The sequence below is a fragment of the Amblyraja radiata genome, chromosome 3 (genome assembly GCF_010909765.2).
Source record: "Amblyraja radiata isolate CabotCenter1 chromosome 3, sAmbRad1.1.pri, whole genome shotgun sequence".
Classification (NCBI taxonomy): Eukaryota; Metazoa; Chordata; class Chondrichthyes; order Rajiformes; family Rajidae; genus Amblyraja; species Amblyraja radiata.
The window spans coordinates 50544538-50684129 of record NC_045958.1 but is presented as its reverse complement, the minus strand read 5'-3'; the positions used below and the strand labels follow the sequence as shown (position 1 = coordinate 50684129).

Here is a 139592-nt window from a genome sequence, read left to right as displayed (position 1 = left end):
TAACTTAGTTGCTGAAACCCAGGCAACATTCTAGTAAATCTCCTCTGTACTCTCTCTATTTTGTTGACATCCTTCCTATAATTAGGCGACCAAAATTGTACCCCATACGCCAGAATTGGCCTCACCAATGCCTTGTACAATTTTAACATTACATCCTAACTTCTATACTCAATGCTCTGATTTATAAAGGCCAGCACACCAAAAGCTTTCTTTACCACCCTATCTACATGAGATTCCACTTTCAGGGAACTGTGCACAGTTATTCCCAGATCCCTCTGTTCACCTGCATTCTTTAATTCCCTACCATTTACCATGTACGTCCTATTTTGATTTGTCCTGCCAAGATGTAGCACCTCACACTTATCAGCATTAAACTCCATCTGCCATCTTTCAGGCCACTCTTCCAACTGGCATAAATCTCTCTGTAGACTTTGAAAATCTACTTCATTATCCACAACCCCACCTATCTTAGTATCATCTGCATACTTACTAATCCAATTTACCACACCATCATCCAGATCATTGATGTACATGACAAACAACAGTGGACCCAACACAGATCCCTGTGGCACCCCACTAGTCACTGGCCTCCAACCTCACAAACAACCATCCACCATTACTCTCTGGCATCTCCCATTCAGCCACTGTTGAATCCATCTTGCTACTCCACCATTAATACCCAACCATTGAACCTTCTTAACCAACCTTCCATGAGGAACCTTGTCAAAGGCCTTACTGAAGTCCATATATACAACATCCACTGCTTTACCCTCATCAATTTCCCGAGTAACCTCTTCAAAAAATTCAAGAAGATTAGTCAAACATGACCTTCCAGGCACAAATCCATGTTGACTGTTCCTAATCAGACCCTGTTTATCCAGATGCTTATATATATTATCTCTAAGTATCCTTTCCATTAATTTGCCCACCGCTGACGTCAAACTAACTGGTCTATAATTGCTAGGTTTACTCTTAGACCCTTTTTAAACAATGGAACAACATGCGCAGTACGCCAATCCTCCGGCACTATTCCCGTTTCTAATGACATTTGAAATATTTCTGTCATAGCCCCTGCTATTTCTACACTAAATTCCCTCAATGTCCTAGGGAATATCCTGTCCGGACCTGGAGACTTATCCACTTTTATATTTCTCAAAAGTGTCAGTACTTCCTCTTCTTTGAATCTCATAGTTTCCATAGCTACTCTACTTGTTTCCCTTACCTCACATAATTCAATATCCTTCTCCTTGGTGAATACCGAAGAAAAGAAATTGTTCAATATCTCCACCATCTCTTTTGGCTCTGCAGATAACTGTACACTCTGACTCTCTAATGGACCAATTGTATCCCTCGTTATCCTTTTGCTATTAATATAGCTGTAGAAACCCTTTGGGTTTACTTTCACCTTACTTGCCAAAGCAACCTCGTATCTTCTTTTAGCTTTTCTAATTTCTTTCTTAAGATTCTTTTTACATTGTTTATACTCCTCAAGCACCTCATTTACTCCATGCTGCCTATAAGTATTGTAGATCTCCCTCTTTTTCCGAACCAAGTGTCCAATTTCCCTTGAAAACCATGGCTCTTTCCGATTTTTACTATTTACTTTCAACCGAACAGGGACATAAAGATTCTGTACTCTTAAAATTTCACCTTTAAATGTACTCCATTTCTCATCCACATCTTTCCCATAAAACAAAAAGTCCCAATTGTTTCTTGTTTAAAGCCTGCACAATCACCCAAACTACTTATTTATTTATCATCTAATAACAGACAAGCCTGCAGCATGGAATGATGTCAACAATCCTGATTGGGCACCCACTGTGAGCATTGAGAAATATATTTTGGCAAATAATAAAATGTCCTGATTTTGTCCAATTAACAGCTGACAATTATCCCATTCCTTAGCTTGCATCTGAGTAAAATGTATTTCAAAACGCATTGATAGTTTACGATTATTTAAATGGTAAATGGAGCTTCAGAAGCATTTTCATTTTGCATGTTAAAACCCACCTGAGGACCATGGGCGATTTTGCAATTTTACTGACGGATTTTTCACTTTTAAACTTTTCTTATAACAAATTAATAAAGATAAAACGTCAATAATGCCTTACTTTTGATGAAATGCAGCGAGCAAACGCGATAATTCCAGGTATTTTCCATCTTTATATCGCCACGGCGAATGACCGCTAACCACTTCCGCTGTTTTTGCACCTTCAGCTCCCTCTTGAATTTACCTTAGTTTTTATCTTTCTTCTGGACTGTAAAGTTAGGTAGCTGTGCCTCACGGTCACCCCAACTGGCACAGTAATTTACAGCTCAAAAATGGGCCGTTTTCGCGGTTTTTAACGGGTGTGAAAGTGCGTGTTTTCAGCATCACTAACATGTACCGGCAGTGACACTTGTACCCCAGTTGGATTTTGCGGTCACGTGGGTGAGGATCTACGCTCCAGTGACCTTTCGTGAAATCACCCTATAGGGAGAAAATCCAGAAATCGGAGGTGCAAAGGGACTTGGGAGTGCTGGTGCAGGATTCCCAAAAAATTAATCTGCAAGTCAAATTGGTAGTAAATAAAGCAAACTCCATGCTAGCAATTATTTCAAGAGGGTTTGTGTACAAAAACAGGGATGTAATGCTCTATAATGGACTGGTAAAGGGCCTGTCCCGAGGTAATTCAAGAGCTCTCCCGAGTTTAAAAAAAATCAAACTCGTGGTAAGTATGTAGAATGTACGTAGCAGCTACGTCGGAGCTCGTGGATGTCTCGTAGCAGCTCGTAATGCTAACGGCAGATACTCGGGAAATGCGGTAACTCGTGAAGTTTTTTCAGCACTATGAAAAATGTCCACGAGAGCCCCGAGTGCCTATGAACGGCTATTACCGCAATTCTCCGAGTTCGAATCGGGAAACCCGGGAGAACTCTTGAATTACCTCGTACAGTGGGACAGGCCCTTTAGGCCGTATTTAGAATATTGTGAGCAATTTTGGGCACCATATCTGAGGAAGGATGTGCTGGCTCTGGAGAGGGTCCAGAGGAGCTTTACAAGAATGATCCCAGGAATGAGTAGGTTAACCTACGATGAGTGTTTGTCGGCACGGGGCCTGTACTCGCTTGAGTTTAGAAGAATGAGGGGGCACATTAAAACATACAGAATAGTGAAAGGCTTGGATAGAGTGGATGTTAGCACTAGTGGGGGAGTCTAGAACTAGAGGTCATAGCCTCAGAATTAAAAGACTTTCTTTTAGGAAGGGGATGAGGAGAAATTTCTTTAGTCGGAGTGCGGTGAATCTGTGGAATTCCTTGCCATAAAAGGCTACACAGGCCGTCAGTGGATATTTTTAAGGCTGAGATAGAAAGATTCTTGATTAATACTGGCGTCAGAAGTAATGGGGAGAAGGCAGTAGAATGCAGTTAGGAGGGAGAGATATATCAGCCATGATTGAATGGCAGAGTAGACTTGATGGGCTGGAATGGCTAATTCTATTCCTTCTAGGGGTATTGAAGTTGGGGGGTCATGTTGCAATTGCATAAGACATAGGTTTAAGGTGAGGGGAAAAGATTTAATAGGAATCTGAGGCTAATTTCTTCACACAAAGGGTGGTGGGTGTATGGAACAAGCTGCCAGAGGAGGTAGTTGAGGCAGGGACTATCCCAACATTTAAGAAACAGTTAGACAGGTACATGGATAGGACCGGTTTGGAAGGATATGGACCAAACGCAGGTTGGTGGGACTAGTGTAGCTGGGATATGTTGGCCAGTGTGGGCAAGTTGGGCCGAAGGGTCTGTTTCCACCCTGTATCACTCTATGATTATGACTCTAATCAAGTGTCATTATGTCCTGAGGTTCGACCTGTCCACAGTGTTGCAAAGGATAGGCCTGGCACCAATGTCACACAATGTGCCAGTCATCTGAGTCCAATGGGGACATCCTCAAGCAAAGGAAGGGATATCACCCCAGGGGACCACATGAATGACAATGATGTTTCCTCTAAAGATAGGTGCAATCGCCACTAAGTATGATACGAATGAATGTATAGACACTGAGAATGCCTGAAGAGTATATATTTTTATTCGAAATAAAGTTTATTTTTTGAAAAAAATCTACCCCATCAGTGTGTCAGCTCTGAGATAAAGAATGAAGTGCGAGGTGTTGCATTTTAGGAAGTCAAAACGGGACAGGACCTTTACAATGAATAGCAGGGCCTTGTAGAGTGTTGTAGAGCAGAGGGATCTAGGAGTGCAGGTGCATAGTTCCTTGATATTGGCATCACAGGTGGTTAGAGTGGTCAAGAAAGCTTTCGGTACATTGGCCTTCTTCAGGATATTGAGTATAGAAGTTGGGATCTTATGTTACAGTTGTATAAGACATTGGTGAGGCCGCATTGTGTTCAGCTTTGGTCACCCTGCTATAGGAAGGAGGTTATTAAGCTGGAGAGTGCAGAGAAGATTTAAGAGGATGTTGCCAGGACTTGAGGGAGTTGTTGGGCAGGCTAGAACTTTATTCCTTGGAGTGCAGGTGGCTGAGGAATGAACTTATAGAGGTGTATTAGATCATAAGGGGAATAGATAGCGTGAATGCACAAGTCTTTTGGCCAGAGTACGGAAATCATGAATCAGAGGATGTAGAGTTAAGGTGGGAAGGGAAACAATTAATAGGAGCCTGAGAGTGATGGTCATATGGAAGAGGTAGTTGAGGCAGGTATTATAACAATAATTTTAAAGACAATTAGACAGGTACATGGACAGGAAAGGTTTAGAGGGATATGGGCCAAATGTGGGCAGGTGGGAAGTACTTACATGGGATATCTTGGCATGGATTTGACTCCTCTAGCTGACAAAGATAACTGGTGAAAAGGTGGCAAAAGTGTGTCAGGTAAAAAGAGAGGAGGAATGAAATACAAAGCCAGAGGGGGTGGATATGGATGAAAGGAGATAGGTGAGAGGAGAAAGGAGGATGAAAGAGAAATGAGGGACTGAGGATGAGACTAAAGGATGTGAACCAAGGAGTTGTGAAGAGAGTGGTCAAAGGGGAAAGTAGAAGGCAGTGGGGACAGGAAGATGTGATTGATGGTGGGAGATTTATTTTCTTCACAATTTCAATTTCCCATAGTAACTGGTTAAATATTTATCCTTGGATAATTAAATGCCCCAAGCAATGACAGAATTGTTTAAAATTATTACTTTGAAATTTTGTATAAAATTAATCTGTTGAATGTTAAATAAATCTTAAAATGAATGGTGGATTAATTCATATCCTGCATGATTTAACAAGATAATCCTTATTTTGGTCATATGTACGGTTATCACCAGATGGCGCTAGAACCTTGGAAACAGAATTTCTTAAATTGCTTCGCTGCTTTTCGACAACTCAGTTGTATACGTAATTTCTCAGGAAATTTGCATCTGACTTTCATTTGATACCAGAATTTTAAAATGCGTACATTTCCTTGATCATTTGAATCACATCCTGTTTATATCCAGTAAAATTCTCTCAGCATTGAAAAGATCAGATATCAGTTCCTGTTATCTGTCAATATATCTTTCTATCTTCCATACTATTACTAATGCTCTCATCTTGACAACTTCCGGTCTGCGTTGTAATTAAACCTGCGCAAAAACACTACCCTATATTGCTAGGATTTTTTTTGCCACCTTACTCACTATTCTCCTCTGCTCTAACCCACCAAATTTTGTTCCGTTCGGTGAAATATGAGAAAAGTTATAAAGGTTTAAAAAATCGTGAGATCAGCAGATTGGTCTTCTCACCTGTCAGTCACCATGAAGGTAATGCCCCTTCCGGCACCCGCTGGAGAATAAAGCCCCGGAGGCGGGGCTGAGTAAACAAGCCGTGCAGATTGAGCCCGCAAGAGTGGAGTCGGGAAAGCCGCTGTGTGGAGTCCGGAAAGCCGCTGTGTGGAGTCCGGTAAGCCGCTGTGTGGAGTCGGGAAAGCAGCTGTGTGGAGTCGGGAAAGCCGCTGTGTGGAGTCGGGTAAGCCGCTGTGTGGAGTGGGGAGATGCTGTGTGGTGCCACGGCCGGTGGCCGCTGAGTGGGGTCCCTCCCCCTCATACACACCCCTACCCCACCCACAGCCCCCCTTCCCCCTCCCGCCTTCCCCCCTCTCCACACACACCCTTCCCCACACACACACCCTCCCCCACCCCCTCCCCCAATTTTAAACTTTATAAAAGTCACTTTTCAAACTACTTTTCATGCCCGTCCCATCAGCCGCATTCAACATCACAATGTGATCCCGAATCTCATCTACATAAAATATTGCGATTTAAAAAAAAAAATCAAACTCTTCCGTTTTCATTAACAGCTGACATTGTGCTTAGGTTATTTTAAAGAAAAAACGCGATTTTCATTGGGGGTTGGGAAAATAGGGGGGGGAGGTTTCAATTAAAAAAAAATTACGGTTTTCATTGTGGGGGTGGGATAGGGGGAGGTGAGGAGTGGGGGAGCAGGGGGATAGAGGGAGAGGAGAGTGATAGGGAGGTGAGGAGGGAGAGTTGGGGAGGGGGGGATAGAGGGAGAGGAGGGGGTGTAGATCTGTGTGACCATGTGACCAAAGATGAAATCGTTGAATTTCTTGCAGGCGAAAACAACCGCCAACAGCTCTTTCTTAATTTGGGCAAATCGTTGTTCTGTGTCAGTCATGGTGAGCAAGGCATAGGCAACAGGCTTATTGCCGTTGCCATCATTTTGAAGACATGCTGCGCCTAGTCCGTGTTGTGAGGCATCACAAGTCAGTGTAACCGGCAGTTTTGGATCAAAGTAAGCAAGAGTAGGAACACTGGACATCTGTTGCTTAAGAGTGTCGAACGCTTTCTGTTGTTGCTCGTGCCAAGTCCAAGCAGTGTCTTTGTGTGTAAGCTCGCACAATGGGGCTGATATTTCGCTGAAACCCAGAATTAATTTGCTCAAATAGTTAACCATGCCAAAGAATCTCTACAAGCTTAGCACGTCTGTGGGTGCTGGAAGCTCGTTGATAGCACTGGTTTTCGCTGGATCAGTTTTTAAGGCCATCTTTGGTAAATATATGGCCTATGTATTTCAACTCATTCACTCTGAATTTGCATTTTTGAGGGTTCAGCTTGAGATTGATGGCCTTGGCACGATCCAAGACCTTTGTCAGATTGGCATCGTGTTCTTCGACCGTTCTTCCAGCAATGAGGATATCATCCACTACGATGGAGCATGGGTAGCCTACAAACAATTGTTCCATAGCTTGTTGAAATACTTCACCAGCAGGACTTATTCCCAAGGGCAGGCGAAGAAATTGATAACGCCCGAACGGAGTGCTGAAAGTGGTCAACTTGGAGGAGTTATGTTCCAGCGAAATCTGCCAGAATGAACTCTTGCATCTCGCACCGTGAATACAGTTGCCTCAGCCATCTGCGCAGCAATCTCATCCACAGTGCGCATGGGATAGCGGGGTCATTTAATTGCTGTGTTCAACTTGGGGTTGATACAAATCCGTATCTAATTTCTGACTTCTTGGTAGCCATGACTATGGTGGAGACCCAGTCCGAGGGGTCAGTTACGGGAGTAATCACACCGAGAGACACCATTCTGTTAAGTTCACTTTGAACACGGTCCCGCATAGCGTTGGGAATCTTATGAGCCGGCCGAACAACTGGAATTGCCTCAGGGTCAATGGTAATCGTGTACCTGACACGCAACCTGCCCAGCTTACTGTCAAACAAAACCTTGTATTGTGTTAGGATTCGATGGTTAAAGTCACAGTCTGTAGTCAGAGGACAGACATAAGGGCTGAAAGTAATCAGACCCATGTCTAGATAAGCGTTGGCACCCAGCAGAGACGGTACATTTTCACGTACTACATAGAAATCCAGGATGTGGACACGTGAGTTAAGACAGCAGCGTAACTCAACTTGACCGATAGGGTGCGCTCGACTTCCAGCGAATGAAACAAGGGATGCTGCCGTTGGAGAAACAGTCTCTGTTTTTCTTAGCCTTTGGAACACATCCAGGCAAATTACATTGCAGCGAGCACCCAAATCCACTTTCAGATAAAGAGTTTTGCCATTAATGAGCAGAGCGACATTGGGGTCCAGTTGTTTATGCACTAAATTAGACAAAGCATGTACATCTACGTGAACACCTTCGCCAGCAAGAAATTCAATGAATTCATCTTTGGTCGCATGGTCACCGTTGAAACTGACCACCAACCTCTGATCAGCATTTTCAACAAACCGATCTACGCCTCAACGGCACGCCTAGCGCGGATGTTGCTGCAACTTCAAACATATGACATTGTTCTGATCCACAAACGCGGAAAGGATATGCACCTCGCTGACACTCTCACTCTCGCGACAATCCGCCCTCGCCGGATGATTACTTTATTGTAATGGCCGTGTCTTTTACCCCCTCGTCCTGTATGGAGGATTTAGTTGCCCACACAGCTGCCGACAGTACCCTACGATCACTTACCTCCGTCATCTGGCTGGCCAGACAAACACTACAACGTTCCGCTGCCAGTCCGTCCGTGATGAGCGAGTGCTGCAAGATGGCATTATTCTAAAAGGACACAAGGCCGTGTTTCCTGCTTCGCTGCACAACCAGTATTTTAACGCTGTCCATGCAGGGCACCCATGCGCTGAAGCTACTGTCCTATGCATGTTTTACTGGCCTGGCATGGCTGAGTACATCACCGAGAATGTGGCATACTGTGCAGTGTGCAACAGCTTGGCACCTCACCAACAAAAGCAACCACTTCTTTCACATCCGGTACCTGCACTCCAGTGGCAGCTGACATATTTGATTGGCATGGCAAGCAGTACCTGGTACTCGTCGATTCGTATTCAGGATGGTATGACATTCATTTTCTTAGCAGCCCCACTTCCAGCAGAGTGATTTCGAAGTTATCCCACCATTTTTCAGTCCACAGGTCTAAGGGCAGACTACTAACTGACAACGACAGTCAATTTACCAGCCAACACTTCAGGGAGTTTGCTAGATGCCGGAATTTTTGCCACATTACCAGCAGCCCTGAATATCCACAGTCTAATGGGCTGGCTGAACGAGCTGTCAAAAGTGCCAAACAGCTCATGGAACATTCACACAGAGCTAAATCCGAGATATTCCTGGATCTGCTCAATTTATGCAACATCTCCCGTAACCACATTTTGGGTTCACCCGCTCAGCGTTTATTGTCGAGGCAGACCCGTGCTACGGTGTCTGTGGCGGATCAGGCATTGATCCCACAGGTAATTCCACCTGAAGAGTTTCAAGAGGTTGCAACAGAAGCGTGACAATCAAAAACAATGGTTTGACAAGACAAGTCACTGCTGACCAAGGGGCAGGTGGTCTGTTTACAGACTGACAAAGGCCATGACCGTATTGGTGTGATTTCTGGAATTGCTTCTGAGCCACACTCGTATATCGTCAGTGCCGATGGCGGCACCTACAGCCGTAACAGACAACATATCCTGCCTGTGAATGAGCCAGTTCCTCCTCCGTATTATCCAGACCGTACTAGTGCATTTCTGTCTGTGTCTAGCGCAACAACCCATGTCTGCAATGGCTCCTCTGCCTGTGACGACTTCGCCTGTGCCACAGTCTCCTGCTTCGTCTCTGGGAATGCTGGTTCAGTCTCCTTCACCTGTGCAGCCACCTGCTCTGTCCCCGGGGAGAAAGAACGGAGATGGTCTCTATCGTACACGTGCTGGTCGTGTTTGTAAGCCGGTTGTGAAGTACCCTGACTATGTTTGACTTTCCTCCAGTTTATTATCAATTGCTATGCATGCCTTAATTAGTTAATAGGTTTGTACTGTTGTTGATTCTTTAAGAGGGGGGATGTAGATCAGTGTCACTCGTGTTATGAGTCATGCTTTGTTACGCCACTAGCTTTACAGTAATCCTCCCTGCCTGGTTCCTGCAATATTAGAAAAACGTGCTAGCATGAAGTTACGTATGCTATGCTGTTAATAAAGTCTTTAGACCTTTATCATGGTGTAAGGCTTCAGTTATTTGGACAGCCGCAACACAAGAGAAAGGAAGTGAGGGAGGTAGGGAGTGGGGTACAGAGGGAGAGGAGGGCAGTGGGGGGGGGGGGGAGTGGGATGGGGGGGTGAGGAGCGGAGATAGAGGGAGAGGGGTAATGGAGGGAGGGAGTGACTGAGGTTAGGGGAAAGGAGAGAGAGGGAGAGATGAGGAAGGGAGTGAGGGAGGGGAGGAGAGGGGAAAGAAGAGAGAGGGTGAAGAGGAGTTGGAGGCAACAGGTGCAGAAGTAGGCCATTCGGCCCTTCAAGCCAGCAACGCTATTCACTGTGATGATGGCTGATCATCCACTATCAGTACCCCGTACCTGTCTTCTCCCCATAATCCCTTGACTCCGCTATCTTTAAGAGCACTATCTAACTCTCTCTTGAAAGAACCTGCCTCAGAGGGTGGTGGATGCTTTCAAGAGAGAGCTAGATAGGGCTCTTAAAAATAGCGGAGTCAGGGGATATGGGGAGAAGGCAGGAACGGGGTACTGATTGGGGATGATCAGCCATGATCACATTGAATGGCAGTGCTGGCTCGAAGGGCCAAATGGCCTACTCCTGCACCTATTGTCTATTGAAAGCCTCCAGAGAAATGGCCTCCACTGCCTTCTGAGGCAGAGAGTGCTGGGGGATGAGGAGGAATGGAGGAGGATAGGAGTAGGAAGAGGGATGGCGAGGCGCAGTTGGGGGAGGGTTGCCATGATTCACGTTACAACGGGGATCTCTGGCGTCACAATGGGAACCCGTCAGCCGCGCCTGTGCAGTTGGGGGCTATGGGTCAGTGGTGGAATATTGCCTAGGGGGACGGGGCCCAACGGGTCCGCACCGGCTCTAGTCCCAACTAAATTTATGTCCCTATTTAATTGCCATCAATATCTAATTCTTTTAATCATGGATCCACCCAGCCACAGTTCTTAAATATTTGTAAACAGTCATCAGAAGTAGTCCGTGGATGGACTGAAAATACATTATTTCTGGCTTTGTTTAGATAGAGGGATGGAACCAAGGGAGTATATTCCCAGGTGTGGACAACAATGGAGAGGTCCTCTGGACCCTCTACAAAGCCAGCACATCCCTCCTCAGAAAAAGAGCCCACAACTGCTGACAGTCCTCCAAATGCAGTCTGATCAGTGCCTTGTAAAGCCTCAGCATTACATCACTATTTTTGTATTGTGGTCCTCTCAAAATAAATGCCAACATTGCATTTGCCTTCCAATTCAACATGCATATTAACCTTTTGGGAGTTCTGCACCAAGATTCAAGAGAGATCCAAGAGTGTATTATTATAACCATATAACCATATAACAATTACAGCACGGAAACAGGCCATCTCGGCCCTACAAGTCCGCGCCGAACAATTTTTTTCCCTTAGTCCCACCTGCCTGCACTCATACCATAACCCTCCATTCCCTTCTCATCCATATGCCTATCCAATTTATTCTTAAATGATACCAACGAACCTGCCGCCACCACTTCCACTGGAAGCTCATTCCACACCGCTACCACTCTCTGAGTAAAGAAGTTCCCCCTCATGTTACCCCTAAACTTCTGTCCCTTAATTCTGAAGTCATGTCCTCTTGTTTGAATCTTCCCTATTCTCAAAGGGAAAAGCTTGATCACATCAACTCTGTCTATCCCTCTCATCATCTTAAAGACCTCTATCAAGTCCCCCCTTAACCTTCTGCGCTCCAGAGAATAAAGACCTAACTTATTCAACCTATCTCTGTAACTTAGTTGTTGAAACCCAGGCAACATTCTAGTAAATTCTCATATGTCCCAGATAGAACAATGAAATTCTTAATGGCAGCAGCACAACAGAATATATAAACATCGTACACTATAAACAATATAATAAACGAGAGAAAAATTCAGTGTGTATACACAAACTTACATATACATATATATACACAGAAAGACAATAATAGTGCAATAAAAGTCTATGTAGTTCAGAGCTTATTTGAGGTTGTAGTGCTTAACAGCAGAATTACTGTAGGGAAGCAGCTGTTCCTGATCCTGGACGTTACAGTTTTCAGGCTCCTGTACCTTCTTCCCGATAGCAGGGGTGAAATGAATGAGGCCAGGGTGGCGTGGATCTCTGATGATGCTGGCCACCTTTTTGAGGCAGCAACTCCGCTAAATCCCTTCGATGGTGGGGAGGTCAGAGTCGGTGATGGACTGGGCAGTGTTCACAACTTCGCTCCTGGGCATTCAAGTTGCCGAACCAGGCCATGATGGAACCAGTCAATATGCTCTCTTCTATACCACTGTAGAAGTTCAAGAGAATCCTCTCAGACAAAATATGCTGTTTTGAAGTTTTTGACTCTCTCCACCTGTTGATATAAACAGGATTGTGGGTCCTCATCTTTCCTCTTACAACCTCCACAATCAGATCATTGGTCTTACTTACATTGAGATCCATGTTGTTCAGCTGGCACCATTTGGTCAATCGATCGATCTCACTTCTATACTCTGACTCATCACCATCTGTACTTCGTCCAACAATGGTGGTGTCATCGGCGAACTTGAAGATCGAGTTTGCACTGTGACCAGTTATACAGTTGTGAGTATGGAGCGGGTAGGGCAGGGGGCTGAGTACACAGCCTTGAGGTGTTACCGTCCTGAGGAAGAAGTGTTATTGAGGAAGAAGTGTTTCTGCCAATTCGAACAGACTGTGGCCTGTTGATGAGGAAGTCGAGGATTCAGTTGCAGAGAGATGTGCAGAGACCCAGTCCGTGAGCTTGGTAACCAGCTTTTTTTTACATCAAAAAATTTATTCAATTATTAAAAATAATATTTACAATACAATAAAACAAAACAGAACCCACTACCATAATACAAGACAAACAAGTATACTAAATAAACTATTATACAACTATGTTACATTCCTTGTCAAGGATTAATTCAACCCCCCGCGATGCCCAGCAGTCCCGGAAAACCCCCAGGGTGCCTGTGGACGTGCATAGTCCCTCTCTAACACCTCCTGGGCATGTACGTAACGCCGGAAAAGGGGTAGGCAGTCGTCTCGGGCAATGGTAATCAGCTTGGAGGGGATAACATAGAAACATAGAAAATAGGTGCAGGAGTAGGCCATTCGTCTCTTCGAGCCTGCACCGCCATTCAAAATGATCATGGCTGATCATCCAACTCAGTATCCCGTACCTGCCTTCTCTCCATACCCCCTGATCCCCTTATCCACATCTAACTCACTCTTAAATATAGCCAATGGACTGGCCTCAACCACCTTCTGTGGCAGAGAATTCCAGAGATTCACCACTCTCTGTGTGAAAAATGTTTTTCTCACCTCGGTCCTTAACTACTTCCCCCTTATCCTTAAACTATGACCCCTCGTTCTGGACTTCCCCAGTCTGGTGAACCTTCTCTGTACTCACTCTATGGCAAGAATGTCTTTCCTCAGATTAGGAGACCAAAACTGTATGCAATACTCCAGGTGTGGTCTCACCAAGACCCTGCACAACTGCAGTAGAACCTCCCTGCTCTTATACTCAAATCCTTTTGCTATGAATGCTAACATACCATTCGCTTTCTTCACTGCCTGCTGCACCTGCATGCCTACTTTCAATGACTGGTGTACCATGACACCCAGGTCTCGTTGCAGCTCCCCTTTTCCTAATCGGCCACCATTCAGATAATAGTCTACTTTCCTGGTTTTGATACCAAAGTGAATAACCTCACATTTATCCACAAATTTATCACATTTATGACGGTATTGAACGCTAAGCTGTAGTCTATTTTCAGGTAATTTACTTAAAGAAACATTGCCGGAACCAGACTTTGAGGTTGTGAGGTTTTATTAACGTGATATCACAGAGAACCTGTCTGCTGGAGCCAGGCTCTGCTACAAGTAGTTAGCGATGTCTTTATATCATACAAGTCTAAGTAATTAAATTCATGCTTTGGCTTGCGATAGAATACAAAAGTAAGAAAAAACAAGAGGAGCATGATAACCTTTAATGTGCTATTTCCTTTAGTTCATTAGTTTTTAAATATACAGGGGATGGTTATCTGCCACATTCATAAGTACATTCAGAAACAGTGAGGGAAAATACAGGCAAGCACAATGGAGACATTACAAGTGGGTACCAAGTTTTAACTCTTGATTTCCCAAACCTTACATCGATGCTGGTATCTTCCCTCTAATACCATGGGCTCTCATCTTGTTTAGCAGCCTTGCGTGTGGCACCTTATCAAAGGCCTACTGAAAATCCAGCTAAACACCATCCATTGACTCTCCTTTGTCTATCTTGCTATTTACTTCCTCAAATAATTCCATCCAATTTGTCAGGCAAGATCTCTCATTCATAAAACCATGTTGACTTGCCGCTTATATCATGTGCTTCTAAGTACATCATCCTTAATAATGGACTCTAAATTATCACCAATCACTGAAGTCAGACTAACTGGCCTATAATTTTCCCTCTTTTCCTTTGCTTGCTTCTTGAACAACAGAATAACATTTCCAATGTTCCAGTCCTCTAGTACTACTCCTGACTCTAGTGATTCTTAGAAACATAGACATAGAAAATAGGTGCAGGAGGAGGCCTTTCGGCCTTTCGAGCCAGCACCGCCATTCATTGTGAGCATGGCTGATCGTCCCCTATCAATAATCCTTGCCTGCCTTCTCCCCATATCCCTTGACTCCACTAGCCCCTAGAGCTCTATCTAACTCTCTCTTAAATCCATCCAGTGACTTAGCCTCCACTGCCCTCTGTGGCAGGGAATTCCATAAATTCACAACTCTCTGGGTGAAAACGTTTTTTCTCACCTCAGTCTTAAATGACCTCCCCTTTATTCTAAGACTGTGGCCCCTGGTTCTGGACTCGCCCAACATTGGGAACATTTTTCCTGCATCTAGCTTGTCCAGTCCTTTTATAATTTTATATGTTTCTATAAGATACCCCCTCATCCTTCTAAACTCCAGTGAATACAAGCCTAGTCTTTTCAATATTTCCTCAAATGACAGTCCCGCCATCCCAGGGATCAATCTCGTGAACCTGAGACCAAAACTGTGCACAATACTCCAGATGTGGTCTCACCAGAGCCCTATACAACTGCAGAAGAACCTCTTTACTCCTATACTGAAATCCTCTTGTTATGAAGGCCAACATTCCATTAGCTTTCTTCACTACCTGCTGTACCTGTAAGCCAACTTTCAGTGACCGGTGTACAAGGACGCCCAGGTCTCGCTGCACCTCCACCTTACCTAACCTAACCCCATTGAGATAATAATCTGCCGCCTTGTTTTTGCCGCCAAAGTGGATAACCTCACATTTATCTATATTATACTGCATCTGCCCATTCACTCAACCTGTCCAGGTCACCCTGCAACCTCCTAACATCCTCTTCACAGTTCACACTGCAACCTCCTAACATCCTCTTCACAGTTCACACTGCCACCCAGCTTTGTGTCATCCGCAAACTTGCTGGTGTTGCTCCTAATTCCCTCTTCCAAATCATTAATATATATGGTAAACAGTTGCGGCCCCAACACCGAGCCTTGCGGCACTCCATTCGCCACTGCCTACCATTCTGAAAAGGATCCGTTCACTCCTACTCTTTGCTTCCGGTCTGCCAACTAATTTTCTATCCATGTCAACACCCTACCCCCAATACCATGTGCTCTAATTTTAGTCACCAGTCTCCCGTGCGGGACCTTATCAAAGGCTTTCTGAAAGTCTAGATACACTACATCCACTGGCACCCCTTCATCCATTTTACTTGTCACATCCTCAAAAAATTCCAGAAGATTAGTCAAGCATGATTTCCCTTTCATAAATCCATGTTGACTTGGACTAATCCTTTTACTGCTATCCAAATGCCCCATTATTACCTCTTTAATAATTGACTCCAGCATCTTTCCCACCTACGAAGTCAGGCTAACTGGTCTGTAATTCCCCGTTTTCTCTCTTGCTCCTTTCTTGAAAAGTGGGATAACATTAGCTATCCTCCAATCCACAGGAACTGATCCTGAATCTATTGAACATTGCAAAATGATCACCAATGCGTCCACTATTTCTAGAGCCACCTCCCTGAGGACCCTTGGATGCAGACCATCAGGCCCAGGGGATTTATCATCCTCCAGTCCCATTAGCCTACCCAATACTATTTCTCGCATAATGAAAATTTCTTTCAGTTCCTCTACCCCCTTAGATCCTCTGTCCTCCAGTACATCTGGGAGATTGTTTGTGTCTTCCTTAGTGAAGACAGATCCGAAGTACCTATTCAACTCTTCTGCCTTTTCCTTGTTGCCCATAATAATTTCACCCGTGTCTGCCTTCAAGGGACCCACATTTGACTGCTACTCTTTTTCCCTTAACCTATCTAAAGAAGGCTTTACTGTCCTTCTTTATATTCCTGGCCAGCTTCACATTGTACTTAAAGGTACACAAAATAGCTGGGGAATCTCAGCGGGTGCAGCAGCATCTATGGAGCGAAGGAAATAGGCGACGTTTCGGGCCGAAACCCTTCTTTTCGTCACATTGTACTTCATCTTTTCAGCCCGTATTGCCCGTTTTGTTTCCTTCTGTTGTCCTATGAAAGTTTCCCAATCCTCTGGCTTGCGGCTACTCTTTGCTGTGTTATACATCTTTTCTTTTAGTTTTATTCTATCCCTAACTTCTCTTGTCTGCCACGGTTGCCTCCTACTCCCCTTAGAATCGTTCTTCCTTTTTGGAATGAAATGATCCTGCGTCTTCCGGATTATGCTCAGAAATTCCTGCCATTGCTGTTCCACCGTCATTCCTGCTAGGATCCCTTTCCAGTCTACCTTGGCCAGCTCCCCTCTCATGCCTTCATAGTCCCCTTTGTTCAACTGCAACACTGACACTTCCGATTTAACGTTCTCCTTTTCAAATTGCAGATTAAAACTAATCATATTATGATCACTACCTCCAAGCGGTTCCTTTACCTCTTATCATATCTGGTTCATTGGACAACACTAAATCCAGAATTGCCTTTTCTCTGGTCGGCTCCATTACAAGCTGCTCTAAGTATCCATCTCGGAGGCATTCTACATACTCTCTTTCTTGGGGTCCTGAACCAACCTGATTTTCCAGTCTACCTGCATATTGAAATCCCCCATCACCACAGTGGCATTACCTTTGTTACATGCCAGTTTTCACTCCTGCTGCGACGTACACCCTACATCCGGGCTACTATTTGGGGGTCTGTAGGTAACACCAATTAGTGTCTTCTAGCCTTTACAATTCCTCAACTCAATCCACAGTGACTCTACCTCGTCAGTCCCTATGTCTTCCCTCACAAGGGACTGAATTCCATCCCTCACCAGCAGAGCTACCCACCCTCCTCTGCCCACCTGCCTGTCCTTTCTATAGGATGTATAACCCTGAATATTAAGTTCCCAGGCCCGATCCTCCTGCAGCCACGTCTCAGTAATCCCCACAATGTCATATCTACCAACCTCTAACTGAGCCTCAAGCTCATCTACTTTACTTATTATACTTTGCGCATTCATATACAATACTTTTAATTCCTTACGCATCTCACCTTTCACATCGATCCTTATTACACTTGGCCATACTCTCCTATCCCTTTGTGAGCTTCCTTTCCCGTTAATTCTGGGGTCATTAACCATCCCTTTACTCTCTTTCCCTTTAACTCCGTCCTCGACTATCCCATTTGACACCCTACCCCCCTTATTCAGTTTAAAACCACCCGTGTAGCAGTGGCAAACCTTTAATCCTCCACAATCTCTAAATCCACTGGTGTCCCGCTGCCTGAAATTTGTATTTTTCCACCTGGCTTTTTCCATGTCCCCAAATATAATTGCACTACTACTGGTTGGTGTGCCTCCAGCTATTAATGTCCTAAACTCTAGAACTTTCTCTCTAAATATCTCTAGTCCTTGACTAACCATTCTTCCATTTAAAGAATTCCTTAAAACCTACATTTTTGGAAAAAATTGTAGATAAATGCCATTATTTCCTGAGTTGGAGAGGTGCAGGTGGGGATACAAAGTGCTGGAGTAACTCAGCGGGTCATCCAGGCAGCATCTCTGGATAGGCCAGTATGAAGAAGGGTCCTGACACGAAACATCATCGTGATACGATATGATAGAACTTTATTTATCCCAGGAGGTAAATTGATCTGCCAACAATGATAAAACACAAGATACACAAAACAGCGCGTTGTACGGTATGGTAGTTCAAGTTCAAGTGAGTTTATTGTCATATGTCCCTGATAGGACAATGAAATTCTTGCTTTGCTTCAGCACACAGAACATAGTAGGCATTTACTACAAAAACGATGTTCATGCAGCGTCTTGAAGCGAGGAAACAGGCCCACCTTGCCCACACTAACCAACATGTCCCATCAATTCTAGTCCCACCTGCCTGCATTTCGCCCAACCCCCCCCCCCCGTTCGATCCATGTACTTGTCTGTTTCTTAAACGTTGTAACTCAACTACCTCCAGACATCCACCAGCAGTTCGTTGCATACACCCACCACCCTTTGTGTGGAAAAAATTACCCCTCTGGTTCCTGTTAAATGTTGTCCAGAGATGCTGTCTGACCCGCTGAGTTACTTTAGCACTATGTGTCTTTTTTTGTTGTAAACCAGCATCTGCAGTTCCTTGATTCTAAGAATATAAGGAAGCGTGTGCAATTAAATAAGCTGCAGGAGAGATGAACAGCAAAAGATGAAGTTTGAAACAGCTTCATTTTAAAAACAAACCTTTGACAGAGCCGCAACTGTGAGACACATGCAACATATGTGGGGAGCGGTCTCGGGTTGTGAAAAGTAGGAGGAAAGGAACGCCGACCCGAGCGAGCCCGTGCACGGCTGACACAAGGTTCCACGCATGGAACGTTCGGCGCGGCTCGTTGTGCGCGCGAGCTCGGTCCATGTGACACCGGAAGCGGCTGCAGAGGGAGGCGAATCCCACTCAAACCAGCTCCTCTAGTATCTTTGACTCAAACAGTGTGCAGAGAGGTGAGCATTTCCAGCACTGCTTACTTCATGCCCTTAATTTATTTCAAAAGAGAAGTGAACAGACATTTGATTTCTGTTCACAGGATAGTTATGGTGTAATAGCTGAGGTTTTGATGAGGACGAATACTGCCATTACAATTCATCCGTTATTAATGTGAAATGTTAACATATTGATCGAGTGATTCGAGTCGAATAAAATACTGAGATGCTTCATATCGTGGTGCATTGATAACTATGCGGCAGTATACGGTATAAGTATACGGTAGTTCAAAAAGCTGCGTTCGTGCAATGAAGGTCTCGTGTTCTTTTCAATGCATTATTGTCAAAGACTTCATGCATTCCTGAGCAATTGTTCAGTTTTAAGAATGCTGGTCAGTACGTATTTATGGCGTAGAGTGTCCCTTACTGTTTAAACAGCAGACAAACATTTTTCTGATAACATGTCTCGTCCATAATATTAATGCATTTATTACTGCGTCTGTGAGTATAAGTCACTATTGTTTTGATAACAGCTTGCATTCACGCAGTGTTTTCAATGTAAACATTTCACTGGTTATCAAACAAAATCTGAACTTCATTAGCAGATCGTAAAGACGATGTAAAATACCGTGATTGGAAATATGGTAATTAGTGGCCAATATGGTGAGTCATCACTTAGGAGAAAAGTGTCATCATCTGTCAGCCAAGTTTCGGACAAGACCATGAGATCGATATATCATTAGCATTCAACTTGTAGATGCCAAAGGCCTTATTGTTTGAGAGGTAGTAAGGGACAGTAATCGATGACCCGTTGGTAGGATTAACATGACCAGCATTAAGTCAAGGTGAATTGGATAGGAAAGAGTATGATTAGTCCCGCACATATTCCTAAGTAAGCAGGATGGATCATTTAGGGTGACGTTAATTTTTCATGAACAGATGGAATACCCTAGACCCTCTCTAGGATGCCCAGAGAGGAGCAGAGATTCACCTAACAGAGAGTCAAGCCTTGGTAAAATTGCAGGAAAGGTGAGGAACACCGAATGTTGGTGGAAAATTATGTTGTAGTTGGATTGTAGCAGTCATTTAAGAAGGCAGGATACACGAGAAAGGTGCAAGGAAGATAAGCATAGCAATTGTCTGTACCTTGGGGGGGAAATAACTAAATTGGAGTAAGACGGATGACAGCATTATTAGGTAGGAACTGGGATGAGTAAATTGGGAGCAGTTGTTACTGGGATTCAACACCAGCATGTTCCAGTAAGGAGGAAGAATAAGAATGGCAAGATAAGGGAATCTTAGATGACCAACAATGTACATTTATCAGAAGGAAAAATGAAACTTAGGTAAGGTTAGAAAATTGAAATCCGACAAGGCCTTTGATGATTATAAAGCTAGCAGGAAAGAACTCGAGTGGGAAATTAGAAGAGCCACAAGGAGCCAAGAAATGTTATTGGTTAATATAATTAAAAATAATCCCAAGGCTTTTTATATACCTACATTAAAAACCAGAGGGTAGGACAGTTCAAGGATAAAGGAGGGAATTTATGCTTGGAATCAGGGGGTGAAGTCTAGGTACTCAACGAGTACTTTGCATCTGTTGATAGTGAGATAGTGGAGAATAGACTGAATTCAAGGCGGAAGGTGATTTTGTGGCTCTTGAAGAGCATTAAGGTGAACAAAACCTTGCAACGAGACCTGGGTGTCATGGTACACCAGTCATTGAAAGTAGGCATGCAGGTGCAGCAGGCTATGAAAAAGGCGACTGGTATGTTAGCATTTATAGCAAAAGGATTTGAGTATAGGAGCAGGGAGGTTCTACTGCAGTTGTACAGGGTATTGGTGAGACCACACCTGGAGTATTGTGTACAGTTTTGGTCTCCAAATCTGAGGAAAGACATTCTTGCCTTAGAGGGAGTACAGAGAAGGTTCACCAGACTGATTCCTGGGATATCAGGACTTTCATATGAAGAAAGACTGGATAGACTCGGCTTGTACTCGCTAGAATTTAGAAGATTGAGGGGGGATCTTATAGAAACTTATAAAATCTTAGGGGGTTGGACAGGCTAGATGCAGGAAGATTGTTCCCGATGTTTGGGGAAGTCCAGGACAAGGGGTCACAGTTTAAGGATAAAGGGGAAATCCTTTAGGACCGAGATGAGAAAAACATTTTTCACGCAGAGAGTGGTGAATCTCTGGAACTCTCTGCCACAGAAGGTAGTTGAGGTCAGTTCATTGGCTATATTTAAGAGGGTTAGATGTGGCCCTTGTGGCTAAAGGGATCAGGGGGTATGGAGAGAAGGCAGGTACAGGATACTGAGTTGGATGATCAGCCATGATCTTATTGAATGGTGGTGCAGGCTCGAAGGGCCGAATGGCCTACTCCTGCACCTATTTTCTATGTCTATGTTTCGCAAACCTAGGGCCAGATGGAATCTAACCCAGGTTACTGAGGCAAAATAGGAGATTGCAGGAGCTGTGGCAAAGATAATTGTACCATTTCCAGCACAGGCAATGTCCTGGAGGATTGGAGAGTAGCCAATATTTTTCCTTTGTTTAAGAAGGGAAGCAAAGACAATTAAGATGATAGGCTGGTGAGCCTATAATCAGTGGTAGAGAAGAGAGGATCCTTCGGGAGAGGATCCTTCGGGATAGTCTTGTGAACAGGATTGAGTTTTGAGGAGGTGACAGAAGTGATTGATGAGGGTTGGGCGATGGATGTTGTCTACATGGATTTTAGCAAGACACATAAAGTCTATCATGGTAGGCTGATCCAGAAGATTAAGAAACGTGCGATCCATGGTGACTTTGTCATTTGTATTGAGAAACTGCCTTACTAGAAGACACAGTTGAAGTAGGTGGAAAGGTATTATTCTGGCTGAAGGTGTGTGACATATAAATGACTTGGATATAAATGTTGGCTAGTAGGTTTGCAGATTATGTCAAAATAGGTGGACGTAGATGAGTTATAGAAATGGGTGGTGGTAGCTCAGTTACAGAAATGGCAGATGGAGTTTAATCTGAACATGTGTGAGGTTTTGCAGTTTGGGAGGTTGAATGCAAGGGGAAAGAATACAGTTAATGACAAGACCTTTAACAGCATTATAGGACTTTGGTTATGAGTGGTGGCGCCATCGCGTGTGGCAGCCTCGCCAGCAGCTGACTGTCCTTTCATCCTTTTTCATTATTTTTAGTCTGTCTAAAAGTTTGTTTATGGAGGTATTTTAGTCCTTTTTATGTGGGGAGTGGTGGGGGGGGGGGGGGGGGGGGGGGGGGAGGGGGAAACCGTCTTCTCAGTCACATCCTGGTCGAGGATGCGTCTTTTCTCTGAGCCGCAGCTTCGCCCTCCCCTCGCGGCCTACCATCTGGATTGGCGCGGCCTTTCCTGCCGGAGACCGGCCAGAGCTTCAGCAGCGGCACAGCACAGAATTACCATCGCGGAGCGGGCGATGCCTTACCGGGATCGCCGTGTTGGAGCTCCGAAGTGTTGAGCCTGCTGCTTTAACACCATGGAGCTGTGGTCCGTGGAGCTTCCAGCCGCGGGTGGCGCTGACTTTAACATCTCGGAGGCCTGTGATCTTTCGCCGAGGATCGCCAGCGTTGAATCTCCGCCCAGCTCGGCCTGTGGACTTCGGAAGTCGCGGTCTCCGGTAGGAAGCGGCTGATTCGGAACTCCAGGCCGCTGAGTGTGTTCTTCCGTTCCGACGTCGGAGTTCCGTCATCCCGGCGAGAGGGCCTGAAATAGCGGAGGGTTCAAAGGCCCCAACCACGGGTGAACAAGAGGAAGATGACTGAACTTGGAGATGTTACATTTAAATGAAGGGCCTCAGGCTAACAAAAAATACCTTAAAGATTAAGCAATCAAACAGGAGAATGGAGGTACATATGGAATAGCGTGGTGTAGTTCTAAGGTCACAGGAATCCACAATGTACATTTTCTACTACATTCTATTTTGTTAATACATTTGACTAGCATTTGTGCCAGCGACTGTTATTGTTGTGGTCTTCTTTTGTGCCCCGCCCATTATTATGTGCACATCAGCATGTCTAATCGTGTATCATCTTTCACCTTAATGTATTTGTGCACTATCTGCATACAGGACATTCCTATAACAGAAAACATTTGATGAACAGGCCCGTACGAAGCTTTTCAAAAAGGGGGGTGGCATGACAGGATTACAAAAAACTTAATGTGAAATAATGTGCGCGAAGCATGAAGTCCCTCGATGCCAGGGTTTTTAGATTCTCTCTGATGCATTCTGAGCCTTATTTTGGAGCATTTTTGCACCAAATTTATGACCAATATTTCAGAAATTAACAGGAACCTGAGAGGTAGCTTTTTCACACAAAGGGTTCTGGGTGTATGTAACGAGCTGCCAGAGGAGGTAGTTAAGGCTTGGACTATCCTACTGTTTAAGAGACATTTGGACACGTACATGGATAGGACAGATTTAGATCTATATGGGCCAGACGCGTGTGAGTGGGACTAGTTTAGATGGGACATGTCGGTCGGTGTGGGCATGTTGGGCTGAAGGGCCTGTTTCCACACTGCATCATTCTATGACTAAAAAGTGAAGAAGAAAAATGCATGTAGATAAGTAGAGTAGATTTGAAAGAGGAGTGAAATGTAAAGGCAGAGAGAGGTTTATGGGTGGAAAGGAACATAGGAAAGGAGGGGGGAGAGTGGGCTTGGGCAGATGGGTGAAGTGAAAATAGTCACAAAGTGCTGGAGTAACTCAGTGGGTCAGGCAGCATCTGCGGAGAATATGAATAGGTGACGTTTCACTGAGTGCTGGAGTAACTCAGCGAGTCAGGCAGCATCTGTGGAGAACATGGATAGGTGACAGGTCACAGAGTGCTGGAGTAACTCAGTGGGTCAGGCAGCATCTCTGGAGAAATGGTATAGATTATATTTCGGGTCAAGACCGTTCTTCAGTAATATTCATGATGTGACATGCATAGACATTCCTGAATGTTACCCAAACCATCGTGAGCTACTTTGTTACGGTGCTTGCCCTCTCCTGTAACATCTCTGCTGCCTTGGGTGATGCAGGACAGGACACAAGCTTTGGGACACAGTGTGAAGCTGTTGCCGTCTGTCCCAGCCTGGTAAAAACCTGGATGGAGTGGATTTGGAGAGGGTGTTTCCACTAGTGGGAGAGTCCAGGACCAGTGGCCACAGCCTCAGAATTAAAAAACATTCCTTTAGGAAGGAGATGAGCAGGAATTTCTTTAGTCAGAGGGTGGTGAACTGGAATTCATTGCCACAGACAGCTGTGGAGGTCGTCAATGGACATTTTTCAGGAGGAGATTGATAGATTCTTGATTGATATGGGTGTCAGAGGTAATGGGGAGAAGGCAGGAGAATGGGTTTGAGAGGGAAAGATAGAGTCATAGGGTGATCCAGTGTGGAAAAAGGCCCTTCGGCACAGCATGCCCCATCTGCACTAGTCCCACCTGCCCACGTTTGATCCATATCCCACCGAACCTGTCCTATCCATGTATCTGTCTAACTGTTTCTTAAATGTTGCGATAGTCCCTGCCTCAACTACCTCCTCTGGCAGCTTGTTCCATACACCTACCACCCTTTGTGTGAAAAACATACCCCACAGATTCCTATTAAATCTTTTGCCCTTCACCAACTTATGTCCTCTGCTCCTCGATTCACTTACTCTGGGCAAAAGCCTCAACCATATCTATTCAAATCATGATTTTATACATCTCTATTAGATCATCCCTCATCCTCCTGTGCTCCATGAAATAGTCCCAGCCTACTCAACCTCTCCCTATAGCTCTGGCTCTCTAGTCCTGGCAACATCCTCATAAATCTTCACTGTACCCTTTCCAGTTTGATGACATATTTCCTATAACATGGTGCCCAGAACTGACCACATTACTCTGAATGCGGCCTCACCAACTTCTTATGCAACTGCAACATGACCTCCCAACTTTTATACTCAGCCTGGCCTGCTGAGTTACTCCAGCACTCTGTGAAACGTCACAGAACAGGGCAAGATTAACAAGTTTGCTGATGATACAGAAGTGAGTGGTTTTGCAGATAGTGAAGATGGTTGTGAAAGATTGCAGCAGGATCTGGATCAATCAGCCAGGTGGGCAGAAGAATGGTTAATGGTTGCATGGTTCCTTGAAGATCGTGTCGCAGGTATATCAGGTGGTCAAAAAGTATTTTGGCACTTTGGCCTTCATCAGTCAGAGTATTGAGTATAGAAGTTGGGAGGTCATGTTGCAGTTGTATAAGACTTTGGTAAGACCGCATTTAGAATATTGTGTTCAGTTCTGAGCACCATGTTATAGCAAAGATGTCAAACTGAAAAGAGTACAGAGATCCCATCCTGGATCAGTCCAATCAGCAAACTTGAGAAACTTGACAGAGGTGTCTGTGGAGGTGCAGTCATTGGTGTGGCGAGAGTAGAGGAGAGGGGAGAGTACGCATCTTGCGGTGCTCCTATGGTGAGCGTTTGCGGGTCCAAGATATGCTTTCCCGCCTCACATGCTGCTTCCTGTCTGTCAGAAAGCTGGTGATCCACCGACAGAGGGGTTCAGGCACAGTCAACTCAGAAAGTTTGGAGCGTAGTAGCTCTGGCACAATGGAGTTGAATGCAGAGCTAAAATCAATAAAACAAAATCCTCGCATAGGTTCCATATAACCATATAATAACCATATAACAATTACAGCACGGAAACAGGCCATCTCGACCCTTCTAGTCCGTGCCGAACACGTATTCTCCCCTAGTCCCATATACCTGCGCTCAGACCATAACCCTCCATTCCTTTCCCGTCCATATAACTATCCAATTTATTTTTAAATGATAAAAACGAACCTGCCTCCACCACCTTCACTGGAAGCTCATTCCACACAGCCACCACTCTCTGAGTAAAGAAGTTCCCCCTCATGTTACCCCTAAACTTCTGTCCCTTAATTCTCAAGTCATGTCCCCTTGTTTGAAACTTCCCTACTCTCAGTGGGAAAAGCTTATCCACGTCAACTCTATCCCTCTCATCATTTTAAAGACCTCTATCAAGTCCCCCCTTAACCTTCTGTGCTCCAAAGAATAAAGCCCTAACTTGTTCAACCTTTCTCTGTAACTTAGTTGCTGAAACCCAGGCAACATTCTAGTAAATCTCCTCTGTACTCTCTCTATTTTGTTGACATCCTTCCTATAATTAGGCGACCAAAATTGTACCCCATACTCCAGAATTGGCCTCACCAATGCCTTGTACAATTTTAACATTACATCCCAACTTCTATACTCAATGCTCTGATTTATAAAGGCCAGCACACCAAAAACTTTCTTTACCACCCTATCTACATGAGATTCCACTTTCAGGGAACTGTGCACAGTTATTCCCAGATCCCTCTGTTCACATGCATTCTTCAATTCCCTACCATTTACCATGTACGTCCTATTTTGATTTGTCCTGCCAAGATGTAGCACCTCACACTTATCAGCATTAAACTCCATCTGCCATCTTTCAGTCCACTCTTCCAACTGGCATAAATCTCTCTGTAGACTTTGAAAATCTACTTCATTATCCACAACCCCACCTATCTTAGTATCATCTGCATACTTACTAATCCAATTTACCACACCATCATCCAGATCATTGATGTACATGACAAACAACAGTGGACCCAACACAGATCCCTGTGGCACCCCACTAGTCACTGGCCTCCAACCTGACAAACAACCATCCACCATTACTCTCTGGCATCTCCCATTCAGCCACTGTTGAATCCATCTTGCTAATCCACCATTAATACCCAACCATTGAACCTTCTTAACCAACCTTCCATGAGGAACCTTGTCAAAGGCCTTACTGAAGTCCATATATACAACATCCACTGCTTTACCCTCATCAATTTCCCAAGTAACCTCTTCAAAAAATTCAAGAAGATTAGTCAAACATGACCTTCCAGGCACAAATCCATGTTGACTGTTCCTAATCAGACCCTGTTTATCCAGATGCTTATATATATTATCTCTAAGTATCCTTTCCATTAATTTGCCCACCACTGACGTCAAACTAACAGGTCTATAATTGCTAGGTTTACTCTTAGACCCCTTTTTAAACAATGGAACAACATGCGCAGTACGCCAATCCTCCGACACTATTCCCGTTTCTAATGACATTTGAAATATTTCTGTCATAGCCCCGGCTATTTCTACACTAACTTCCCTCAATGTCCTAGGGAATATCCTGTCCGGACCTGGAGACTTATCCACTTTTATATTTCTCAAAAGTGTCAGTACTTCCTCTTCTTTGAATCTCATAGTTTCCATAGCTACTCTACTTGTTTCCCTCACCTCACATAATTCAATATCCTTCTCCTTGGTGAATACCGAAGAAAATAAATTGTTCAATATCTCCCCCATCTCTTTTGGCTCTGCAGATAGCTGTCCACTCTGACTCTCTAATGGACCAATTTTATCCCTCGTTATCCTTTTGCTATTAATATAGCTGTAGAAACCCTTTGGGTTTACTTTCACCTTACTTGCCAAAGCAACCTCGTATCTTCTTTTAGCTTTTCTAATTTCTTTCTTAAGATTCTGTTTACATTCTTTATACTCCTCAAGCACCTCATTTACTCCATGCTGCCTATAATTATTGTAGATCTCCCTCTTTTTCCGAACCAAGTGTCCAATTTCCCTTGAAAACCATGGCTCTTTCCGATTTTTACTATTTCCTTTCAACCGAACAGGGACATAAAGATTCTGTACTCTTAAAATTTCACCTTTAAATGTACTCCATTTCTCTTCCACATCTTTCCCATAAAACAAAAAGTCCCAATTTACTCCTTTTAAATCCTTTCGCATCTCCTCAAAGTTAGCCTTTCTCCAATCAAAAATCTCAACCCTAGGTCCAGTTCTGACCCTCTCCATAATTATATTGAAACTAATGGTATTGTGATCACTGGTCCCGAACTGTTCCCCAACGCATACCTCTGCCACCTGACCCGTCTCATTTCCTAACAGGAGGTCCAGCACCACCCCTTCTCTAGTAGGTACTTCTATGTATTGCTGCAAAAAACTATCCTGCACACATTTTACAAACTCCAACCCATCCAGCCCATTTACAGAATGTGTTTCCCAGTCTATGTGTGGAAAGTTGAAATCTCCCACAATCACTACCTTGTGCTTACTACTAATATCTGCAATCTCCTTACATATTTGCTCTTCCAATTCTCGCTCCCCATTTGGCGGTCTATAATACACCCCTATAAGTCTTGCTACCCCTTTCCCATTTCTCAGTTCCACCCAAATAGCCTCCCTAGACGAGCCCTCTAATCTATCCTGCCAAAGCACTGCTGTAATAGCTTCCCTGATAAGCAATGCAACACCTCCACCTCTTGCCCCTCCAATTCTATCACACCTGAAGCAACGAAATCCTGGAATATTTAGTTTCCAATCACAGCCCTCCTGCAACCATGTTTCACTGATCGCCACAACATCATACTTCCAGGTGTCAATCCAGGCTCTAAGTTAATCCACCTTTCTTACAATGCTCCTAGCATTAAAATATACACATTTAAGAAACCCACCCTCTCTTATTCTGTTTATTGTCCTTTTCTTCTCTCTCCCCTACATTTTGGGTCAGAGTGCCATTCTCTGCCTCCTGCCTCACACACTGACTGCTAGCTTTCCCAATTTGAGTCCCTCCCCCCAACCATACTAGTTTAAAGTCTCCCCAGTAGCCTTTGCAAATCTCCCCGCCAGGATATTGGTCCCCCTCGAGTTCCAAGTGCAACCCGTCCTTTCTGTACAGGTCGCACCTTCCCCAAAAGAGGTCCCAATGATCCAGAAACTTGAATCTATACCCACTGCACCAGTCCCTCATCCACTCATTTATCCTCCACCTCGCTCCATTCCTACTCTCACTGTCGTGTGGCACAGGCAGTAATCCTGAGATTGTTACCTTTGCAGTCCTTCTCCTTAACTCTCTACCTAACTCCCTAAATTCTTCTTTCAGGACCTCTTCTCTTTTTTTACCTATGTCGTTGGTACCTATATGTACCACAACTTCAGGCTCCTCTCCCTCCCATTTCAGTATTTCTTGGACCCGTTCAGACACATCCCTGACCCTGGCACCAGGGAGGCAAACTACCATCCGGGTCTCTTGGCGGTCTAGGTGCTGGAGGATGAAGTGAAGGCCCAGATTGACTGCATCATCCACAGATCTATTGGCCCTATATGCAAAATGCAGAGGGTCCAGCAGAGGGATTGTGATATTTTTCAGCTTGGCCAGCACAAGCCTTTCAACGGTCTTCATGACTACAGAGGTCAATGCAACAAGCCTGTAGTCATTAAGGCCAGTAATCCTTACCTTTTTGGATACAGGGACAATAGTACTTTGAAGCAGGCAGGGACTAGTTAAAAATGATTAGAAACATAGAAAATAGGTGCAGGAGTAGGCCATTCGGCCCTTCAAGCCTGCACCGCCATTCAATGGGTGTGAAGTGGTGATTGGAGTGGGATGGGTGTAGAAGAGCCCAGTCTTTGCAGACTGAGGTCAGGCTGTGAGTAGGTGTGAAGTGTTGGGTGGGGTGGGAAAGGGTCCACTCTTTTCATACTGGAGTCTTGCCTTAAGTAGGTGTGAAGTGGTGAATGGGAAGGAGAGGGTGCAGGGTCCATTCTTTGCAGACTGGGGTCTGGCTGTGTTTATTGGGGAGGGGATTTCAGGGTTACGTTTCTGATTTTCAAGCCTGCAGTAAAACTCATTCAGGTCGTTCGTCAGCTGAAGATTGTCCAAATAGCGGGGGGCTTTCCTCTTATAGCTGTTGATTTCTTGCATGCCCTGCCAGACTGAAGAAGTCATTAGCTGAGAACTTGCTCCTTGACTTCTCAGAGTACCTTTCCTAGGCAGCTCTGATTCCTCTTCTCAGCTCTTTATCGATTAGACTATCTTTTAACTCTTTAACAATTAGGCTATCGGCTTGACGCATATTTGCCCCCAACCCCCCTCCCCCTGATCTCGAAATTGAAATGTTACATCTGTATATAATGATCCCATTAAAATGTGTATTTATGTCACAAACTATGGAATTCATATTTTTCAGTATTGTTATCAAGGAAAAGAAAGCAGTTCCAATTGTTTGATATTATTTGATATTGTTTAATATTATTCATATGGAGGAGAAAATATAATAGCTCTAAAACCTACCTTAATTTTGCAATCACACTAAAGATAACCCCCCTTTCCCTCTTCCCCCCCCATCTGGGCCCAGCGGGGGTGGCATGAGCCCAGCGGGGGTGGCGTGGGTGGCGTGGTCCCAGCGGGGGTGGCATGAGCCCAGCGAAGGTCAGCGGAGGTGGTGTGGGCCCAGCGGGGGTGGCATGGGCCCAGCGGGGGTGGCGTGGACCCAGCGGGGGTCAGCGAGGGTGGAGTGGACCCAGCGGAGGTCAGCGGGGGTGGCATGGGCCCAGCGGGGGTGGCGTGGGCCCAGCGGGGATGGCATGAGCCCAGCGGGGGTGGCGTGGGCCCAGCGGGGGTGGCATGAGCCCAGCAGGGGTGGCACGAGCCCAGCGGGGGTCAGCGTGGGTGGTGTGGGTGGTGTGGGGGGAAGATGGCTTGGGCCCCGGCGATGTGGGAGGCGAAGGGAGCGGGCTCCGCCGCAGCGTCGTCTGGTGTTGGGGGTTACAGCCGTTGGGTTCAGATTCAGCCACTCTTGCCCGGCAACGGGAGAACAGAGAACTGGCCGGTTCCAAAGTGGGAATGTCGATTTTTTTTTCCCGATTTTTTTTGTTGTTGTTTTTTTGGGGGTTTTTTTGTGATTTTTTCTTAGGGGGGAAAAAAGGGGGTTGCGGTCGCACCCAACGCACCCCCCCTTCGGACGGCCATGGATGAATGTATCATATAGTGCAAGATTCATAGACAGCATTGCATAAAACAGTACAGCACAGGGGAACAGACACTTCGGCCCACAATGTTTGTGCCAAACACAACACCGTTAAAATTATCTAATCTGCCTGTATATGAACCATATCCCTCTATTCCTTGCACTTCCATGTGCCTATCAAAAAGCCTCTTGAACGTCACTATTGTATCTGCCTCCAACCTTACCCCTGGCAATGCGTTCCCTGCCCCCACCAATCTCTATGCAAAAAAAAACTTGCCTAGTACCTTTCCATTAGCCTTTCTCCATTTCACCTAATAGCTATGCCCTCTAGTGTTGGACATTTCCATTCTGGGGGAAAAAAGGGTTCTGGATGCCCAATTGACAGATTAGTGGACAAAGACCAGAGATGAAAAGAGGACAAAAGATGAGGAGAGAAGAATACTGAAATGTGAAGTGAGAGGAAGAATTATAGATGGAAGGAGATAGGGGGAAGGGAAAGTGGGGCAGGATAGTGGGATAAATGAGATAAATGTGAGTGGATCCAACAAGGAAGGGGGGGGGGGGGAAATTGGAGGAAGGAAGTGGGGGCTGAGTTGATACCTAAAAAATTGGAGAATTCAATGTTCAGACGTTGGGCTGCAGGCTGAGGTGCTGTCCTTCAGTTTGCCTGTGGCCTCATTCTGGCAATGGATGAATTTATTATGTGACTGTTCCTCCTTTATAATTTATATAATTTATTAAAACTAATTAGCTATTTCAAATATCTTGCCAGATCAGTAGTGTGCCAATCACAGCATTGTTTTCCACATATAACCCATGTTTTATTTGCAAGGTAAAGTTGAGAAGGCTATCTTCTGATGCGATTTGTTCATGTGGTTTTCTGCGGTCACAAATGTAGACAGTTACAATTCTAAACCTTGCACTTTTTTGTTTAGATAAGTTATTACAGGTACAACTGGGATGGAGCACTTCTCAACAATTAATAACATCCCTCTAAAGTTGCCTTGTTACTTTTAATCCTAGCAGGTGTAAAATTTATATTCCAGGAAATAGGTTGGCAGATTGCATTAGTAAACAGGTTCCACAGATTAATGTTGGGCTGCTTCAGGGAGTTTTATGTTTTAACTGCAGATTCATTGGAGAGTCTAGGTGTAGATATTAGCTGCAGATTTGCTTGCAATCTATGTAAAGAAATAATTGCACTACGGCATTCAAAATAAAATAAGATTATATTAGTTTTCTTTACAGTGCTCTTAGCATTTAATAAGTTGAAATCCATTGACAAAAAACAATTGGCACTACTTGGCCAGGATACTGTGTCTTTAGCATTCCGATTAATTGGATCATTTCTATTAAAGTTTGTACTTTTCTTTTCACAAGGGTGAAGCTTGGTCCCTTTCTTTGGAATGTAGTAGCTTGATTCCAACTGATTTGGCCAAATGTGCCACAGTGTCTCTTTGCCACCGCTTGGATTTGATGTCTTTAGTGTGTGATGACTCATTCATATTTAACTACTGTGTTGAAGTGACTCAGTAACTTTTAGCTGATTCTTAACCGTAGGAGACATGGCTGATGTCTTTTCGGATGAGGATGAAGAGGAATGTCCTAAGCTGGTTCCAATTGAAATAAATCCTAATACAGGCAGTGCACGGATTCCAGTAACAATCATAACTGGATACTTAGGCAAGTATTAATAAGGTAAATTAACACATTAGCTCAATTGCATAACTGTTCCAATGCCAAACTGTAAAATATGGGGAAATTAAAATATTAGAAGTGTTAAATAATAGGAAAGCATCTGAAATGCTAATCATGGAACACAATATTACAATATTTACTTGCTGAATACTCATTGGTAGGAAAGGAAAGCAAAAAATGTAACAGTTTTAGAATTATCACACCTTAAACTTTTACTATTGTATTTTGACAGGTGCTGGTAAAACAACACTTCTGAATTACATTCTAACAGAACAGCATAATAAGAGAATTGCTGTAATCCTTAATGAGTTTGGTGAAGGTAAGCAATCTCCTAAATAGGACCTAAACAAGACAGCAACTGACCCTTTTAATGCATGGATTCAGACATGGGGAAATGTAAAAAGGACATTTGAACCATACTTATTAATATCATACACTGCACTTGACAATCATGAGGAATAATTGTAATTATTTGTAGTTGATGAATAATCTTTTTTTAGGAGGTAGACAAATAGAGTTGGAGACAATAAGACCAATACTCAATGGGCTTTACGCATCCCTTGATTGTCAGTAAGCAACATTCATAGCTCTTAATACAGAGGCAAATTATTACCATTCTTTGTCATTCAATCAAATGTGATTTCTTTAAATAACTTGCATTGACTTTGCAAATTGATTACCGTAATCATTGTCCATTTCGTAACACTGCACCTACTAAGATTTCAAATCTGGTGTTTCAGGGAGTGCAGTGGAGAAATCTTTGGCAGTAAGCCATGCAGGAGAACTTTATGAGGAGTGGTTGGAACTACGGAATGGATGCCTTTGCTGTTCTGTGAAGTAAGCATATGTTTTACTTTCTTTGACATTTGTATATCTTTTAACCATCACAGGAAAAACTAATTTTAGAAATTATTTGCTATTTAGGTAGAGTAAGATGCAATAAGCAAATAGCCAGCAACATTTCCAAACCTATATTTAAGAGGATTAATAAATTTCAAGTAATGGATCTATTGAATATTTGCAAATTACATGGACCATTTTTCATAGATATGCATGTTTTTGGTATTGAAGATATGAGAGGTGAATGAATATGTCTGGTTCTGATGCAGTCTGAGTGTTGACTAAATAATTGCTTCATAAAGCTAAATATGAAAGAAGTAGAAAGAACTTGCATCTATCTGGTGATATTCTTTTCACATTGTTAAGACCTCCCAGGATGCTTCTCAGTCAATTTTCTTCAAGTAATTATTAAATTGTATGGCAAGATAAAAACTCTGATTTTTAGTGCAGAGAGCACTATGTTTAAGCAGGTCTTTGATCATTGCAGCTCTACCAGTTGCACCACTGTGCCTCTCTTACGATGCTCAGGAAGTTTGGGATGACACTAGAATTGTTGTTAAAGAAGATAATGAAGAAAGTTATGTAAGATAATGGGATCTTGATCAACTTGGGCCGATGGGTCGAGGAATGGCGCATGAAGTTTAATTTGGATAATTGCAAGGTGTTGCATTTTGGTAAGGCAAACCAGGACAGGACTTACACAGTAATGGTAGGGTCATGGGGAGTTTTGTAGAACAAGGGAAGTAGGGGTGCAGGTACATATTTCCATGAAAGTAGCGACACAGGTAAACAGAAAAGGGGGAACACAGCGGGTCAGGCAGCATCTGTGGGGCAAAGTGTACCGACAATGTTTTGGGTTGGGACCCTTCTTCAGACTACAGATTTCTTTGAGATACAGGTTAAAAAAAAAAAGTGAAAAGAGTGCTTTACATACTTGTCGTCATCGGTCAGTGTCTTGAGTACAGGACTTGGGTCATGTTAGAGTTGTAAAATACATTTGTTAGGCCACATTTGGAGCGCTTTAGATATTTGTTGTAGTTTCATGTTACCCGTTTTCTTTCACATCTCCATTCTATCACTAACTTGCACCCATGTGATTTACAGTAACCAATAAACCTACCATATTGTGTAAGAAGGAACTGCAGATGCTGGTTTAAACCGAAGATAGACACAAAAAGCTGGAGTAACTCAGCGGGACAGGCAGCATGTTTGGAGAGAAGGAATGGGTGACGTTTCGGGCCGAGGTCTGACAAAGGGTCTCGATCCGAAATGTTACCACTTCATTCTCTCCAGAGATGCTGCCTGTCCCGCTGAGTCATCCAGATTTTTGTGTCTATCCTACCATATGATGTGGGAGGAATCCTGAGCACCATCGGGAAAATCTATGTTCAGAGGGAGACCGGGTATGCTCCACACATTCAACACCAAATGCCGGGGTTCAATGTGGATAAACAGAACTGTAAGGCAGCATCCCCACCTAATGTGGATACAAGGAACTGCACATTACACCTAATGCTAGAGTAGCTCGTCAGGCCAGGCAGCATCTTCGGGGAACATGCTTCGGGTCTGGACCCTTCTTCATACTGAACCCTGCCTAATGTGTCACTCCCTGTACTCAGGGATCCAGCAAATCAGTCTGGTGGCAAACCAACCCAACAATCCGTTAAGGAGGTAAAGTACAACTGAACAGTTCAGCTTGTTAGAATCGGCTGTATTTTTTTGTGGTTTTGTAAAAATTTTGTGATAATTCTGTTTCTTCACTTCCATTGTATGCATTGTTTGAAGACACACCATGAAGCAAGCAATAGAGTGGCGCGGTGGCGCCAGAGACCCGGGTTTGATCCTGACTACGGGTGCTTGTCTGTACGGACTTTGTATGTTCTCCCCGTGACATGTGTCACCTCCCACACTCCAGACGTACACGTTTGTAGGTTAATTAGGGTGATATAAATGTAAATGATCCCTCGTGTGTGTGGGATACTGTTAATGTGCGGGGTCGGCATGGACTCGGTGGGCACAAGAGCCTGTTTCCACACTGTATCTCTAAACTAAACTATATAAATGTGTGTCATTAATTCTACTGTGCTTTAAAAAAAAAGTGCATTTTTTCCAAAGAGTCCTGGGATGCTAAGATCTTTTAAATATAATTATTCCATGCAGGGACAACGGTTTGAAGGCTATTGAAAACCTCATGCAGAAAAAGGGCAAGTTTGACTACATTCTGCTGGAAACCACGGGGTTGGCTGATCCAGGTAATGGCATGTGATATAAAAGACAAATTCTGATGTAGCTATCTAAACTTTTGTTTCACCTGCAACTATTGAGATTTATTTCTACATTTGCTCACCATCAGAATCTGACACCATGCCAGGAGGTTATTGTTTTGTGCTTTGTGCATTGCTTGTGTGAGAGACAGCAGCATGAGGCTCAGGGAGTCAGAGATCACAAATTAAATGGTCCTTGGATCTGCAGCACCACTGTATACAGCATCAGAACAGTCAATGACCCTGATCTGGAAACCATAATCAAACAATCTACACTTCCTAAAAGACACCTTTGTTTGGCGTGGTTCCTAGTAGAAATTGAGAGAGTCAAATTTTTACGCTTATGATATTACCAACATAGTGTTACTATTCAAATACAGAATACCATCCTGAATAATGGCTGCAAACTTGAAGCTTGAATCTTTTACACTGGAAGGAACAGGAAATAAGAATGACATTACTCATCGATAAAGCAGTGAAATTGATGCAGAAGAATTGTTTCAAACTTTTCAGGTGGAAAGATATATATTTATTCCAATTAAATCATAAATAAAAGTATCTTTTGAAACAAATAAATTTAGAGATTTTATTGCAATTCAAGTTACTCCTCATGTGTAAACTGGCAAGTGGAAATTCAGTGAGTAATTGTCATGCTGCCGTGAGTTCCTTTAAAATAAAGCACATTGATTTCAAACACAGAGCTTGCAAATCCCATTTCACAAAATAGGGAAACTATTAAGGTTTTAGAAAAAAAATCAATACAGATCAGGCAGTCATTAGGGCCTTTGGGCTGAGCTATCTCGGATGAGCAAGCATTGTAATGAACTGACAGATCTTTTGTTGTCAACGGGGAATGACGTGCCAGGTCAGTATCTTGTCAGTTCAGGTAGAAAGGTTTGGACATTAACAAAATGAGTTCAGTTATCATTGTTTTATTTCCCCAAAGTATTTCATTCTGTCAGGTAGACATGTCATAATTCTTCTCAAAATAAAAATACTTTTCATTTATCATTTGCACTTTATCAACAGCTGTCATCTCAGGGCTTGTCAAAAATTTGTTTCTAATCATTGATGCTTTAGTTTAAAAAAATAAAGCTCCATAATTCTTTCAGTCTACATTTATCTAAAATGGTTAATGTTGTGCATTATAGATACTTTAGTTACACATTGTACCATTTATCCATTTTATTTGAGAAAATTGTGTTTTGCTTTTTGCTTTTGAATATGTCTATTTGTCTTTGAATTGTTTATAATATCATCCAGCTATTTAATGTGAAAGAATATTAATGGTCAAATTTAAGATTAATCCATACCCAACAATTTTTTATCCCGACATGAATATGAACTCGCGTAAAAACAATCAAGCCAGAATGAATAAAACTAGCAGTGGACAAAGACCATTGAAGATGAATAAATAATTAAACTGCTATTCTTTTATTGTATAAACTGTTCCAAATTGTTCAGAAATTCTCGTGGTATGCAGAATTTATTTAGTTATTCCCATTTTTGAAGATAGAGCCTTTTGCTTCAGTTAGAATGCATGTGATAAGTTTGACTCCAGTCTCGAATGTATCTGACATTTCAAAATTTAAGTCAAATCCTGAGCAGTGTCATTGGACCTCAACTGTGTCGCTCACTGAAGCAACTGTTGTGTGAGAGTTAAGATTTATGGAAGCCTCTGGTGTCGAAATAATCCTTTTGTATGCAGCATAGAGCAGCTGTCTCAGCATAAATTGGAAAAAGATGTGGGTTGTGTTTGGAATAGTTTTGTTAAACTATGTTAAAAATGTACAGAATTCCTTGGCTTGTTTGATTTTTAAGGTCTGAGAAATTTTTTGTTAAAATCAGGAAAGAGTTTTGTTTTAGAGAAACCGCGTGGAAATAGGCTCTTTAGCCCACCGAGTTCGCACTGACCAATGGTCACCCGTACACTAGTTCTATCCTCTGCACGATGAGATTGTCAATACAATATAACCACCAAGACATCAAATGAAGAATTAAGAAGAAAGTCGTGTCATGGAACTGTACAGCATGGAAATAGGCTCTTTGGCCCACACTGACCATGCTGACCAAGTTGGCATACTGGGATAGCCCAATTTGTCTGCATTTGACCCTCTTAAAGCCTTCTTATCCATATCTCTGTCCAAATAGCCTTTAAAAGTCATAATTGTATCTTCCTCAGGAGAGAAAGAATGGGTGACGTTTAAGCGTTGAGACCCCCTGAAGACCCTGAAAAAGTGAGCCCCCACTGACACTTCTGTCGTTTGCCCTACTCGTTCCCCACAAGGAGGTCCAGTGATGCCCCCTCTTCACTAGGGTCTATATAGTAAGGAAGCTTTCTTGGTAACAAATTCCACCCTCTCTGAGCCCTTTACATCGTGGGTGATCCAGTCAATATAAGGAAAGGTGAAATCTCCCACTAGTACGACCTTGTTTTTTTTTTTTTGCAGCTATCTGCATTCTCCCAATACATCTACTCCTCCAATTCATACTGATTATTGGGAGGCCTCTAATACAGCCCATGAATGCAATAATTTACCTCCTGTTTCTAAATTCTGCCTCAATGGATGATCATCCAAGAATACCCCCTCTCAGCACTGTAGTTATGTCCTCTCTGATCAAAAATGGAACTCCTCTCCGATCTTCCCTGCATCTCTACCACAGCTGTAAAATCTATACCCTCGAACATTGAGCTGCCAGTCATGTCCCTCTCTCAGCCATACTTCTGTTATGGCTATAAAATCACAATTGCCCAAGTCAATCCATATTCTGAATTAATCTGCCTTCGCTGTTCATAACATTGTCTCCAAATAAAAGTACTTTAATTAAAATATACAGGTTTACAAAAGAGAAAGGCAGGGTCATTTTGATGGCATGAGATGAAAAGAGGCTTCAGTGGAGTATAAATATTTACATGGACTGATGAGACCAAATGGTTTTACATTCTTGGTAAATTTACTGACAGATGTTTTTGGGTCAAGTATTACAAATGATTTACAGGGGCTTAAAATCATTGACTACAGGAGGCATATTCTAAATATTTAGAAAACACCTATATTAATCTTTTTTGCAACTTCATTTCAGGAAATGTTTGAGCTATATTCAATCTGCCTTCCCTACATTAAGTCTTGATTCACTTACAGAGAAAAAAAATTGTGATCGGTTTGATCATGGATATTGTCACATTCCCATATTTTGTTTGCCAGTAGGTCTTATTTTGACTTGCTGGAAATGGGGATGGAGCTCCTCTTTTGGTTCTGACACATTTATGAAGGTAGATAAATCTCCCGGGCCTGATGAGATATAATCCAAGGACACTGGGAAGCAAGGGTTTTTATTTTGCCGGAACCCTGGCTGGGATATATGAATAATCATTTGACATGGATGAGGTGTCAATAGATTTAAGTGTGAAGTGGTGCATTTGCAGAAGTCAAACCAGGGCAGTCAGTGCCTTCACAGTAAACAGTAGGGCCCTGGGCATATTGTACAGAAGAGGGATCTATAGACAATAGGTGCAAGAGTAGGTCCTTCGAGCCAGTACCGCCATTCAAAGCTGATCATCCCTAATCAATACCCCATTCCTGCCTTCTCCCCATATCCCCTGACATCGCTAGATTTAAGAGCCCTATCTAGTTCCCTCTTGAAAGTATCCAGAGAACTGGCCTCCACCGCCCTCTGAGGCAGAGAATTCCACAGACTCACAAGTCTCTGTGCGAAGAAGTGTTTCCTCATCTCCGTTCTAAATGGCTTACCCCTTATTCTCAAACTGTGGCCCCTGGTTCTGGACTCCCCCAACATTGGGAACATGTTTCCTGCCTCTAGCGTGTCCAAACCCTTAATAATCTTATATGTTTCAATAAGATGCCCTCTCATCCTTCTAAACTCCAGAGTATACAAGCCCTGCTGGTCCATTCCCTCAGCATATGACAGTCCCGCCATCCCGGGAATTAACCTTGTCAACCTACGCTGCACTCCCTCAATAGCAAGCATGTCCTTTCTCAAATTAGGGGACCAAAACTGCTCACAATATTCCAGGTGTGGTCTCACTAGGGCCCTATACAACTGCAGAAGGACCTATTTGCTCCTTTACTCAACTCCTCTTGTTATGAAGGCCAACGTGCCATTCGCTTTCTTCACTGCTTGCTGTACCTGCATGCTTCCTTTCATTGACTGATGAACAAGGACCCCCAGATCTAGGAGTACTTGTACATCGAACATGGGGTCGCAGGTAGATAGGGTGGCGAGGAAGGCTTTTAGCATGCTGGCATTCATCGGTCAGGGAATTGAGTGTGGAAATTGGGATGTTAGATTATATTTGCTCAAGACATTGGTGGGGCCACATTTGGAATATTGTGTTCAGTTTGGTCACCTTGCTATAAGAAAGAGGCCATTAATCTGGAAAGAGTGCAGAGAACATGTATGAAGATGTTGTCAGGACTCAAGGGCCTGCGATATAGGGATAGGTTTGGCAAATTAGGACTTTACTCCTTGGAGTGCAGGATGCTGAGGTTTATATACACCTTGTAGAGGTGTATAAAATCATGAGGGAAATAGATAACATGAGACTTTTTTTCCAGTGTGGTGGAATTAAAAACTAGAGGACATAGGTTCAGGGTTAGAGGGGAAGATTTAATAGGAACCATGGGACAAAAGATGGTGGGTGTATTGAACTATAAGGTGCCAGAGGAAGTAGATGAGGCAGGTACAATAACAACATTTAAAATACATTTGTAATGTTGATGGGGCATGGACAAATGAGACTAGCTTGGTTGGCACAGATGAGTTGGTCCAAAGGGCCTGTTTGAATACTCTCTGACACTATGATTCCATGACTCAAAGTTGCCTGACAAATCAATTAGCTTCCTCGCTGAAAGGCTGAATCTGAGAGATTACCCGCTCATTCAAAAACTCAAACAGAGACTGTTTGTATACCTGTTGAGTAATGTTGAAACAGTCTTGACACAGATCAAAACCAACGTGTTTACAATTGATTAATTTCTTCACTCAGAAGCAGATACAATGGCAATTGTTAAAAGGGAGGTACAGGGATAGGATTTATTTTCAGGAATATGGATTAAATGCAGGCAAATGAAACTAGATCAGTTATAAAACCTGCTTGGCATGGACAAGTTGGCCAAAGGTCCTGTTTCCATGCTGTATGGCTCAGTCTATACTATGCATCGCCATTCATTGTGATCATGGCTGATCATCCACAATCAGTAACCCGTGCCTGCCTTCTCCCCATATCCCTTGATTCCGCTAGCCCCTAGACCTCTATCTGTCGCTCTTTTAAATTAATCCAGTGAGTTGGCCTCTACGGCCTTCTGTGGCAGAGAATTCACAACTCTGGGTTTTTTTCTCATCTCAGTTTTAAATAGCCTCCCCTTGAATTGATTCATTCAGAAAACAGTCGATTTAAAGTGCAGTGAAAACAAATGAACACAATTTCTCAAGTAAAAGGAAGGGTTTTTGACCATTATCAGTTTCTGAAAAATAAACCACTGTTATCACAAGTTTTGAAAATAACTTAAGTAGCCAAAATATTTGTCAGCAGGTGGTGCATGCAGAATTAATAGGGCTCAGGCAACTTTGAGTCATGGAATCATAGTGTCAAAGAGTATTGAAACAGGCCCTTTGGACCAACTCATCTGTGCCAACCAAGCTAGTCTCATTTGCCCATGCCCCATCAACATTACAAATGAATTACATGTTTAATGCAGTTTGTACAACTTGACATTCTTCCAGTTTGTAAATTGCGCACGCCCTGACATTTGATGGTAAAGCATTGCCACCTCTTCATTCATGTGGCAAATATGGCTTTATCTTTACTCCCAGCGATGCACATTTAATTTTTCATTGTTTAAGAGTCATTTACAAGGAACATTTTGGTTATAAAAATTGCTTGACAATCTTGGAGGCATTCCTGCAAATATGGAGCAGAGGAGAAACTGTTGGAGGAACTCTGCAGGTCAGGCAGCATCTATGGAGGGAAATGGATAGATGACATTTTGGTTTGGGACTTCTTTAGACACTGTCTATTTTCCTCCACACTTGCTGCCTGACCTGCTGAGTGCCATCAGCATTTTTTTTTTTTCTACTCAAGTTTCCAGCATTTGCAATCTCATATGTCTGTCAATGTTGACCCTTGCTTAGAACCAGTAAGGGTTTACAGAATCTGAGCTTTCCTGTTACTGCCCCTGGTATGTTTGAATTGATCAAATCCTCATGCTGACAGAAGAGACTCGTGAAATAATCTTGACTGTGTAAAGAGATGATGTCTTTATGGCCAAGTAAAAACTTAAAACTGGTTAAATAATGCCGTTTGTGGGCCTCTGGAGCTGCATTGGCTTTTAAAGAACAAAAAATAGTAGAGCATAGGGACAGGCCTTTCTTGCCTGTTTATAGTCCAAATGCTTCTTAAACATTGGTATTTGCTTCCAACAATTTTCCCTGGTAATGTACTCCAGGCAATTACGATTCTTGGTCTAAATAAAACGTCTCATACTGTACATCTGCTTCAAACTTTCCCCCTCTTACATTAAAGCTGCACTTTAATATTTGACATTATCACCCTGGGAAAACAACTCTGACTGTCTATCCTATCTATATCTCTCATAATTTTATACACCTCTATTAGGTTTATCCTCTGTCTACAATGCTGCATCAAAACAATCTGTTTGTCCAATCTCTCCGTCTTCTGCAGTCACTCCAAAGCCTCGCATTCTTCCTGTAATACGGCAATCCGAACTGCACACAATACTCCAAATGCTCTAGCCCAGGTTTTATTCAACTGCAACATGACTTCCCAATTATTTTTGTACTCAACACCCTGACCGATGAAGACAAGCATGCCATACACCTTCTTTACCACCCTACCTACTTGTGTTGCCACATTTTCTTGCATCCCAAGATTCCTCTGTATATCACATGAAACAGAAGTAGAAAAAGTCATGTTCAATTATAATGTCCAAAATGAGATATTGATGTTGAAATGGTAATTTCAATTTCATATTTTAATTTCATATTTTGTTACAATGAAACTGTCTATGTAATTTTATAAACTGTTCTGTTTTAGCTAACTTCCTTCTTCTTCCCACAGGTGCCGTATCCACCATGTTTTGGGTTGATGCAGAATTAGGAAGTGATGTTTACCTTGATGGTAGGACTTTAAATTGGTTTTGTGAATGAAATTGAAATGCTGCTAACTTTTAGTCAGAATAATGAAAGATGCAAAAAGTCCTTGACAATTGAGGAAGGAATTATCCTTTCACGAATGGCCTTTCACAAGGAATAAACATTTCACAATTGTCACCAACCCAACAAGGTGGATGGTGGGGGATAGTGAGGGAGCGGAGATGCTGGTAACGTATAATGTAATGGGGTCAAGTTTGCTGGTGTCAGCTGGGGCTCATCTGATGCTGTAAGAAGGCAGATACTCGAGAAATCAAGACCATAATCTTCCCCAAAATATTGTGAGGGAATCTTCTGTTGAAGACCAAAGGAAACCCAAGTGACAACGAAATTGGATACAAAATTTGAAGCATATTCCTATATTAGTTTGGTACTTTAGTTAATAGTGGACCATCAGTTTTGAATTCTGATTAGCTCAATAAGGAAGTCATGAACAGTGGGATCATAATATTTTCTATTATCATATTTAAAATGTTGTTGTACGAAATCTATAAAATACATGATGTTATTTGCTTATTTGTGGAAGTAATCGTGAAAGCAAGAAAATAATTAAAATTAATTGAATCAAGAATTGTTGGAATCCTGTTGTCATTGTCTGTGCTGCAAAGTACAAAAGCCATCTCGGCACTCCAGGGCAAACTCTTTGGAATTATTAATGCCCAGTTTCATAAGGCAGTATCAGATAGAAAATCCGGCAGTCACCAATTATGAGCAGGATAGAGACAAAGCTTGGGCTTATCGGTATTATTTGACGTTATGTTCCAAAAGGTGTCATAGAAACATAGAAAATAGGTGCAGGAGTAGGTCATTTGGCCCTTTGAGCCAGCACCTCCATTCGATATGACCATGGCTGATCATCCAAAATCAGTACCCGTTCCTGCTTTCTCCCCACTTGTTACACCCTCAAAAAATTCCAGAAAATTACTCAAGCACGTTTTCCCCCATCATATATCCATGCTGACTTTGACCGGCCCTGTCACTGCTTTCCAAATGCGCTGCTATTACATCTTTAATAATCGACCCAAGCATCTTTCCCACCACCGTGTCTTTAAAGATGTAGTTATTTCCAACAGTCAGGTTGTGTTTAACGGCAGGTTTATGGCCACTGTGGCTCTTGCAGGGATTTGAATTGGTGTAACGGGGCTGTTTGCTCCACCCCGACCAGAGCAATTCTGTTCACAATCACACAACGGTGTCAGCTAGACATCTCCACCTGATGTGGAAAAGAAGAAATATGGGCACCAGAAAATAGTATAATTCTCTATGTTCAACATTTCTGTTAGTAATCCTTGTGCAATAAAGTATCTACTGTATCTACAGGGAGGTTCTACTGCAGTTGTACAGGGTCTTGGTGAGACCACACCTGGAGTATTGTGTACAGTTTTGGTCTCCTAATCTGAGGAAAGACATTCTTGCCATAGAGTGAGTACAGAGAAGGTTCACCAGACTGATTCCTGGGATGTCAGGACATTCATATGAAGAAAGACTGGATAGACTCGGTTTGTACTCACTAGAATTTAGAAGATTGAGGGGGGATCTTATAGAAACTTACAAACTTCTTAAGAGGTTGGACAGGCTAGATGCAGGAAGATTGTTTCCGATGTTGGGGAAGTCCAGAACAAGGGGTCACAGTTTAATGATAAGGGGGAAATCTTTTAGGACCGAGATGAGGAAAACATTTTTCACACAGAGAGTGGTGAATCTCTGGAATTCTCTGCCACAGAAGGTAGTTGAGGCCAGTTCGTTGGCTATATTTAAGAGGGAGTTAGATGTGGCCCTTGTGGCTAAAGGGATCAGGGGGTATGGAGAGAAGGCAGGTACAGGATACTGAGTTGGATGATTAGCCATGATCATATTGAATGACGATGCAGGCTCGAAGGGCCGAATGGCCTACTCCTGCACATATTTTCTATGTTTCTATGTTTCTATGTATGTTTTGAAATAAATTGTGTAAGTTGTTATATAAATGAATCATCAAAAAAATTCAGGCTATTCTTTTCCACTCCAGGTATTATTTCAGTTGTTGATGCAAAGTATGGAATGCAGGTAACTTTTCTTATTTTAAAACTGGGTTTTTAAACTTTCTGGGTCATGTGAAGTTCATCCTTGTTCGCAGGCATATTTTTTAAATTATTGATTTACGTGTAGATCTTAGTACAGGTACATCCAAAATATCATTAAGATGGTGAACTCGATGAGTAATTGAGATTGACCGAACAAGGTTTGCCTTCTCTCTCCTGATTCCCCACCAACAGCCCCTTTCAGCTCAACCCGTCTCTGCCTCTTTCACCAACCTGCCTTCTTCTTGCCGTTTGCCTCTCTCTTCATATTTCCCCTCCTGTTTCATATTCTCCCAACATCAACCACTCCTAGCACACGTTACTTTATTGTCCCCAATCTTACCTGTTCTCCCCAAAACCAATATCAAGAAAATGTAAATTGGAAATTAACCATTCAACAGGTTTGGCATTATGTTCAGTAAGAGAGACAGGTAAGTTTTAAGGTTAAAGACCCTCATTCCGAATTTTGCGCAACACCCTTGACATCCCTATCCCTTCCTCTTTGTCCATCCCCTTGTTCCCATGTGCATATTGCTTCATCGTCAAGTTGCCTGTATTATTCATGCTCATGCTCATGCTGCCCCCACCATCCCCCTAATTCCCTTGGGTCTTTCTCATCTTTAGATTTTACTTTAGATCTTAGTAGACTTTGGAGATATTAAGCCGCTTGCAGTGTAGCAGCTGCTGCTGGCGCCGACGATGGCTGCCACTGTGTACTGCTCCTTGCTGTTTTGTATGTGTTCGTTTGTGTCGTCTGTGAAAACCCTACAAAGATTACTTTCACGAGAGAGGTACTCATAAACATCGGACATACGGTACCTCCAAACATCATTCTAGATTTCTCTCACTCGATGGATTATTTGGACATACTCGTCGGCGGGGCTGTGGCTGCGTTCAAGGTCTGGAGACGGAGGAGGACCCATGGGAAGCGCTCTGAAGCACTCACCCGACTCCGGCAATGAGGATCAAGCACACCACTCCCGAGCATATTCCTTGCAAACGTACGCTCTCTCAATAACAAAGTGGACGAACTGCAACTCCTGCGCCGGACAAACAAGGACTTCTCTCGAGCCGCTGCCCTCTGTTTCACCGAGACCTGGCTGTGTGAGTCGACCCTGGACAGTGCACTGCAACTGGCTGGCTTCCAACTTCATAGAGTGGACCGCGAAGTGGAGGCAGCAGGGAAATCAAGAGGCGGTAGAATATGCCTCTATACCAACCAGGACTGGTGCAGCGACTTCATGGTACTGTCAAATTTCCCCCTCTACTCTCAAGCTCTGCGCCGAACAACTGGCACCGGTCTTTACAGACATTTTCAACCAGTCCCTGCAAACCTGTACTGTCCATGCCTGCTTCAAAGTCTCCACTATTGTCCCTGTTCCCAAAAAGGCAAGGATTACTGGTCTTAAGGACTACAAGCCTGTCGCACTGACTTCTGTAGTCATGAAGACCCTTGAAAGGCTTTTGTGACATAAAAACAGCTTTTTTTCCACGAGTAGAAGCTCTACTCAATAACCAAAAATCTGTAGCCTCCTTTTGCTCTGGTATTTTATTTAATTCCTCGTATGTGAATACTTGGCCAATATTCTCATTCATTCATTCATTCATTCATTCATTCATTCATTCATTCATTCATTCATTCATTCATACTGTGTGGAAAACAGGCCCTTTGACCCACCGAGTTTGCGCCGACTAGAGATCACCCTGTACACTAGCACTATCTTACCCACTAGGGACAATTTACAATTTACAGAAACCAATTAACCGACAAACCTACACATCTTTGGAGTGTGGGAGGAAACTGGAGCACCTGGAGAAAACCCTCGCAGTATCAGAGAGAATACATACAAACTCCGTACAGACAGCACCCGTAGTCAGGATCGAACCTGGGTCTCTGGCACTGCAAGGCAGTAACTCTGGTGCTGTAAGGCAGCAACTCTACTACCGTGCCACTGTACCATCTTAAATGGACGCCCCAAATGATCTCCTTCATTCATTAAACATTGTGCTAGGTACTAGTTCCTTGCTGGTTTCCTTCATCTCCTTCATTTGCTGATCTTATGTGGCAGATGTGAGGATTAAGAAAATAAATCTGAAGAAGGGTTTCGACCCGAAACGGTGCCTATTTCCTTCGCTCCATAGATGCTGCCTCACATGCTGTGTTTCTCCAGCATTTTTGTCCACCTATTAAGAAAATAAACGTGGTTTGTATTTCTGATTTATTTTTGGGAGGCGAGTGTCTCTGTGCAGCAAGTTATTAGAACATTAAGTATAACCAATCGGCCAAGGTGAAGCTGACAGTACTTGTGGAATGGTTGGAGAGAATGCTTTTGGAAAGCTAAGCATTGATTGGGAAATGAAAGAGGAGAAATAAATAAAAATACCAGATAAAATGTTTATTTGTTCCTGTGTAACTTTCAATTACGGTTCCAAGAGAGACCTGCCTTGTTGGGCCGTGGATTAAATGTTGCATCGTGCAAGGCGTAGTTCTTTCTTTCTAAAAGCATGTGCAGGGTTGATTTTTTACTTAATAATGCATATGTGGACTTATTGTACATAAATATTTTTAAAGTTTGCTTGGCAGTTCCTTTGTTTGAAAAGCAACAGTTAAATACACATGTAGATCAGATTAAGTTATTTCATGGAATGCACAGATCAGATTGAAAAAATGACAGATTGACAGATTTATAGAAAGCTGCTGGATTTCAATTATGGCCTGAAATATCCAAGCTTTTGTTTTGTTTTTCTCAGTTGGGGATGAATATTTGGCAACCTGTCCAACTAGGCAACTCTTAATACTTGACCTCTGCCAGTTATCTAGCTTTTAAATAGTTTTTATGTCACCACAAATGATGACACACTGGTAATAGGCAGCAATTGGAATGTGTCATGCTTCACGGACTGGGCCCATCACAGCTGAAGCTGGGAGAGCTGCAGTGTGGTCAGCCAGTTAAATTGAAACTGAAATGATAATTGAAATCAGGACCGATCACAATAATGGGATTGTCATGTTGTGGTCTAAAATATTAATTTCTTAATCATGGGTAAATGATTGGACATGTGCAGATGGCAGCTTTTGACACAGGGCCTGGCATTTAGACCGGAGCCACGGTTCTTTTATGATTTGACTTTAAAAGGTTGGCAACATTCAATTGAAAAAAAACTAATGAACAGGGAATTATAAAAAGGTCAGGGAAAGGTTTTTTTAATTTTCTGTGTTGATATTGCACAAGTTGTTTTTGATTATTGACAATGGGGAACGGCATGACTCGAATTACCACTTCAATTGCCACATAATAGAAAGTCAGTGAGGGGATATTTGAGGGTCAAATAATGGCAGGCGGAAGTTTCTGCCGTATAGTTTGCCAACCTACAAGAAAAAAATCTGCATTAAATGTTAAACTTGGGCTAATCCTACATTTTTCTTAATTTCCGGTTAGACAATTTTGAAACAATCATTTTTGCTGCATTATAAAAGTCCATTATAAAATTGTTTTTTTCCCTCTGTTTTGTTACCAAATTAGGTGTCCCCTTCTTGCTACAACACTGCTCTTGTGTGGGATCTTTGTCACAATTCTTTGAGTGCTCGTTGCATTGTTTACAGACTTCTTTTGAATGCCGTGTTGATTTTTTATTATATCATAACATTTTTAGAAAATGGTCTTTTTCTCATTTCTCAGTAATATTCATGTTATTTTTAGATGGTGTTCATTGCAGCTCATTGACATTAGGTCAAACATGATATTTTTTAGCATTTCATCATAATAATCATCGTAATTTGTTAGCCAAGTATGTTTTGCAACATGTGAGGAATTTGATTTGCCACAGTCATACCAAAAAAGGAAAAAGACACACAACGACATAACAATTCGTAAACATCCACCACAGCGGCTCCTCCACATTCCCCACTGTGATGGAAGGCAATAAAGTCTTATCTTCTTTCCTCCTTTTCTCCCGCGGTCGGGGGAGTCGAACCACCCGCAGTCGGGGCGATCGGTGGTCGAAGCTCCCACGTCAGGGTGATCGAAGCTCCCGCGATCAGGGCGGTCGAAGCTCTTGCAGCTTGGAGCTCCCGAAGTCGTCCCTTACTAGAGACCGCGATATCCATGACTCCCGCGGTTGGAGCTCCGAAGTCAATCCCCAGCAAGAGGCCGTCAGGTCCTCGATGTTAGGCCGCAGTGCAGACGGAGATACGACACGGAAAAAGTTGTATCTCCGTCGAGGAAAGAGATAAAAAAAAGTTTTCCCAACCCCCGCACCACCCCCCACATAGTACAAAACTAAAGGTACACTAAAACATACATTTAACAACAAACTAAAAACAACAAAGAAAGAAAAAGACGAGACAGACCGTTGACGAGGCAGCCATCAGGCACCCTGAAGAAGGGTTTCGGCCCGAAACGTCGCCTATTTCCTTCGCTCCATAGATGCTGCTGCACCCGCTGAGTTTCCCCAGCAATTTTGTGTACCATCAGTAATGAAGTTGTGACTGAATTATATTTGTCAACGTCGCTCTGTTGTATTGCGTGCAGCCTTTCATAAAGATGCCTTATTCTATTTATAATCGGGATGAAAGAATACAATTTGTGTAATTTTTTGATCCTTGGTTCTCTGCGGTGACCGATTGTTAAAAGTGCGTATTTGGTCAGGAGTTCAGATTATATCAGATATATTTTTGAAATTATTCTGAATATATTTGGTGTATTTGACCCAAGGAACACAAATTCCTTGCGGTGTGCATTATAATTATCAATTAAGTGCAGTAATTATTAGTTGTCAATTAAGGTTCTCAGCATGGTGATATCATTGTGATTGTTACATCGAGGTCCAGATCAGGGTGGAACCTTCTCTGTGTTGGAATGTGTGATTATTCCACAGGTAATAGGCAGCAATTGGAATGTGTCTTGTGTATGATCGTATTAGTTTTACTTGAATGGGAATCACAAGAAAGGCTAAGACTGGTTTCATTTTCCTTAATGCTTTAAACTTTGTTTGTTTCACCCCTTAAAGGTTCTTGATGGGGTGATTGATATTTTTCTTTGTGTAATGTTGTGTGTTTACTCCATTTCATAAGATCATGTTATCCGAAAGTAGGATTTGTTTAGAGATACAGTGTGGAAACATGCCCTGTGGCCCACTGAGTCCACGTCGTCCATGGATCTCCCATTCACTAGTTCTATATTAGCCCTGTTTCGTATCCTACACACTGGGGACAATTTCAGAATCAGACTCAGATTTTAATCGCCAAGTATGTTTTGCAACATACGAGGAATTTCACTGGCCAGGTCAGTCATACAATTAAAAGCAACACTCAAAAACACATTTTAACATGAACATCCACCACAGTGACTCCTACACATTCCTCACTGTGATGAAAGGCGAAATAAAGTTCAAGTCCTTCCTTTTGTTCTTCCTCGGTCGGGGGCCACGAGCCCTCCGTTGACGGGACGGCGGTGTTTGGGCCCTCCGCATCGAGGTGTTCAGCTCCTGCACCAGGGGAATGTCAGCTCCTCCGCGCCGGGCGATCGAACCTCGCATCGGGGCTGGTCAAACCTTCTGCGGCGTTGGAGCTCCCGACTAGCCTCTCCCGGGACTGCGAGCCCTTGATGGTAAGTCCACAGGCCGCAGTGGGAGCGATCCCAGGCAAGGGATCCGCTCCGATGTTAAGTCCGCGCCCCGCGGTGGGGCTCACAATAGTCCGAGGAGGCTTCCAGCTCCATCGATGGTAGGCCGCAGAGCCCGGAGAATGTGATCCGAAAAATTGATCGCATCTCCGAGAAGGTAGGAACTTGAAAAAAAAGTTTCCCCCGATCCCCTCCCCCCTCCCCCCACATAAAACAACCCGAAGTATATTAAAACGAACTTTTAACAAACGTTAAAAATAACCAAAAGATGAAAAAACGAACAGACTATCGGCAGGGCTGCCATCTCCCCGGCGCCCCTGGTGGTCAATTTACAGAAGCCAATTAACCTGCAAATCTGCATGTTTTTGGAAGACGCGTGGGAGGAAACCGGAGGACCTTGAGAAAACGAAGAACAATCACAGGGAGAATGTACAAACTCCACACACACAGCACCGTAGTCAGGATTGAACCCGAGTCTCTGGCGCTGTAAGGTAGCAGTTCTACTACTGCGCCACTGTGCCGCCCATATGTTCTAGGCCCATGCTCACACTGTAACTTGCAGTGAGTAATATTTAGAAGTGCTTTACTTTGTTGTGCACCATCCCTCATTAGAAAAGATAAACCGCTGTCTGCTTCTCCTTGTAGCTGAATGACTGAAATCAGAAAAAGAAAATTAAAAAAAAGGAGAAATCAGAATTTTGAGTAGGATAGAAATAGTTGATGGTTGAAATAGACAATAGTTAATCAGAAAGAGACAATAGTTTTGAAGAAGATCCTTAATCAGAGTTCTGGGAGTAGCTCAGTGGGACAGGCAGCATCTCTGGAGAGAAGGAATGGTGACATTTCAGGCTGAGACCCTTCTTCAGACTGGTTAGGGATAAGGGAAACACGAGATGTAGATGGAGATGTGGAGAGATAAAGAACAATGAATGAAAGATATGCAAAAAAGTAACAACGATAAAGGAAACAGGCCATTGTAAGCTGTTTGTCGGGTGAAAATGACAAGAGTGTGATGTGGGTGGGGGAGGGATAGAGATATATAGTTGGAGATTCTTCCTCTGAAATGACAAGTTATGATGAAGGAGTACACTCAAAATATTTATTAATTTCTCTCTTTTCAGTTTGACACAATGTACACTTCAGTTTGTCGCTCCTCCATTATATTTTACATTTTCCTTGCACTACTGCCCAGCTGAGATGTAGTTAGACAGCCTGGTTCTAGATATTAGTCAGAGCACAGTTAGAAGTGATGTGGGCTGGAGTGACGGGTTCTTCTGATTTTATATAAAAGCTTAATGAAATATGTGGTTGCTGGGGAAAAATATTGGGGTTTGTTGAATAGAACTACTAACACCACCTTTTAATGGAGGAATAATTATTGCTGTTTTATGTGTTGAGTTGATAAATCGCATTGTGTTTCCTACAGCACCTGACCGAAGAGAAACCAGAAGGCCTGGTTAATGAAGCAGCCAGGTATTCTTTTTATTTCTAAGGAGAAATATTTATACTAAATGTATAAGCAGGTTTAAATTGCCAATCAATCCAGACCTCTATTTTTAAACATCTATATAATTAAAAGTGGGATCACATTTAATACCAATTTGTTTAAAGATTGTCTGAAGAAGGCTTCTTTTTGTGCCATTTCTAATCTGACGTATTTTAGTTCACAGTGTAGCTTCTTGTTGATCCATCTTCTCCTGATATTAAATTCATGTGAAATATCTTGAACTGTTGGAGTTTTCATAAAGGTAGTCATTTCCTAATTGCTTTTTATTTGATCAATCCTACTTTATTGTGTTTAGGCAGATAGCCCTTGGAGACCTCATTATCATTAATAAAACTGACCTGGTTCAGCATGAGGAGCTGATTAACCTGAAAATGGCTATAAGGTAAGGAGGCTGATGTTTAATATGTAGCGCAACATGCCTTGATGTGTAATATTGGATTGAATGATGCAGTCTGTAAGCAAATGTTTCTGAGAGGAATATTTGGCTATGATTGTTTGTGCTTCAGAATCCCTTGCACCACTGCATGTAGGTAAAAGTGGATGTATGAGCAATGAGTAAGTTAGATGGCATCTGACCTGCTGCTACATTGTTGTGTCCTTTTTTGAACTCAGTAGCAAAGCCGTGATTGACTGGGAAAGGGACCTGGTGCTTTTCACATTGCCCCATTGGATGCTGGTTCAGTTTGTCTAGCCCTCTGCATCTGGAAGAAATAATTGTGTGCGGATGGTGATTCCTGGTGAAAAGCTAAAGCTAGGACCATCCAGACCTCTATTTTTAAACACCTATATAATTAAAAGTCTCATCTTGACCACTTCCTGTCTGCGCTGTATATTGATTTTAGAAAACACGCTACCATATATCGCTATGATTTTTGGCCATCTTACTCACAGTCCTCCTCTGCTGAGCAGGCCCCGAGGATTATTCCCATCGATGAAAAATAAAAAAGTTTTGAGTGTTTAAAAAAAAAAAAACCCATGAGATCCTCTCTCCTGTCAATCACTGTGATGAAAGTAACGCTCCTTCCGGGAGGGGGGGGGGGGGGGGGGAAGGCAGAACCATAAAACCCCGGATGCCTGGACGTGACTCAGTCACTCTGCAAGATCGTGAGGGAGAGGCCACGACTCTCATTCTAAGCTGTGAATCAACTGAACTGTTAGTCTGCAATGTACTTGCAATAAAAGGTTTGTTAGCCCTTAATGACAATGCCATGAGTTGTTTGGCCTGCTGCCCTGTCTGTGCTTGAAACTGCAATGCTTTATTACGTCCGACTGTTTGGAAGGAATAAATGCTTTATTAGGTCCGACTGTGTTAGGAAAGAATAAATGCTTTATTAGGTCCGACTTTGTTTGGTCCAAAAGTCTCGCTCATTTCGTGACTTCTGCTTAGTGGACAGGTCGCGTTAATTGCGTAATTTCCGGTAAGTGCAGAGGTCACGCTGATAGCGGAAGTGCCGCTGACTGCGGAAGCCCCAAAGTGGAGAGGCCGCGCTCAGCCGTGTGAGTATTCAAGAAGGTTTACTGCCATATATATGGTGTGTGAGTCAGTGAGTTTGTGTGTGTGTGTGTGAGTGTGAGTGGTCTCAATGACTGAGCTGCCAGCCCAAGAATCCATTCGGCCCACAATGTCCATACTAGCCCTCTGGAAACCAGCCCCTTCGGCCCACAACACCATGCTAGTGCTCCAGAAAGCCCCCCCCCCCCCCCCCCCTGCTGGTCAGCAATATTGGAATTGGTGGAGAGGTGGAATATTGGGTTGGGGGACCAGCCCTCCCGTGTGAAGCTGGGATCCAACGGGTCCCACTTAGTCTAGTTTAGAGATAAAAGTGAAAAATTCTGTCCTTAAAAAAGGTTTTTTAAAGTTTGATCTCCACAAAATTTGTCTAGTGACCTAATTGTTCAAATAACTGAAGATAAAGTAAGATGCAATTAGATGTAGCACATCTTATTTTTATTCCTGCCCCTTTGCAATTTCACTTATGTCTTGTCGTTGAACTGCTTCTCCAATCTGTATAATGAGAGCTAAATGTCAACTTCTTAATCACTGTGGATAAATGCTCAATACATTGGTCAATAAGTTTATTTGTGTAGCACATAATATTTTTGTGTTGCACAATTAAATAAAAGTGAAAAATTAATTGTTAAGTGCCTTTTCATGATGTAAAATCTGGTGGCAAGTCTGCCATGACTGGAATCAATATGTTTGATTATTTATTTTGGTAATGTATGGGAGTTTGCAAACACTGGAGAGCACCAGAGCTGTTACAACACCCCCACTGCTGGCATCACAGAAATTAAATTATTGCCTGTTGTCATGGATTTGATTTGTTCTTTCATTTAAAAAGCGTCTTCAGCACTTGTGTATTTGCCATCTTGTTTGATTACTGCTTTTGTTTCTGAAATCAATGCAACTTGGGGATAAATGTGACAGATGCCGACAGTTTCTGTAACTTGGATGGTTGATCAATTTATCTCCATAGAGCAAAGATTGCTCGAAAGAGAGTTTCAGGATTTGTGAAAATGTTGAGCTGATTTCATAGAAACATAGAACATAGAAAATAGGTGCAGGAGTAGGCCATTCGGCCCTTCAAGCCTGCACCACCATTCAATATGATCATGGCTGATCATCCAACTCAGTATCCCGTACCTGCCTTCTCTCCATACCCCCTGATCCCTTTAGCCACAAGTGCCACATCTAACTCCCTCTTAAATATAGCCAATGAACTGGCCTCAACTACCTTCTGTGGCAGAGAATTCCAGAGACTCACCACTCTGTGTGAAAAATGTTTTTCTAATCTCGGTCCTAAAAGACTTCCCCCTTATCCTTAAACTGTGACCCCTTGTTCTGGACTTCCCCAACATCAGGAATAATCTTCCTGCATCTAGCCTGTCCAACCCCTTAAGAATTTTGTAAGTTTCTATATGATCCCCGCTCAATCTTCTAAATTGCAGCGAGTACAAGCCAAGTCTATCCAGTCTTTCTTCATATGAAAGTACTGACATCCCAGGAATCAGTCTGGTGAACCTTCTCTGTACTCCCTCTATGGCAAGAATGTCTTTCCTCAGATTAGGAGGCCAAAACTGTACACAATACTCCAGGTGTGGTCTCACCAAGGCCCTGTATTGTGATCATGGCTGATCGTCCCCTATCAATAACCCGTACCTGCCTTCTCCCCATATCCCTTGACCCCACTAGCCCCTAGAGCTCTATCTACCTCTCTCTTCTGTGGCAGGGAATTCCATAAATTCACAACTCTCTGGGTGAAAAGGTTTTTTTCTCACCTCAGTCTTAAATGACCTCCCCTTTATTCTAAGACTGTGGCTCCTGGTTCTGGACTCGCCCAACATTGAGAACATGTTTCCTGAATCTAGCTTGTCCAGTCCTTTTATCATTTTATATGTTTCTAAAAGATCCCCCTCATCTTTCTAAACTCCAGTGAATATTACCAAAAGAATATTTGCTGCAGTTATGTCCTTTGACCATCTCTTGTCAGTTAGTGTAATGTTTAACCTGTCAGATGGGTATAGTCGGTTTTAACAGCTATTATCATAAAATACCTTAAGAAATTTCCTTGCAACCTGTATATTTTGTTGTGGATAAATTATACAATACAATACAATACAATTCAATTTATTGTCATTTGGACCCCTTGAGGTCCAAACGAAATGTCGTTTCTGCAGCCATACATTACAAACAAATAGACCCAAGACAACATAATTTACATAAACATCCATCACATTGCTGTGATGGAAGGCCAAAAAAACTTCTCTCTCCACTGCACTCTCCCCCCCCGATGTCAGAGTCAAAGTCAAAGTCAAAGCCCCCGGCGGGCGATGGCGAATTGTCCCGCAGCCATTAAAGCCACGCCGGGTGATGCAAGGCCGCACACCGGGTCTTGGTGTTAGAGCCCCCGGCGTGCGCTCGCAGTCCCGCAGCCATTCCAAGCCACGCGGGGCGGTGCTGTAAAGCCCCGCTCAGGTGCTCTTCAACCCCGCAACTCGGGCGGGAGAAGTCGCCGTTGCGGAAGCCCTGAAAAGCGGTCTCCCTCCAGGGACCCGCGGGCTCCCGGTGCCGTCCGCCAGACCCGCAGTTGCAGCCACCGAATCTCCGGGGGTCGGGTCGCAGCAGCGTCCACCACAGCTCCACCCGCTCTGGACTCGGCCAGCTCCGCGACGGTGAGGTGAGTAGTCGGCACCACAGCCCCCGGTCTTCCTGTTGGAGGCCGCTCCATGTGGGAAGCGAGAGTGTTTCTGTACCAATAGCAATAACGACCCATGCTATGGCTATGTCATGGTAATTTTCGGTCCTTCACAGAAAACATGCTTGCATCAATCTGTAGTGTGCATGGTTAAGCATATATGTTATCATGGTCCAGGATTTCTTGACACAGGTTGATCATACGCTGAATAATCCAACCACATTTTTGTTTGGAAGGGGAAAGAAATAATAGAAATTGCATTAATTGCAATGTGTAAAAAGAGTTGAGATACTGTATTATAATATTGCTGCATGTCATTGTGGAATATATCATGTCTTGATTGGTGAATATGTTTAGTTGGTGACTTTATTTCAAGCAGAAATAATATGTGAATGCTTCATTGAGCATAATTCCGACTGGTAACTACGCAATTTGTCCGAGCACATTATTGCACACGTCATGCAATCCGTCTTAAATGACAACCTAAACTGTCATTTGGCAACCTAAAAAGCTGCCTAGGTTGCTTGGCTGGCAACAGGGAAAAAAAGAAGTGAGAGCCCTGTGGTTTTCACAGTTTAAGGATAAGGGGGGAATCTTTTAGGACCGAGATGAGGAAAACATTTTTCACACAGAGAGTGGTGAATCTCTGGAGTTCTCTGCCACAGAAGGTAGTTGAGGCCAGTTCATTGGCTATATTTGGGAGGGAGTTAGATGTGGCCCTTGTGGCTAAAGGGATCAGGTGGTATGGAGAGAAGGCAGGTACAGGATACTGAGTTGGATGATCAGCCATGATCATATTGAATGGCGGTGCAGGCTCGAAGGGCCGAATGGCCTACTCCTGCACTATTTTCTCTGTTTCTCTATCACACTGCAAATTTCTGACCTGAACGTCACCCATCCTTTTTCTCCAGGTGTGCTGCCTGATCCGCTGAGTTATTCCGGTACTTTTTGGAACAACACAGACACAATGAAAAAGCGTTGGGTTTATCAGCAGTGGCTCCAGAGTTAATAATTGAAATGATACACAGTGGTAACATGGCTCTCCTCAGGAAGGTAGCCAGGAACAATCCAGCCATTAAGTCAGCCTTGGGCTAAAATAATCTGGTGTTATGCTGGCAGTGGCAAGTTGAGAAATGGCTGTGGTAATATGTGTCCTTACTCCATGACAAAGCATGCAGTTAATAGCAGGATTAGAGTACCTGAGAGACCGGGAAAGATTGGCAAATGGCAGAGCAGCATCTGAGAGTGGGGTGAGGGAGAGGAAACATAGAAAATAGGTGCAGGAGTAGGCCATTCGGCCCTTCGAGCCTGCACCGCCATTCAATATGATCATGGCTGATCATCCAACTCAGTATCCCGTACCTGCCTTTTCTCCATACCCCCTGATCCCTTTAGCCACAAGGGCCACATCTAACTCCCTCTTAAATATAGCCAATGAACTGGCCTCAACTACCTTCTGCGGCAGAGAATTCCAGAGATTCACCACACTCTGTGTGAAAAATGTTTTCCTCATCTCGGTCCTAAAAGATTTCCCCCTTATCTTTAAACTGTGACCCCTTGTTCTGGACTTCCCCAACATTGGCGGCGCCGCCTACCACAGGGTAGGCGGCGCGACCGACGTCGCAGCGGCCTCTGCAGTCTGTCTGTGTATTTTTTATTTTTTTGTCCTGTTGAGGGTTTAGTTTGTAGTGGGTTTTTAAATGTGTATGTGTGGGGGGTGGGTGGGGGAAACTTTTAAATCTCTTCCCTGCATGGAGACCCGACCTTTTCCCTGTCGGGTCTCCATTGCCGTTGGGGCCTAGCGCCGTGGAGCGGCCTCGAACCGGAGCGACCTGGGGGCTGAAGTCACGGAGCCTGTGGAGCTGTGGAGCTGCGGACCTACCGCTGTGGAGCTGTGGAGCTGCGGACCTACGGACCTACCTCCGTGGAGCTAGCCAGCTTCGGAGCGTGGAGAGCTGCGGCGGCGAGCAGCTGCGACCCGACTCAGGTGGATGGTGACACCGGGAGCTCGCGGGTCCCCGGTGGGAGACAGCTTTGCAGGGCACCGGCAACGGCGACTTCTCCCGCCCGAATTGCGGGGTTGAGAGTGACCTGGAGCGGGGCCTTACAACGCCCGGCGCGGCTGTAAATTGCAGCGGACTTGCTAGCGCCCACCGGGGGCTCCAACATCAAGACCCGGGGCAGGGCCCTACATTGCCCGGCGTGGCTTTGAGTGGCCGCGGACTTGCTAGCGCCCGCCGGGGGCTTTGACCTCGACTTCGGGAGAGGAATGGAGAGCAGGGGAGAGACAAGTTTTGCCTTTCATCACAGTGAGGAGGACTCACTGTGATGGATGTTTATGTGAATTGAATTGTGTTGGTGTGTGTCTTGGTTCTTTTTTTGTATGGCTGCAGAAACCAAATTTCGTTTGAACCTCATGTGAGGTTCAAATGACAAATAAAAGGTATTGTATTGTATTGTATTGTATTGGGAACAATCTTCCTGCATCTTACCTGTCCAACCCCTTAAGGAATGTTTCAAGGTTTCACGGTCAGTTTATTGTCACATGTACCAATTAAGGTAAAGTGAAATTCGAATTACCGTACAGCCATACTAAAAAAAAGCAACGAGACACACAACTACATGAAAGTTAACATGAGCATCCACCACTGCGGATTCCCCACATTCCTCACGGTGATGAAGGCAATAAAGTCCAAACTTCTTCCTCTTTTATTCTCCCGTGGTCGGGGCAGTCGAACCCTCCGCGTCAGGGCGATCGAAGTTCCCGCTTCGGGCCAATTGAAGCTCCTGCGTCGGGAGGTCGAAGCTCCTGCGGCTTGGAGTTCCCGATGTCGGTCTCTAACCAGAGACCGCGAGCTCCGCGATGTTAGAGTCCGTAGGCTCCCTCGGTGGAGCTCTCGAAGTCGGTCTCCAGCAAAGGCCGCCAACTCCTCGATGTTAGGCCGCAGTGCGGATGGAGATACAATACGGGAAAAAATCGCATCTCCGTCGAGGTAAGAGATTAGAAAAAGTTTCTCCCCCCCCCCCCCCCCACCCCGCACATAAAACAAGTTAAAGAACACTAAAACATACATTTAACACATACAAACAAACAACAAAGTGGACAGACTGTTGGCGAGGCAGCCATTACTGGTGCCACCCAGTGGAATGTGGATGTGGACAAAGTAATGCGTGCTTGTATCCAGAAGTGTGCTTGCTGCTTGGTATGGGTAAAGTGTGACTAGGCGTCTATTTATGTCCATGTAACAGAATAAGGTCTCCAAACATCTTGGATTTCTTGTCATAGAGTCATGTCCATCTTCTGACTGGAATGTATGGTGGTTGATGTGCAATGGCCACCCTGCACTTAAAGAAATCCCATGCAGGCATCTGTGGAGGCAAGTCATCCTGAAATGAAAGGCTGTCGACAGATGACGTACACTGCTTGGGAAGTGTGGGTTTGCCTGGAGAAACCAGGGTAGAGTAAAAACCATATTAGAGACACCAGCTAAATCAGAATAAATTTCAGTTGCTTTTTCTACAGGTTTCAAACCAAATATTTTCCACAATGGATGTACATTTAACAAGGAAATTTTAATTATTTAATATATCGTAGATTACTAATTATTGATTTTGCCCAAACTTTCTTTTCAGCATGTCATTTCAAGGTTTCAAAGCATTTTATATTTCTTCGTTTAGATTACTCCATCAACAGCCTAAAATTTCATAGCACTTTAGATTGCAGTTTACAAAGAAAACCTTCACTAATTTAACACCTTTAATGTTTTTAACAATCTCAAGTACTCCGTGTAGCTAGTGAAATGCGTTTGAAATGTAATCTGTGCATATAGTGGAGAAAGGTATGCATGTAATATCAGATTAAGGGCAGCATGGTTTTTAATTCATTTTTTGTTCCTGTTGAATAGCTTCTGGTTTGTTTGACAAAGTTTGATAATCAGAGTATGTATATTTCAGGTCAATCAATGGACTTGCAAAATTAATTGAAACACAAAGATCAAGGTTAGTAATTTTTTTCCAAGTTTGAATTGATATGTATTTACCCTCTCACTTCTGATCTTGACAAGAGGTTTAATTTAAATTTAATTTTGTTGGAAATCCACTTTGTCAGGTTTCAGAATTTTTTGAAATGCTCTGAAAATGTTTTGTTATAATTTGTTTAAATGTTGCTTTGGTTAAATGTTATCCCTGATGGTTAATTCTTCAAAAAGCAATGCTCTGAAATATATTAGAATTTTAATTAAGCATTTATCCAGAAAAATGCTACTTGCATCCTAAACTTACTGGAGACAGTGGGACGTGTAGCATTGCCTCACAAACAATTGTTATGATCCGTGTCTTTGAGCTCAGCAGAGATGGGTTTCCTCAAATGCACTTCGATGAGAATGATAATCAGCATTCTAAGCTATCTGGAAACAAATAGACATTGCGATATATGACTTTGAAATGAACGTGTATAGAGGACACTTAATGGGCTGTTCAAGTTGGTCAAATCCAGAAGAAATGTTGATCTATAAGGTTTAATAGGAATCTGCGAGGAATTTGTTTTATTTCTAATTTGAGGTGGTTTTCTGCTACATATTAAATATTTCATTAGATATGTGCATCTACTTTTGTAAAAATAAGTCCATTTATTATGGTACTTTATATTGGATAGTTATACGGGGCCAACAAGCAAGATGTCCATTTATACTTGTCCCACTTGCATGCGTTTTATTCATATTCCTCTAAATTGTTTCTATTCGTGTATCTCTCCAAACGTTCTATAAATGTTATTATTGTGTTTACTGCAACCACTTCCTCTGGCAGCTCATTCTATATTTCTACCCAACCCTCTGTCTGGAAAAACATTTCTCTCAGATTCCTATTAAATCTTTCCCTTCTCTGTTTAAAGTTAAACCCTCTAGTTTTTGATTCCACAACCCGAGATTAATAAACTGTGTGTGTACAACCACCCTATCTGTGCCCGTCATGATTTTATACGCTTCTATGAGATCACCCCTCAGTCTCCAATGTACCAACAAACAAAGTCATAGCCTGCCCAGCCTCTCCCTACAGCTACGTTCCTTGTGTTGCTTCTCCTTAAAACACAAACCTACCAGACCAGGTAACATTCGCATAAATGTTTTCTGCATCATTGGCAACTCTCTGCCGGCCATTCAGGCCATTTTCCACCGGCGGTGCCTGCGGAAGGCATACAGCATCATCAAGGACCACAGCCACCCAGCACGCAGATTGTTCTCCTTGTTGCCGTCAGGCAGACGATATAGGAGCATGGCTGCACGTACCACCAGACTTGAGAACAGTTTTTATCATCATGCCATCAGGCTTCTGAACTCATAAACACATCATAGATGTTGATTATTTTATTTATTATTGTCTTTTACCGACCAATGTCACTTTTATCTCATCTGTTTTTTGCCTTAATTTTATCCTTGTGGTATCATTGCTGAGGTGACCCGTTGTCTTGTCAGAAATATTTCACTGTACTGTTGACCCTGTGTTAACCTATATATGACAAATAAAACTGAACTGAACTGCACTCTTTTTAGCTTTATGACATAAAGTCATAGATTGATACAGTGTGGAAACGGGCCCTTTAGCCGAACTTGCCCACATCGGCCAACATGTCCCAGCTACACTGGTCCCACCTGCCTGCTCTTGGTCCATATCTCTCTAAACCTGACCTATCCATGTACCTGTCTAACTGTTTCTTAAATGTTGGTATAGTCCCAGCCTCAACTACCTCCTCTGGCAGCTTGTTCCATACATCCACACCCTTTGTGTGAAAAAGTTACTCCTCGGATTCCTATTAAATCTTTTCCCCTTCACCTTGAACCTATGTCCTCTGGTCCTTGATTCCCCTACTCTGGGCAAGAGATTCTGTGCATCTAACCGATCTATTCCTCTCATGATTTTATACATCTCCATAAGAACACCCCTCATCCTCCTGCGCTCCAAGGAATAGAAACCCAGCCTACTCAACCTCCCCCTATAGCTCACACCTTCTAGTCCTGGCAACATCCTCGTAAATCTTCTCTGAACTCTTTCTAGCTTAACCATATAATAACCATATAACAATTACAGCACGGAAACAGGCCATCTCGACCCTTCGAGTCCGTGCCGAACACATAATCTCCCCTAGTCCCAAATACCTGCGCTCAGACCATAACCCTCCATTCCTTTCCCATCCATATAACTATCCAATTTATTTTTAAATGATAAAAACGAACCTGCCTCCACCACCTTCACTGGAAGCTCATTCCACACAGCTACTGAGTAAAGAAGTTCCCCCTCATGTTACCCCTAAACTTCAGTCCCTTAATTCTCAAGTCATGTCCCCTTGTTTGAATCTTCCCTACTCTCAGTGGGAAAAGCTTTTCCACGTCAACTCTGTCTATCCCTCTCATCATTTTTAAAACCTCTATCAAGTCCCCCCTTAACCTTCTGCGCTCCAAAGAATAAAGCCCTAACTTGTTCAACCTTTCTCTGTAACTTAGTTGCTGAAACCCAGGCAACATTCTAGTAAATCTCCTCTGTACTCTCTCTATTTTGTTGACAGCTTGACAATATCTTTCCTATAACATGGTGCCCAGAACTCAACACAATATTCTAAATGCGGCCTCACCAACGCCTTATACAACTGCAACATGACCTCCCAACTTCTATGCTCATCTTTCCTATTCCATCAACAAAGTCTAGTACAACTGCAACATAACACTCCGATTGAGAGTGGCCCAAGGCTTCTTGCTGCTGTGTGTCATATCCACGGATTCAATCAGATCCTGTCACGACTTGCGCCGATCAGATGCAATAGCTGCAGTAAGAGCTTCCCCGGTGGCTATAGAATTGGCAGAAAAGGGATGGACTTCATACTTCTCCTTGCATATATGGCAGCAGAATCTGGGGAAAGGCCAGGTACATATTCCATGCAGCATCCTCGAGGGATATGTCTTCTCGACCCAAAGAAGGCCAAGTCACTCCATACTGACCGGCCTACTGCTAATCAAATAGCACACCAACTCCTACTCAATGGCAAAACTGACTCACCAGTGATAAATCAGAAATCCCAGCAGTGCTACGAAGGTAACTCTGATAACCCACAACTGTGTCAGCCTTTCACAATGAAAGAACTGGATTCTGCTATATGCACAGCCTAAATAGGTAAAGCTGCAGGTCTGGATAACATCATGACTGAACAGACAAGCACTTTGGATCAACTGCAAAACAGTGGTTGCTGGCCATGTTTAACACCTGCATGGAGAGATGTCAGATCCCAAAGATCTGGCGTTGCGCACGTGTCATGGCATTGCTGAAGCCAGGCAAAGATCCTTCAGCAACAAAGAGCTCCAGGCCAAAATCACTTCTTTGCACACCTACAAGCTATTTGAGCGACTCATCTTGACCTGCCTCAGCCCGGTGATAGAGCCATCGCTAATAAAGGAGCAGGCAGGGTTCCGGCATGGGAAATCCTGCACGGGTCAGCTTCTCAATCTCACCCAACACAGAGGATGGCTTTCAGGAAAGTGTTATCACAGGTGCTGTTTTGGTAGACCTCTCAGCCGCTTATGATACAGTAAACCATTGCCGACTGTTACACAAAGTACTTGACCTGACACACAACTTGCATCTAACCAACCTGGTGAAGACTCTGGTCGAAAACAGACAACTGTCAGGAAAGAAAAGTCGCTGGCGCAGGCAAAAAAACAGCCTCCCTCAAGGAAGTGTACTGGCACCCACCCTGTTCAATGTCTATGTTAACGACCAGCCTATCCATCCCAACACCAGGAGTTTCATTTATGCAGATGACCTATGTCTACAACCCAAAGTGCTGACTTCCTAGAGGCAGAAGCTACTCTCTGTGAGGCTTTAGTCAACCTGTCCTCATACTACAAAGAGAATCACCTGAGACCCAATCCATCTAAAACACGTCTGCGCCTTCCACTTGAAGAACAAGTATGTAAATCAAGATTCAAGAGAGTTTATTGTCATGTGTCCCAGATAGGACAATGAAATTCTTGCTTTGCTTTCAGCACAACAGAATATTGCAGGCATAAATAATACAGAACAGATCAGTGTGTCCATATAGCATTGAATATATATATATTATATAGCTATTATACAGCTATTCCTGAACATGGTTGTTGCAGATTTCAGGCTCATGTACCTTCTACCTGAAGGAAGCGGAGAGATGAGTGTGTGGCCAGGATGGTGTGGGTCTTTGATGATGCTGCCAGCCTTTTTGAGGCAGCGACTGCGGTAGATCCCCTCGATGGTTGGGAGGTCAGAGCCGATGATGGACTGGGCAGTGTTTACAACTTTTTGCAGTCTTTTCTGCTGCTGGGCGCTCAAGTTGCCAAACCAAGCCACGATGCAACCGGTCAGCATGCTCTCTACTGTGCACCTGTAGAAGTTAGAAAGAGTCCTCCTCGACATACCGACTCTCCGTAATCTTCTCAGGAAGTAGAGGCGCTGATGAGCTTTCTTTATGATTGCATCAGTGTGCTGGGTCCAGGAGAGATCTTCGGAAATATGCACGCCCAGGAATTTGAAGCTCTTGACCCTTTCCACCATCGACTCGTTGATATAAACAGGACTGTGGGTCCCCATCCTACCCCTTCCAAAGTCCACAATCAGTTCCTTGGTTTTGCTGGTGTTGAGGGCCAGGTTATTATGCTGGCACCATTTGGTCAATCGGTCGATCTCACTTCTATACTCTGACTCGTCTCCATCAGTGATACGTGCCACAACAGTGGTGTCGTCAGTGAACTTGATGATGGAGTTTGCCCTATGACCAGCTACGCAGTCATGAGTATAGAGTGAGTACAGCAGGGGGCTGAGCACGCAGCCTTGAGGTGCTCCCGTGCTGATTGGTACCGAGGCTGACACATTTCCACCAATGCGAACAGACTGTGGCCTGTGAATGAGGAAGTTGAGGATCCAATTACAGAGGGATGCGCAGAGACCCAGTTCTGAGAGCTTGGTAACCAGCTTGGAGGGGATGATTGTATTAAATGCCGAGCTCTAGTCAATGAATAACAGCCTGACATATGAGTTTTTGTTGTCCAAGTGGTCCAGAGCGGAGTGGAGGGCCAGCGAGATCGCATCCGCTGTTGATCTGTTGCGGCGGTAAGCGAACTGCAGTGGGTCCAGGTTTTTGTCGAGGTAGGAGTTGATTTGCGCCATGAAGTCCCTTTTGGCCTTTTTGATGGCCTTACCAAGGTCGTATCTGGACTTGTTGTAGACCTCTGTATCTTCGGACATGAATGCCCGGTGTCTGGTCTTCAGAAGAGTGCGGAACTCATAGTTCATCCAAGGCTTCTGATTGGGAAACATTCAGAAGGTTTTTGTAGGGATGCAGTCCTCCACGCATTTCTTTATGAAGTCTGTAACGACTGTGGCGTATTCGTTCAGGTCCGTTGCTGAGTCCCTGAACATTGCCCAGTCTACAGACTCCAAACAGTCCTGGAGTTGTTCCTCTGCCCCCCTCCCCCCCCCCCCCCCCCCCCCCCCCCCCGACCAGCTGTGAACAGTCCTCACTTCTGTGGGTGCGCTCTTCAATTGCTGCCTGTAGGCAGGAAGAAGCAGCACTGCGGTATGGTCGGATTTTCCAAAGTGAGGGCGAGGGATAGAACGATAGGCGTCCTTAATGGTGGTGTAGCAGTGGTCGAGGGTGTTTGGTCCTCTGGTGCTGCAGGAGACATGTTGGTGGAAGTTAGAGAGCGATTTCTTAAGGTTGACTTTGTTAAAATCCCCGGCTATGGTGGTAAATGCCTTGGGGTAAGACGTCTGGTGCTTATTGACCATGGCGTGCAGCTCCTCCAGTGCCAGATGGACGTCAACCTGGGGAGGGATGTAGACCGCGGTCAGGATGATGGAGGTGAATTCCCTTGGTAGGTAGAAGGGACAGCGCTTCACCGCCAGGTGTTCCAGGTGTGGAGAGCAGGAGTTGGACAGGACGGCCACGTCTGAGCACCACGCAGAGTTGACCATGAGGTCCTTTCCCTTTCCCAGATGCCAGTGTATGGTCCATGCGATGGATGGAGAACCCTTCAGGCTGGACCGCTGAGTCTGGGGAGCTGGGGGTGAGCCATGTCTCTGAAACAGAACACAGAGCATTCCCTCAGCTTCCTTTGATAAAGCAGTCTTGCTCTTAAGTCCTCCACTTTATTTTCATGGGACTGTACATTGGCCAGAAGGATAGTAGGGAGAGGGGGTCAAAGTCCCCTGCGCTTCAGTCTGACCTGAAGTCCTGCCCGTCGGCCACGTTTCCGGACACAATGGAGGCTTCCCCACTGTTTCCATGTACCGTACTTGCTGTACCTGTTGTTTCTGCGAACCTGCGCTGGACCGGGGATTACCTCACAGACGGCAGCTCCAGCTCCGTTACGATTGGGGGTTCCCTCACAGACGGCAGCTCCAGCTCCGTTGCTCCTGGAAAATTCTGCTCGTCGGCTCCGGAGAGCTTCCCATTGTTTCCAGGTACAGTACTTGTGATTCCCAGTCGGGTCGGGTTCTCACCAGCGATCAAGGGAACGCTTGCAGTCTGAGGCTCCCGCAGCCGTGGGAGATCGCGAAATCACTAGTGCTTTCAGATGCACTAGCAGCTTGTCCGTTACAGCGGCGATTTCTGCCGTTTTTCTGATCAAGGTAAGTTGATTGTTGCTGTAAATTATCCTCATCTGTTTAGGCTGTGGGCCGAGGAGCTTTATTCCAGTGTTTCGTGACTCAAGCTACAGAAGTACATGAAATTTTCACATATTGTGTAAAAATATTGTATAAATCACCCCTGAAACTCGTCAAGAACAAAACTTGCACATTTTTTATTAAATTAGAGAAAAACCGGAAAAATCTCGGGTATTTTTAGTCCAATCAAAGCACGTTTAACATTGAGTTGTATGCCAGTTGGCCAATCACGCGCTTTGTTTCAGGCTAGCTAGGCAGGGAGCACACAACATGGCTGAGAGGACTTGACTGATGCCTGTTTTACTGGAGATTCCGATGAAGGTTCTTTGTTGTTCTGTGGAATACATGTCGTGGAAACTTGCAGCAGGGTAATTGAATTTAGTGAGAAAAGCATTAAGAAGTCTGAAGAATGTGCAGCTAAGTGGATAGAAGTGGAAGAAAGCCTTGAAAGCAAAGTCCCTGCTGAGGTTCTGCAACACAAAGTTGTGAAACTTTGTGAATCAACTCAAACTGAAAGGTAAGATCTAAAGTCTGAATTTATGAAAATTAATCTGTTTGGACTTTAATTAATTTAATTGCACCCTTTTATAATGTGAAAAAGTGAGATTTGGAGGCTGTACATTCACTCATTCATTCACTCACTCATTCCTTCATTCATTCATTCACTCATTCATTCACTCATTCATTCACTCACTCATTCATTCAATCACTCATTCGCTTATTCATTCATTCACTCATTCACTTATTCATTCATGAAGTTGAGGGCCTAAACTATATGTATCAGTAACAAGGTAAATTAAACATTTTCACTAATGCCAGCTTGTGGTAGAGTAATAAGTCTTAACCATCTAATCTCGGAGCTGTCTGCGATAACTTACCGGGAAAAAGTGCTCCGATCGCGGGGCCTATGTATTTAACATAGTGAAGCCGCGGTCTCAATTAAAAAGCGGCCGATTCGCGAACGCGGAGCCGCGGATCATCTCCGCGGGGGGGCGGGGGGGGGGGCTGTACATAGTGCCGTCTGTAGCGGCCGTTTTCAGGCCCCGACCACGGGAGAAAAACGGAGGAATATTCACTGCACTTTATAGGCTGCCATTGGAGTGAGAAATGGTCAGAAATGGCTGATGTTTATGTAGAAATGAATTGGTGTATGTGAACATGAACTTGAACTAATTTATCTATGGTAGTAACAGTGTTATTCTCATTAACATTAAGAAGAGGTTGAAATGTTATGAATTGAAGTCCATGCAGACTTAATGACTGAGATTTTTTTTTGTAGCCTCTGCCTGACCCTCCACAGGGGATGGTCTCCCCTGCCATTAATATATATTTATAATAATATATAGTTTAAATGGACTGCAACACGGAAATAGGCTGCCCATCGTGTAATATGGGCATTGGCCACAAGATGGAGCTTACTTTCCCGATCTCATTTTCTAATTAGTTTAATTAATTAATGTGCAACTTTCGGCAATGACAAGTTATGACATCCTTCTCAATTATATTTCATCTAAATCTGTGGAAAATTTCATGTAGTTCTGTGACTTGGGTCACGAAAACTGATTTCTAGACACATTTTTGATGCTCGGCCCACAGCCTAGTTGGGCTGCTGGCAAAATGTCGCCGCAGGTAGGCGCCATCTTAAGCGAAAGGTTGAAGATCACATGGAATGGAGTCAGATTGGAGCACTGTGACAATCCAGTCTATCTCGGTGTGACTCTGGATCTGTCGGGACAGAAGACGTTATCACACTGAGCGACGGAATGGCTTGCGAAGCAAATAGGGCTGTTGAGCCAAAACCAAAGAGGCCAACGTCAGGCAACGCCATTGTAGTGTGAGACTCCATTGTGAGAGGTACGGACTGGGGTTTCTGTGGCAACATTCGGGATTCGAGGATGGTGTGCTGCCTTCCTGGTGCCAGGATCCAGGATGTCACGGACAAAGTGCAGAAAATCCTCAAGGGCGAAGGTGAACAGCCGGAAGTGGTAGTGCATGTCGGCACAAACGATGTCGGAAAGAAGGGGATGAATATTTTGCAGCGTGACTTTAGAGAGCTCGGAAAAATGCTGAAAAGCAGGACCTCCAGGGTTGTTATCTTCGGTTTGCTTCCAGTTCCTCGTGCTGGTGAGATCAGGAACAGGGAGATACGGGACCTGAATGTGTGGCTGAGGAACTGGTGCACGGGGCAGGGATTTAGATTCTTAGATGACTGGGATCTATTTTGGAGTAAGGGGGAACTGTACAAAAGGGACGGATTGCATCTTAACAGGTGGGGGACCAGCATTCTGGCAGGTAGGTTTGCCACTGCTACACGGGTGGTTTTAAACTGAATAAGGGGGGTGGGGTGTCAAATGGGATAGTCGAGGATGGAGTTAAAGGGAAAGGGTTTCTTAAATGTGTGAGTGGAGAGACAGAGGGGTGTAAAATGAGGGTCGAAGCAATAGGTAGCAAGGTGAAAAGTAACAGGCAGACAAATCCAGGGCAAAAATCAAAAAGGGCCACTTTTCAACATAATTGTATAAGGGGTAAGAATGTTGTAAAAACAAGCCTGAAGGCTTTGTGTCTCAATGCAAGGAGCATTCGTAATAAGGTGGATGAGTTGAATGTGCAGATAGCTATTAATGACTATGATATAGTTGGGATCACGGATACATGGCTCCAGGGTGACCAAGGCTGGGGAGCTGAACATCCAGGGATATTCAATATTCAGGAGGGATAGACAGAAAGGAAAAGGAGGTGGGGTAGCGTTGCTGTTTAGGGAGGAGATTAACGCAATAGAAAGGAAGGACATTAGTTTGGACGATGTGGAATCGATATGGGTAGAGCTGTGAAACACTAAAGGGCAGAAAAAGCTAGTGGGAGTTGTCTACAGGCCACCTAACAGTAGTAGTGGAGTTGGTGTTGGCATCATACAGGAAATTAGAAATGCGTGCAACAAAGGTAAAACAGTTATAAAGGGTGACTTCAATCTAGATATAGATTGGGTGAATCAAATTGACAATGGTGCTGAGGAAGAGGATTTCTTGGAATGTATGCGGGATAGTTTTCTAAACCAACATGTAGAGGAACCAACGAGAGAGTAGGCTATTCTAGACTGGGTATTGAGTAATGAGGAAGGGTTAGTTAGCAGTCTTGTTGTGCGTGGCCCCTTGGGCAAGAGTGACCATAATATGGTTGAGTTCATCATTAGGATGGAGAGTGACATTGTTAATTCAGAAACAAGGGTCCTGAACTTAAAGAAAGGTAACTTTGAGGGTATGAGACGTGAATTGGCCAAGATAGACTGGCAATTGATTCTTAAAGGGTTGACGGTGGATATGCAATGGAAGGCATTTAAAGACTGCATGGATGATCTACAACAATTGTTCATCCCAGTTTGGCAAAAGTTTTTATAGATATGTGAAGAGAAAAAGATTAGTTAAAACAAATGTAGGTCCATTACAGTCAGAAACAGATGAATTGATCATGGGGAACAAAGACATGGCAGACCAATTGAATAACTACTTTGGTTCTGTCTTCACTAAGGAAGACATAAATAATCTGCCGGAAATAGCAGGGGACCGGGGGTCAAATGAGATGGAGGAACTGAGTGAAATCCAGGTTAGCCGGGAAGTGGTGTTAGGTAAATTGAATGGATTAAAGGCCGATAAATCCCCAGGGCCAGATAGGCTGCATCCCAGAGTACTTAAGGAAGTAGTCCCAGAAATAGTGGATGCATTAGTGATAATTTTTCAAAACTCTTTAGATTCTGGAGTAGTTACTGAGGATTGGAGGGTAGCTAATGTAACCCCACTTTTTAAAAAGGGAGGGAGAGAGAAAACGGGGAATTACAGACCAGTTAGTCTAACGTCGGTAGTGGGGAAACTGCTAGAATCAGTTATTAAACATGGGATTGCAGCACATTTGGAAAGTGGTGAAATCATTGGACAAAGTCAGCATGGATTTATGAAAGGTAAATCATGTCTGACGAATCTTATAGAATTTTTCGAGGATGTAACTAGTAGAGTGGATAAGGGAGAACCAGTGGATGTGTTATATCTGGACTTTCAGAAGGCTTTCGACAAGGTCCCACATAAGAGATTAGCATACAAACTTAAAGCACACGGTATTGGGGGTTCAGTATTGATGTGGATAGAGAACTGGCTGGCAGACAGGAAGCAAAGAGTAGGAGTAAACGGGTCCTTTTCACAATGGCAGGCAGTGACTCGTGGGGTACCGCAAGGCTCAGTGCTGGGACCCCAGCTATTTACAATATATATTAATGATTTGGAGGAGGGAATTGAATGCAACATCTCCAAGTTTGCGGATGACACGAAGCTGGGGGGCAGTGTTAGCTGTGAGGAGGATGCTAGGAGGCTGCAAGGTGACTTGGATAGGCTGGGTGAGTGGGCAAATGCATGGCAGATGCAGTATAACGTGGATAAATGTGAGGTTATCCACTTTGGTGGCAAAAACAGGAAAGTAGACTATTATCTAAATGGTGGCCGATTAGGAAAAGGGGCGATGCAACGAGACCTGGGTGTCATGGTACACCTGTCATTGAAAGTGGGCATGCAGGTGCAGCAGACAGTGAAGAAAGCGAATGGTATGTTAGCATTCATAGTAAAAGGATTTGAGTATAGGAGCAGGGAGGTTCTACTGCAGTTGTACAGGGTCTTGGTGAGACCACACCTGGAGTATTGCGTACAGTTTTGGTCTCCAAATCTGAGGAAAGACATTCTTGCCATAGAGGGAATACAGAGAAGGTTCACCAGACTGATTCCTGGGATGTCAGGACTTTCATATGAAGAAAGACTGGATAGACTCGCTTGTACTCGCTGGAATTTAGGCGATTGAGGAGGGATCTTATAGAAACTTACAAAATTCTTATGGGGTTGGACAGGCTAGATGCAGGAAGATTGTTCCCGATGTTGGGGAAGTACAGGACAAGGGGTCACAGTTTAAGGATAAAGGGGAAATCCTTTGGGACCGAGATGAGAAAAGCATTTTTCTCACAGAGAGTGGTGAATCTCTGGAACTCTCTGCCACAGAAGGTAGTTGAGGCCAGTTCATTGGCTATATTTAAGAGGGAGTTAGATGTGGCCCTTGTGGCTAAAGGGATCAGGGGGTATGGAGAGAAGGCAGGTACAGGATACTGAGTTGGATGATCAGGGTAGGTAGTGCATCCGTGGATAACAAGGGAAATCAGGGATAGTATCAAAGCGAAGGATGATGCGTACAAATTAGCCAGAAAAAGCAGCATACCGGAGGACTGGGAGAAATTCAGAGACCAGCAGAGGAGGACAAAGGGCTTAATTAGGAAAGGAAAAATAGATTATGAAAGAAAACTGGCAGGGAACATAAAAACTGACTGCAAAAGTTTTTATAGATATGTGAAAAGAAAGAGATTAGTTAAAACAAATGTAGGTCCCTTGCAGTCAGAAACAGGTGAGTTGATCATGGGGAACCAGAATATGGCGGACCAATTGAATAACTACTTTGGTTCCGTCTTCACTAAGGAAGACATAAATAATCTGCCGGAAATAGCAGGGGACCGCGGGTCAAAGGAGTTGGAGGAATTGAGTGAAATCCAGGTTAGCCGGGAAGTGGTGTTGGGTAAATTGAATGGATTAAAGGCCGATAAATCCCCAGGGCCAGATAGGCTGCATCCCAGAGTACTTAAGGAAGTAGCTCCAGAAATAGTGGATGCATTAGTAATAATCTTTCAAAACTCTTTAGATTCTGGAGTAGTTCCTGAGGATTGGCGGGTAGCAAACGTAACCCCACTTTTTAAGAAGGGAGGGAGAGAGAAAACGGGGAATTACAGACCAGTTAGTCTAACATCGGTAGTGGGGAAACTGCTAGAGTCAGTTATTAAAGATGGGATAGCAGCACATTTGGAAAGTGGTGAAATCATTGGACAAAGTCAGCATGGATTTACAAAAGGTAAATCATGTCTGACGAATCTTATAGAATTTTTCGAGGATGTAACTAGTAGTGTGGATAGGGGAGAACCAGTGGATGTGGTGTATCTGGACTTCCAGAAGGCTTTCGACAAGGTCCCACATAAGAGATTAGTATACAAACTTAAAGCACACGGCATTGGGGGTTCAGTATTGATGTGGATAGAGAACTGCCTGGCAAACAGGAAGCAAAGAGTAGGAGTAAACGGGTCCTTTTCACAATGGCAGGCAGTGACTAGTGGGGTACCGCAAGGCTCAGTGCTGGGACCCCAGCTATTTACAATATATATTAATGATCTGGATGAGGGAATTGAAGGCAATATCTCCAAGTTTGCGGATGACACTAAGCTGGGGGGCAGTGTTAGCTGTGAGGAGGATGCTAGGAGACTGCAAGGTGACTTGGATAGGCTGAGTGAGTGGGCAAATGTTTGCCAGATGCAGTATAATGTGGATAAATGTGAGGTTATCCATTTTGGTGGCAAAAACAGGAAAGCAGACTATTATCTAAATGGTGGCCGACTAGGAAAAGGGGAGATGCAGCGAGACCTGGGTGTCATGGTACACCAGTCATTGAAAGTAGGCATGCAGGTGCAGCAGGCAGTGAAGAAAGCGAATGGTATGTTAGCTTTCATAGCAAAAGGATTTGAGTATAGGAGCAGGGAGGTTCTACTGCAGTTGTACAGGGTCTTGGTGAGACCACACCTGGAGTATTGCGTACAGTTTTGGTCTCCAAATCTGAGGAAGGACATTATTGCCATAGAGGGAGTGCAGAGAAGGTTCTCCAGACTGATTCCTGGGATGTCAGGACTGTCTTATGAAGAAAGACTGGATAGACTTGGTTTATACTCTCTAGACTTTAGGCGATTGAGGGGGGATCTTATAGAAACTTACAAAATTCTTATGGGGTTGGACAGGCTAGATGCAGGAAGATTGTTCCCGATGTTGGGGAAGTACAGGACAAGGGGTCACAGTTTGAGGATAAAGGGGAAATCCTTTGGGACCGAGATGAGAAAAGCATTTTTCACACAGAGAGTGGTGAATCTCTGGAACTCTCTGCCACAGAAGGTAGTTGAGGCCAGTTCATTGGCTATATTTAAGAGGGAGTTAGATGTGGCCCTTGTGGCCAAAGGGAGAAGGCAGGTACAGGATACTGAGTTGGATGATCAGCCATGATCATATTGAATGGCCGTGCAGGCTCGAAGGGCCGAATGGCCTACTCCTGCACCTATTTTCTATGAATCTATAAATCTAAAACTCCAATACTTTGCATTTTATGGCCTTCCTGGGAATGTGTGTTTGATCCTCTCACCAATTCTTTGCATTTCACACTTGGGCGTTCAACCACTCTTTCCCCTCGCCCTCTCCCATCTTTTTTGCCACCCACCCGCACAAGGGCAACTAACAGCAGCCAGTTTGTGTATCGACTTGTCTTTGGGATATGGGAGGAAAAGGGAGCACTGATAGGAAATCCACATAGCCATGGGCAGGCAGTATCTAAAGTCAGGATCAAACCCAGGCTGCTGGAGCTGGGTAAGGCTAACAATATATGTAGCATCACCTGGGTGCCGATGCTAACAACGAGTGAACATAAGGCTGTCATAGGAATTCAAATTTGTTCTCCTAAATAGTTTTATCCTTTAGGTGCATGATTTGCTTGAATAGGTGATGCTAGGTTTTGATTTCTGCATGTGGTATGGTGCTCCATCTAGAGGTGCTAATTAGAATAAGGATCTCTAGGGATGAACTATTACAGTCCTGTTGTGGGCAAAAGCCTTATCACTACTGATTACACTTTTTGCTGGTAAGTGGAGGACATCTGCAGTTGCAATTTCTTCACTGCAGCCCGTATTGAAGATAATGAAATGCAGCTGAATCCTGTTGTGAAAATCAATAGTTTCCTTTCCCTGGACCGTGACGGATATCACCAGCAATGGACGAAAACACCAGTGACAGCTGCAGTAAAATATAACTTCTGATATATTTGAAGTTCTGTCGAATACTCTATTTATTTTAGAAATATTTGGATTTAAGGGAGTTGGAGCTCTAGGGGCGAGTGGAATCAAGGGATATGGGGAGAAGGCAGGCACGGGTTATTGATTGGGGACGATCAGCTATGATCACAATCAATGGCGGTGCTGGCTCGAAGGGCCGAATGGCCTCCTCCTGCACCTATTTTCTATGTTTCTAAATGTCTTAAATCAACAAATATTTGGGAATGTTTGTGATTTGTACATTTACAAGTTAAACATTTGCCTCATTTAACAGTCACTGTAAAGGTCTTTAACAATGTGAATTATGGAGCTATATTGAAGTGATTTACACTGAAACAAAGAATGATTTTGCAAATTGTTTTGTAGTTCTTTATGCTAATATACCATTTCACTTATTGCAGGGTGAGCATGAGAAAACTATGTTGATTTTAAGCACAGCCTCAAAATGTAATGAGAGATGTTTGGTGGGAAAATGTTAATCCTGAAAATGGGAAAACTCAATATTTATCAAACTTTTACTATTTGATTCTTGAAAAATGTTTAATATTGCAAAAGATTGAGTGATTTCATTCACCTTCCTCCTTTGCTGAAAGTTTCTAGTTCCTTAAAGTGAATGAATTCCCTGATGATGAGCCTCCAAGGTGGTTAATGTTGTATCAACCTTTAAGGGTTACTATCATGCTTATTTTCTTTAATCATGTGGGACATGCTTTGTAGATTTAAGATCAAACATGATGAAAATCTGTTATTTTAAAAGTTCGTAGCATGCAAATTTGATGAGAAGGATACTGTTTTTTTAAGAAGGAAATGTTGATAACATAAATATCAGGCATAATAATTGATAAATAAACTATTTTCATCCAGTTGACAATAGAAACATAGAAATTAGGTGCAGGAGTAGGCCATTCGGCCCTTCGAGCCTGCACCGCCATTCAATATGATCATGGCTGATCATCCAACTCAGTATCCCGTACCTGCCTTCTCTCCATACCCTCTGATCCCCTTAGCCACAAGGGCCACATCTAACTCCCTCTTAAATATAGCCAATGAACTGGCCTCGACTACCCTCTGTGGCAGAGAGTTCCAGAGATTCACCACTCTCTGTGTGAAAAAAGTTCTTCTCATCTCGGTTTTAAAGGATTTCCCCCTTATCCTTAAGCTGTGACCCCTTGTCCTGGACTTCCCCAACATCGGGAGCAATCTTCCTGCATCTAGCCTGTCCAACCCCTTAAGAATTTTGTAAGTTTCTATAAGATCCCCTCTCAATCTCCTAAATTCTAGAGAGTATAAACCAAGTCTATCCAGTCTTTCTTCATAAGACAGTCCTGACATCCCAGGAATCAGTTTGGTGAACCTTCTCTGCACTCCCTCTATGGCAATAATGTCCTTCCTCAGATTTGGAGACCAAAACTGTACGCAATACTCCAGGTGTGGTCTCACCAAGACCCTGTACAACTGCAATAGAACCTCCCTGCTCCTATACGCAAATCCTTTTGCTATGAAAGCTAACATACCATTCGCTTTCTTCACTGCCTGCTGCACCTGCATGCCTACTTTCAATGACTGGTGTTCCATGACACCCAGGTCTCGCTGCATCTCCCCTTTTCCTAGTCGGCCACCATTTAGATAATAGTCTGCTTTCCTGTTTTTGCCACCAAAATGGATAACCTCACATTTATCCACATTATACTGCATCTGCCAAACATTTGCCCACTCACCCAGCCTATCCAAGTTACCTTGCAGTCTCCTAGCATCCTCCTCACAGCTAACACTGCCCCCCAGCTTAGTGTCATCCGCAAACTTGGAGATATTGCCTTCAATTCTCTCATCCAGATCATTAATATATATTGTAAATAGCTGGGGTCCCAGCACTGAGCCTTGCGGTACCCCACTAGTCACTGCCTGCCATTGTGAAAAGGACCCGTTTACTCCTACTCTTTGCTTCCTGTTTGCCAGCCAGTTCTCTATCCACATCAATACTGAACCCCCAATGCCGTGTGCTTTAAGTTTGTATACTAATCTCTTATGTGGGACATTGTCGAAAGCCTTCTGGAAGTCCAGATACACCACATCCACTGGTTCTCCCCTATCCACGCTACTAGTTACATCCTCGAAAAATTCTATAAGATTCGTCAGACATGATTTACCTTTTGTAAATCCATGCTGACTTTCTCCAATGATTTCACCACTTTCCAAATGTGCTGCTATCCCATCTTTAATAACTGACTAGCAGTTTCCCCACTACCGACGTTAGACTAACTGGTCTGTAATTCCCCGTTTTCTCTCTCCCTCCCTTTTTAAAAAGTGGGGTTACATTAGCTACCCTCCAATCCACAGGAACTACTCCAGAATCTAAAGAGTTTTGAAAAATTATCACTAATGCATCCACTATTTCTGGGGCTACTTCCTTAAGTACTCTGGGATGCAGCCTATCTGGCCCTGGGGATTTATCGGCCTTTAATCCATTCAATTTACCTAACACCACTTACCGGCTAACCTGGATTTCACTCAATTCCTCCAACTCCTTTGACCCGCGGTCCCCTGCTATTTCCGGCAGATTATTTATGTCTTCCTTAGTGAAGACGGAACCAAAGTAGTTATTCAATTGGTCCGCCAATGATCTTGACCACACTGTGTGGGTAGTTTGTGTGGTATAAATTCTGTTGATCATAGTTCATTGGGTTGCTGATCACATCTTTTCTCACGTTTCCTTATCAGCTTTGTTGCTTTTCCCCAGTCTGATTTGAAAGCTTTAACTTGCCTCGGCTCCAGAGCTCTTGGAAACAAAGAAGGACACAAAGCACTGGAGTAACTCAGCAGGTCTGCCAACATCCCTGGAGAACATGGATAGGTGATGTTTTGGATCAGGACCCTTTTTGTAAGAGTATGGAGTAGGGGAGAGAAAGCTGGAGAGATGAGGGTGAGCCAAAGTCTGAGTCCCAAACCAAAACGTCACCTATCCATGTTCTCTAGAGATGCCGCCTGACCCGATGAGGTAGTCCAGCACATTTTGTTTTGTACACCAGCATCTGCAATTCCCTGTTTTTCCATCATTGCATGTAGGCTGCTTCAATGGTAGAGGAGGTGTGAAAGGAACTAAACATTTTATAATCGCCCTGATCATTGCTTTCTGTTTATTACGCATTTGTTGCTGCTTTATTAAGCTAGCACTTTTTTAGGAATGTCTGGTGCTGTTCCGGACATGCCCAACGTTGTTCAGTGATCATCATTCTTTCATCGGACTTTACTGGATTTAATCTTGCACTAAAAATTGTTCCCTGTATCCTGTATCTCTACGTTGGACAGCTTGATTGTATAGTCTTTCCACAAACCGGGTAGCAAGCAACAAAAATGTTTTTCCCTCAGTACCCTTTACAATAAATTAAAGTAAACTGAAGCACGGCTGGTAGTAATGGCTGTTATGGATTGTGCTGGCATGTATTTCTGCTGCAGGTCCATGGTTGCCCAGTTTTGGAACTATTAACCATGTTGTGAATCTGTCGTTAAAATGACTGGAGTGCCACACGATACGATATGTCCTCGACATGTGGATGGAACATTATCTTGACGTGGACTGTGCGATGGTCACTTATGAAAAATATATCATGGACAGATGCACGAGTAGTTTGACAAGGATGAGTTCTACTAAATTTGTGCATCATTTTGATTAATTCAATGACTATTGAAATCTCAGTCTGGTAGCTCCATCCTTCAGTGATGGTGCTACCAAGCCGCTTTTGTCAAAATACACCATCCTGGAGTATATTCTGTGTCCTTCAGTCTGTCTTCTGCCATTGGTGCAGTTGGCATCCATGAGGCTTTGTCTAAAACAATAAATGTAACAATAACTTGTTTTTGGTGAACCGAACGTGTCTTTTTTATCTTTTCTATTTTCCCCTCTTTAAATTGTATTAATTTAATGTGGATGCTACTCAAAAACAATTTAGATATCTAAAACAGACATGTATAATCTCTAATGGCGAGCCTCCTATTTAATGTTTTGTTATAACCAAAGGGTCTGATAGTAGAATAAGGCCATTTGGTCCATCAAGTCTACTCTGCCATTCAATCATGGCTGATCTATCTCTCCCTCCTAACCCCATTCTCCCGCTTTCTCCCCATAACCTCTGACACCTGTACTAATCAAGAACCTATATATCTCTGCCTTAAAAATATTCACTGACTTGGCATCCACAGCCTTCTGTGGCAAAGAGTTCCACAGATTCATCACCCTCTGACTAAATAAATTTCTCCTCATCTCCCTCCTAAAAGAACGTCCTTTAATTCTGAGGCTATGACCTCAGTCGCAGACTCTCCCACTAGTGGAAACATCCTCTCCACATCCATTCTACCTAAGCCTTTCACTATTGTGTATGTTTCAATGAGGTCCCCCCTCATTCTTCTAAACTCCAGCGAGTACAGGCCCAGTGCCGACAAACGTTCATCGTAGGTTAACCTACTCATTCCTGGGATAATTCTTGTAAAACTCGTCTCGGCCCTCTCCAGAGCCAGCACATTCTACCTCAGATATAGTGTCCAAAATTGCGCACAAGGTTAGACCCCCCACTTATTATGTGGAGAAAGACTTAAAGGTCCATAGTAATTTTTTCCTGGGCAACGAAACTGCCACTCACTGCTTCCATATAAGCATATAAATTATCATCATTAGAAAATGTGGTTCATATCCACAGAAAGAGTCCATATGTTAAAAGCAAGATTGAAAACATGGGGCAAAGAGAAGAGTATTTATTTTTATTAAATAATTCATGTTATAGGGTTTACATGTTTATACTGACAAATGTATTGAAATGCAAAAGGAACACAAGCATTAGTATTGGCAGCATTTATGATTTAGTTTATTTATCTATTAAGATGAATAGACATATTTCTGTGTGTAGCAGCTAATTTTAAAATATAGTACATTTCAGGTTTTGGAGAAATGAAAGTAATTTTTTCTGTAATTCTGTTATTTGATTAAAATAGCATTAAATCACACTACTTTTTTGATTACTGATCCCAAACAAATGAAATGTGATGTTGCCTCAGTCTCATTTGCAAGAATTATCTGTACTCATTGTAAAAATTGAAGTCCTGTTAATGACATGCCATCTAAAATATTACTTTTTAATATGTACTGTGAATATTATTCTCTATTTAGTAATCAAAACTTTTTGTTTTATTAATTGTCTTTCAGAGTTGAACTTTCACAAGTACTTGATTTGCATGCTTTTGATAGCCTAGCCAGTGAAAGGTAAGTTTGTGTCAATTAGCACAATGTGGACTACAATTGCCATTATTTCCTTTGTGGTTAATTTATCCAATGTGAACCAAAGTATTAGTAACGGGAAATATCTGAAATAGAAACAAAGTGCTGGAAGTAGTCAGCAATTTAGCCAGAATTTATGTATAAGCTAAATACCTTTTTAACAATTAACAGATATTGATTGACCTGAATTGACCTGAAATGTTAGCTCTTTCTGCCTCTACAGTATCTGCAGTATTTTATTTTCGGTGATTGTTATGATCCCCTTCAAACATACTAAAAATATGATTGGCTGAAGTCAGCAAGAGTTTGATTCCAGATGAATTCTGGAATGGGGAACATGTCAATAAAACGATTAGTGCCTATTTAAAGTATGAAATATGCACTTTTTGTGAACTGAAATTACATGGATAATCAAATATTTTTAAATAAACATTTAAAATATAAATTCTGTCTTGATATTGGTTAATAAATCGAGAGCAAATCTCGATTGGAGTCTTCAAGAATGAAATTCAGGAACCTCTAATGTTGTAAAAAGAAATAGTATCTTCCTATCTTTTAATTTAGTTTAGAGATGCAGCAATGGAAACAGGCCCTTTGGCCCACCAAGGCCACGATGACCGTTGATCATCCGTTCGTACTAGTTCTGTGTTATCCCACTTTTGCATCCACACACTACAAACTAGGGGTAATTTACAGAGGCCAATTAATCTGCAAACCTGCGTGTCTTTGGGATGTGGGAGGAAACTAGAGCACCCACAGAAAACACACGTGGTCACAAGGAGAACATAGAGGCTCCACAGACAGCACCTGAGGTCAGGGTTAAACCCGGGTCTCTGGCACCGTGAGGCAGCAGTTTTACTAGCTGCGCCATTGTGCCACTTTTTTCTGTGTCCATTCTGAACAGTGCAGAAATAATGTAGCCTTGTCGGCCTATTTCTCTTTTTTTTAATGAATCTGTGGTTTTATCATAAGCATGATTAAATGCATCCACGAAACGAAGAATTCAATAAATGTATGTTGTCTCTTTTTATTTAGTTTGCAGGAAAGATTATGCCTTGCACAGGTGTCTGAGCCTCACCTTGATAAGGTACCCTGTTTTTATGGCCATATTTGAATTTTGCTGTTAAATATGATTAATGTTTTGATTCATACTTTAACTTCAAATTATGTTATTTGTCAGTTCTTTGAACACTCCCATAGCCTATGGCAATCGTCACAACTTACATTCTGTTCTACTTTGGCTACACTCTGCCTCCACACATGCTGCTTTGACTTGCTGAGCTACTCTAGTAATTTGTTCTTTGCTCCAGATTCCATCATCTGCAATTTCTTGTGCCTTCACTTTACATTCTTGCCTTTCTTTGTGTCATTGGCATTCAACCATACTTTCAGGGCCTTCACTCCAGTCATTCTTATCATTTGTAATATCTTGAGACCCCCAGCACCCAATCCCTAATTTTGCACATTCCGCAGGCATTGCCACTTTTCATTTCACTGCACATCTCGAATGCGTATGTGACAAATAAACTTGAATGACTTGACCTGGTTACATTTTGCCAACCAAGTAAAGATCTATTTCTATCTTCTCTTTGCTTCTCATTACCCAATCAGTCTTCTATCCATGCCAAAATATTACCTCCTGTTTCATGAGCTTTATTTTCCGTGATGTGATGTGGCGCCTTATCAAATGCTTTCTGGAAATATTAATGCATTTACCAGTTCCTTTTTTATCTACAGCACACGTGCCATCTTCAAAGACCTTTATTAAATCGATGAAACAATATTTTCCATTCACAAAATCACACTCGCTCAGCCTGATTATATATTTTTTTGCGGGTGTGCTGCTACAATGACTTTGCTAACAGCTTCTAACGTTTCCCAGTGACAGATGCTTAGTTAATTGAATTGTAGTTCCTGCTCTCTGTCTTCCTTTAGCAGAACTTTTTAGAAATAAGTTACTTTTTCTATTTTCCAATGAAATGATCCTCGCCAAATCTCGAGTTTTATTTACGAAAATTAAAAGCAAAGTATCAGCTAAATGAAAGTATTCTTGGAAAATAGTTTCATCATTAGATCAATAAGGAAAGGGAGAAAAAAAAGTGTTAGCTGAAATGGAAGCGAGTGCAGGGAATTAATAATAATAATAGCTGGCAGACAAATTGATCGTACTGAGGATCTTCACCATAGAAGATGCATAACATGCTGGATAGCTTGAAATCAGGAATTATAGAGAGGGTGAAACTCGGGTAAATAATAATCACCAGGGACGTAGAATTGTGTAAATTGTTGGAACAAAACCCTGGTACCTGATGGACTTCTTCCTGAAGTCTTTAAAAAAAAAAAAAAGTGATCTGTAAAAATATTCACATGCCATTAAAGTCATTTTTTTCCCCCCACAAAATAATGTGTTGCATACATTGCAGTGTATACCAAATAAACAATTTACTATGTTATGGAACTGCACAGTATTTTGGTGCTTGCTTAATGAAAATATCGATCTGGTATTGTTCTTTCTTATACAGAAAAAAAACTACCCTCTATTGATATGAAGATGAAACTATTCCCAGAATATGTAATTTAACATGAGAATAATTTGCTGAAGATTTATAAAAAAGATCAGGATCCAGATATTTGTCAAATTTTTGTATCTTATTTTAACCATAGTACAAAGCTGTATGGATTTGTTTTATTACAGAGTATTATTACTGTTACATTTGAAATACCTGGCACCATTTTTGAAGAGGATTTAAACATATACCTTCAGGTAGGCTTTTAAATACTGTGTTTATCTATGTTTTCCTTTTAAACTTGAAATTGTTTCACACAAAGAATATATATGAATCACTTGTAAATCTAACTGAAACATGTTGGGGAAACATTTTAGAAAGATAGAAAATAGGTGCAGGAGTAGGCCATTCAGCCCTTCGAGCCTGCACTGCCATTCAGTATGATCATGGCTGATCATCCAACTCAGTATCCCGTACCTGCCTTCTCTCCATACCCCCTGATCCCTTTCGCCACAAGGGCTACATCTAACTCCCTCTTAAATATAGCTAATGAACTGGCCTCAACTACCTTCTGTGGCAGAGAATTCCAGAGATTCACCACTCTCTGTGTGAAAAATGTTTTTCTCATTTCGGTCCTAAAAGATTTCCCCCTTATCTTTAAACTGTGACCCTGGTCTTCCCCAACATCGGGAACAATCTTCCTGCATCTAGCCTGTCCAACCCCTTAAGAATTTTGTAAGTTTTTATAAGATCCCCCCTCAATCTTCTAAATTCTAACGAGTACAAGCCGAGTCTATCCAGTCTTTCTTCATATGAAAGTCCTGACATCCCAGGAATCAGTCTGGTGAACCTTCTCTGTACTCCCTCTATGGCAAGAATGTCTTTCCTCAGATTAGGAGACCAAAACTGTATGCAATACTCCAGGACCAAGACCCTGTACAACTGCATTAGAATCTCCCTGCTCCTATACTCAAATCCTTTTGCTATGAATGCTAACATACCATTCGCTTTCTTCACTGCCTGCTGCACCTGCATGCCTTCTTTCAATGACTGGTGTACCATGACACCCAGGTCTCGTTGCATCGCCCCTTTTCCTAATCGGCCACCATTTAGATAATAGTCTACTTTCCTGTTTTTGCCACCAAAGTGGATAACCTCACATCTATCCACATTTATGTTTCATTAAAACATTCTGTGTTTGTTTTCCTCATCGTGGATTATGGCATTATAAATATTATGAAAGTTAATTTTATAGTCCAAAGATTGAAAAGTCTATTTCATCAACAAGAGTTCATGCCATTCCTGATGGTTGAGTGGGACCAGGTTTGGATAAGTTGGTACCTTTGACCCTTTTGTGGACAATAATACATAGTGGAATTCAATTTGAATCAATATTGCATCAATTTTGCATCAATTTTTCTCAATGTCAGTTTATTTTTCATTCTGGTATGATTAAAGCAATTTGACCCTCAGCTTAAGGAAACGGGTAGAAGTGTTACAGATAGCATTGGTTGGGAAATGTAACCAAGCTTTCACTGGAGCTGTGCCAATTTCTCTAATGAGCCATTGATATATAACAATATGGTTAGAGATTTATCCATTTATGAAGGAGGAAAAATAACTGAGAATGCATGATTGATTCTCACTAGAATCAGAATACATCTACACAGCAAAGTTCATCTTCTGATCATTGGCATTCAAAATGATTTTTTTAAATTTTGGTCAGGAGATTGTCAATAATTCTATTAAATATGGTGATATGGAAAATAAATGTCTGAATTTCTTAGTGAGAAATCATTTGCTTTTTTTGTTGTGACTATGCAGGAAGTGGCCAAATAATATTGTTTAGTGGAATTCTTTGAGCAGAAGGAGGAATAATTGCTAACTGTTAGCTTAATTAAGATGCTACAGTTTCAAGTCTCTTTCATGTTCGTGGAATAGAGTTAATTCCAAAGGCTGTCTGCATTCTGGTCTTGGAAATTTGATAAATTGTAACTATGATTCTAATCCAATGATCTGAACTGGCATTGAAGATCCCATGCCATTATTCAGTGAAGAATAAGATGCAAGAATAAGATACTCTTTAGATTCTGGAGTAGTTCCTGAGGATTGGAGGGTAGCTAATGTAACCCCACTTTTTAAAAAGGGAGGGAGAGAGAAAACGAGGAATTACAGACCACTTAGTCTATAACATCGGTAGTGGGGAAAATGCTAGAGTCAGTTGTTAAAGATGGGATAGCAGCACATTTGGAAAGTGGTGAAATAATTGGACAAAGTCAGCATGGATTTATGAAAGGTAAATCATGTCTGACGAATCAGGATGTAACTAGTAGAAGGTTCACAAGACTGATTCCTGGGATGTCAGGACTTTCATATGAAGAAAGACTGGATAGACTCGGTTTGTACGCGCTAGAATTTAGAAGATTGAGGGAGGATCTTATAGAAACGTACAAAAGTCTTAAGGGATTGGACAGGCTAGATGCAGGAAGATTGTTCCCGATGTTGGGGAAGTCCAGAACAAGGGGTCACAGTTTAAGGATAAAGGGGAAATCTTTTAGGACCGAGATGAGGAAAACTTTTTTCACACAGAGAGTGGTGAATCTGTGGAATTCTCTCCCGCAGAAGGTAGTTGAGGCCAGTTCATTGGCTATATTTAAGAGGGAGTTAGATGTGGCCCTTGTGGCTAAAGGGATCAGGGGGTATGGAGAGAAGGCAGGTACAGGATACTGAGTTGGATGATCAGCCATGATCATATTGAATGGTGGTGCAGGCTCGAAGGGCCGAATGGCCTACTCCTGCACCTATTTTCTATGTTTCTAGAGTGGATAAGGGAGAACCAGTGGATGTGTTATATCTGGACTTTCAGAAGGCTTTCGACAAGGTCCCACATAAGAGATTAGTATGCAAACTTAAAGCACACGGTATTGGGGGTTCAGTATTGATGTGGATGGAGAACTGGCTGGCAGACAGGAAGCAAAGAGTAGGAGTAAACGGGTCCTTTTCAGAATGCAAGGCAGTGACTATTGGGGTACCGCAAGGCTCAGTGCTGGGACCCCAGCTATTTACAATACATTAATGATTTGGACGAGGGAATTGAATGCAACATCTCCAAGTTTGCGGATGACACAAAGCTGGGGGGCAGTGTTAGCTGTGAGGAGGATGCTAGGAGGTTGCAAGGTGACTTGGATAGGTTGGGTGAGTGGGCAAATGCATGGCAGATGCAGTATAATGTGGATAAATGTGAGGTTATCCACTTTGGTGGCAAGAACAGGAAAGTAGACTATTATCTGAATGGCGGTCAATTAGGAAAAGGGGAGATGCAACGAGTCCTGGGTGTCATGGTACACCAGTCATTGAAAGTAGGCATGCAGGTGCAGCAGGCAGTGAAGAAAGCGAATGGTATGTTAGCATTCATAGCAAAAGGATTAGAGTATAGGAGCAGGGAGGTTCTACTGCAGTTGTACAGGGCCTTGGTGAGACCACACCTGGAGTATTGCGTACAGTTTTGGTCTCCTAATCTGAGGAAAGACATTCTTGCCATAGAGGGAGTACAGAGAAGGTTCACCAGACTGATTCCTGGGATGGCAGGACTTTCATATGAAGACTGGATAGACTCGGCTTGTACTCGCTGGAATTTAGAAGATTGAGGGGGGATCTTATAGAAACTTACAAAATTCTTATGGGGTTGGACAGGCTAGATGCAAGAAGATTGTTCCCGATGTTGGGGAAGTCCAGAACAAGGGGTCACAGTTTAAGGATAAGGGGGAAGTCTTTTAGGACTAAGATGAGAATATTTTTTTTTCACACAGAGTGGTGAATCTGTGGAATTCTCTGCCACAGAAAGTAGTTGAGGCCAGTTCATTGGCTATATTTAAGAGCGAGTTAGATGTGGCCCTTTTGGCTAAAGGGATCGGGGGTATGGAGAGAAGGCAGGTACGGGATACTCAAAGGTATCAAAGGTATTTTATTGGTCACATTCACATACACCTAGGTGTAGTGAAGTGAAATGCTTCTTGCCATTTTGCAGCACATAAAGAAGGAATACAGACATAACATTAATAAGAGTTTTAAACAAAGAACATCCCCCCACAATGGTTCCCATTATGAGGGAAGACACAAAGTCCAGTCCCCAACCCCAGTTCACCCATAGTCGGGCCCATTGAGGCCTCCACAGTTGCCTCTACGGAGGCCCGATGTTCCAGGTCGTTCTCACCGGGTGATGTTGCTCTGGCGTTGGGAGAGTCCTCTCAGCGGCTTGGGAACCCTGGAATGGCCGCTTGCGTACTGGAGGCCACGGCTTCCAAAGCCAACAAGGCCGCGCCGGTTGGAGCTCCACAACTGGCGATCTCATCTAGAGATCCCAGGCTCCCGGTGTAAAGTCAGCGCCGCTGCCCGCAGCTGGTCGCTCCACAGTCCCGCAGCTCCGCGATGTTTTCCTCAGCGATCTTCAGCTCACCGGAGCACCAGCGCGGCAACCCGGGCAAGGCATCGCCCGCTCCGCGATAGCGCTCCAGCGCTGTGCCGCCGCCGAAGCCGAGGTTCTGGGCGGTCCCCGACAGGAAACGCCGCTCCAGGCCCGCTGGTAGGCCGCGAGGACGGGTCGAAGCTGCAGCCCGGAGAAAAGCTGCCTCTCCGACCAGGTAGGGACCCTGAAAGGACTGAGTTGGATGATCAGCCATGATCATATTGAATGGCGGTGCATGCTCGAAGGGCCGAATGGCCTACTCCTGCACCTATTTTCTATGTTTCTAAGATGTCTCCAATATCTTCATCCCTCAATTACTCTGGGGAAGAGATTAGCTGATTATTTATCCTTAACTTTCCTTGGGATTTGTGTGAGAAAAGGTTACTGAGTTTATCTATATAATTATAGAACAAAGGGGGACCCGGTGTGGGGGAGGGGGGACCCGGTGTGGGGGAGGGGGGAACACACTCTAGTTTTAGAATCCTCTGCCCAGAGGATAAGCCTGCGTTTGTTTGTTTATTTGTTTGTTCTTTCCGGTGAAGGCGCCGTGCACACGGCAGCCAGCCAACAGTCGTTTGTCTTTTTTCTTTTTGTTTTCTTCTCTTCTCTCTTTTTCACACTTAATTTTATTTTAATTTCAAGCTTTTGTATGTTATGACTGTTGGCAGACCAATTTCCCTCCGGCGATGAATAAAGTTTGATCATAGTGTATCGTAAATAATATTTTTAATTGATCGTGCTTTCAAATGCAAAAAGGTAAATTGTAAATTCTCTTAACTTGTTCGTTTCAGAATCTGTTGTGGGAAAAACTTTTGAAGAATAAGTCGGGCAACACAATGGAAATAATACGATTAAAGGTAATTATTTGGTTGTTCAAAAAGTGATTGCCTTTTAGAGAAAGGTACAGAGAAGTGCAATTGACAGAACAAATGGGAGATCCTTTGACTGTTTATTAACAAATTTTGTGAAATGTTATGATGTTGAAAAACTATCGGAGCAGAATTAGGCCTTTCGGCCCATCAAGTCTACGCCATTCAATCATGGTTTATCTCCCCCACAACATTCGCCTGCCTTCTCCCCATAACCCCTGACACACTTACTAATCAAGAATTTATCAATCTCCGCCTTAAAAATATCCATTGACTTGGCCTCCACAGACGACTATGGCAATGAATTCTACTGATTCACCACCCTCTGACTAAAGAAATTCCTCATTACCTTTCCAAAGGTATGTCCTTTTTTTCTGAGGCTGTGGCCTCTGGTCCTAGTCTCTCCCACTAGTAGAAACATCCTCCCCACATCCACTCTATCCAGGCCTTTCACTATTTGATGAGTTTTAATGCGCTTCCCCGCATCCTCCTAGACTCCAGCGAGTACAGGCCCAGTGCTGTCAAACGCTTAGCTGCTTAGCTGTATAAGTGATTTGCTCCATGGCAGTTGCAGATTTCATCCTTGGTCTGAGCTCAATTAATTGATCGCCGCTGTAGTTACCGTTGGGCTGCCTGATGTACAATGCAGATAGGTTGTTTGGGATTCCTGGACTCATATTCTTTCCATCAAGTGTCGTGTTAGAAAGTTAATACTTGGAAATAGTGTTCAGGTTTCATGTGGTGTCCCTTGGTTTTAGCATGCTGTTGCCAACTCTTTAAACTGTATGCCTTCTTGGTGAAATATCCGAGGATCTTGATGTGCAAAGAGCATGCAGTCAAGAACTGTGACTGTGACTTCCACTGTTGATACCAGTAGGAAATCCAGGATCAAGGACGGATTAACTAAGCCCAAATAAGACCCGATGTAACTTGATGACATACTTGAAGATTGGGCTAATATGCGGTGTTGTAAGAAATGTGATCAACCTGATGCTGGGAGTTTTCCAGCATATTTTATTCCACCTGCGCCTCTTACCCCCTCACGCTAGATCTCCATACTACTGGATTTGTTTCCATCCAGCATCCAAGTTTCTGGGTACTGTAGTGATGGGAGTGACCACGGAATGGGTTGGATATCTCTCTGCTGCATGACTCCATTTAATATTTTCATATCGCACCTGATTTTCTCTCATCTTCAGTTGGGCCCTGGTTTAGTTCCCCAGAAAATTCAGGATCAATGTTTTTTCATTACTCTCTTTAATAGCATTTTGGAGAAGGAATTAAACTTGATTGCAAAATATCAGTTTTGGCGCTGAAAGGTAACTAATAATTCCATGCTTTGTACTTCTAACGATTTGAATTATTTACAAAATTGATACAAAGGGCTTTTGCTGTCACAATAGAATGTAGTTCTACAAAGGGATTCATTTTGTGTTTTGGCCTCTGAGAAGCAAACTCATTGTTGTCAAATGTATTGTTTGGCAGGGTATTGTGTCTATAAGTGAAAAGCCACAGCAGATGATTGTCCAAGGTGTTCATGAACTTTACGAGATAGAAGAAACTTCTATTAACTGGACGTCAGAAAATGAAAGAATCAACAGATTTGTATTTATAGGTAACCGATTAAAAGTGTCATTTCTTTTTCTTGCTTTCAGTAACTTCAAATGGATGTGACAAAATATTGCAAGTTACAAAGATGACTCCGATTTTTCTATTGGAGGAAACTTAATTCTTGCAATTGATATTAAATCACAGAATAATTGAAATTTATGGCTGAGATGAGGCTCTTTGGCCCATCATGTCCATGCAGGCCAAGACTGTTTCTCAGATTAATCCAGCTTCTCTATCTCCACCCATTTCGTTAGCAAAATATTGAGTGGTCATTCAGGTACCTTTACAAACAGTGAAGATCAAATTTTATTTTGTGATTTAAAAAAAAAAATTTAAATTGCCTTTCTTCTTAACTGAGCTTTGAGTTTTATTTTAAATTCTTCCACTGTTCCCTACTTCAAACAAAATCTTCCTTCCCATCATATAACCCTTCCAGACATGCATTGTTGGTTTCTGTTCCCTAAGTAACTCTGATTTTAAATGTTCATATGTTTAAGCCTCCGTATCCCTACCCCACTCGACTTCCTATGTTGCTACCATTCTCCCTTTCAAGAACCTTTTATCCCTATTACTCCTGGCTCTATGACAGCTGATCTGTACCGTGTTTTTGACAACCATCCCTTCAGTTATCATAGCCCAGACCTCAGAAAATTCCTAAATGAACCCATATCCCCTTGATCACACCTCCTAATATTTCTGTTGTGATTTGATTGTGTCTTATTATACGTGGAACATTTTTTCTATATTAGTGGTGCCATAACATTCTCAATTGCTATTTCACAATATAATATCCTTAAACAATCAGATTTATGAATATTAATAGATATTTGATTCTGGATTTCACTTTTTCCTACAGGAAGAAACTTGGATAAAGAAATCCTTGAGGAAGCGTTTGCTTCAACTGCATTGAAGGAAGGAATGTCCAGCTGAAGCTTTGAAACTTAAAAGACTGATGTAATTTATCTGAAGTTCAGTGTTTTCTTAGTGGCGATTAAATTTATTTCCCTTCTCTCCTTGTAGACAGTTTATTAGTACCAACCTGCTGCTCCTGAGGGGAAAGATCCAAGTTGAATGTAGACCTCATTTAAGTTCCAGCTAAAGAGATGCAGTACACATTACTGACTAATTTCCACAGCATCCCTGGCAGAAAGGAGAGAACATGTGCTCTTTTAGTATAATCTGCTTGGAAACTGATGGCGTTACCAGAGAAACAAGTGAACTTCAGTCATTCAATGAAGGCCTCTGATGGAGAGCTTTTACCACCTGGTTGAGTTATTTATACTGTATTCTTATGGCATTCATTCTCAAACTGTGTTTGGTGATGTTTCTTGCATGAGAGGTTAGCAAAGGGGATTGAAACATACTCTTGTTTTGATTGGAAGTTGTTGTTATTCCCCCCCCCCCCCCCCCTCCCTTCCCCCAGGTCTGATGTAGCACATCTAAGTGGCACGATAACTTAACACAGATACTTTTTCCACCAGTGCACATGGAGATGCTGGGCCCAATCATAACACCACAGAGAAGAGGCATGTGAGCTGGATATCAGTCCCTGGTTCCAAAACCCCAGCAGTGTGCACCCGTCTTCAGTCTTAATCGTAATGCACAGTTGAGAGATCTTTTCATTTGTCATCAGCCATCATGCAGGTTTTCACTGAAGTTGCAAAAAAGATCCATCTGCACAGTGGCAGCATGACCACTAGGAATCACAATGTGATAAATGTAATTTGTTTTGCAGAAGTTTATTTCAAACATTACTCGGAAGCAAAAGGGCACAAAGTAATGGAGTAATTCAGCAGGTCAGGCAGCATCTCTGGAGAACATGGATAGATTACATTTTGGATCAGGACCCTTCTTTGGAAAGGTCATGAGATCATAGGTGATAGGAGTAGAATTAGGCCATTCGGCCCATCAAGTCTACACCGCCATTCAATCAGAAGATAAAATCTGCAAAGCAGGCATACCATGAGGAGTTTTCACAGCAGATCAGTAAAATGGAGTAACAAGGAACCGCAGATGCTGGTTCACAGAAAAAGCCAAAGTGTTGGAGTAACTCGGAGGAATCTCCTCAAGATATGCCTACTTTGAAGAAGTTATCCTCCTCTGAAGAAAAATCCCGACCAGAAACACCACCTAACTGTGTTCTCCGAAGATGCTACCTGATCCACTGAGTTACTCCAGCACTTTCTCTTTTTTTGTAAACCTGCATCTGCAGTTTTGTGATTAGAAGAAATGTTATTGCTCTAAGTTGTCTGATTTTCTTGCCATCTCTTTTCATCCCAAATCACTGAAAGATGGTCATCTGATTGCTGAAGTACAGTGGGTGGCTGCTATTTATTTTCATTTCTTCCATTAGAAGGTCCTTATATGAAGCACAATCTAATTGATCACTGTAAGCATACCATTATGCTCTGCTCATTCCCAACATCTATAACTTGCTGTGTTAACAGGTTACTAAATAACTGTATGTACAGAAAAGCAGCAAATGTTCTGTTCCTGAGTTCAGACCAATCCTAACACTCTCCAACTGACTGGTCCCAAATGGATATTTTTATTTGTCTTCCAGAATTGAAAGGCTAATGCCTGGCATATCTGTGAAGTTGTAAGAAAACACTGATATTATGCATTACTTTATCAGGATCCTTGACTAAATTCAACAATTAAATACATGATCCATGTCTAATCTGCTGAAGTCTTGAGAATTCAGTCGGTTATGCCGCAAAGTTCGAACATGATACTTTTTGAAATTGAATGTGAGATGCTTGGCTCTATTTATGTGATGCTTCAGGTGCTCAACTGATCTATTGTAGGGCTGAGCAACTGTTATGCAAGGTTCTGCAGGGCTGGATGCAATTTGCCTTTCTGATCAAGTGGCGGATTTTACTCCCAATGCCTGTTGCAAGAACACTGCCTATCATTTATTTAATTCTCTTGTAAACCCATCATTTCTGAACAAATTTGCTAGCTTGAGGACTGTGTGAAAGCATATTTTTGTGAAGGCACTTGAGAATGGACGGGCTCAAGATTATCTTCCTACTACATTTTTTTCCAACAGATAATGTGTTGTCAGTGATCTCTCAATATTTCATTATGTGTACTGAAGCAGCCAGTAATTATAGCCTGAAATTCTCTATGGGAAGGTACTGCTAATATATGAGCAAATTGCAAACTCATTGTTTGTAATATTCTGTACTTGGAAGCGAGGTACAAGAAGTTTATTTTAGCCTTTTACTAAAAGAAAAATCCTATCTGGGTGTAGAATTGTAAATGATAAAGAATGACAATTAAATTGTAGGATTATTCATTATTAATTGTAGAGGCTCTTGTGTGTTTTCAAAATGCCTGTTATAACAGAATTGGGAATTACTCAATTCAATGCAATAATTGTAGTATTTCATCATTCTATTCCATACATTATCAAAGTAACCACTTATCACTAAAACAAGCTAGGAATCAAACTGCGATCCACTTGTGATGCATAAATTACTAACGTTGTAACTAGTAAAGCATGAAGCAATTTCGTAATAACTCAACCTCAACACACCTAAAATAAACTTGAATGTCCACACACAATAGATTTTGTACAAACTAGTTTTCCAATTTTCCAGGAGAACGAAGCTGAAAAAATAGCACCCTTTATGTTTCCAGCTGGGCGTAGCTTTGCAGGTTACATGAGGTCAATATCATAATGGGTAATGCTCCACATGGTACAATACTGTTATCTCCTATAAGGTATGAATTTGGGGTTTAAATAAAACACTCTGCATTGTCTTTGTTGTACTATTTAGTCCTTACTCTTGGTATTGTTTTATCCATGTTATTCAATCCTGTTTACTGTTACTATTTAATCCTTGCTCTCCTGGGTATTTACTTCCACCTCATATAGAATGAAAACATAATGTTAAAACACAAAGACATTTAACTCAGAATTAATTCCTTCGTCACCACAAGAAATACATCAATGGGGATGGGTAGGAAAGTCAGAAAAAATGGTGAAAAGACACCATTATGTAATTAAAAGAATCAGTTAATTTCTACATCGCTTAAAACGAACTTAAATTCTCATATTCGTTCATTATTGGAAGCATTGTGCAAATGTTAAATTATTGATATCTAAACAGGTGATGTTCATGAACGGATACAAAGTGTTGGAGTAACTCATCGCGCCAGGCAGCATCTCTGGAGAACATGGCTAGGTCAAGACCTTCATCATCTGCAGTGCATTGTTTCTTCGAGGCGCGGTTCATGGTTTTGTGGCAAAACCAGTTTATGGTTAGTAGGGATGCATTAAAATGTTCTTTGACTTTTATATGTGGGGGAGGGGGGCAGGGTAAGATGGAAACTGTTTCCCTCGGAGAAATAGTCGCGTCCCCGCCTCCCTCCTCGCAGCCTACTAGCTGGATCGAAGCGGCCTTTCCTGCCGGGGACCAGGAACTGGACCAGAGCTTCAACAGCGGCGGCGCGGCACTGGATTCACCGTGGAGCGGGAGAAGCCTACCTGGGTCGCCGTTTGGAGCTCCGGAGCGTTGGGCCGCTGCTCCAACATCGTGGAGCTGCTGTTTGGGAGAGCTTCCAACGCGGGCGGCGCTGACCGTCATCGCGGAATCCTGGGGCCTTTTGCCGAGGGCCACCAGCGCTGCATCTCCGCCCAGCGCGGCCTGCGGACTTCGGGAGCCACGGACTCCGGTAGGAGGTGGCCGACTCGGATGTCCAGGCCGCTGAGGACGTCTCCCAGCCCCCACGTCGGACTTACCTCACCCCGGCGAGCGGGCCTGAACATCGGGCCACTGCGGGGGGCTCGGGGAGGCCCTGACCACGGTGAACATCGGGAACGTTAGAGGAAGAGGACTGACTTTGGTGCCTTCCCTCACAGTGGGAAACTTTGATTCTGCTGTGTGGGGATGTTTTATGTTGAATTCCATCAATTCTATGTTGTGTTCTTTATTTTTACTGTATGGCTGTATGGTGATTACATTTCACTGTGCCAACTGGCACATGTGACAAATAAATATCTTGTATTTTGTTTATTCCTTTGGAAATAGCTGAGAATTTTGAAGTAAACTCTGTTAATGAATTCTGTCATCAAATGTCTAATAAACCTCTTAAACAATAAACCTGGAGTGAGGTGTAAAAAAGAATTGTGTAATTTGATCACCTGATTCACACTGACTGGAAAAAAATGTAAAATAGTTTTTTTTTAAATATAGCTGTTGGTAAACTAGCCTGATACAATATTGTTGAGACCTAATAAGCACACTTGAATTAATCATTTAAGAACATATTGTTAATCTTACAGCCACAATCTTAGTTCATTCTCATTTATGTTGTGCTGCTGCACCAAATTAAGATACACTAACATTGGTAACACCCGTGAAATCACTCACTTGGGTGTATTATGGCTTATGGACATCAATCCAGTGGAATGTCATCGTTATTAAGGACATGGCCATATTAATGTGATGTTGATTTTTGTCGTTTCCACTAGCGCTTTGTTCTTAACACTTAATAAATGATCGTCGTATACAAACTTATATGTGTTTTCATTACAATCCAAATATATTCAACTCGTTTTAACAGTCATTTTAGAAACCAATTTTATTGATATTTCAGTAAGTGTAAAATAAATTCATACCAGCTATCACGCAATTTTCTGTAATCTCAGCTCTAGGTTAATCAGGTATGTGCCTATTGGAATATAATCCATTGACACGATTTACTTCAAAATACTCCAGAAAAACGTAATAACATCTTTACCCCATAAATGTCGTTTCGCACCCAAGCACTGACAATTGACCATACTTAAGAATGGATATAATTGATCCACAAGTTAAGTTTCCAGCCCCAGATTCTCTCCAAGTTTACTTTTTTTAATACTTTAAATTATTATACTTTTTATCTAATTTAATTTGCATAATTTGTATTCACCATGTATTTCCACTTAGCTCCAACTACCCATAACCCCACGTTCAGATTCTCACTCCAAACCTTTAGAATTATTTCACTTTTATTAAGTTTTAAATCCGTCTTTATTTCTGTAGGGCAATCCTTGAACGTTTGTCTTTATTACCTGGATAAGGCTATATTCAAATTCAAGTTGAGTCCGTGGCCGTGCCGGTGTTTTTATTTATCATGCGCGGTCTGTGTTGGCTACATCTTGAAGTTCGCTCGTTGTACAGATACAAATTGTCCGACTCGATCCCAAAACACTCATAGAACCTGGTGTGTTCGATATCCTATATATAAAAATGGAAATAACTAATACTTGCATTTTGCTGCAATTGAAGAAAGTCAAAGACTACTCCAAAGATATACAGGTTTGTAGGTTAATTGGCTTGGTACAAATGTAAACTGACCCTAGCTGTGTGTGTAGGGTAGTGTTAATGTGCGGGGATCGATGGTCGGTGCGGACTCGGTGGGCCGAAGGGCCTACTTCTAAACTAAGCACAGTGTATCTAAACTATACGTATTCAGTGGAAACATTAATCGTAACGTTGTAAGGTAAAAATGGGGTGGGAGATTGCAACCTTCTCGTGGTCCACCACTCCACCCTGTTTCGACTAATCCAATCAACCCGACGTGCACAAACCAAAGATCAAATACAACAAGTTGACCTACAACTTTAGGCTGTGCACGCCATACGCAAGAAGAAGGGCAAAAATATCAAATTTCGTCACCCTGATTGTAGTTCAATTAAATAATAACAATGCCATGAAAAAAGTACTGACAAGGTTATTTAATGTATTTTAATATGTTGTAAAACTTGATTTCGCATCACAGACATGGCTCTTGTTCTCCACCCACATACCTCATTCATCATTATAGGTGGACACGGTGAATTGACAACCTCTGTGATGTAGACTCACAAGCTTGGTGCCGCAGAAATTGCCCCCAGACTAGGAAAAACTATCATTCGAAGATGCAAAAATGGCGTTGTTCTCAAAATTGTATATAAATCTGCTGTTGAGAAGTAATTGAACCTTGGAGTTGGAATTAGTTATATGATGTGATGACAATCACGCATATACTTCGATTACGGAGCACAAGGATTCAAATTGCCTTTCCCTTCTGAAACGCCGCAGCTAAAATAAATATATTCGTGGTTTGTTTCGTTTTTTTTTGTTCAAATTCATTTATTTGAGAAGTGTCGCCCGGTTGGTTACTTGTGTTATGTATTCTCTGCGGGAAATAGTGAGACTAGTTACGATTAACCGATTAGCCATGTTTATCTTAATCCTTGCAGAAATTTAAACGTGACAGTGTTATCCTTTATATGTAGCATGTTATTATATAATAGCTATCGTTATAGTTATTGTTATCCACCGTTATCTTTAATATACATACCAATGTTCGCTAGTTCAGTAACAGTTGAGTAATTCCTGAGCTCCAAGAATTTTATAGTTACATTGTGCTTCAATTCATCTTTAAATATTGTCGATGCAACATTTGAATACAACCAAACACATAATTATCAAGTAATATATTCAGTAGATGTCTCGCTGTGAGCATTACAAAACTAGTGAAGTACATTTCAAATATATTGTGGAGAAAAGCGACAACCAATTTTCGTGTAAAATGTGCAACAGCAATCTGATATCGTGATAATATCTGATAACAGCGACCTGTTAGTCATACCGAAGGCGGCACTTGTATCACGCTTTGTTTCTTTCACCAAAATGTCAACATAATTTTTGTATTCGGATCTCCAGATCAGGATTTGAACCATTAACTCAGCGAAAATATTCAAGAAAAAAAAACTCAGCTGATACTTTCCTGCAGAAAGTCTTTCCTTTATTTACTTAAGCACACGAGTGACAAGTATACAAGGAACACTGAACTTCGATTCTTTTGATTAATATGCTGCCACTGTGGAATTAATCGATACTGCGATATCAGATAGTGATTTTCACAATGAAAGGTGCGATAAAAACGAACGATTTCACAAAATATGTTAAAACACCATGTTTCTTGGAGACTACGACTTGAAGCGGCAACACAATTATTTCCACCTAGGTCAGAAAGGTTATTGCTTCTGAGTCAATTGATAACTCCCGACGTTCAGCAAAAACAAAGTCACGGTTTTGTTTCAAGTTCTTCTGTACATAAACATGCATAATTCACAATATTTTATATCACGCAGTTGCCGTTTAGTATCTGAAGAATTAACCCTTTCCGACTGAAGAATATCCCACGACTTCGACGCGTAGGCCAGCGAAGTGACAATATATAATCTATCTGATAACTTCAAACAAAAAGTGACGGAGTCTATTTTCAACACTGGTTGGGACTAGCTGCCGCAAAGTGGTTGTGGATTACTGAGGTACTGATTCATATTTTAAATAATTAAATGCTCGTCAATTCCTATATTAAATACATCGATAATATATTTCAACTCTATTTCTTCAACCCTACGTCCGCCACATTCAAACACGGAAAGTGAAATAAAAACAGAAATGCTTTAAGTACCCGGTATTTATCTGTCAAAATAGAAACGAAGTAAAAAGTTCTAACGAAAGATGGGCGAGTTGTTATTTCTGCCGGATCTGCCAATACTCCCCCCATGAGTTCAACATCCCTGTGCTGTATTCTGTTAGTTATTTGGGAATTGTCTCATGCTCGATGTAAACATCTCGAAGGTTTTATTTCTCATCCGCCAAGATGTCAGTTTAAATATAAGACAACGAACCACGGAGCCTCAAGGATTGATAACGCTGGAATTCACATGGTGCTTCCTTGAGCGAGTTGCCTCCTGATCTGGCCAGGAGGGGTTAAGTTAACGCTGGATTGTCCGACACTCAGGGACGGCACAGACTGCTGCTGAGTGCAATTTCAGAGCGGGCGCTGTTTCGTGGTTGAGAGCGTGGCGCCGAGGACTGTTCAAGTGGCCATAGGCTGTCCTTGTGGACATGTTTAAAACTGTAGCCAGCAGGCAAGGGGCTGATTGAAGAAGGCTACAATAGTCAGGCCGGGTCTGAGAATTTGAGCAGGGATGCAGCGTGCACGGTTGGACAGTTGAACTTCCAATGATGTCTTCGATGCTGAAGGAAGGGCGGCCGGAGATGTCGGAGCCGGGCTTCGAACCCGCGACTTGAAGGTGTGCCTGGCGGGCAGCGCTGCTGGGCTGGGCGTGCTGAAGCTTCCTGCTGAGGCGAGAGTCGGGTAGGCTTTGAGCGGGGCTGGAGAGGACTGCAGTCTCGGGGGTGAAGCCGAAGGGGGAGTGATGAAAGGCTGCCTGCGGCTGTAGAAGGTAAGGGCGGCCGTAACAGGTGATATTGTGATAGAGGAACAATGCGCCGCGCTCCTTCGCCAGCTCGGCCTCTCGGTGCTGGTACCTCTTGAAACGTTTCCTCCGGCGGAGGAAGCTGCCGTTGTCGAACATGTCCTCAGATGCCGGATCCAAAGTCCAGTAGTTGCCCTTGCCGGGGTTGCCGGGCTCACGGGGTATTTTGATGAAACAGTCATTGAGGGACAGGTTGTGCCGGATGGAGTTCTGCCAGGCGGGGAACTTCTCCCGATAGTAAGGGAAGCGGCTGCTGATGAACTCGCATATGCCGCTCAGGGTGAGTTTCTTCTGGGGGCTTTGCAGGATGGCCATGGTGATGAGCGCGATGTATGAGTAGGGAGGTTTGGCCAGGTTCGCCTTGGGCTTGGCGCTCATGCCGGGACATACCTCGCAACTCTCAGAATCCACCGAGCCGTCTGTCTCGCAGTGTTCTGCCTCTCCTGTCCTCGCCTTGCCTCTGTCCCGTCTCCCGCTGACAAAGTACAGACCCCGCCGCCTTTGGCCATCGGACTCCTCCTCCTCTTCTTCCCCTTGTTCGTCATCCCCAAGGATGTCGATCTCCGCTTCCTCCTGCCCCACCACCTTGCGGTGACCCGCGACCCGGAGATCTCCACGAAGTGTCATATCATGGGCACTAATGAAGAGGGTAGAATTGCCCGGGTAGGTTTTCCTTCAACGTAGAGAAGCAGAAACAGCCTCGCCTTTTGTTTTCAGGTGTACCTACCCCTGAAGTTGGGCTCAGATCATCTGCCGCTCGCCTGAAACCAAGGCACCTCCGTGACTCTACAAGTCTTGACTTTTGTTGTTGCTGCCAAAGAGAGTTTGACAAAGCTTTATAGGGAGGAATTAGCGCAAGCGCGCGAGAAAGATGTGGCTTCGTGCATCTGCATTCATCTGGGAAGGGGAGGTGTGGGACAAGACAGTCAAGAGCTCGTAAGGACAAATGAGCTGGTGAATGGGTGTGTTTATCGAAGACGTCTACACAATGCATGAATAATAATAGCAGGCGAGCTTTGCGACGAGGCGCAATTAATATTCACAGAAACTTGCTGACAGTAAATGAACCGTCGGTTTCATATTTGACATTTGTAAACTTTCCTGTGACTTCGAAAGAGGTCACTTAGACTAACAGGCTTATGCCAGCTTCTATAACAATTCATTCTCTTCATTTATTTCAATGCACCCTAGTCTCTTCCACATTCCCTTCCCCGCAATTCTTCAGCCACGCACCTACCCCTCAGGGCAATATGACAGTAGCCAAAAAACCTACCAGCACGTCTGTGGAACTTCACAGTTCCCCATCTACAGACCTGCCGTATTTATCTATTGTTTTTATAGGTCATTGCAGTGATCTACAGATGATTACTTGGTGCCACTATCAGAACGATTGAATAAGGTGTATTTTTATAACAGTGCCGCGAAAGCCTTGATAGGTTATCAGACTGTCAGACGGAGACAGACAATACATGCCAGCATCTATCTGCTCGCGTTTGGTGCAATTTTCTCGCAAGATGCGCGTTTTGTCTGTGAATGAAATGTCAATTTACACCGGCATCTTGTTCGTGCCAACAGAATTGAAATCCGAACGGTATTAGCGTTCATCTTGAGAACCTCGGGGAACCCGAACCTTCCTCGCCACCAGAGGAAAGACAACCTACGACAAGTATGTTCTCCAAAACAAATTCAAGGATGACTTTCAATTCAAGGATGACTTTCAAATTCAACGGCGCACATGCTGAACTGGAAAACGTTCAGATGAAAAGGGCTCGAAAGCAAAACCATTATAAAATATAGGCATAAAGAACTGCAGATGCTGGAATCTTGAGTCAAACCCAAAGTGCTGGAGTAACTTAGTGGATCAAGCATGACCAAAACGTCGTCCATCCATGTCCTCCAGATATGCTGTCTGACAGGCTGAGATACTCCAGCACTTTGTGTTTTAAACAATTATAAAATGTTTTGGGCATAAAGTGTATGGGAAGGAACTGCATGTGCTGGTTTAAACCGAAGATAGAGACAAAAACCTGGAGTAACTCAGCGGGTCAGACAGCATCTCTGGAGAAAAGGAATAAGGCGACTCTCCCGAAACGTCACCGATTCATTTTCTCCAGAGATGCTGTCGGACCCGCTGAGTTACTCCAGGTTTTTGTGTCTATCTTTGGGCATAAAGGGGGTGTGGTATATCTGAATAATAAATTCTAACTTTGGGATAACATCGTGCGGCTAGTGCGGGCGAGTGAATGTTAGTTTTGCTACTTAACTGACGTAATTTATGATATAGACTATCGACAGAACAATAATTAAAGATTATTAAACTTCCTGCACTACATCTGCAGTCCTTGTGTGTCCGACTAATACATAAATGAATGTATGAATTGATGTCAGTGACTGAAATGAACCCAACTCCAATTATTTGGAAATTCTGATCTGGGTGAAATGTAAGACTCATTTCTGTTAAACAGACAACCTGACGTTGGTGTGTTTTGGCATGAGACATAAACGAAAGGAGATAAAGTCATGGCTTGAAACTTATTGTTGTGTCTCCGTGCAGGGTCTCAGCATGGCACGCTTAGCCGAGACGAAACCCGTAATTATATGCATGAATATTTGGGGGAGAACTTCAACGATTCGATGTTAAGAACATTGTTAAGGTTTTGTTTCGCGAAAGTGCCCGGGGCCGTCTGGTAGCTGATTCCCCGAGACTTCCCGCCTCGTTGAACAGAGGTGTTAAAACGGAGCTAATCCCACCGTTCCGCATATGAATCGCATGTAGGAAGTGACACTGTTGCAATCACCTCAAAGGATGAGGTGCAACATTTCGGAAAAGAAAGACCGTCCTTAAATTGCTGGAGCGGCTTTATTTAAACGCCACAATGCTTGAATCTGCAAAAGAAACCAACCTTCAACGATGGTCAGGTGACTTGATGGTCATGCATTTTTACCAAATATTTAAAATGAAAACGTCGAAACACGGGCCATTTAATCTTCCGAAGATCGACAAAATAGGAGACGTTTCTGGTCGAGACCCTTTTTCAGGCATTAAACGTAATCGTTGTTTCTTCATTCTTTGACTTCATTTATTTGAGTACGAGCCACATACATATGTATCCCCCGAAATAGTATTGGTACATATAAATGCAGCAAGATAAAGTAATTATAGAATAAATACAAAATTATAAAATAAATTGCTGAATTTATGCATGTCGTGTACGTCACGTTGGTCCGTTATACCGCGAATAAACGCTATTGGGTTGTCAGAGGCTGCTAACCGTAGATTATCTATAAATGCCGTTCTTGGGTTTCTTTAGTTGACCCGCATTTCCGTGGAAAACGAACACTGGCGAATTCTGAACACAAGCAACGCAAGATGCCGACTATCTAACAACTGCGAAACACTTTTCCGAATCACAACTATAATGTCAGGTTAAACTACGGCTTGTATTATTATTATACGACAAAGTGACTTGTTCTGCCTTTACAGATTTGCAAATAAATTATATAAATAAATTCTGGATTTTTTTTTCGAACTGCAGTGAAATTCGATGCAACTGAATTTAATGTAAATTGTGTTTTCACACATTCTTGTCATTCGTTGATCTTTAGCTATAACGGGGCAATAAAACACGTTGAGAGTGATCAGACTTGCATGGCTTTTGACTAAACCCATCTAGATAAATGCACAGGAATGGCGCGGTGGCAATTTGATGTTTGAAGTGGAGACTTGATTTTTTTTAGGGCAGCTCTTCACTGAACACAGAGAAATATAAGGAAAGTATAATGAATAATGCCCACAACAATTGTTAACGGACTGTTTTATTTTTATTGCTGTCGCAGAATGTTATTTAAAGCCAAGTGTTTACAAAGACCTAATCTTTTGATGGGTCATTAAGCAACATTGATTATCCATCCAAGCTCAACATAAACTTGACCAATAGCACTTGACACTTCTCCAGATTAAAAATTGGATTACAAGTTGGTCCCACATTATCCATTATTTTCTGGTGTGGGTGACTGGCCGTACGGACACATATCCCTCCCGCGTGGCTTGATTCAGGGATTCATAAGTGATGGGAAAAGAATTAGGCCATTCGGCCCATCAAGTCTACTCCACCATTTAATCATGACTGATCTATCTTTCCCTCTCAACCCCATTCTCCTGCCTTCTCCCCATAACCCCCGACACCCTTTCTAATCAAGAATCTGTCGATCTCCGACATCCATTGACTAGGCAGCCACAGCCGACTGTGGCAATGAATTCCATAGATTTACCACTCTCTGACTAAATAAATCCCTCCTCCTTTCTAAAGGAACTTCGTTTTATTCTGAGACTTTGACTCTCCCACCAGTGGACAAGCTAGAGGCAGGACACATTTTCCAGATGTTGGGGGAGTCCAGAACCAGGGGCCACAGTTTAAGAATAAGGGGTAAGACATTTAGAACGGAGATGAGGAAAAACATTTTCACATAGAGGGTTGTGAATCTGTGGAATTCTCTGCCACAGAAGGCAGTGGAGGCAAATCCCCTGGCTGCTTTCAAGAGAGAGTTAGATAGAGCTCTTAAAAATAGCGGAGTCAGGGGATATGGGGAGAAGGCAGGAACGGGGTACTGATTGTGGATGATCAGCCATGATCACTGTCTATTGTCTATTATCAGTGGAAGAACCCTCTTCACATTCACTCTATCAAGATCTTTCACTATTCGCTATGCTTCCTTCTCCGTGTCTTTATTCTGGCCTTCATAAAATACCTTTGCTTCTAACGAAGAGATCGAATCTGTAAATTAGTTGTCCTCTTCACAAGTGTCACCTGAGAATAGGAATGTTTCCTCCATTCCCTATTTCATATGTCCATGCCCCCTATGCTCGGGCTATTCAAGTGTTTAATTCGAATGGTTGGGTTGCAGACTGGATCTAGATCTGGATGTAATCTGGATTGTCTCAACATTGACCTTTCCAATGCCAATCTTGCCTTCATTTTTCCACAGTGATGTTTAGTGGCATCTTATCCCACAGGTACCTAAAATGCCAATGTTTACCTTCATATTTGATATTTTATATGATGGACGAGAAACATCAGCTAATTCATTTATCCCGATTTTCGAATCAGCACAAGAGACAATCCACCCGTAGACCCGTTTCTGTAGACATACGGTGGCGCAGCGGTAGAATTGCTGCCTTACAGCGCCAGATACCCGGGTTCGACCCTGACTACGGGTGCTTGTCTGTACGGAGTTTGTATGTTCCCTGCATGGGTTTCTCCGGGAAGCTCCGGTTTCCTCCTGCGCTCATTGACTGGGGAGAAATGAAAATGAAAATTGACCCTAGTGTGTGTAGGATAGTATTAGTGTGCGGAGATCGCTGGCCGGCGCGGACTCGGTAGGCTAAACTAAACTAAACTACCGCCCCATTCAAATGCACGTCCCCCCAAAGTCATGCAAAGATTTATCTTACAAATATTTATCTAATTTGTCTTCTGAGAGATCCTTCGACCATTCTATCGGACAGGTACATTACGATCACATCAGCCCGCTGTATAAATAAAAACTCCCTCAGGATGATAAAAATATTTTTACCAAATTTATTTGCTTTATGTACAAATGTATATAATATAACCACATAACCATATAACAATTTACAGCACGGAAACAGGCCATCTCGGCCCTACAGGTCCGTGCCGAACAATTATTTTCCCTTGGTACACAACATTGCTGGGGAAACTCAGCGGGTGCAGCAGCATCTATGGAGCGAAGGAAATAGGCGACGTTTCGGGCCGAAACCCTTAGTCCCACCTGCCTGCACTCATACCATAACCCTCCATTCCCTTCTCATCCATATGCCTATCCAATTTATTTTTAAATGATACCATCGAACCTGCCTCCACCACTTCCACTGGAAGCTCATTCCACACCGCTACCACTCTCTGAGTAAAGAAGTTCCCCCTCATGTTACCCCTAAACTTCTGTCCCTTAATTCTGAAGTCATGTCCTCTTGTTTGAATCTTCCCTATTCTCAAAGGGAAAAGCTTGTCCACATCAACTTTGTCTATCCCTCTCATCATTTTAAAGACCTCTATCAAGTCCCCCTTAACCTTCTGCGCTCCAGAGAATAAAGACCTAACTTATTCAACCTTTCTCTGTAACTTAGTTGTTGAAACCCAGGCAACATTCTAGTAAATCTCCTCTGTACTCGCTCTATTTTGTTGACATCCTTCCTATAATTGGACGACCAAAATTGTACACCATACTCCAGATTTGGTCTCACCAATGCCTTGTACAATTTTAACATTACATCCCAGCTTCTATACTCAATGCTCTGATTTATAAAGGCTAGCATACCAAAAGCTTTCTTTACCACCCTATCTATTTGAGATTCCACCTTCAAGGAACTATGCACGGTTATTCCCAAATCCCTCTGTTCAACTGTATTCTTCAATTCCCTACCATTTACCATGTACGTCCTATTTTGATTTGTCCTGCCAAGGTGTAGCACCTCACATTTATCAGCATTAAACTCCATCTGCCATCTTTCAGCCCATTCTTCCAAATGGCCTAAATCACTCTGTAGACTTTGGAAATCCTCTTCATTATCCACAACACCCCCTATCTTGGTATCATCTGCATACTTACTAATCCAATTTACTACACCTTCGTCCAGATCATTGATGTACATGACAAAAAACAAAGGACCCAACATAGATCCCTGAGGCACCCCACTAGTCACCTGCCTCCAACCCGACAAACAATCATCCACCATTACCCTCTGGCGTCTCCCATTCAGCCACTGTTGAATCCATCTTGCTACTCCTGCATTTATACCCAACAGTTGAACCTTCTTAACCAACCTTCCATGAGGAACCTTGTCAAAGGCCTTACTAAAGTCCATATAGACAACATCCACTGCTTTACCCTTGTCAATTTCCCTAGTAACCTCTTCAAAAAATTCAAGAAGATTAGTCAAACATGACCTTCCAGGCACAAATCCATGTTGACTGTTCCTAATCAGACCCTGTTTATCCAGATGCTTATATATATTATCTCTAAGTATCTTTTCCATTAATTTGCCCACCACTGAAGTCAAACTAACAGGTCTATAATTGCTAGGTTTACTCTTAGAACCCTATTTAAACAATGGAACAACATGCACAGTACGCCAATCCTCGGGGACTATTCCCGTTTCTAATGACATTTGAAATATTTCTGTCATAGCCCAGGCTATTTCTACACTAACTTCCCTCAATGTCCTAGGGAATATCCTGTCAGGACCTGGAGACTTATCCACTTTTATATTTTTCAAAAGTGTCAGTACTTCTTTTACTTTGAAACTCATAGTATCCATAGCTACTCTACTAGTTTCCCTTACCTCACATAATTCAATATCCTTCTCCTTGGTGAATACCGAAGAAAATAAATTGTTCAATATCTCCCCCATCTCTTTTGGCTCTGCAGATAGCTGTCCACTCTGTCTCTCCAATATCCTTCTCCTTGGTGAATACCGAAGAAAAGAAATTGTTCAATATCTCCCCCATCACTTTTGGCTCTGCAGATAGCTGTCCACTCTGTCTCTCCAATGGACCAATTTTATCCCTCGTTATCCTTTTGCTATTAATATAGCTGTAGAAACCCTTTGGATTTACTTTCACCTTACTTGCCAAAGCAACCTCATATCTTCTTTTAGCTTTTCTAATGTCTTTCTTAAGATTCTTTTTACATTCCTTATACTCCTCAAGCACCTCATTTACTTCATGCTGCCTATAATTATTGTAGATCTCCCTCTTTTTCCGAACAAGATGTCCAATTTCCCTTGAAAACCAGGGCTCTTTCCAATTTTTACTGTTTCCTTTCAACCGAACAGGAACATAAAGATTCTGTACTCTTAAAATTTCCCCTTTAAATGTCCTCCATTTCTCTTCTACATCCTTCCCATAAAACAAAATGTCCCAGTTCACTCCTTTTAAATCATTTCGCATCACATCAAAGTTAGCCTTTCTCCAATCAAAAATCTCAACCCTAGGTCCAGTTATGACCCTCTCCATAATTATATTGAAACTAATGGTATTGTGATCACTGGACCCGAAGTGCTCCCCAACGCATACCTCCGCCACCTGTCCCGTCTCATTTCCTAACAGGAGGTCCAGCACTGCCCCTCCTCTAGTAGGTACCTCTATGTATTGCTGCAAAAAACTATCCTGCACACATTTTACAAACTCCAAACCATCCAGCCCATTTACAGAATGTGTTTCCCAGTCTATGTGTGGAAAGTTGAAATCTCGCGCAATCACTACCTTGTGCTTATTAGTAATATCTGCTATCTCCTTACATATTTGCTCTTCCAATTCTCGATCCCCATTTGGCGGTCTATAATACACCCCTATAAGTGTTGCTACACCTTTCCCACTTCTCAGTTCCACCCAAATAGCCTCCCTAGATGAGCCCTCCAATCTATCCTGCCAAAGCACTGCTGTAATATCTTCCCTAACAAGCAATGCAACACCGCCACCTCTTGCCCCTCCAATTCTATCACACCTGAAGCAACGAAATCCTGGAATATTTAGTTTCCAATCACAGCCCTCCTGCAACCATGTTTCACTGATCGCCACAACATCATACTTCCAGGTGTCTATCCAGACTCTAAGCTCATCCACCTTTCTTACAATGCTCCTAGCATTAAAATATACACATTTAAGAAACCCCCGCCTCTTATTCTGTTTATTTCCTTTTTCTTCTTTCTCCTCTTGTGTCCGAGTGCTTCCCTTTTCTGCTTCCTGCCTCCCATTCTGTCTACTAGCTTTCTCTATTTGAGTCCCTCGCCCCAACCATTCTAGTTTAAAGTCTCCCCGGTAGCCTTTGCAAATTTCCCCGCCAGGATATTGGTCCCCCTCGGGTTCAAGTGCAACCCATCCTTTCTGTACAGGTCCCACCTTCCCCAAAAGAAGTCCCAATGATCCAGAAACTTGAATCCCTGCCCTCTGCACCAGTCTTGTACATATAAATGTTGAAAGATTCTCCACTCAAATAATTGCTGGCTTTTGTCAAACTTTTTGGCGGCACAGTGGAGGTAGATTTGATGCCTCACAGCGCCAGGGCCCGGGTTCGTTTCTGACCTCGGCTGCTGTCTTTACGGAGTTTGTGCATTCTCCCCGTGACTGCGTGTGCTCAGGTTTCCTGAGACGTGCAGGTTTGCAGGTTATTTGGCTTCTGTAAAGTTGTGCCTAGTGTGCAGGAGAGAACTAGTGTGTGTACGGGCAGTAGTTGGTTGGCGCGGATTTGGTGGGCTGGAGGATCTGTTTCCATGCTGTATATCTAAATAAAAGAAAACGAAGCTACTGTATATACGCGACCTATGTTTCTGATCCCTTTATCACTGAGAGCAGTTTCCCCCCTCATATTTATTATATCAACGGTTCATCATTTCGACCAACTCTATCAAAGCCCTTCTTTTTTTTTTAACCATATCCACTCGAAGGCCCAACCACAGTTGCTTCTGAAAGCATCAGCCTTTGGCGAAAGTTGAACAAATCTCTCCGGTCCCTCTCTCTCTCTCTTCCCCAAGGTTCTTGTCATTTGAAAGTGTGGTGTTAAATTTGAACAAGTTGGACCTCAGGCCACAAGTTGGACCTCACGCTGAGAGGGGGAACTTGTATTTCACAAAGTTCCCTTATAATTTTTACTTTGTTAATAAAGCTCAGGATTTCGTGTATTTTTTACCTTGTCCCGCAACCTTCAAATGTTTCCCATCCTGCAGTCATTCTCTTTGATTCCACGGCACTTTAAGATTTAGGCCATTTGGTTTTTACTACTCATGGACTAATCATAGACTAGTACAGCATGGAAACAGGCCCTTCGGCCCAATTCGTCCCTGCCGACTACGATGCCCCATCTAAGTTGTTTGTTTGCTTTAACTCAAATTTCACTCTACCTTAATTGGCACATGTGACAATTAAATTGAATCTTGAATCTTGAATCTTGAATCTAAACCCTTCCTATCCATGTACCTGTCTCTCCAAGAAAAAATGTGCTGAGTTAAGGTTCCTAAACGATCTTGCCCCTCTCCCTTTAAACATCTGGCCTCAGGTTCTTGATTGCCATACTCTGGGTAACAGACTCTATGTGTTTGGCCTGTCTATTCCCCTCAGGAGTTATACACTTTTATAACATCACCCCTCAGCCTCTTGCACAAGAAACAGAGTCTTAGTTTGCCCAATCTTCCCCTATAGCTCAGGCCCTTGAAACCTGACAACATCCTTCTAAAGTAGAAACAAGACACTGCAGATGCTGATTAACACAAAGGGACACAAAGTGCTGGAGTTCAGCCGGTCAAGTAACATCTCTGGAGAACATGGATAGGTGACGTTTTGGGTCAGGACACTTCTTCAGACGTAAATCTTGTAACTCTCGTAAATCTCTGTATTCTTTTCAGCTTAATGTTATCTTTCATACAGTAGGGTGAACAAAACTGAACATAGTCCAAATATGGCCTCACCAACGTGCTGTACAACTGTAACATAATGTCCCAACTTCTATTCTTAGTACACTGACCAATGAAGCCCAATGTATCAAAAGCCTTCTTGACCACCCTATCTACCTGTGATGTAAATGAACTATGTACCTGTACTCTTAGATCCCCCTGCTCTACAATACTCCACAGGGTGCTACCATCCACTGTGGCCATGCCCTGATCAGAGTACGGGAAGGAGAAAGAGAACTTAGTGACCTGCTGTCTGGACAATAACCCCAACTTCAGCGTTAGCAAGGCAAATGAGCTAGTTATCAACTTCAGGAAGCATGGTGGAGTACATATCCCAACCAGCATCAATGGTGCCGAAATGGAAATGGTGGAGAGCTTCAAGTTCCTTGGCATTAACATTACCAATGATCTGTCAAGGACTAAGCACATTGAGGTGACAGCCAAGAAGACACACCAATGCCTCTACTTTGTGAGGAGACTGAGGAAATTTGGCATGTCTCTAGTGAGCCTTACAAACTTCTACCACAGAAAGCATGCTGTTGTGTGGCATCACAGCTTGGTTTGAGAATAGTTCTGCCCAAGACTGCAAAAAATGGCAGTTGTGGATGTAGCCGAGTCCATCACACAGATTAGACTCCCTAACATTGATTCCATCTACACTTCTTGTTGCATCAGGAAAGCAGTCAATGTAATCAAAGACCACTCGAGTCATTCCTTAGAAATGCAGCCAAATGATGAAAGACTTGTCCCACCCTGGTCATATCTTCTTCTCCCTGCTTCCATCCTGCAGAAGGTACAGAGGATTGAAAGCAGCACTACCAGACTGCGGAACAGCTTCTTCCCCTCTGTTATCAGGCTTTTGAATGATTCTTCCAAGAGGTACAGCACTACCTTATTCACCACTACCCTATTGTAGAGATTGGATTTTATCTATGGAACTGATGTGCTACAATACTGAGAACTATATTCTGCACTCCGTATCTTCCTATTTGCTCCATCTATTGTACTTGAGTTTGACTTGATTGTATTTATGTATGCTATATCTCTTCTGTTTGGTTGGCATGCAAAACAAAACTTTTCACTGTACTTTTACATGTGAATAATAAACCTAAACATAAACTTCCTAAATGTAACAACTCATACTTACCTGCATTAAACACCATTGGACATTTCTCAGCCCACTTGCCCAGCTGAATTGCAAAATTCTGCTATAATTTAGCTTGCTCTTCTCGCATCCCATGTCATCTAATCTTGTAGAGCAGCCCACCAAGTGGAACCTGATGAAATGCCTTGCTGAAGTTCATATAGACAATGTCAACGGCCTTGCCCTCATCAAAGTTTTGGTTACTTCTTCAAAAATCTCATTCCGATTCTTAAGACATGATCTCCCATATACAAAACCTTGCTGTCTATCCCTAATCAGTCTCTGTCTATCCAGAACCACACCCATACCAATGTCTAACAAACCCGTACTTCACTCATTTTTGCCCTTTCCAAATGCATTACCACCTTGCTGTCCAGTTCAACATTCCACCCACAACCTTATTGTCAAAATTGTCAATATTGTCAAATTTTATATAATTTGCAAACTTTTAAATTAGATCTCACAGTCCAGATAATATTTACAATACAGCATTGGCTCCATGGGAAAACACTGGTATTGCTTTGTTCACAAGTTATAGGAATGGAATTAGGCAATTCAGCCCATCGTGTCTACTCCTCCATTCAATCATGGCTGATTTCTCCTGCCTTCTCCCCATAACCCCTGACACCCGTTCTAATCAAGAATTTGTCTATCTCTGCCTTAAAAATATCGACTGACTTGGCCACCACAGCTCTCTGTGGCAACGAGTTCCACAGTTTAACTACCCTCTGACTAAAGAAGTTCCTCCTCACCTCCTTTCTAAAAAGAGCACCCTTTAATTCTGAGGCTATGACCCCTGGTCCTAGACTCTCCCACCAGTCCACATCCATGCTATCTATGCCTTTCATTATTCTGTATGTTGTTATTGGGGGGGGGGGGGGGGGGGGGGGGGGGAGGTCAGGCTAGTTTGTGTGATGGATTGGGCTGCATCCACAACTCTCCAGAATTCCCTGTGGTCTTTGGCAGAGCAGAGTTGCAACACCAAGCTGTCATGCATCTAGAAATGGTGCATCTGTAGAAATTGGTCATTGGAGTCATGCTGATTTTCCTTAGTTTTTTTTAAGGACATTGAGGTGTTGATGTGTTTTCTTGGCTCTAGTGTCAATATGGTTCAAGCAGGAAAAATTGTTGGTGATATTTACACCTTAGAACTTGAAGCTCTTGACCATCTCCATTTCAGCACCACTATTGTAGTCCATCCCCATTTCCTGAAGTCAATGACCAGCTCCTGCATTGTACTGACATTGAGGGAAAGGTTGCTGTCTTGATACTATGTTGCTAAACTCTCTATCTCCTGCCCGTACTTTGTCTTGTCAATGTTCGAGATCCAGCTCACTGCAATGGCGTCACCTGCAAACCTGTAAATGGAGTTAGAACAGAATTTGGCCACACGGTTGTTGGGGTATGGGGAGTATAGTAAGGAGCTGAGAATGCAGCCTTCTCAGACATTGGTGTTGACAATTATCATGGAGGATATTTTGTCACCTGAAGTCAAGTCAAGTCAAGTTTATTCGTCACATACCCATACGAGATGTGCAGTGAAATGAAAAGTGGCAACGCTCGAAGACTTTGTGCAAAAAGACAAACAAACAAACAACCAAACAAACTACAAACAGAATGTAACAGAATCACATATTCTTTTACATATTAAATATTGTGGGCGGAAGGAAAAAGGGAAAAAAACAGCAATTTTTAAAAAAAGCAGTAGAGTGGTACAGTAAAGTTAGTCCCTGGTGAGATAGGAGTTTACAGTCGTAACGGCCTCTGGGAAGAAACTCCTTCTCAACCTCTCCGTTCTCACAGCATGGCAATGGAGGCGTTTGCCTGACCGTAGCAGCTGGAACAGTCCATTGCAGGGGTGGAAGGGGTCTCCCATGATTTTATTGGCTCTGGAGTTGCACCTCCTGATGTATAGTTCCTGCAGGGGGGCGAGTGAAGTTCCCATAGTGCGTTCGGCCGAACGCACTACTCTCTGCAGAGCCTTCTTGTCCTGGGTAGAGCAATTCCCAAACCAGATTGTAATATTTCCGGACAAGATGCTTTCCACAGCCGCTGAGTAGAAGCACTGGAGGATCCTCGGAGACCTCAATTGCCTGAGGTGGTAAAGGCGCTGCCTTGCCTTACTCACGAGTGCTGCGGCATGTGATGTCCATGTCATATCCTCAGAGATGTGGACTCCCAGGTATTTAAAGCAGCTCACCCTATCAACAGTATCCCCATTTATCCTCAATGGTGTGTACGTCCATGGATGATGTGCCCTCCTAAAGTCCACGATCAGCTCCTTAGTTTTTTTGATGTTCAAGAGGAGGCTGTTGTCCTGACACCAGAGTGCCTATCCATACAGATTGTGGTTTATGGATCAGGAAGTCAAAGACCCAATTGTAGACGGGAGGTGCTGAGACCTAAGCAAATAATTTTGGAGATGATTAGACGAAATTAGAGAGTAGAGAGTTTGGCTATAATTATAATGTTGAAGATGGAGCTATAGTCAATAAAAAGGGGTCAGGGAGATAGTGTCTGCATGGAATTGAAGTGAAGCTGGTACATTAGGTCATCTGCATGGGAAGCTGTACCTTTTGTACCAAGATACTTTTACATCCATATTTTCATGCCATGGGTTTAAGGGAGTTAGTTATATGCACTAATTTAGTAAGTGTTTGTAATTTAAAAAAAATCAGTTCTGGCATCTATGTACTCTCAAATAGCTCCACCTTCAACTACAAACTTAATACCTGAAGGGAAGGATTCACATGGGTTCCTATCTGGACTCAGAATTGGCTTCAGGATGGAAACAGAGAGCTGTAGTTGGAAGTTTGTTATTCAAACTGGAGGCCTGTGACTGGTGTGCCTCAGGGATCGGTGCTGTTTGTGGATCTGGATGAAATCAACGATCAACGATCTGGATGAAAATGTACAAGGCATGATTAGTAAGTTTGCAGATGACACTAAAGTGGTATCATAGAAAATGAAGATGGTTATCAAAAATCATAGCAGGGTCAGCTGGCAAGAGTGCAGAGAAGATTTTCCTGGATTTTCTCAGGGTTTGAGGGTCTGAGCTATTGAGTTGAGCAGCCAAGAACTTTATTGCTTGCAGTGCAGGAGGTTGAGGTATGATAATTTAGAGGTGTAAAACATATTGAGGGACAAAGATAGGGTGAATAGGAACCTGAGGGGGAACCTTTTTCAGTCAGAGGGTGGTGGCTACATGGGGCTAACTGACAAAGGAGGTTATTGAGGCATTCAAAATAAACTTGGAATGGAACATGGAAAGAAAATGTTTAGAGGGATATGGGCCATACGCGGGCAAATTAGGCAAGCTTAGATGTGGCATCTTGGTCGGCTTGGACAAGTTGGGCTGAAGGGCCTGTTTCCGTTTAGTAGGAGGACTCTATGACTCCACATCTTTTCACAGTATTTTTACATAGGCTATTGAAGACGGTAAAATCACCTGACAGCTAAAAGTTTCGAAATATCATGTTCTCCACCCAGCCCAGGCCACCCATCCCCACTCCCCTCCCTTTCGCTCCCGATGCCTCCACCCCGCCGCTAAATTTAGCGTACATTTCCCAAACATCCTACGATTGCAATATTGATTTGTAGCGGTGCTCAGGTCCACCACCTGGTGGAGGAAGATCACGAATTCTCAATCGTCAGGTAATTGAATAGGACCTGACATTGAAAGACACCGTAAAGCCGAAGTAAATTGTTAGTGGTGTTATTAAAACCTAAATTATTGGAGTCAGTATTCTGCGAATAAGTGGCCATGGTTGTTGTTGCATGTTAAACTAAATGGTCATTTTTTTAAATGCTTGTGAACGATCTGCAACTCTGAATTAGAACTATCTAAATACATTTTCTCTATATTTGTCACTACATTGAAATCGGTGAACGCGTTAATGGCACAAGCTTGCAAGGTGCTAAATAACATCTTTGCTAATGTTGCAGATTAAAGTAATTCTGGTCAATGGTTCCAAATAGAAAATCAACAAATAAATCATTATGTTAAAAAAACGCACAAATAATGATTAATTAGCGAAAGCAACGTTTTCTGTTCCATTTGTTTGAAAGTTTGTACATTTGAAAGTTTGATTTATGACAACTCCGAGCTTCCAGTTCACAAATATTTACTCTACGCTATTGTCCACGACAAGCTATTTGCTATAAAATGGAATTTCCTCGCACCTTTTTTTCGAAGAATAATGCCTCTGTTCAAACAAAAGTGATCTGCATAACCATTCATGTTTCTTCATTTGGTTTTAAATATGTTATCAACCTATTTGGGGCATTCATTAGCATCTCCATTAGGAATGCTAAACTCTTCATTCGAGCTCTTCCGGAACTACCTGAAAGAGAATGCAGACCGATGCATATCCATCTGTTTTAGCTATCGTCAACAGGTTAGTAGCGTTTTGCATTTTATGGCCCAGTGCTATAGCAGAGTAAATTTATGGCCACTAAAAAAAGTCTGGACTGTCTGACAAAATACATTTCCAGATATTAAAGATTTTAAAAACTTTCAATTTTAATGTTTAAAGTTTTGTAAACCCAAGGAGATGAAGTATATCAACCAGGTTGAGTAGGCTGGGTCTCAATTCCATGGAGCGCAGGAGGATGAGGGGAGATATTTTAGAGGCAATGCATACTTTTAGAGGCACTGTATACAAAATCATTAGAGAAATAGATCTGGTAGCTGCACAGAGTCTTTTGCCCAGAAAAGAGGAATCGAGGACCAGAGGACATAGGTTCAACGTGAAGGGGAAAAGATTTAATATGAATCCGAGGGGTAACTTTTTCACACAAAGGGTGGTGGGTGTATGGAACAAGCTGCCAGAGGAGATAGTTGAGGCTGGGGCTATCCCATCATTTAAGAAACATTTAGACAGGTACATGGATAGGTCAGGTTTGGAGGGATATGGACCAACCACAGACAAATGGGACTAGTGTAAACATAGAAACATAGAAACATAGAAAATAGGTGCAGGAGTAGGCCATTCGGCCCTTCGAGCCTGCACCGCCATTCAATATGATCATGGCTGATCATCCATCTCAGTATCCTGTACCGGCCTTCTCTCCATACCCCCTGATCCCTTTAGCCACAAGGGCCACATCTAACTCCCTCTTAAATATAGCCAATGAACTGGCCTCAACTACCTTCTGTGCCAGAGAGTTCCAGAGACTCACCACTCTCTGTGTGAAAAATGTTTTTCTCATCTCGGTCCTAAAGGATTTCCCCTTTATCCTTAAACTGTGACCCCTTGTCCTGGACTTCCCCAACATCGGGAACAATCTTCCTGCATCTAGCCTGTCCAACCCCCTAAGAATTTTGTAAGTTTCTATAAGATCTCCCCTCAATCTTCTAAATTCTAGCGAGTAGCTGGGACATTGTTGGCCAGAGTGGGCGAGTTGGGCCGAAGGGCCTGTTTCCACACTGTACTACTCTATGACTATGAAATGTCAGGATGGCCTGTCTTTTTATACTATGTAGTTTACCTGAAAGAGATAAAACAGCAGTATTAGAAGAAGGGTTTCGGCCCGAAACGTCACCTATTTCCTTCGCTCCATAGATGCTGCTGCACCCGCTGAGTTTCTCCAGCATTTTTGTGTACCTTCGATCTTCCAGCATCTGCAGTTCCTTCTTGAACACGTATTAGCATTGGTGATCATTTTCCAATGTTCTCTCAACTCTGGATCAATTCCTGTGGCCTGGAGGGTAGCCAACGTAACCCCACTTTTTAAGAAAGGAGGGAGAGAGAAAATGATGAATTAACTCTGAAGCAAAGTGTAGGAATTAACAGGTCCTTTTCAGAATGGCAGGCAGTAGCTAGTGGGGTGCCTCAAGGCTCGGTGCTGCGACCCCAGTTATTTACTATATATATTAACGATTTAGATGAGAAAATTAAAGGTGGCATCCCTAAGTTTATGGATGACACAAAGCTGGGTGGCAGTGTGAGCTGCGATGAGGATGATATGAGGCTGCAGGGTGACTTGGAAAGGTTGAATGAGTGCTCAGATGCATGACAGATGCAGCATAATGTGGATAAATGTGAGGTTATCCACTTTGGTGGCAAGAACAGAAAGGCAGATTATTATCTGAATGGTGTCAGGTTATGAAAAGGGGAGGTGCAAAGAGATCTGGGTGTGCTTGTACATCAGTCACTGGATGTAAGCATGCAGGTACAGCAGGCAGTGAAGAAACCCAATGGCATGTTGGCCTTCATTGCGAGAGGATTTGAGTTTGGGAGCAAGGAGGTCCTACTGCAGTTGTACAGGGCCCTGGTGAGACCACACCTGGAGTATTGTGTGCAATTTTGTTGTCCTAATTTGAGGAAGGACATTATTGCTATTGAGGGAGTGCAGTATAGGTTCATCAGGTTAGTTCCCAGGATGGCGGGACTGACATGATGAAAGAATGGGTCGACGGGGCTTGTATTCACTGGAATTTAGAAGGATGAGAGGAGATCTTATAGAAACATAAAATTCTTAAAGGATTGGACAGGCTTGATGCAGGAAAAATGTTCCCGATGTTGGGGGAGTCCAGAATCAGGGGTCACAGTTTAAGAATAAGTGGTAGGCCCTTTAGGACTGAGATGAGGAAAAACTTCTTCACCCAGAGAGTTGTGAATCTGTGGAATTCTCTGCCACAGAAGGCAGTGGAGGCCAATTCATTGGATGTTTTCAAGAGCGAGTTAGTTCGAAGGGCCGAATGGCCTACTCTTGACCTATTGTCTATTGTCTATTTAGCTCTTAGGGCTAAAGGAATTAAGGGATATGGGGTAAAAGCAGGAATGAGGTACTGATTATAGATGATCAGCATGATCATATTGAATGGCGGTGTGGCTCGAAGGACTGAATGGACTACTCCTGCACCTATTTATCTATGTTTCTACGTTTCTATTAACAGCTAGATATTTGGACATACATGATTCTACCCCAAATTTATGTTTTATAGACTTAAGTTAATGAAAATAACTTTACTTCAAGATGTTCAAGGACTGCATTAACTGTAACAGAAGACACAAAATGCTGGAGTAACTCAGCGGGACAGGCAGCATCCTTGGAGAACATGGATAGCCGATGTTTCCAGTGGGGACCCTCCTTCAGAAACTTTCAGTATGATAGATAACCAGCAAACAAGGATTCATCATGCCAATATTCTGAAGAAGAGACCCTTCTTCGCCTGTCCATGGTCTCCAGGGCTGCTGCCAGACCCGCTGAGTAACTCCGGCATTATGTTTTTTATTTGTAAACCAGTACCTGCAGTTCCTTGTTCCTGGACAACCTAATCTTTCTTCTTTGTAAACATTTTCAGGAGTGCCTACCTTGAAGAAGTTCACTTCATCAGCATCCGTTCATTGTTTCCACATTTTAACTGCAAAGGATTTTATTTCAAAACATCACATTTTGAGGAATTGAGAACACAAAGTGCTTGGACTGGCTGTGTGCAGCACACATCTGCTCTCTGGTGTTCATCACAGCTAAGTATTGTGGAACATAATGCAAAATGTATTGGAGGTCAGATATGTGGCCTGAGGCAATCCCTTAGGATTGAGGATGCCCTCCTTCCTCACTGGCCATGTGGACTCTGTGACCTATGAGGTGACCAATGAGGTGACCAGGGTGGGGACTGGAGCATCTTCCATGCATGGGACAGCCCGGGCAGATAGTGGGATGGTGGACAATTAGTGAGATGGAGTGATGCTTCTAACATTTACGTTGGCCTTCTGTGCACCTCCGATGAATGGACTCAAACTGCTTTATGTATAGAGATACAGCAGGGAAACAGGCCCTTCTACCCACCAGGTTGATGTCCATAGATTATCCATTCACTCTAGTTCTATATTATCACACTTTCTCATCTACTTCTTACACACTAGGGATAATTTGCAGAAGGCAATTAACCTACAAACCCACACGTCTTTGGGATGCGGGAGCACCAGAGGAAACCCTTGTGGTCTCAAAGTGACCATAAAGATAGCTCCAGCGGTCAGGTTTGAACTTGGGTCTCTGGCACTGTGAGGTAGCAGCTCTGTCAGCTACACCATTCGTGGGGCAAAGATTCCTGAGAGTCAGTGAGAATATAATATTATTTTTAAAAGGTTTTGTGAATATCTTTGAGAAGGATATTTGCTGGAGTTTTTCAGTTATGAGGAGAAACTGGATAGGTTAGGTTTATTTTCTGTGGCACAGGAAAGTGCATCTGTTGGAAGTATACAAATTTATGAAAAACATAGACATGGTGAATAGTAAGAAACTATTCCAAAAATAGCATAGGTGTCTATGCCAAGGGGGCATGGGTTTATGCTGAGAAATAATAGGATTAGGAATCTGAGGAAGAACCTCTTTCACCCAGAGGATGGAGCACTTGAATCATCGAGGCACAGTCGGTTACAGACTATGTGCTGGTAAGTGAAACTTGATGGTCAGAGTGGATATGATGAGGCGAGAAGTTTGCATCTGTGCTGTATGATTCCAGGACTCTAAAAGTCTAAAATCAGAGGGCATAATTTAAAATTAGTTCATATGTCGACACCAGAAGAGGTACTGAATATACATGCTATGCTTGCCTTCATTGTTAGGGACATTGAATATAAGAGTCTGGAAGTCATGATGCGGCTCTATAGGACATTGGTTAGGTTACATTTAGAGTATTGCATGCAGTTCTGGTTGCCTCATTACAGGAAAGATAAGGAAGCTTTGGAGAGGGTGCAGAGGAGATTAACCAGAAAGTTGCCTGGATTAGTGGGTTTCAGCTACAGGGTATCCAAGTTGGATAGACTTGGATTGTTTTCTCTGGAGCGCTGGAGGTTGAGGGGAGACTTGATCGGGGTGGCACGGTGGTTCAGCAGTAGTGTTGCTGCCTTACAGCGATTGCAGAGTCGGAGACTCTGGTTCGATCCCGACTACGGGTGCTGTCTGTTCGGAGTTTGTACGTTCTCCCTGCGACCACGTGGGATTTCTCCAAGATCTGGTTTCCTCCCACACTCCAAAGACATTAAGTTTTGTCAGTTAATCGGCTTTGTTTAAATGTAAATTTCCCTAGTGTGTATAGGATAGTGTTAATGTGCGGGGATCGCTGGTCGGCGTGGACTCAGTGGGCCGATAGGTCTGTTTCCATGCTGTATCTCTAAACTAAACTAAAAGTATATCAAATTATGAAAGGCATAGATAGGGTAGACAGTCAGAACCTTTTTCCCAGGGTGGAAATATCCAAGGCATAGCTATAAGGCAAGAGGGGAAAAGACAGGAAACAAAGAGTAGGGATTAACAGGTCCCTTTCAGAATGGCAGGCAGTAACTAGTGGGGTGCCACAAGGCTCAGTGCTGGGACCGCAGCTATTTACAATATACATCAATGATTTAGATGAAGGGATTCAAAATAACATTAGCAAATTTGTAAATGACATAAAGCTGGGTTGCAGTGTGAACTGTGAGGAGGATGCTATCTACTTCTTCTTGCGTATGGCGTGCACAACCTAAAGTTGCAGGACAACTTGCTCTATTTGAACTTATTTGATTGTGCACACGGGGTTGATTGCATGTGTCGAAACAGGGCAGACCACGTGAAGGTTGCAATCTTCCACCCCCAGAAGGATGCTATGAGAATGCAGGGTAAATTGAACAGGTTGGGTGAGTGTGCAGATGCATAGCAGATGCAGTTTAATGTGGATAAATGTGAAGTTATCCACTTTGGTAGCAAAAACAGGAAGGCAGATTACTATCTAAATGGTATCAAGTTGGGAAAAGGGGAAGTGCAACAGGATCTGGGGGGTCCTTGTTCATCAGTCAATGAAAGTAAGCATGCAGGTACAGCAGGCAGTGCAGAAAATGAATGGCATGTTGGCCTTCAAGAGGAGTTGAGCATAGGATCAAAGAGATCCTTCTGCAGATGTACAGAGCCCTAGTGAGACCGCACCTGGAGTATTGTGTGCAGTTTTGCTCCCCTAATTTGAGGAAGGACATTCTTGCTATTGAGGGGCTTGTATACTCTGGAGTTTAGAAGGATGAGAGGGTATCTCATTGAAACATATAAGATTATTATGGGTTTGGGCACGCTAGAGGCAGGAAACATGTTCCCGATGTTGGGGGAGCAAAGAACCAGGGGCCATATTTTAAGAATAAGGGGTAAGCCATTTAGAACGGAGATGAGGAAACACCTTTTCTCACAGAGTTGTGAGCCTGTGGAATTCTCTGCCTCAGAGGGCGGTGAAGGCTGGGTCTCTGGATACTTTCAATAGAGAGCTAGATTGGGCTCTTAAAGATAGCGGAGTCAGGGGATATGCGGAGAAGGCAGGAACGGGGTACTGATTGGGGATGATCAGATTGAATGGTGGTGCTGGCTTGAAGGGCCGAATGGCCTACTCCTGCACCTATTGTCTATTACCTATTATCTATTTAATGGAGATTTGCGGGATGTTTTTTACACAGATAGTGGTGGGTGCCTGGAACTCGTTGCTAGGGGTAGTGATGGAGTCAGTTACGATAGTTGGGGTTGAGGCTTTTAGATAGGCACATGGAAGGGCAGGGAATAGAGCCTATGGTTCATGTGCAGGCAGCTGAGATCAGTTTAACAACATCATATTCGGCATGAACAGTGGGGCCGAAAGGCCTGTTCCTGTGCTGTACTGTTCTATGATCTACGTTTCATGAGAGGTAGCGGGATTAGAGCAGGGCTGAGAGGTAATGAGTCACGTAGAAGAACGCACTGCCTTTGAACCATTTTCACTCTCCTTCCCATTCCCATACTGACCTTTCAGTCCTGGGCTTCCTCTATTGCCAGAGTAGGGGCGCACGCAAAATGGAGAAACGACATCTCGTATTCCACTTGGGTACCTTACAATCCAATGGTATGAACATTGATTTCTCCAACTTAAGGTATCTACAAAACCCTTGCCCTCTCCTTTCTTTCGCCCCTAAATCCCTCCCTTCCCACCCTCCCTCTCTAGTCTGCTGTGATCCACCTGGACTAGCACCTATTTCCCCCTCCCCCTCTCCTTCCACTTACATGCTTTCCTTTAATTTCACAATTCTCAACTCCTGAATTATTTTGTCTCATAACTTCTGTCTTTTCATCTCTGCCTTTGTCAACCATCTGCCTATCAAACCCCCTCCTCATCTGTATAAACTTAATTTGTCCTGTCCTTCCTTTCTTCTGGACTACAATCAATCCGAAGAAGGGCCCCGACCCGAAAGGTCACCTATTTATGTTTTCCAGAGATGCTTATCACAAGAAATTATTATCTGAATGGTGTCAGATGAGGAAAAGGGGAGGTGCAACAAGACCTGGGTGTCCTTGTACATCAGTCACTGAAAGTAAGCATGCAGGTATAGCAAGCAGTGAAGAAAGCTAATGGCATGTGGGTGCTCATAGCGAGAGGATTTGAGTATAGGAGCAAGGAGGTCCTACTGCAGTTGTACAGGGCCCTGGTGAGACCACACCTGGAGTATTGCATGCAGTTTTGGTCTCCTAGCTTGAGGAAGGACATTCTTGATATTGAGGGAATGCAGCGGAGGTTCACCAGGTTAATTCGCGAGATGATGAAAGAATGGGTCGACTGGCCTTATATTCACTGGAAATTAGAAGGATGAGAGGATATCATATAAAATTCTTAAGGGATTGGACAGACTAGATGCAGCAAAAATGTTCCCGATGTTGGGGGAGTCCGGAACCAGGGCTCACAGTTTAAGAATAAGGGGTAGGCCTTTTAGGACTGGGATAAGGAGAAACCTAGTGTTGCAGGTGAAAAGAATGCAGATTTGTAAACATGATAAATCCGCAGTGAGGTGGATTGGGAGATCAGGACTGCATCCTTATCCTGTGAGTGGTCCTTTCAATAGTTCGAAGAAATTATTCCTGGATCTGGCGTTGAGTGCTTTCAAACTTTTGTACCTTCTGCCCAAAGGGAAATGGGAGAAGTAGAAATGTCTGGGGTGTGAGTGAACCTTGATAATGTTGGCTGCTTTCCTGAGGCGGCAGGTGTAGATGGAACCGATGATGTGGTGGAGAGGAGGAGGGGGGGGGGGGGGGGGGGGGGTTTGGGATCAAGACTGGTTTGTGTGATGGACTGGGCTGCATCCATAATTCTCTACAATTCCTTGTGGTCTCGGGCAGAGCAGTTGTCAATCCAAATTGTGACGCAGCTCAATAGGAAACTCTCTATGGTGCATCTGCAGAATCGCTCATAGTTGTGCTGAATTTTCTTAGTCTTCTGAGCAACTGGAAGTGTTGGTGTGCTTATTTGTCCTCAGCATAAATGTAGATGGACCAGGACAAAATGCTTGTGATTTCTACGCCTTGAAACTTGAAGCTCCCAAACATTTCCACTTCTGCATCGTCGATGCGGACTGGGGCAGGTAAACCATCTCAATTTCTGAAAATGTTGACAAGCTCTTTTTTGTTGACATTATGAGAGAGGTTGCTAAGTTGACAGCATGTTATGAAGCCTGTAAATACTGTTTTTTTTCAGTAATGCACGATGCTAGGATGATGAAGACTCTTTGCGTGCTGATCCCACGAGGATCTACGATCATCCATTACAATCGTTCCATTCATTTAAATCTCTATTTCAATTACAAATCTTTCAGGATTTCTAGCAATGCTATCATTATTCTCCTTTCAGGTCTGGCGATCTTATGAGGTCCAGGATCAAAGCACTTACTATACCGACTGCTGGATTAGAATGGACCTGACCAGAAAGGCTACCATGAGACATGTGGTCTACCGGTCTTCTGAAGCCTGCACTAGACACAACTGATGTCCTTCTGGAGCTGCTGACCCCACGGTTGGTCCAATGGGCCAGACTGAGATCAGGTCTCGATCTCACCGATTGCCCAACACCTACACCAGGCATTGAGGACCGAACAGATACAGTATGGAAACACAACCTTCGGCCAATCAAGTCCACGGCGACCATCGATCATCTGTTCACACTAGTTCTAAGTTATTCCATTTTTGCATCCACCCCTGACGCACTAGGGCAGAGGCCAATTAACCAACAAACTTGCATGTCGACTGTCTATGTTCAATAGATCTTGCCTGACCTGCTGAGTTCCTCCAGCAGTTATTTTGTAGTGGCTGAGTATTTTTAAGAAGAGAAAGATAAATTTTCATGTTCAAAAAGTATTGAGGGTTATGTGGAGAAAACAAGAATATGTATGGAGGTAGAAAATCATCACATTGAATGGTGAAGGGATCTCAAATGTCAGATTGTACCTAGTTTCTATATTTCTGTGTTTTCAAGCTCAATATTTTTCATCAGGTAATAAATCAGTTTCCCAATGACATGACAATGTATTACACATTGTATAAACCATGCTAAAACAATGGGTATTCAGGCAAGGCACAATGGTGCAGCAGCAGACAGTACTGTTGGCCCAGAGCTCCTGTGATCCAGGTTGAATGCTGATCCCCTACCTTCACTATCTGTATGGAGTTTGCACAATCTCCCTGGGGCCCTTCACAGATGGACAGCAAGAGAATTAGGGGGAATTGATGGGTATGTGCGAGATAATAGGTTATTGGGCAATAAAAGGGGGCAAAGTAATGGACAGGATTGCACTTAGAGCTGGCATTGACCCAATTGGTTGAATGGCCTCCTCCTAGCTCACAAGGCAAGACAAGAAGTATTTACATGAGAAAATTAAAATACAAATAGTTTGCATTATCAGAGCTCAACTTTAATGATTTTTTTATTTGACAGAATGCTTTTTGAGTCTTTGGTAAATAAAAATGCCAGAAGAACCTGAATAACTTTAGTGGACATTTTGATGAAGGATTGGCCTTAAGAACTATATGGCCATCCTCCATTTATTTGAATCAGCAGAAAAGTTTGTATTTTGTAATTTTATATATAATCTCATATAATTATTGGGCATTTGTCCACAAAACAAAACCTTAAAAAATATCAATAATGTGTTTTAGTATTATATCGATTTCAGTGTTCAATTCAGAGTATGAAAATACCCGTGTGTAATGAGGCTTGGATGATACTTAGTCTTGAGCTGATAAGGGGAAATAAAGATTTGAGCTGCATGGCATGGTGGCGCAGCAGTAAAGTTGCTGCCTTACAGCACCAGAGACCCAGGTTCGATCCTGACTACGGGTGCTGTCCGTACAGAGTTTGTACATTCTCACCACGACCTGATTGTGTTTTCTCTGCGATCTTCATTTTCCTCCCACACTCCAAAGGTCTGTAGGTTCATTGTCCCTTGTCCAGGATGGTGTTAATGTGCGGGGAACATTGGTTGGCACGGACTCGGTGGCACTGTATCTCTAAACTACTTCTTCTTATCGAGTCCACACACAAGATTAGAAGTTGTTCAGCCAGAGATGAACACACTACTCAGCATCTGCATACAATGGTGTCTGTCTTATGCTTCTTGTGCTTCTTGTGCGTGGTGGTGGAAAGATTGGTGGAAACAGGGCCGCGACGTGAACATTCTTTCCTTGACCCCATCTCTAAACTAAAAAAAATAGATTGCACCATACATACAATCTTTTGAAATTCTACAGTGATACTAATACAAAATCAGTAACATTCCTCTTGACCATTTCTTTAGTCAGCGGGTGGTGATTCTGTGGAATTTTTTGTCACAGAAGGGGAGGCCAAGTCAATGGATATTTTTAAGGCAGAGATAGGTAGATACTTGATTAGAGTGGGTGTCAGAGGTTATGGGGAGAAGGCAGGAGAATGGGGTTAGGAAGGAGAGATAGATCAGTCATGATTGAATGGCGGAATAGACTTGATGGGCCAAAAGGCCTAATTCTGCTCCTATCACTTATGATCTTATGATCTTGACCAGAAACGTAACTGGACAAGCCACATTTATATGCAGAAGCTTTAAATACAGTGCTCGTTTTGTGACAGACCAAAGCCTTTCCATCATGTACAAGCGCATCCGGAGTGTAATGGAATATTTACCACTAACTTGAATAAGTGTAGCTGCAGTAATCTGCAGGAATCTTTACCCCATACTAGTTAAAGCAGCTTAGTTGATCAATTTTACATCCATTATCACCACCATCCTGTCCACTTGCAGAACAACCAGCACCTTGTGGCTGTTTGATGCTTCATAATTTAGCAACGATACTCCAATAACACCACATGGCTTCTTCAACAGCACAGCTGTTGGAATGACCTCTTCCATATAGAAGTGGTGTTATTGTCTTTTATTCCTTCTTGGAGAGGTCAAGAAGGAGAAAATTACATTTTGTAATTAACCATAGCCAATTTTGATCAATTCTGGGATTCTTGAGCTATAGGGTTTAAAAAAATATATTTTAATGCAAATCAATTGTAAACTGATTAGTCAAAACAGCCTGCTTCCCAAATTATGAACGGTTAGAAAGAGGGGACACAAAATGCTGGAGTAACTCAGCGGGTCAGGCAACATCTGTGGAGAAGATGGATAGGTGAGGTTTTGTGTCGGGACCCTTCCTCATACCTCAGTTACTAATGTTCTCTCCACTGTTCAGGGCAAAAGTATGTGCATTACCTCAGAGTACCACTGGGTGGCAGAATTTGACTATAATTTGCCCTTAGTTTTGTATGTGATTCCTGTGGTGAAAATCGAGGTCGTTCCTTCAGTTCATATGTTAAATTCCTAATTTTAATTTAATATTAATATTTAATTTCATTTTCATATCATCCATCTTATTGTTAGCTGACCCTGTACTGAAATGTGCTGAATTCCCCACTTCTACTTTTGGTCTAAAGGATGGTTCTGACCATAAATGTAATTCCTTTTCTCCAGAGATGCTGCCGGACTCCAGTTACTGAGTTACTCCAGCATTTTGTGTCTATCTTCTGAATGTTGCCAGTTTTAACATTTAAGAGCCATGTTAACACCCAGAAAACCCGATTTACCTGACACTACAACAAACGTAAATGCCAAATAGGCAGAGATTACGCTTCATTCATTTGGTTTTAGGAATGTTGTGTATCTTTCAAAATACATATAAAGACAAACAACAAATCCATTTGTGTGTTGAATCTGTTGGTCACTGACATAACAGTCTTCCTCTGGTACATTGTGGTAAGTTTTAATTTGTTAATATATTTTCAACTGTGCTTGTTATTACTGAATTCAATTTGCTTCAATCAATCTATCAAATTGATTCATCTCTTTCTGACCTCTAATAAAAATAAAAGTGGCCAAAATGTAATAAAGAAATGGCAAAATATTCAAACTCTATTGATACAGTGGTCATGTGATATTTATAAAACAACAGTTTATTTAGTTTAGTTTAGTTTAGAGATAGAGTGCAGAAACAGGCCCTTCGACCCACCAGGTCTGCACAGACCATCGATCCTTGCACATTAACACTATCCTACACACACTAGGGACAATTTACATTTATACCAAGCTAATTAACCCACAAACCTATATGTCTTTGGAGTGTGGGAAGAAACTGAAGATCTCGGAGTAAACCCTCGCAATCACTGGAGAACATACAAACTCTGCATAAACAGCACCCGTATTCGGGATCGAACATGGGTCTCTGACACTGTAAGCGTAGTAAGGCAACAACTCTATCGATGCACCAACATGCCGCCCAATCTGGCAACATGTGTGGAAAGAGAAACAGCGTTAACATTTCAGGTCCGAACACCTTCATGAATATTATAACACCATTTCTCTTACCACAAACGCAGTACACTGGTGCAACTGACAGACTTGCAACCTTACAGCACCAAAGAACCGGATTTGATCCTGACCTTGGATGATGTCTGTGTGAAGCTTGCATGTTCTCCCTGTCACTGTGTGGGTTTGCTTCGGGTGGTCTCGTTTCCACCAACATCTCAAAAACATGCAGGTTTGTAGGTTAATTGGCCCCTAGTGTGTCGGCAGTGTTTGCAAAAGTGGGGTAACATAGTGGGAAAGGGTGATTGATAATCGGCATAGACTCAGTGGGCTAAAGAGCATGTTTCCTTGGTGTAGCTCTAAACTAACCTGTTGGTAGTATATTTGTATATATGTTAAACTATTTCCAACTCTAAATGCTCAGTAGCACTGGGGTAAATTAGTGGTTATCCTAACCAGGTTGCAATACTCAGAGAGTCACTTTCACTCAATTAATTATTTCTTGGAGGTAAATAAAATGAAAATTATATTTTGTTTTGGTGTTTACCATAACCAATTTCCATCAATTCTGGTATTTTTGAGCTAATGGAAGGTTTAAAAAAAAAAAGCCTTTTTATACAAATAGATTGTTTTATGTTTTGTGTGATGAATCAATAAAAAACGTCCCAAATTATGAACTCATATTATCCTCAATTAGAAATGTTCTTCCCACGGTTTGGAGCAAAAGAAAGCATGTTGCCTCACAGTACCACTGGGTGGCAGAATTTGACCATTCCATCGTATCACTGTACTCGTACCCTAAAGACATCTCCAGAAGAACTTCAAACTAAATATAACCGTTATTTGCATGCAATTCGTATGGTAAAAATCATGGTAACTCAATCAGTTTATTGGTTAATTTCCTCATAATATTATCCACCATATTGTTAGCTAGAAGTGCTGAATTTAGACAGTTATAACATTTAAGATCTGTTAACACCCTGAAAACCCTAGTTATCTGATTCTGTCACAAAATAAATGCCAAAAATGCAGAGTTTACACCTTCATTCATTTTGTTTTAGGTATGTTGGGCCAAAGGGCCTGTTTCCTTGCTGTCTCTTGCAGTCAAAGATGCTGTTGGCTAATAGGTGTCTCCAGCATCTTCTGGGGGTTTTCTGATTTCTCATAACTACAGTTTTTAATTTTTTTCACATTTGTAGAATATAGAAAATAGAGAAGTACAGCAGAGGAACAGGCCCTTCAGCCCATTATGTATGTGGTGAACATGATGCCAAGCTAAACTAATCTTATCTGCCTGCACATGGGAGCTGTGGGCCGGTTAGCCTGACATTGGTGGTTGGTAAGATTTTATAGTCCATTATAAAGGATGAGGTTGTGGAGTACTTAGTAGTTCATGATAAAATAGGCCAGTCAGCATGACTTTGTGAAGGGGAGGTCTTGCTTGACAAATTTGCTGAAATTCTTTGAAGAAGTAAATAGCAGAACAGGCAAAGGAGAGTTAGTAGATGTTGTTTACTTAGATTTTCAGAAAGCCTTTGATAAGGTGTCACATGTTAGGATTACCTGTAAGGTGCCACATGTTAAGAAGATGAGAGCCCACAGAATCAAAGGGAATTGCTAGCATGGATAGCAGCTGGGCTGGAAGGCAAAAAGTAAAGAGTGGCAATAAAGGGGGCTTTTTCTGGTTGGCTGCCAGTGCCTAGTGGAGTTCCGCAAGGGTCGGTGCTGGGCTGCGACTCTTCACATTGAATGCTAATGATTTGGATGAGGGGATTGAAGGCTTTGTGGCCAAGTTTGCGGATGATACAAAAATAGGTGGTGGGGCAGGTAGTGTAGAAAAAGCAGGGACTCTGCCGAAGGACTTGGACAGGTTGGGAGAGTGGGCAGAGAAGTGGCAGATGAACCATAGTACAGCATGTTCTGGGGTCATGCATTTTGGTAGTAGGTTTAAAAGCGTTAACTATTTCTAACATGGGGAGAGAATCCAGAAATCGGAGGTGCAATGGGACTTGGGACTGCTGGTGCAGGAGTCCCAAAAGGTTAATCTGTAAGTCGAACTCTCGTCAGAGCGTAGAGTCGGAGGGCAGGAGGAATCATAGTCGGAGGGCAGGAGGCTGAACGTTACCCATTCCTTCTCTCCAGAGATGCTGCCTGTCCCGCTGAGTTACTCCTGCGTTTTGTGTCTACCTTTAGTCTGCAAGGCGAATCAGTAGTAAAGAAAGCAAACTTCAAGAGGGCTTGTATACAAAAACATGGGTGTAATGTTGAAGCTCTATAAGCCACTGGTAAGGCCACATTTTGAATATTGTGAGCAATTGTGGGCATCATATCTGAGGAAGGATCTGCTGGCTCTGGAGAGGGTTCAGAGGAGATTTACAAGAATGATCCCAGGAGTGAGTAGGTTAACCTATGATGAGCGTTTTGTCGGCACTGGGCCTGTACTCGCTGGAGTTTAGAAGAATGAGGGAGAACCTCATTGAAACATACAGAATAGTGTCACAGGGAGGACGTACGAACTTCGTACAGACATCACCCACAGTCAGGATTGAACCCGGGTCTCTGGCGCTGTAAGTCAGCAACTCTACCGCTGCTAGGGTTGCCAACTTTCTCACTCTCAAATAAGGGACAAAAGGTCAAAATAAATTCCCGACGACATAAAGAACAGAAGGCTTTCGTCGAGTCACTGGTGACGGGCTTAACGCACGTCGCTTTTGCTTCCCGTTGCTTGTCATAGCTGCACAGTCTTTTCCTTTTTGCAGGTTTATCCATATTTGCATATGCCAAACCCACCGAACAACACCAGACGTTACTGAAACTTTTTGTATGACAAGTTTTGGATGACAGGTGAATCACTCGTGTGTGGCATCAACAGTACATGCAACACACACGCGTTGCATCAGATCTAGGATGTGTCTGTAAGCGTTCCCTCTGGCGATTCCAGAGTACAGATGCTCCTCAACTTACGATGCTCGACTTACGATATTTCGACTTTATGGTGCAAAAGCGATTCAGTAGAAACCATACTTCGAATTTTAAATTTTGATCTTTTCGACGAACCAGGAGTGCAACTGATGCACGGAAAGTGACTGGACGTCAACCAAGTCACCAAGTCCGGGGCAATTCATTGACCGGCTCAGCCATGGCTGGGTGAATGATGAGTTGGCCCGGGTGCTGGACTGCACACAAACCCCACCTGGCGGGCCAGCAGAGGAGTTTTAGCTCTGGCCGTGAGACGATGCGTGCAACGTCTGGCGCCCGGGCCAAAACTCCTCAGGTGGCCCGCCGACTTGGCTTTGGGTTCTGCTGCATGCAAAGTCCAGCACCCCATCCAACTCATGAACCGATGATCGGCCATGAGAAGGAGGGGTGGTGGTGTCGGCGGTAGGTCCGAAGGTCGGACAGCTGGCCGGGCTGCCGACCGACGGGGCCAGGGGTGAGGAGCTGCTGCTGCACTCCATGTGCTGCACAGGTGAGGCGGGGCTGGAAGCAGCTCTCCGAACCGACAGTCCCCTCGACCCGAGTAGCAACAGTCAAATACGGGACAAGGGCGGTCCCGTATGGGACAAACCAATTTAGCCCAATATACAGATGTCCCGGCTAATACGGGACAGTTGGCAACCCTAACTGCTGTACCACTGTGCCACCCATGTCACTTTCACATCAACTATCTTGGCATGATGTTCGGAACAGACATTGTGGGCTGAAGGACCAGTTCCTGTGCTGCACTTTTCTATGTTCTAACACAACAGATCAACTTTCCTTATCCATTAATAAACGCCTAAGCAGCTGAACTAGCAGAGGACAGCACAGAGATGCATTGAGGACAAAGTATCTTGGCTCCAACACCAGCAGTGCACAGATTGCCAGGAGAATTTGTAAATGGCTAGAAAAAGACACAGCCACATTCAAATCTTTCACAGTCCTAAAACCGACTATGTATCCCACCAGCAGAGTGAAATCAGAAAATTCCTCTGGAAATCCAATTTGCTGAAAACAATAATCATTAATTTCTAGATTATTTCAGGAATTCTGATAAAGGAAAGTATGGAATCAATTTTGGAATATTACAGAGCCTGAATTCGCAACACAATAAAATATAAACTTTTTGGATTATTTCCTTAAAGGTAATTAAAAAAAACACGTTTGTTAGGATAAGAAGACACAAATTGAACATCTAAATTTCTAAAACACAGAAAGAGGATAAAGAAGATGCAAAATCATATGAAAACAGGCAGAAAGCAAAGTGGATCCAGACAAGTGAACATACTTGTGAAATGCCATGTTGCCATTTTTTTTCGCTCTGATTTTCAATTTAACCCAAAATTCTAAATTAGAGGTTACATTTCCAAAACTCTTTACCTTTGAAAAATGATTCATTATTATATGAAATTAGCAAAGTATGTGAAAAGATTTGCACAAAGTTCATTGTATAAATAATTTATAACAGATTAAAGAACTATTTTGTTAATCTCTCTTTTAAACAAATGAGTTAAAACAAATGTGCGATAAACATTTCCTCATCAATTGTTGGCAACGATGCAGATCACAACAATTGATAGGGAAAGATAAAGAATGGCTTATTCCAGGCCCATAAAATTGTTGAGTTCCTTTCTTGCAGAATTTAGATAGGATCAGTCTCTTTTGTAGACATGGAGACAAAAGAAACTGCAGATGCTGAAACCTTAAGCAGAAATCAAAGTGCTGGAGGAACTGGGGCCAACACAGTGGTGCAGCGTGGGTGGGAGATTGCAACCTTCACGTGTTCCGCCCTGTTTCAACGAATGCAATCAACCTGGCGTGCACCATCAAATAAGATCAAATAGAACAAGTTGTCCTCCAACTTTAGGCTGTGCACGCCGTACGTAAAAAGAAGAGGTGGTGCAGCGGTAGAATTGCTGCCTTACAGCGCCAGAGACGCGGGTTGGATCCTGACTACGGTGTCTGTACGATGTTTGAATGTTCTCCCCGTGACTGCACAGATTTTCCTAGATGTCATCCCACCCTCCAAAGACATACAGGTTTGTAGGTTAATTGGCTGTGGTATAATTGTAAATTACCGTGGTATGTAGGATAGTGTTTGTGTACGGGATGATCGCTGGTCAGCACAGACTCGTTAGGCCAAAGGGCCTGTTTCCTCATTGTATCTCTAAAGTCTAAAGTCTAAACTCAGTGGGTCAGGCAGCATCTGTGTTTTTTGTCCTTTGTGGACATGTAGGTTTATTGGTGTACTGCTTCCTAACATAAAATGTTGCTCTCATAAAATGACAATCCCTGGAGTATTCCTTCAATCATCTCTGTTCCTGGGTAATGTTTACATTTTCTATGGCAGAATTAACTTGTAATGTTACCTATGATGTTCCAAAGTCTTGCTGTCCTAAATTCTATTTTCTCAATATGAGCCTGATCCTCAGATGGCTGGCATCAGTATACGAGCTCTCTGACGTTACCCGGACTTTAATCTGAATCTGTCGATTCTTTTAATCTTTTTGGTATATTCATTTTCTAATGAGAACCTTTTGCGACTTGAACATAAAAAACAAAGTGCTGGACAAGACACTACTGCAATCATCTAAGGACAGGTGAGATCTCACCAGAATTTGTGCATAGTTCTGGTCAACCTACCGAAGAAAAGTTATTAAGTGATAAAAAAGAACTATGAAGATGTGCTTCCATCATATCAGGAGAGTGGGGCACCACTTTGGTGCAGTGGGAGAGTTGCTGCCTTACTGCGCCAGAGACCCGGGTTCGATCATGACTGTGAGTGCTGTCTGTATGGAGTTTGTACGTTCTGCCTGTGACTGCGTGCGTTTTCTCAGGGTGCGTCGGCTTCATCGCACACTCCAAAGACGTACAGATTTGTAGGTTAATTGACTTCTGCAAATTGTCCCTAGTATGTCGGATAGCGGAAGTGTACGGGGCGATCGCTGGTCAGCGCGGACTCGGTGGGCATCCGGTCCTGTTTCTACTCAGTACCTATAAAAAACATTTAGAGAGATTAAATACGCTTACACTATACTACCTGGAATTTATAGGAATGAAAATGGTCTCATTAAAGCACATAACATTCTCACTGAGCTTCAAAGGGTAGATACCTGGCTAATGATTCCTTTGGCTGGGCTAACTAGAAACAAGGGCCACATTCCCAAAATAAGGAATCAGCCATTCAGTGCAGAGATGAGAGGAGATTTCTTCATCGAGTGTTTTTTTGAATCTTTGGATTTCATTCCCTAAGAGTGCTCTGGAAGCTCAGTCACTGCATATATTCACTGTAGATTTTTGTACAATGAGGGAATTAAAGAAGATGTGGTTAGTAGAGGAAAGTGCACTGAGGTCAAAGGTCAGCTACGGAAGTTCAGGCCAGAGGGGCTGAATGGTTGATTTAGTTTTATATTCCTTATATTCTTATGACTTCAGAAAGCTAAAGTTCAATGCTTTTCTGTGCCCACTTAAAGTAATAACTGCAGTAATTCCAAAGACACGTTGCGATGTTTATGTTGTTAGACCTGTACAGAACTTTATAATCCCCATGTACACTCACAAAGGAAGCCTTATATCCATGCAGCCACTGTCTTCACTGTGAGAGCTGCATGCAGGAGCCTCTCGAACTACATTGTTCTGTCTTCCTGAATATGAATTGGCCCACACTTGCTCATCCTCATACAGGATCAGCCATCATAATATTTAACATTGTTGCTGGTGCCTCAAACCACCGCTATGGTCACCAACACTGTCAGATTGCAGGGAAATCATCTGTCTGGAATTGGATTATGTGTTGTTTCCCCTAATGTGAGGCCCATTCTTTTACCTTCTTGTGTGGACGGTTTGTTACATACAAGTCGACAATTGTAACATATGCGTGAATTATATGTTAGGTGGCACCAGCACCTGCAGTGCCAGATGTGCAAATTTTACTTGGAGACATGGGGAGCAGGTAAAATGGATGCACCTTGTGTTTTCCACACTTACTCGTGACCCTATGTATGTATGTATGCATGCATAATAAACAAGCACCGGAAGTGGCGGCGCTGCCTTAGCAGCTGCGGCTCGCCTGCAGTCCATCTGTTCTTTCTTTTTTTGTTGGTTTCTTGTCCTGGTTTAGCTAGTTAATTTGAGTTATTAGGTTGTGTATGTGTGGGGGGGTGGGAGAAACTTGTTTTAGTCTCTTCCTTCGGGGGGGTGCGACTTTTCTTGTCGTATCCCCCGTCTCCGTCTCCGTCTGCGCTGAGGCCTAATGGCGGAGCTGGCGGTCTCCAACTGGGACCGACCTCGAGGCTCCGGAGGCAGAGCCAGCCAGGACTTACCAACGCGAGGGTGGCCGACTTCGGGGCTGAGGCGGTGTTACAGCGTTCTGGCGGTGGCCCTGCTCGGGCTGTGGCGGTGTTCCGGCGGCGGCGCACCGACTTCGGAGGTTCGGCCGCGGGCCCAGTGGGCGACATTGTCGGGAGCTCACAGGTCACAGGTTGGTGACTTGTTTTTCCGGAGCTCCCGTGGCAACAGCTTCGTCCGCTGGACTGGAGGGCGGCAGCTTCGGCAGCTTTGACCACCCCGGGCCGCGGAGTTTGAACCGGCCTGTTCGCGGAGCATGGTTGAGCCGCGGGACTTACTCACCATCACCTGGCGGGGTCACAACATCGGAGGCCTGGATCGCCTCAGCGAAGAGGGAGAACAAGGAGGGAAGAGACAAAGACTTAAGACTTCTGCCTTCCATCACAGTGAGGAGTTGCCTGGTGAACTCACTGTGCTGGATGTTAATTTGTGTTTATTGTGTGTTTTGTTATTTTATTATATGTATGACTGCAAGGCAACAAAATTTCGTTCAGACCGAAAGGTCTGAATGACAATAAAGGATACTTTTACTTTGACTTTGACTTGACCACACATTTAGCTTTACTATAGGACATGAACTGTAATAAAGACAAGCGCCTGTTGTGCATCTTCTCACTTACTCCTCATAGTTTACTGTATCTGGTGAGTTTTCTCTCCTGGAGATAGACTGGACCTCCTGCTATCTAGATCTGGACACTAGCAATCCACACTGTCTCGAGCCAGATCTCATCCCTTGTTTGAAAGTGGCTAGCTAAACTTAAAGAATGTCAGTAAAGCCCCTTTTGCCACTTTTCCAAACAGATGTACATAGCTCTGATGGAGCCTTGATTCATGATAATGAACTGCCAGTTATCATTAGGCCCTATCAACACTACAATATGATACGATACAACTTTATTTATTTCCCCAGGAGGGAAATTGATCTGCCAAATGCATGAAACATGAAATTAAAGTGACGAGTGGAATGGCTTGTGGGATGTGCAAAGATTGGAGGGGGGGGGGGGGGGAGGGGAGCCATTCTCAGTCTACCCCACGACAGAAGGGGGAGGTTGTAAAAGTTGTAAAATTTGATAGCCACATGGAAGAAGGATCTCCTGTGGCGTTCTGTCCTGCATCTTGCCTACTGTGGCGTTCTGTCCTGCATCTTGCCTACTGTGGCGTTCTGTCACAGAATGGATGAACAGTCTGTGTCTTCTTCCACCATGATGGAATTCCTAGCTAGTGTCAATCTGTCTTGTTATCACTCTGAAGACATGTCTCAACCCAAAATGTTACCTATCCCTGTTCTCCACGGATGCTGCCTGACCTGCTGAGTTACTCCAGCTCTTGTGAATTAACCAGCATCTGCAGTTCTTTGTTTCTACAGCCTTGTGAGTCTCTTTCTTGCATGATATTCCATATTCTTCCTTCCATTTCTTCAACTGGTGTCAGGCATCAGTTGTATTTATGCTGGGGCAGGTTATGTGAGAGCAGTGTGATTAAAGGCACAGTATTAAGATAAATTGTGTCTTATTTAACGTTTGTAGCCCAAAAAAAATAAATAATTGAAACTGGACATTACCGCTGTTTTAAAAATTCCCAGATACTGTGACTGTCCTTGAGCCTTGCATTGGCAGTCAATAAAATCAACCAAAGACTCAGAGGAAGGTCAGAAAGGATGTCTGAGATGTGTTACACGTCAAGAACACTATCTGCCTCACTTTAAAACACATTGCACTCCTCGAGCTGCCATGTCCAAGAGGGAAGTTATTCCAGATGCCGGGGGCAATGAATTACATCAGATTCAACTGAATTCCTCATCTTTTAGTTCTTCCCTGTAGACATCACTTGAGTAAGAAAGTGCTTACCACAACAGCTCATCAGATCTTCAACTCTCTTAAATATGACAGAAATTGCATTGAATCAGCAGTTCAATGGCTCAAAACGAATTAATTTAGTTTTAGCATATCTACTGGGAAGATTATTCCTTAGCTTTAATGATATGCTTTATGCGTGCATCTCCAATATGACACGAAACCTATAGGCAAGAACTCAGGTCTAAATTCATGACAATCACTGAGTTAGCTGGTGGCGGTATTAAAATGCATGAGGCTCTCACTAGGGTCTCCTCGATATCCCGCAGTTTCGCTCTTGCTCCCCTTCCCCCCATTCGCAACAAGGACAGAGTCCCTCTTGTCCTCACCTTCCACCCCATCAGCCATCGCATACAGCAGATAATCCTCCAACACTTTTGCCACCTCCAACGGGATCCCACTACTAGACACATCTTCCCATCTCCACCCCATTCTGCTTTCCGCAGAGACCATTCCCTCCGCAACTCCCTGGTCCCTTCCCACCCAAACCACCCCCTCCAGGTACTTTCCCCTGCAACCGCAGGAGATGCAACACCTGTCCCTTTACCTCCCCCTCGACTACATCCAAGAACCCCAACAATCTTTTCAGGTGAGGCAGAGGTTCACTTGCACCTCCACCAACCTCATCTACTGTATCCGCTGTCCCTGATGTCAACTTCTGTACATCGGCGAGACCAAACGCAGGCTCGGTGATTGTTTCGCTGGGAGGGGAGATTGACAAATTGGGAGTATAAAGATGGAGTTAAAGGGGAAGTGAGTACAGGAAAAGTTACAAAAGACCCGAATTAATGGGAAGGAAAGTTCGAGAAAGGATATGAATTATAGACCAGTTAGCCTGACATCGGTGGTGGGGAAGGTGCTGGAGTCAATCATAAAAGATGAAATAGTGGCACATTGGGATATTGGGAAATAGTGGCACATTGGGGTAACAGGATCGGTCCAAGTCAGCATGAATTTATGAAGGGGAAATCATGCTTGACTAATCTGGAATTTTTTGAGGATGTAACTAGGAAAATGGGCAAAGGGGAGCCAGTGGATTTAGTTTATCTGGACTTTCAGAAAGCATTCGATAAGGTCCCACATAGGAGATTAGTGTGTAAAATTAGGGCACATGGTATTGGGGGTAGAATGCTGACATGGTAGAAAATTGGTTGGCAGACAGGAAACAAAGAGTAGGGATTAACAGATCCCTTTCAGAATGGCAGGCAGTGACTAGTGGGGTACCGCAATGCTTGGTGCTGGGACCGCAGCTATTTACAATATACATCAATAATTTAGATGAAGGGATTCAAAGTAACATTCGCAAATTTGCAGATGACACAAAGCTGGGTGGCAGTGTGAACTGTGAGGAGGATGCTATGAGAATGCAGGGTGACTTGGACAGGTTGGTTGAGTGGGCAGATGCATGGCAGATGCAGTTTAATGTAGATAAATGTGAGGTTATCCACTTTGGTAGCAAAAACAGGAGTGCAGATTATTATCTAAATGGTGTCAAGTTGGGAAAAGGGGAAGTACAACGGGATCTGGGTCCTTTTCATCAGTCAATGAAAGTAAGCATGCAGGTACAGCAGGCAGTGTAGAAAGTGAATGGCATGTTGGCCTTCATAACAAGAGGAGTTTAGGAGCAAAGAGGTAGTTCTGCAGTTGTATAGGGCCCTAGTGAGACCACACCTGGAGTATTGTGTGCAGTTTTGGTCCGCTAATTTGAGAAAGGACATTCTTGCTGTTGAGGGAGTGCAGCGTAGGTTCACAAGGTTAATTCCTGGGATGGCGGGACTGTCATATGCTGAGAGAATGGAGCGGCTGGGCTTGTATACTCTGGAATTTAGAAGGATGAGAGGGTATCTTATTGAAACATATAAGATTATTAAGGGTTTGGATGCTAGAGGCAGGAAACATGTTCTGATGTTGGAATAAGGGGTAAGGCATTTAGAACGGAGATGAGGAAACAGTTTTTCATACAGACAGTCGTGAGTCTGTGGAATTCTCTGCCTCAGAGGGCGATGGAGGCTGATTCTCTGGATACTTTCAAGAGTGAGCTTGATAGCATGGCTGCCAACATTGGGTGAGGGTTGAGAGTGAGAAATTGTGAGGGAGAGCAGCGACCAAGCCGAGGGAGCGTAGTGGAAGGGAGCTTTTGCATTTTTCAGTTTGAAATTGTGCAATCTGGTGCATTTTGTAGCGATTCTTTTAACTTACACTTAAATGCAACATGTATGCTTTAAATTGGATTAGGTGTGAACAGGCACGGAAATCGTTCTCGACAAATGGAGGGGACCGGGGGACGGGGGGACACAATTGGCATGTCGCCCTCCTCCAATCACCGCTCTCTATCCTCAGTCCCACCCCCCCCCCCCACTACTTCTGCCTCCGACCGGCAACTCCCTCCTCCAATGATCGCGCTGAATCATCAAGTCCCGCCCCCATTACCTGCTGACTGACTTCTCTCTCGTCCAATCGGCGCCGTCGATCAGCAGTCCCACCCCCACTGTCTCATGGAAAGCGGAGATTTCGCCGGGTTTTAAAATCCGGATTACAAAAAATGGGGGGGGGGGAGGGGGATCGTCCCCCACCTCTCAAAACAGGGGCGTGTCCCCACGGCCCCCCCCCCCACCCCCCCGGGATTTCCGCCCCTGGGTATGAATAAGGTTAGGTTAAATTACATTCCTAATTACATTCGACAGTATAGCCAGGCTCTGATCAACAGGTGCAGCACATGAATGACCTAAGTATATTCATGTATGGAAATCAGATTATAATTCATGCTGTTATGCATATATATATATATGGAGGAAAAAAAATAGAAACAAGGCAAGAGGAGTCGGACTTCCATCACTGTTCTGCATAAATAAATTAATCAACCTTACCCTTTGACTGTAGAAACACGACGAAAAATGCCACATATTCAACCAAGTATATGGTTCAATTAAATTATATGTAAAACATATATATGGAAACAGGCCCTTCGGCCCACCAAGTCCACACTGACCAGCAATCTACCATACACCAGTTCTATCCTACACACCAGGGACAATTTACAGAAGCCAATTAACCTACAAACCTGCACTTCTTTCGGATGGGGGAGAAACCGGAATATCCGGAGAAAACCCATGTAGTCATAGGGAGAATGTACAAATTCTGTACAGACAACAACCGTAGTCAGGATCGAATCTGGGTCTGTGGTGCTGTAAGGCAGCAACTCTACCGCTGCGCCACTGTGCCACACCATTAAATTATTTTTTCTGTAATATATTTATTATGGTGTCATGTCAATAAAGATGATCACATCATTCTGATTTCTGCCCTTGGATTACACATATCTCCAGTCATTGTGTTTTACATCTATATGGCTGGTTTTCAACCTCTTTAGTTTGAAGGTCTTGACCCGAAACATTGCCCATTCTTTCTCTGCAGAGATGCTGCC

At 43.1% G+C, this 139592-nt stretch overlaps 2 protein-coding genes across 3 annotated transcripts; one reads left to right on the top strand and one right to left on the bottom strand.

Annotated features, from left to right (window-relative positions):
- The first annotated feature begins 18877 nt into the window (after window positions 1-18877).
- Window positions 18878-92834, top strand: cbwd1 (COBW domain containing 1). 2 transcript variants are annotated; one of them, XM_033017781.1, is made up of 16 exons: window positions 18878-18976; window positions 32373-32495; window positions 32743-32829; window positions 33251-33347; window positions 35511-35602; window positions 42714-42773; window positions 44814-44851; window positions 51916-51962; window positions 52292-52378; window positions 60147-60191; window positions 80003-80059; window positions 81110-81161; window positions 82770-82838; window positions 87838-87903; window positions 89401-89530; window positions 90383-92834. In XM_033017781.1, the coding sequence occupies exons 2-16, from the start codon at window positions 32378-32380 to the stop codon at window positions 90454-90456; spliced, it is 1119 nt and encodes a 372-aa protein (XP_032873672.1). In that variant the 5' UTR covers window positions 18878-18976; window positions 32373-32377; the 3' UTR covers window positions 90457-92834. The 2 variants fall into 2 exon arrangements, with proteins under 2 accessions (XP_032873672.1, XP_032873673.1); XM_033017782.1 differs by having other exon boundaries at window positions 18899-18976; window positions 32370-32495.
- Window positions 92835-98293: 5459 nt separating this feature from the next.
- Window positions 98294-99427, bottom strand: LOC116971551 (forkhead box protein D3-like). The gene has a single exon (XM_033018785.1). It carries the CDS (start codon window positions 99425-99427, stop codon window positions 98294-98296), a length of 1134 nt encoding a protein of 377 aa, XP_032874676.1.
- Between the last annotated feature and the right edge of the window lie 40165 nt (window positions 99428-139592).

Excerpts from the sequence above, each read along its gene's own strand:
- cbwd1 (XM_033017781.1), top strand. The coding sequence starts at position 32,378 with ATGGCTGATGTCTTTTCGGATGAGGATGAAGAGGAATGTCCTAAGCTG. Across the intron at positions 80,060-81,109 it reads GATAGCCTAGCCAGTGAAAG|TTTGCAGGAAAGATTATGCC; the intron begins GTAAGTTTGTGT and ends CTTTTTATTTAG. Across the intron at positions 81,162-82,769 it reads CTGAGCCTCACCTTGATAAG|AGTATTATTACTGTTACATT; the intron begins GTACCCTGTTTT and ends GTTTTATTACAG.
- LOC116971551 (XM_033018785.1), bottom strand. The coding sequence starts at position 99,427 with ATGACACTTCGTGGAGATCTCCGGGTCGCGGGTCACCGCAAGGTGGTG.